The sequence below is a fragment of the Giraffa tippelskirchi genome, chromosome 8 (assembly GCF_054371585.1).
Source record: "Giraffa tippelskirchi isolate mGirTip1 chromosome 8, T2T-mGirTip1v1.2.pri, whole genome shotgun sequence".
In the NCBI taxonomy this organism is placed as follows: domain Eukaryota; kingdom Metazoa; phylum Chordata; class Mammalia; order Artiodactyla; family Giraffidae; genus Giraffa; species Giraffa tippelskirchi.
Genome location: NC_137282.1, coordinates 67,043,643 through 67,176,290, shown reverse-complemented (window position 1 = coordinate 67,176,290; position 132,648 = coordinate 67,043,643). Strand labels below are relative to the sequence as shown.

Genomic DNA, 132,648 nt, shown 5'->3' with positions numbered 1-132,648 from the left:
AATCAGGGTGGGCTGCATGCCTCGGCCCCTGCCACAGGGACAAGCCACACCAGTGGCCTCCCTGAGCTCCAATGGCCGGATCTGGGGGTTCTGTCTGGGTGCACACCTGCTTGTTCTGGCCAAGTTCCCCGCTTCTCTGAGCACCAGCTTCAACCTCTCGAATGAGGACATCGATTGCTACCTTGGCACGTTACTCTCTTCATCCTGTGAAGACTCATTAGGCTTATCCTACAATTACTAGCTGGCCCGAGGAGATATCTCCTGAATCCAGATTAAGCTGGAGTCTCCCAGGCTCATCTGGCATGTCTTCCCTGAAGTCTGCCAAAACCCACACCCTTGCGTTTCCAGGGACTCCCCTTAGCCAGCTGGGCAGAAAACCCAGCATGTTTCAAACAAGCTGACAGACAAGCGGGAGAGGACTCACGGGCAGACGGCTTCCCTCAGGTCTCGGGTGGAGCTCTGGGACCACAGCAGCAACAGGCCATCCCAGTCCCTGGGCTCAGCAGCGCCCTCATTCTCACGCCGGCGGCTCTGCCCTGAGGGGAGCAGGAAGGTCACCAACTGCCGCAGGCGGACCTCACGCCCCTCCCACTTATGGAGCCTGACCTCCCCCGGCCCCACCCCTTCCCCTACCCCAGCAGGACGAGAGCTCCTCTTCCCCTGGCTTCTAACGTGAGGCCCGGCCCTGGGCCCCGATTGGGCACTGCCCCAGTCCGGAGCCAATCACAGTGGCCAAGGAGGTGGAAGGCACCGATTGGCCAGGGCCAGGTCATGTGACCATACTCCCCAGGAAACTCAAATATTACCAAGATTCCCTAAGAAACCAATGAACAAAATTATCCAGTAAAGGCAAACCGTACTTTTTAATGAGGCCAAAGTCACAGAAAAAAAAAAAAAAAAGCTTCACAATGAAGTGCTCAAGGAAGCTACAAAATAAACTTTCAAAAAAGTTTAGTAGTTTTTTTAATAGGGTGACGGAGAGCTATACCTATCCCATATATGTGAATTTAGGTTTAAACTAGATTTCCCTTGGCTATTTTATAAGACAAAAAAACCCACATCACCCCCTTTTACTCCCCCCCACACCCAAAAAGTGTTTTAATCTATTGAATTTTTGTGTCCTCAGTTGTGTCTGATTCACGGCAACTCACGATCTCTACACAGCCAGGCTCTTCCGTCCATGGAATTCAGGGCAATTTTTTCTGTCACAGTAAATGCCCACCCTGGGTGATCCAAACGGAAGGGCTCAGAGGCTCCTGAGAGACTAACTCCTTTCAGCTGAGCACAGAGCTGGCTCCTCACTGGGATGCCTGTGGCCTGGGGCTCCCAGAGGGGAGAGCAGCACTCGCCCCACCGTGTGGTCACTGCTGGAAGTGCAGGCTGCTCCTCACTCCCCCTTGACAGTGTCCCTGAGGGCAGAACAGTGTGAAGTTAATCAAGGTGGAAACGCAAACTCCAATGCAAGCAAACTTCCCTCAAGGTCTCCAATACCACTCAGGAACAGGGTATTGGAAACTGCAGGGGATGACATGAATGAAGATGGAGACTTGACACCTTACACCGAGTTCACTTCCAGTTATCCCTAGACAAACACTCCATGAAAACTTGTCACAAATCTAGAGGAACAATGAGCCGAAACCGGACACGTGCTTTGAGTCTTCACACACAAAACTAAAAGGCAGTCCACAAAAAAAACCAGGAGAATACAGTGGACTTTGCAAAATCAAAGATATCTACTGTGGGAAAGACCTCAGTACAAAAGCAAAAGACAGGTCATACATCGCGAGACGAATGAGTGGAAACACAAAGCTTATCAAGGATGTGTCTCCAAACAGACAAAGAACACCAACACAACAAGCCTGTGAAAACTAGGGAAAGGTCTGAAGGGACACCAGACTGAGGAAGACACACACAGAGTATCCCGGATGATGTCCAGCACTGAGGGCCTGAAGAATCAACAGTCTAGTTGTACCTCCTCAGGCCTGTGTGACCCTGGGTGAGGCCTCTGTTTCCCGGTGGCTCTGAGAGATGGACAGGGAGGAAGGGGAAGAGAAATCACTTGCATTTCTAATACTCACAGCAAAGTCTTCCAATGAGAAGGGAATTATCACCCCCACTGACAATGCCATTCACTGAAGTGATCCCCACGGGTCCATCTAACCCAGAAGGGAAGGAAGGACCTGTTCTCACAAAACGGCGAGAGATGGAAGAAGGAAGATCAAGCCCACACCAATCCCTGGAAAGAGAAGCTGTGCTCAGGGCTTGAAAGAATTCCTATTTGGAAAATGATATCCCAGCCCCACAAGGCAATCCACAGCTTCGATGCTATTCCTCCCAAAATGCCAATGCATTTTCGCACCCAACCAAGAATTGCAAAAGGGGTACGGAAACAGAAAAGAGCCTAAATTGTCAATACAATCCGACGAAAAAGCCCCGATACGGACATCCAAGGTTGTGTGAAAGGAAATTAGACGACCAAACTAGGATCCTCAGGAGAGTATCGGAGAAGGCAATGGCGACCCACTCCAGTACTCTTGCCTGGAAAATGCCCTGGACGGAGGAGCCTGGTAGGCTGCAGGCCATGGGGTCGCGCAGAGTCAGACACGACTGAAGTGACTTAGCCGCAGCAGCAGCAGCAGGAGCCGGACAGTATGCTATTGGGAATACAACAACACACACAGATCCAGATCGATGGAATAAAGTTGAGGGTCCAGACACAGACCCCAGCATCCATGCTCAACTCATCTCTGACACAGAAGGGGAGAATATCCAAATGGGAACAAGAAAGCCTCTTCAATACATGTCCATGGGAAAACCAGACAGCTACATCTGAAGAACGCTATTGGTTTTGATCTCAGACCACCTCAATATCGGGGAAAACCTCACCCTAAAGGCTGATGTCATGAGATAGCTAGAAAGAAGCGTAGGTCAAAGGCTCCTTAACATCAGAGTCTCCTTGCCATTTGCTGGGCGGAGGTAGAAATGGGTCTCTTCAAGTAAGGGAAAGAGGTACACGAAGTACACCAATGGGTTTCCATCCAATGGAACCTCTTCACAACAGAGAAGCTAAGCAAGCATTCACAAATGCAAAAGAGAGGAAACGGAACACGAGAGACTCCTTGCAAGTGGTGTATCTGAGAAGGGGTTCATATGGAAAGAGACGAAGAATGCACAGCACTCAGATTCCAAGAAACACCACCACCACCCTTGACCCTTCCCCCATGACCAACTCCGACCTAAAGCCTTTCTCTCCCTCTAACCTATCCCTAAAACATAACCCTCATCTAATCATATACATGTGCATTCCTAGCATCCATCCGTCCACACACGAGAGAGAAAGAGGAAGACACAGACTGAATTGAGAAAGGAAAAGAGAGGGACACAGCCAGAGAGAGACACGGAACCAAAGAGAGGAAAGGAGTCGATGGTCCAGACTTTTCATCAATCTGTCTCGAAGGTAGAAGCAATGACAGCGCCCATCCACCCCAGAAGGGGGAAAAGGACGGAAGGTTTGGAGAGGAAAAGACAAGAACGCAGGGAGCCATTAGAAGCTCAGCCACCCGCAGAAGCCGAGCTGGGACACTTGAACAGAATCTCAATGGAAACAGAGGACCAGAAAGTTGGCCACTCTTTTCTATAAGAGAGGGAGACCTTCGAGTCTTCCTTTCGGTCCTCCAACTTGGATGCGGGGTCTCAAAACAGTCAGGAGGGGGAGTGCCTTTTCCTGGGTACCACGGCACATCCAGGCCTCGTTCTGCCCCATTCTGTGCTGTGTCAGCCCAGGAAGGAATCTTTCTTTCTGAAGTCTCAGCGCACACGCTCCACGTGATATCGGCCCCAGGTGGAAAGGCATGGAGCTGCTCGTAGGCCGACAGACCTAGGAAGCAGATGGGAGAATGACCGCCACTCTGCAGATGGAGAGACTGGGGAAACCCTGAGGGGCATATGCTTGTCCAGGGCCACACCACTTATGAGAAGAAGGAGCCTGGTCTGAGAGCAGCGGGGCCCTCGGAGCTCAGGCCCTGGCTGCACCCAGGCCTCCCCAGGGCTGTCGGCTGGGCTGGGTGGGTGTCACTGTGCCTGCACATGGCTTAAGGGTGGTGGTCGAGCAGTCAGAAACCCAGGGATTCCCTTGGGAAGTTTTGGGGAAGGGACCTCAGCACGAACCCCAGGAAATGATGTCACCTGCCGGCAACAGAACCCAACAGAACCCGCAACCCGGGTATCCAGGCCTCGAGAGCGGAGAGGAGCCCCCAGCCAGATCACTTGCTGCCGAGATGTTCTGCTGTTTGCCCCTGCCCAGAGGCCGGGGCCTCAGGAGAGCTCACAGGCAGTGTGCGTGGGCACCCTGTCGACGTTGGCTCAGGGCACCCCCGAGACGCCTCTGGCCCTTTGCCCGGAGAAACAGAAAGGTAACACGGGGAGCCCCAGGCCGGGCCAGGCCACCTCTCCCATGCCACCCGGAAACACCGGGTCCTTTGCCTGTGTGTGTGGATGCGGGTTTCTCGGGGTGTGTCTCCCTCAAGGAAGCCCAGGTGGATGTGGGGTCAGAAGCCTGCGGACAAGTTGTGTCCACACCCCAGGGGAGAGCATGCTGGGCGGGATGGGGAGAGTGCGGGCAGGGCCGGCCGCCCAGGCTGACCTCACACCCTCAGGTGGGTCTCTTTCCTCCCGGGTGGGGATCTGAGCAGACACACGTCTCTGACCCTTCTGGGCAGAGAAGTTCGAGCAGGCCGAAGCAGCGGCTCCACTGGCCAGGCCCAGCTCGGAAAACTCCCAGCATGGCTGGCTGACGGTCACTGTCGTTGCAGAGCTTCCCACGTGATGAGGCCGAGGACGGGGACACCCCATCCAGCTCCCGGAGGGAGGGGTCGGAGCACCACCCCCCCGCCCGTGAGGCCCAGTGCAGGCTCCAGGTGAGCGTGCCCACGGAGGCATCAGCCCCACCGGGGGCGAAGCGGAGGCGGGGAAGGCCTGCTGCCGAGACACCGCCCAGGATACACCCGGCGGCCCAGTCTGAGGCTGCCACGGAGCTCAGCACACCCGGCTCCGACCCAGAGTCCCGAGAACCCCGGCCTCTGAGGCAGCAGGAGGACCTGGAGCCCAGCACGCCAGAGCACAGAGGTGAGGACGCTGGGGCTGGTGTACGGGAGTGTGTGCGGAGGGGGTGCTGAGCTACACAGGGACGAGTCCCCGAAAGCTGCTGCTGGGCCTGCAGCAAGCGCTGGCCTCACACCCCCCGCCCCCCATCTTGCACACTTCAGTCCCAAAAGACATCCGACCCTGGGTATTCTTTGGGAATCTCTTGGAAGCTTTCTGTCCCGGGATACGCACATGCCAAGGCTGGCCTGCGGGCAAACGATGCTTCTCCCACAGCTCTAGCACTGGCCTCCAACTGGAACCAGGCTCCACTTCCCAGACCTGTCCCTACAGAGGTGGTGGCTCCAGGTGCAGGACCCAGGGATCCACCGAGGGCAGATGGAGAACCGAGACTTGCCCTCGCAGAGACACCAGGCCAGCTGGGTACTGGCCAGCACACCGGGCAGATCGGATCTCCGTGCCTGCAGGACCCCCAGCCCCAGGCACTGATGTCCCACCCCCTCAGCCAGAACCTCCACCTCCACGTGCACCTCTACCTGCTCGGCCTTTGGCAGGAGAACCCGAGGCAGAGGAGGAGTCACCGCCTCGGCAGGGAGAGCCTGCCCTGGCTCCCGCGCAACACCCAGACGCCCACGATGACTCACCCACCCCTGCAGGGAGAACGAGCCCCCGCTCTGGACAGAGACCCAGAGCCCTTGCCGGAAACACCACGTCCAGGGGAGCGGTCGGCTCTGCAGCCTCCATCCCTGTCTGCTCACCGTGGACGCCGTCAACTCGGTCTGCCCCCAGGGGACATGGAGTTCCTTTCCCCCGAACTGCTTTGCATTTGGTTTGTTTCCACCTTTCTGGTGATGTTTTCTTTTTTGCGTGGTTTCCTGTATTTTTGTTGGTTAAGTTGGGATTAGTAAACTTTTTCATCATTGTTGCAATTTGGGAACACTGTTGTGTAACTCTGGTGATACTGTGTTACCATCACCACTTTGTAGTTTCAGACCCGTTCCATCTTTATGCCCCACCCCCCAACAAAGCCTGGATTCAAGGCAAGCACGCCCTGTTCATCCCTCCGCCCGATCCTGAACACAGTTTCATCTTTTCCTTCTGCATTCCTTCCTATATTCTTGGTGTCCCCAATCAATGACTCTCAGTGAAATGACTGAAGGAGTTTTTTTCGGACGCTCCACCTACTGTAAGACTCCACTGGAGAGTTCTCATGTTTATGTCCTTTGAACTAGCCTTTGATAGCTGAAAGGACGTTGTACGTCCTTTCAAGATACCATGTGCCAAACGAAGCCCTTTTGGCAAATGCCATCATTATCTCCAGGCAGGCATTGCTGTTTGAAGGGTGCCATCTCAGCCAGAAGGCAGAGGCTGAGCTCCTCTTGTTGCACCAGCTCCCAAAAGAAGCCAAGAAAGGGAGCTGGAACAACAAACCACCCCAACGCCCAGGAAAGCGTTCTTCATGACAGAAGGCTAGAAAATGACCCAACATCCTTGTGGCCCAGAACCCCTCTAGAAATTCACTGTTCCATAAAAAAGAGAAACAGATGGGAAGTTCCAAGGAGAGGCAATGCCCATGGCCAGTGTATTTTAGAGACGGCCTGACCGCTCCGGGGAAGACACGCACTGACAGAACCCCTTGGGAAACAGCCGTGATAGTCCTCACTGTCGTAAGGGATTCCTCTGGGGACAACCTGCCCTGGGCACCACACGAGGGAGCAGACCGGCTTCTCTTCCTCTGCCCCCACACCATTCACTCATGAAGGCAGCTCAGGTGTTCTCATGCCCTGCCTGCCTGCCTGCCTGGCTCATCCGTGAGCTGTGACCACCTCCAGGACAGGACTCCACCTTCTGCTCTCTGTGTACCGTGAATCTGCACACAGTGGGCTTTCAGAACCTTAGGAGACTTGAGCCATTCCCACTCGAGCCAGAACCCTCCCCAGGAAGGAAAACAGCTGTGGAGTCCTTTTGGCCCCAGCACTGGTTCCGAAACCCTGGCGGCTCCTAGAGCCTCTACGGTGTGAAGAGGGAGGTCCCTTTTGACAGAGCTTTCCGGCCGTCAGATCTAAGCTGCTGTTTCACTGTCAGCTGTGTCTCTTCCGTTGCAGTGTTGCAGGTGGGCCACGCTGCTCCAAAGGAGCTCACAAGCTGAGTTTCAAGGGAGGTATTGAGAGGACAGGGATGGCTACAACGTGCTGCAAACTGAGTGAGGGTCCCCACAATCCTCAGCAAAGGTGTGTGGTGTGCAAGTGGGGAGTAGAGGGCCCCCAAGTTCCAAAGGAAGGGAGGTACTCGGGAGCTAAAGCCCTTGGCTGCTGTGGTAGCAGCTGCAGATGGCAGCTCGTCCACAGTGCACTTCGAATGAGGTCATATGAGCGGGACTCTGGAAATGGCTCCGAAATCCAGAGAAAGGGGTCAGGGTATGTGGGAATCCGGCGGGGGTGGGGGGTGGATGAAGGAAGGTGTCCTTCCTCTCTCCAGTGCAATTTGGTTTGGTGAGTCTCAAAGCTACCAGATGGCACTTCCCAAGTCAGGCCCCCGCAGGAATCAGGGTGGGCTGCATGCCTCGGCCCCTGCCACAGGGACAAGCCACACCAGTGGCCTCCCTGAGCTCCAATGGCCGGATCTGGGGGTTCTGTCTGGGTGCACACCTGCTTGTTCTGGCCAAGTTCCCCGCTTCTCTGAGCACCAGCTTCAACCTCTCGAATGAGGACATCGATTGCTACCTTGGCACGTTACTCTCTTCATCCTGTGAAGACTCATTAGGCTTATCCTACAATTACTAGCTGGCCCGAGGAGATATCTCCTGAATCCAGATTAAGCTGGAGTCTCCCAGGCTCATCTGGCATGTCTTCCCTGAAGTCTGCCAAAACCCACACCCTTGCGTTTCCAGGGACTCCCCTTAGCCAGCTGGGCAGAAAACCCAGCATGTTTCAAACAAGCTGACAGACAAGCGGGAGAGGACTCACGGGCAGACGGCTTCCCTCAGGTCTCGGGTGGAGCTCTGGGACCACAGCAGCAACAGGCCATCCCAGTCCCTGGGCTCAGCAGCGCCCTCATTCTCACGCCGGCGGCTCTGCCCTGAGGGGAGCAGGAAGGTCACCAACTGCCGCAGGCGGACCTCACGCCCCTCCCACTTATGGAGCCTGACCTCCCCCGGCCCCACCCCTTCCCCTACCCCAGCAGGACGAGAGCTCCTCTTCCCCTGGCTTCTAACGTGAGGCCCGGCCCTGGGCCCCGATTGGGCACTGCCCCAGTCCGGAGCCAATCACAGTGGCCAAGGAGGTGGAAGGCACCGATTGGCCAGGGCCAGGTCATGTGACCATACTCCCCAGGAAACTCAAATATTACCAAGATTCCCTAAGAAACCAATGAACAAAATTATCCAGTAAAGGCAAACCGTACTTTTTAATGAGGCCAAAGTCACAGAAAAAAAAAAAAAAAAAGCTTCACAATGAAGTGCTCAAGGAAGCTACAAAATAAACTTTCAAAAAAGTTTAGTAGTTTTTTTAATAGGGTGACGGAGAGCTATACCTATCCCATATATGTGAATTTAGGTTTAAACTAGATTTCCCTTGGCTATTTTATAAGACAAAAAAACCCACATCACCCCCTTTTACTCCCCCCCACACCCAAAAAGTGTTTTAATCTATTGAATTTTTGTGTCCTCAGTTGTGTCTGATTCACGGCAACTCACGATCTCTACACAGCCAGGCTCTTCCGTCCATGGAATTCAGGGCAATTTTTTCTGTCACAGTAAATGCCCACCCTGGGTGATCCAAACGGAAGGGCTCAGAGGCTCCTGAGAGACTAACTCCTTTCAGCTGAGCACAGAGCTGGCTCCTCACTGGGATGCCTGTGGCCTGGGGCTCCCAGAGGGGAGAGCAGCACTCGCCCCACCGTGTGGTCACTGCTGGAAGTGCAGGCTGCTCCTCACTCCCCCTTGACAGTGTCCCTGAGGGCAGAACAGTGTGAAGTTAATCAAGGTGGAAACGCAAACTCCAATGCAAGCAAACTTCCCTCAAGGTCTCCAATACCACTCAGGAACAGGGTATTGGAAACTGCAGGGGATGACATGAATGAAGATGGAGACTTGACACCTTACACCGAGTTCACTTCCAGTTATCCCTAGACAAACACTCCATGAAAACTTGTCACAAATCTAGAGGAACAATGAGCCGAAACCGGACACGTGCTTTGAGTCTTCACACACAAAACTAAAAGGCAGTCCACAAAAAAAACCAGGAGAATACAGTGGACTTTGCAAAATCAAAGATATCTACTGTGGGAAAGACCTCAGTACAAAAGCAAAAGACAGGTCACACATCGCGAGACGAATGAGTGGAAACACAAAGCTTATCAAGGATGTGTCTCCAAACAGACAAAGAACACCAACACAACAAGCCTGTGAAAACTAGGGAAAGGTCTGAAGGGACACCAGACTGAGGAAGACACACACAGAGTATCCCGGATGATGTCCAGCACTGAGGGCCTGAAGAATCAACAGTCTAGTTGTACCTCCTCAGGCCTGTGTGACCCTGGGTGAGGCCTCTGTTTCCCGGTGGCTCTGAGAGATGGACAGGGAGGAAGGGGAAGAGAAATCACTTGCATTTCTAATACTCACAGCAAAGTCTTCCAATGAGAAGGGAATTATCACCCCCACTGACAATGCCATTCACTGAAGTGATCCCCACGGGTCCATCTAACCCAGAAGGGAAGGAAGGACCTGTTCTCACAAAACGGCGAGAGATGGAAGAAGGAAGATCAAGCCCACACCAATCCCTGGAAAGAGAAGCTGTGCTCAGGGCTTGAAAGAATTCCTATTTGGAAAATGATATCCCAGCCCCACAAGGCAATCCACAGCTTCGATGCTATTCCTCCCAAAATGCCAATGCATTTTCGCACCCAACCAAGAATTGCAAAAGGGGTACGGAAACAGAAAAGAGCCTAAATTGTCAATACAATCCGACGAAAAAGCCCCGATACGGACATCCAAGGTTGTGTGAAAGGAAATTAGACGACCAAACTAGGATCCTCAGGAGAGTATCGGAGAAGGCAATGGCGACCCACTCCAGTACTCTTGCCTGGAAAATGCCCTGGACGGAGGAGCCTGGTAGGCTGCAGGCCATGGGGTCGCGCAGAGTCAGACACGACTGAAGTGACTTAGCCGCAGCAGCAGCAGCAGGAGCCGGACAGTATGCTATTGGGAATACAACAACACACACAGATCCAGATCGATGGAATAAAGTTGAGGGTCCAGACACAGACCCCAGCATCCATGCTCAACTCATCTCTGACACAGAAGGGGAGAATATCCAAATGGGAACAAGAAAGCCTCTTCAATACATGTCCATGGGAAAACCAGACAGCTACATCTGAAGAACGCTATTGGTTTTGATCTCAGACCACCTCAATATCGGGGAAAACCTCACCCTAAAGGCTGATGTCATGAGATAGCTAGAAAGAAGCGTAGGTCAAAGGCTCCTTAACATCAGAGTCTCCTTGCCATTTGCTGGGCGGAGGTAGAAATGGGTCTCTTCAAGTAAGGGAAAGAGGTACACGAAGTACACCAATGGGTTTCCATCCAATGGAACCTCTTCACAACAGAGAAGCTAAGCAAGCATTCACAAATGCAAAAGAGAGGAAACGGAACACGAGAGACTCCTTGCAAGTGGTGTATCTGAGAAGGGGTTCATATGGAAAGAGACGAAGAATGCACAGCACTCAGATTCCAAGAAACACCACCACCACCCTTGACCCTTCCCCCATGACCAACTCCGACCTAAAGCCTTTCTCTCCCTCTAACCTATCCCTAAAACATAACCCTCATCTAATCATATACATGTGCATTCCTAGCATCCATCCGTCCACACACGAGAGAGAAAGAGGAAGACACAGACTGAATTGAGAAAGGAAAAGAGAGGGACACAGCCAGAGAGAGACACGGAACCAAAGAGAGGAAAGGAGTCGATGGTCCAGACTTTTCATCAATCTGTCTCGAAGGTAGAAGCAATGACAGCGCCCATCCACCCCAGAAGGGGGAAAAGGACGGAAGGTTTGGAGAGGAAAAGACAAGAACGCAGGGAGCCATTAGAAGCTCAGCCACCCGCAGAAGCCGAGCTGGGACACTTGAACAGAATCTCAATGGAAACAGAGGACCAGAAAGTTGGCCACTCTTTTCTATAAGAGAGGGAGACCTTCGAGTCTTCCTTTCGGTCCTCCAACTTGGATGCGGGGTCTCAAAACAGTCAGGAGGGGGAGTGCCTTTTCCTGGGTACCACGGCACATCCAGGCCTCGTTCTGCCCCATTCTGTGCTGTGTCAGCCCAGGAAGGAATCTTTCTTTCTGAAGTCTCAGCGCACACGCTCCACGTGATATCGGCCCCAGGTGGAAAGGCATGGAGCTGCTCGTAGGCCGACAGACCTAGGAAGCAGATGGGAGAATGACCGCCACTCTGCAGATGGAGAGACTGGGGAAACCCTGAGGGGCATATGCTTGTCCAGGGCCACACCACTTATGAGAAGAAGGAGCCTGGTCTGAGAGCAGCGGGGCCCTCGGAGCTCAGGCCCTGGCTGCACCCAGGCCTCCCCAGGGCTGTCGGCTGGGCTGGGTGGGTGTCACTGTGCCTGCACATGGCTTAAGGGTGGTGGTCGAGCAGTCAGAAACCCAGGGATTCGCTTGGGAAGTTTTGGGGAAGGGACCTCAGCACGAACCCCAGGAAATGATGTCACCTGCCGGCAACAGAACCCAACAGAACCCGCAACCCGGGTATCCAGGCCTCGAGAGCGGAGAGGAGCCCCCAGCCAGATCACTTGCTGCCGAGATGTTCTGCTGTTTGCCCCTGCCCAGAGGCCGGGGCCTCAGGAGAGCTCACAGGCAGTGTGCGTGGGCACCCTGTCGACGTTGGCTCAGGGCACCCCCGAGACGCCTCTGGCCCTTTGCCCGGAGAAACAGAAAGGTAACACGGGGAGCCCCAGGCCGGGCCAGGCCACCTCTCCCATGCCACCCGGAAACACCGGGTCCTTTGCCTGTGTGTGTGGATGCGGGTTTCTCGGGGTGTGTCTCCCTCAAGGAAGCCCAGGTGGATGTGGGGTCAGAAGCCTGCGGACAAGTTGTGTCCACACCCCAGGGGAGAGCATGCTGGGCGGGATGGGGAGAGTGCGGGCAGGGCCGGCCGCCCAGGCTGACCTCACACCCTCAGGTGGGTCTCTTTCCTCCCGGGTGGGGATCTGAGCAGACACACGTCTCTGACCCTTCTGGGCAGAGAAGTTCGAGCAGGCCGAAGCAGCGGCTCCACTGGCCAGGCCCAGCTCGGAAAACTCCCAGCATGGCTGGCTGACGGTCACTGTCGTTGCAGAGCTTCCCACGTGATGAGGCCGAGGACGGGGACACCCCATCCAGCTCCCGGAGGGAGGGGTCGGAGCACCACCCCCCCGCCCGTGAGGCCCAGTGCAGGCTCCAGGTGAGCGTGCCCACGGAGGCATCAGCCCCACCGGGGGCGAAGCGGAGGCGGGGAAGGCCTGCTGCCGAGACACCGCCCAGGATACACCCGGCGGCCCAGTCTGAGGCTGCCACGGAGCTCAGCACACCCGGCTCCGACCCAGAGTCCCGAGAACCCCGGCCTCTGAGGCAGCAGGAGGACCTGGAGCCCAGCACGCCAGAGCACAGAGGTGAGGACGCTGGGGCTGGTGTACGGGAGTGTGTGCGGAGGGGGTGCTGAGCTACACAGGGACGAGTCCCCGAAAGCTGCTGCTGGGCCTGCAGCAAGCGCTGGCCTCACACCCCCCGCCCCCCATCTTGCACACTTCAGTCCCAAAAGACATCCGACCCTGGGTATTCTTTGGGAATCTCTTGGAAGCTTTCTGTCCCGGGATACGCACATGCCAAGGCTGGCCTGCGGGCAAACAATGCTTCTCCCACAGCTCTAGCACTGGCCTCCAACTGGAACCAGGCTCCACTTCCCAGACCTGTCCCTACAGAGGTGGTGGCTCCAGGTGCAGGACCCAGGGATCCACCGAGGGCAGATGGAGAACCGAGACTTGCCCTCGCAGAGACACCAGGCCAGCTGGGTACTGGCCAGCACACCGGGCAGATCGGATCTCCGTGCCTGCAGGACCCCCAGCCCCAGGCACTGATGTCCCACCCCCTCAGCCAGAACCTCCACCTCCACGTGCACCTCTACCTGCTCGGCCTTTGGCAGGAGAACCCGAGGCAGAGGAGGAGTCACCGCCTCGGCAGGGAGAGCCTGCCCTGGCTCCCGCGCAACACCCAGACGCCCACGATGACTCACCCACCCCTGCAGGGAGAACGAGCCCCCGCTCTGGACAGAGACCCAGAGCCCTTGCCGGAAACACCACGTCCAGGGGAGCGGTCGGCTCTGCAGCCTCCATCCCTGTCTGCTCACCGTGGACGCCGTCAACTCGGTCTGCCCCCAGGGGACATGGAGTTCCTTTCCCCCGAACTGCTTTGCATTTGGTTTGTTTCCACCTTTCTGGTGATGTTTTCTTTTTTGCGTGGTTTCCTGTATTTTTGTTGGTTAAGTTGGGATTAGTAAACTTTTTCATCATTGTTGCAATTTGGGAACACTGTTGTGTAACTCTGGTGATACTGTGTTACCATCACCACTTTGTAGTTTCAGACCCGTTCCATCTTTATGCCCCACCCCCCAACAAAGCCTGGATTCAAGGCAAGCACGCCCTGTTCATCCCTCCGCCCGATCCTGAACACAGTTTCATCTTTTCCTTCTGCATTCCTTCCTATATTCTTGGTGTCCCCAATCAATGACTCTCAGTGAAATGACTGAAGGAGTTTTTTTCGGACGCTCCACCTACTGTAAGACTCCACTGGAGAGTTCTCATGTTTATGTCCTTTGAACTAGCCTTTGATAGCTGAAAGGACGTTGTACGTCCTTTCAAGATACCATGTGCCAAACGAAGCCCTTTTGGCAAATGCCATCATTATCTCCAGGCAGGCATTGCTGTTTGAAGGGTGCCATCTCAGCCAGAAGGCAGAGGCTGAGCTCCTCTTGTTGCACCAGCTCCCAAAAGAAGCCAAGAAAGGGAGCTGGAACAACAAACCACCCCAACGCCCAGGAAAGCGTTCTTCATGACAGAAGGCTAGAAAATGACCCAACATCCTTGTGGCCCAGAACCCCTCTAGAAATTCACTGTTCCATAAAAAAGAGAAACAGATGGGAAGTTCCAAGGAGAGGCAATGCCCATGGCCAGTGTATTTTAGAGACGGCCTGACCGCTCCGGGGAAGACACGCACTGACAGAACCCCTTGGGAAACAGCCGTGATAGTCCTCACTGTCGTAAGGGATTCCTCTGGGGACAACCTGCCCTGGGCACCACACGAGGGAGCAGACCGGCTTCTCTTCCTCTGCCCCCACACCATTCACTCATGAAGGCAGCTCAGGTGTTCTCATGCCCTGCCTGCCTGCCTGCCTGGCTCATCCGTGAGCTGTGACCACCTCCAGGACAGGACTCCACCTTCTGCTCTCTGTGTACCGTGAATCTGCACACAGTGGGCTTTCAGAACCTTAGGAGACTTGAGCCATTCCCACTCGAGCCAGAACCCTCCCCAGGAAGGAAAACAGCTGTGCAGTCCTTTTGGCCCCAGCACTGGTTCCGAAACCCTGGCGGCTCCTAGAGCCTCTACGGTGTGAAGAGGGAGGTCCCTTTTGACAGAGCTTTCCGGCCGTCAGATCTAAGCTGCTGTTTCACTGTCAGCTGTGTCTCTTCCGTTGCAGTGTTGCAGGTGGGCCACGCTGCTCCAAAGGAGCTCACAAGCTGAGTTTCAAGGGAGGTATTGAGAGGACAGGGATGGCTACAACGTGCTGCAAACTGAGTGAGGGTCCCCACAATCCTCAGCAAAGGTGTGTGGTGTGCAAGTGGGGAGTAGAGGGCCCCCAAGTTCCAAAGGAAGGGAGGTACTCGGGAGCTAAAGCCCTTGGCTGCTGTGGTAGCAGCTGCAGATGGCAGCTCGTCCACAGTGCACTTCGAATGAGGTCATATGAGCGGGACTCTGGAAATGGCTCCGAAATCCAGAGAAAGGGGTCAGGGTATGTGGGAATCCGGCGGGGGTGGGGGGTGGATGAAGGAAGGTGTCCTTCCTCTCTCCAGTGCAATTTGGTTTGGTGAGTCTCAAAGCTACCAGATGGCACTTCCCAAGTCAGGCCCCCGCAGGAATCAGGGTGGGCTGCATGCCTCGGCCCCTGCCACAGGGACAAGCCACACCAGTGGCCTCCCTGAGCTCCAATGGCCGGATCTGGGGGTTCTGTCTGGGTGCACACCTGCTTGTTCTGGCCAAGTTCCCCGCTTCTCTGAGCACCAGCTTCAACCTCTCGAATGAGGACATCGATTGCTACCTTGGCACGTTACTCTCTTCATCCTGTGAAGACTCATTAGGCTTATCCTACAATTACTAGCTGGCCCGAGGAGATATCTCCTGAATCCAGATTAAGCTGGAGTCTCCCAGGCTCATCTGGCATGTCTTCCCTGAAGTCTGCCAAAACCCACACCCTTGCGTTTCCAGGGACTCCCCTTAGCCAGCTGGGCAGAAAACCCAGCATGTTTCAAACAAGCTGACAGACAAGCGGGAGAGGACTCACGGGCAGACGGCTTCCCTCAGGTCTCGGGTGGAGCTCTGGGACCACAGCAGCAACAGGCCATCCCAGTCCCTGGGCTCAGCAGCGCCCTCATTCTCACGCCGGCGGCTCTGCCCTGAGGGGAGCAGGAAGGTCACCAACTGCCGCAGGCGGACCTCACGCCCCTCCCACTTATGGAGCCTGACCTCCCCCGGCCCCACCCCTTCCCCTACCCCAGCAGGACGAGAGCTCCTCTTCCCCTGGCTTCTAACGTGAGGCCCGGCCCTGGGCCCCGACTGGGCACTGCCCCAGTCCGGAGCCAATCACAGTGGCCAAGGAGGTGGAAGGCACCGATTGGCCAGGGCCAGGTCATGTGACCATACTCCCCAGGAAACTCAAATATTACCAAGATTCCCTAAGAAACCAATGAACAAAATTATCCAGTAAAGGCAAACCGTACTTTTTAATGAGGCCAAAGTCACAGAAAAAAAAAAAAAAAAGCTTCACAATGAAGTGCTCAAGGAAGCTACAAAATAAACTTTCAAAAAAGTTTAGTAGTTTTTTTAATAGGGTGACGGAGAGCTATACCTATCCCATATATGTGAATTTAGGTTTAAACTAGATTTCCCTTGGCTATTTTATAAGACAAAAAAACCCACATCACCCCCTTTTACTCCCCCCCACACCCAAAAAGTGTTTTAATCTATTGAATTTTTGTGTCCTCAGTTGTGTCTGATTCACGGCAACTCACGATCTCTACACAGCCAGGCTCTTCCGTCCATGGAATTCAGGGCAATTTTTTCTGTCACAGTAAATGCCCACCCTGGGTGATCCAAACGGAAGGGCTCAGAGGCTCCTGAGAGACTAACTCCTTTCAGCTGAGCACAGAGCTGGCTCCTCACTGGGATGCCTGTGGCCTGGGGCTCCCAGAGGGGAGAGCAGCACTCGCCCCACCGTGTGGTCACTGCTGGAAGTGCAGGCTGCTCCTCACTCCCCCTTGACAGTGTCCCTGAGGGCAGAACAGTGTGAAGTTAATCAAGGTGGAAACGCAAACTCCAATGCAAGCAAACTTCCCTCAAGGTCTCCAATACCACTCAGGAACAGGGTATTGGAAACTGCAGGGGATGACATGAATGAAGATGGAGACTTGACACCTTACACCGAGTTCACTTCCAGTTATCCCTAGACAAACACTCCATGAAAACTTGTCACAAATCTAGAGGAACAATGAGCCGAAACCGGACACGTGCTTTGAGTCTTCACACACAAAACTAAAAGGCAGTCCACAAAAAAAACCAGGAGAATACAGTGGACTTTGCAAAATCAAAGATATCTACTGTGGGAAAGACCTCAGTACAAAAGCAAAAGACAGGTCACACATCGCGAGACGAATGAGTGGAAACACAAAGCTTATCAAGGATGTGTCTCCAAACAGACAAAGAACACCAACACAACAAGCCTGTGAAAACTAGGGAAAGGTCTGAAGGGACACCAGACTGAGGAAGACACACACAGAGTATCCCGGATGATGTCCAGCACTGAGGGCCTGAAGAATCAACAGTCTAGTTGTACCTCCTCAGGCCTGTGTGACCCTGGGTGAGGCCTCTGTTTCCCGGTGGCTCTGAGAGATGGACAGGGAGGAAGGGGAAGAGAAATCACTTGCATTTCTAATACTCACAGCAAAGTCTTCCAATGAGAAGGGAATTATCACCCCCACTGACAATGCCATTCACTGAAGTGATCCCCACGGGTCCATCTAACCCAGAAGGGAAGGAAGGACCTGTTCTCACAAAACGGCGAGAGATGGAAGAAGGAAGATCAAGCCCACACCAATCCCTGGAAAGAGAAGCTGTGCTCAGGGCTTGAAAGAATTCCTATTTGGAAAATGATATCCCAGCCCCACAAGGCAATCCACAGCTTCGATGCTATTCCTCCCAAAATGCCAATGCATTTTCGCACCCAACCAAGAATTGCAAAAGGGGTACGGAAACAGAAAAGAGCCTAAATTGTCAATACAATCCGACGAAAAAGCCCCGATACGGACATCCAAGGTTGTGTGAAAGGAAATTAGACGACCAAACTAGGATCCTCAGGAGAGTATCGGAGAAGGCAATGGCGACCCACTCCAGTACTCTTGCCTGGAAAATGCCCTGGACGGAGGAGCCTGGTAGGCTGCAGGCCATGGGGTCGCGCAGAGTCAGACACGACTGAAGTGACTTAGCCGCAGCAGCAGCAGCAGGAGCCGGACAGTATGCTATTGGGAATACAACAACACACACAGATCCAGATCGATGGAATAAAGTTGAGGGTCCAGACACAGACCCCAGCATCCATGCTCAACTCATCTCTGACACAGAAGGGGAGAATATCCAAATGGGAACAAGAAAGCCTCTTCAATACATGTCCATGGGAAAACCAGACAGCTACATCTGAAGAACGCTATTGGTTTTGATCTCAGACCACCTCAATATCGGGGAAAACCTCACCCTAAAGGCTGATGTCATGAGATAGCTAGAAAGAAGCGTAGGTCAAAGGCTCCTTAACATCAGAGTCTCCTTGCCATTTGCTGGGCGGAGGTAGAAATGGGTCTCTTCAAGTAAGGGAAAGAGGTACACGAAGTACACCAATGGGTTTCCATCCAATGGAACCTCTTCACAACAGAGAAGCTAAGCAAGCATTCACAAATGCAAAAGAGAGGAAACGGAACACGAGAGACTCCTTGCAAGTGGTGTATCTGAGAAGGGGTTCATATGGAAAGAGACGAAGAATGCACAGCACTCAGATTCCAAGAAACACCACCACCACCCTTGACCCTTCCCCCATGACCAACTCCGACCTAAAGCCTTTCTCTCCCTCTAACCTATCCCTAAAACATAACCCTCATCTAATCATATACACGTGCATTCCTAGCATCCATCCGTCCACACACGAGAGAGAAAGAGGAAGACACAGACTGAATTGAGAAAGGAAAAGAGAGGGACACAGCCAGAGAGAGACACGGAACCAAAGAGAGGAAAGGAGTCGATGGTCCAGACTTTTCATCAATCTGTCTCGAAGGTAGAAGCAATGACAGCGCCCATCCACCCCAGAAGGGGGAAAAGGACGGAAGGTTTGGAGAGGAAAAGACAAGAACGCAGGGAGCCATTAGAAGCTCAGCCACCCGCAGAAGCCGAGCTGGGACACTTGAACAGAATCTCAATGGAAACAGAGGACCAGAAAGTTGGCCACTCTTTTCTATAAGAGAGGGAGACCTTCGAGTCTTCCTTTCGGTCCTCCAACTTGGATGCGGGGTCTCAAAACAGTCAGGAGGGGGAGTGCCTTTTCCTGGGTACCACGGCACATCCAGGCCTCGTTCTGCCCCATTCTGTGCTGTGTCAGCCCAGGAAGGAATCTTTCTTTCTGAAGTCTCAGCACACACGCTCCACGTGATATCGGCCCCAGGTGGAAAGGCATGGAGCTGCTCGTAGGCCGACAGACCTAGGAAGCAGATGGGAGAATGACCGCCACTCTGCAGATGGAGAGACTGGGGAAACCCTGAGGGGCATATGCTTGTCCAGGGCCACACCACTTATGAGAAGAAGGAGCCTGGTCTGAGAGCAGCGGGGCCCTCGGAGCTCAGGCCCTGGCTGCACCCAGGCCTCCCCAGGGCTGTCGGCTGGGCTGGGTGGGTGTCACTGTGCCTGCACATGGCTTAAGGGTGGTGGTCGAGCAGTCAGAAACCCAGGGATTCGCTTGGGAAGTTTTGGGGAAGGGACCTCAGCACGAACCCCAGGAAATGATGTCACCTGCCGGCAACAGAACCCAACAGAACCCGCAACCCGGGTATCCAGGCCTCGAGAGCGGAGAGGAGCCCCCAGCCAGATCACTTGCTGCCGAGATGTTCTGCTGTTTGCCCCTGCCCAGAGGCCGGGGCCTCAGGAGAGCTCACAGGCAGTGTGCGTGGGCACCCTGTCGACGTTGGCTCAGGGCACCCCCGAGACGCCTCTGGCCCTTTGCCCGGAGAAACAGAAAGGTAACACGGGGAGCCCCAGGCCGGGCCAGGCCACCTCTCCCATGCCACCCGGAAACACCGGGTCCTTTGCCTGTGTGTGTGGATGCGGGTTTCTCGGGGTGTGTCTCCCTCAAGGAAGCCCAGGTGGATGTGGGGTCAGAAGCCTGCGGACAAGTTGTGTCCACACCCCAGGGGAGAGCATGCTGGGCGGGATGGGGAGAGTGCGGGCAGGGCCGGCCGCCCAGGCTGACCTCACACCCTCAGGTGGGTCTCTTTCCTCCCGGGTGGGGATCTGAGCAGACACACGTCTCTGACCCTTCTGGGCAGAGAAGTTCGAGCAGGCCGAAGCAGCGGCTCCACTGGCCAGGCCCAGCTCGGAAAACTCCCAGCATGGCTGGCTGACGGTCACTGTCGTTGCAGAGCTTCCCACGTGATGAGGCCGAGGACGGGGACACCCCATCCAGCTCCCGGAGGGAGGGGTCGGAGCACCACCCCCCCGCCCGTGAGGCCCAGTGCAGGCTCCAGGTGAGCGTGCCCACGGAGGCATCAGCCCCACCGGGGGCGAAGCGGAGGCGGGGAAGGCCTGCTGCCGAGACACCGCCCAGGATACACCCGGCGGCCCAGTCTGAGGCTGCCACGGAGCTCAGCACACCCGGCTCCGACCCAGAGTCCCGAGAACCCCGGCCTCTGAGGCAGCAGGAGGACCTGGAGCCCAGCACGCCAGAGCACAGAGGTGAGGACGCTGGGGCTGGTGTACGGGAGTGTGTGCGGAGAGGGTGCTGAGCTACACAGGGACGAGTCCCCGAAAGCTGCTGCTGGGCCTGCAGCAAGCGCTGGCCTCACACCCCCCGCCCCCCATCTTGCACACTTCAGTCCCAAAAGACAGCCGACCCTGGGTATTCTTTGGGAATCTCTTGGAAGCTTTCTGTCCCGGGATACGCACATGCCAAGGCTGGCCTGCGGGCAAACGATGCTTCTCCCACAGCTCTAGCACTGGCCTCCAACTGGAACCAGGCTCCACTTCCCAGACCTGTCCCTACAGAGGTGGTGGCTCCAGGTGCAGGACCCAGGGATCCACCGAGGGCAGATGGAGAACCGAGACTTGCCCTCGCAGAGACACCAGGCCAGCTGGGTACTGGCCAGCACACCGGGCAGATCGGATCTCCGTGCCTGCAGGACCCCCAGCCCCAGGCACTGATGTCCCACCCCCTCAGCCAGAACCTCCACCTCCACGTGCACCTCTACCTGCTCGGCCTTTGGCAGGAGAACCCGAGGCAGAGGAGGAGTCACCGCCTCGGCAGGGAGAGCCTGCCCTGGCTCCCGCGCAACACCCAGACGCCCACGATGACTCACCCACCCCTGCAGGGAGAACGAGCCCCCGCTCTGGACAGAGACCCAGAGCCCTTGCCGGAAACACCACGTCCAGGGGAGCGGTCGGCTCTGCAGCCTCCATCCCTGTCTGCTCACCGTGGACGCCGTCAACTCGGTCTGCCCCCAGGGGACATGGAGTTCCTTTCCCCCGAACTGCTTTGCATTTGGTTTGTTTCCACCTTTCTGGTGATGTTTTCTTTTTTGCGTGGTTTCCTGTATTTTTGTTGGTTAAGTTGGGATTAGTAAACTTTTTCATCATTGTTGCAATTTGGGAACACTGTTGTGTAACTCTGGTGATACTGTGTTACCATCACCACTTTGTAGTTTCAGACCCGTTCCATCTTTATGCCCCACCCCCCAACAAAGCCTGGATTCAAGGCAAGCACGCCCTGTTCATCCCTCCGCCCGATCCTGAACACAGTTTCATCTTTTCCTTCTGCATTCCTTCCTATATTCTTGGTGTCCCCAATCAATGACTCTCAGTGAAATGACTGAAGGAGTTTTTTTCGGACGCTCCACCTACTGTAAGACTCCACTGGAGAGTTCTCATGTTTATGTCCTTTGAACTAGCCTTTGATAGCTGAAAGGACGTTGTACGTCCTTTCAAGATACCATGTGCCAAACGAAGCCCTTTTGGCAAATGCCATCATTATCTCCAGGCAGGCATTGCTGTTTGAAGGGTGCCATCTCAGCCAGAAGGCAGAGGCTGAGCTCCTCTTGTTGCACCAGCTCCCAAAAGAAGCCAAGAAAGGGAGCTGGAACAACAAACCACCCCAACGCCCAGGAAAGCGTTCTTCATGACAGAAGGCTAGAAAATGACCCAACATCCTTGTGGCCCAGAACCCCTCTAGAAATTCACTGTTCCATAAAAAAGAGAAACAGATGGGAAGTTCCAAGGAGAGGCAATGCCCATGGCCAGTGTATTTTAGAGACGGCCTGACCGCTCCGGGGAAGACACGCACTGACAGAACCCCTTGGGAAACAGCCGTGATAGTCCTCACTGTCGTAAGGGATTCCTCTGGGGACAACCTGCCCTGGGCACCACACGAGGGAGCAGACCGGCTTCTCTTCCTCTGCCCCCACACCATTCACTCATGAAGGCAGCTCAGGTGTTCTCATGCCCTGCCTGCCTGCCTGCCTGGCTCATCCGTGAGCTGTGACCACCTCCAGGACAGGACTCCACCTTCTGCTCTCTGTGTACCGTGAATCTGCACACAGTGGGCTTTCAGAACCTTAGGAGACTTGAGCCATTCCCACTCGAGCCAGAACCCTCCCCAGGAAGGAAAACAGCTGTGCAGTCCTTTTGGCCCCAGCACTGGTTCCGAAACCCTGGCGGCTCCTAGAGCCTCTACGGTGTGAAGAGGGAGGTCCCTTTTGACAGAGCTTTCCGGCCGTCAGATCTAAGCTGCTGTTTCACTGTCAGCTGTGTCTCTTCCGTTGCAGTGTTGCAGGTGGGCCACGCTGCTCCAAAGGAGCTCACAAGCTGAGTTTCAAGGGAGGTATTGAGAGGACAGGGATGGCTACAACGTGCTGCAAACTGAGTGAGGGTCCCCACAATCCTCAGCAAAGGTGTGTGGTGTGCAAGTGGGGAGTAGAGGGCCCCCAAGTTCCAAAGGAAGGGAGGTACTCGGGAGCTAAAGCCCTTGGCTGCTGTGGTAGCAGCTGCAGATGGCAGCTCGTCCACAGTGCACTTCGAATGAGGTCATATGAGCGGGACTCTGGAAATGGCTCCGAAATCCAGAGAAAGGGGTCAGGGTATGTGGGAATCCGGCGGGGGTGGGGGGTGGATGAAGGAAGGTGTCCTTCCTCTCTCCAGTGCAATTTGGTTTGGTGAGTCTCAAAGCTACCAGATGGCACTTCCCAAGTCAGGCCCCCGCAGGAATCAGGGTGGGCTGCATGCCTCGGCCCCTGCCACAGGGACAAGCCACACCAGTGGCCTCCCTGAGCTCCAATGGCCGGATCTGGGGGTTCTGTCTGGGTGCACACCTGCTTGTTCTGGCCAAGTTCCCCGCTTCTCTGAGCACCAGCTTCAACCTCTCGAATGAGGACATCGATTGCTACCTTGGCACGTTACTCTCTTCATCCTGTGAAGACTCATTAGGCTTATCCTACAATTACTAGCTGGCCCGAGGAGATATCTCCTGAATCCAGATTAAGCTGGAGTCTCCCAGGCTCATCTGGCATGTCTTCCCTGAAGTCTGCCAAAACCCACACCCTTGCGTTTCCAGGGACTCCCCTTAGCCAGCTGGGCAGAAAACCCAGCATGTTTCAAACAAGCTGACAGACAAGCGGGAGAGGACTCACGGGCAGACGGCTTCCCTCAGGTCTCGGGTGGAGCTCTGGGACCACAGCAGCAACAGGCCATCCCAGTCCCTGGGCTCAGCAGCGCCCTCATTCTCACGCCGGCGGCTCTGCCCTGAGGGGAGCAGGAAGGTCACCAACTGCCGCAGGCGGACCTCACGCCCCTCCCACTTATGGAGCCTGACCTCCCCCGGCCCCACCCCTTCCCCTACCCCAGCAGGACGAGAGCTCCTCTTCCCCTGGCTTCTAACGTGAGGCCCGGCCCTGGGCCCCGACTGGGCACTGCCCCAGTCCGGAGCCAATCACAGTGGCCAAGGAGGTGGAAGGCACCGATTGGCCAGGGCCAGGTCATGTGACCATACTCCCCAGGAAACTCAAATATTACCAAGATTCCCTAAGAAACCAATGAACAAAATTATCCAGTAAAGGCAAACCGTACTTTTTAATGAGGCCAAAGTCACAGAAAAAAAAAAAAAAAAAGCTTCACAATGAAGTGCTCAAGGAAGCTACAAAATAAACTTTCAAAAAAGTTTAGTAGTTTTTTTAATAGGGTGACGGAGAGCTATACCTATCCCATATATGTGAATTTAGGTTTAAACTAGATTTCCCTTGGCTATTTTATAAGACAAAAAAACCCACATCACCCCCTTTTACTCCCCCCCACACCCAAAAAGTGTTTTAATCTATTGAATTTTTGTGTCCTCAGTTGTGTCTGATTCACGGCAACTCACGATCTCTACACAGCCAGGCTCTTCCGTCCATGGAATTCAGGGCAATTTTTTCTGTCACAGTAAATGCCCACCCTGGGTGATCCAAACGGAAGGGCTCAGAGGCTCCTGAGAGACTAACTCCTTTCAGCTGAGCACAGAGCTGGCTCCTCACTGGGATGCCTGTGGCCTGGGGCTCCCAGAGGGGAGAGCAGCACTCGCCCCACCGTGTGGTCACTGCTGGAAGTGCAGGCTGCTCCTCACTCCCCCTTGACAGTGTCCCTGAGGGCAGAACAGTGTGAAGTTAATCAAGGTGGAAACGCAAACTCCAATGCAAGCAAACTTCCCTCAAGGTCTCCAATACCACTCAGGAACAGGGTATTGGAAACTGCAGGGGATGACATGAATGAAGATGGAGACTTGACACCTTACACCGAGTTCACTTCCAGTTATCCCTAGACAAACATTCCATGAAAACTTGTCACAAATCTAGAGGAACAATGAGCCGAAACCGGACACGTGCTTTGAGTCTTCACACACAAAACTAAAAGGCAGTCCACAAAAAAAACCAGGAGAATACAGTGGACTTTGCAAAATCAAAGATATCTACTGTGGGAAAGACCTCAGTACAAAAGCAAAAGACAGGTCACACATCGCGAGACGAATGAGTGGAAACACAAAGCTTATCAAGGATGTGTCTCCAAACAGACAAAGAACACCAACACAACAAGCCTGTGAAAACTAGGGAAAGGTCTGAAGGGACACCAGACTGAGGAAGACACACACAGAGTATCCCGGATGATGTCCAGCACTGAGGGCCTGAAGAATCAACAGTCTAGTTGTACCTCCTCAGGCCTGTGTGACCCTGGGTGAGGCCTCTGTTTCCCGGTGGCTCTGAGAGATGGACAGGGAGGAAGGGGAAGAGAAATCACTTGCATTTCTAATACTCACAGCAAAGTCTTCCAATGAGAAGGGAATTATCACCCCCACTGACAATGCCATTCACTGAAGTGATCCCCACGGGTCCATCTAACCCAGAAGGGAAGGAAGGACCTGTTCTCACAAAACGGCGAGAGATGGAAGAAGGAAGATCAAGCCCACACCAATCCCTGGAAAGAGAAGCTGTGCTCAGGGCTTGAAAGAATTCCTATTTGGAAAATGATATCCCAGCCCCACAAGGCAATCCACAGCTTCGATGCTATTCCTCCCAAAATGCCAATGCATTTTCGCACCCAACCAAGAATTGCAAAAGGGGTACGGAAACAGAAAAGAGCCTAAATTGTCAATACAATCCGACGAAAAAGCCCCGATACGGACATCCAAGGTTGTGTGAAAGGAAATTAGACGACCAAACTAGGATCCTCAGGAGAGTATCGGAGAAGGCAATGGCGACCCACTCCAGTACTCTTGCCTGGAAAATGCCCTGGACGGAGGAGCCTGGTAGGCTGCAGGCCATGGGGTCGCGCAGAGTCAGACACGACTGAAGTGACTTAGCCGCAGCAGCAGCAGCAGGAGCCGGACAGTATGCTATTGGGAATACAACAACACACACAGATCCAGATCGATGGAATAAAGTTGAGGGTCCAGACACAGACCCCAGCATCCATGCTCAACTCATCTCTGACACAGAAGGGGAGAATATCCAAATGGGAACAAGAAAGCCTCTTCAATACATGTCCATGGGAAAACCAGACAGCTACATCTGAAGAACGCTATTGGTTTTGATCTCAGACCACCTCAATATCGGGGAAAACCTCACCCTAAAGGCTGATGTCATGAGATAGCTAGAAAGAAGCGTAGGTCAAAGGCTCCTTAACATCAGAGTCTCCTTGCCATTTGCTGGGCGGAGGTAGAAATGGGTCTCTTCAAGTAAGGGAAAGAGGTACACGAAGTACACCAATGGGTTTCCATCCAATGGAACCTCTTCACAACAGAGAAGCTAAGCAAGCATTCACAAATGCAAAAGAGAGGAAACGGAACACGAGAGACTCCTTGCAAGTGGTGTATCTGAGAAGGGGTTCATATGGAAAGAGACGAAGAATGCACAGCACTCAGATTCCAAGAAACACCACCACCACCCTTGACCCTTCCCCCATGACCAACTCCGACCTAAAGCCTTTCTCTCCCTCTAACCTATCCCTAAAACATAACCCTCATCTAATCATATACACGTGCATTCCTAGCATCCATCCGTCCACACACGAGAGAGAAAGAGGAAGACACAGACTGAATTGAGAAAGGAAAAGAGAGGGACACAGCCAGAGAGAGACACGGAACCAAAGAGAGGAAAGGAGTCGATGGTCCAGACTTTTCATCAATCTGTCTCGAAGGTAGAAGCAATGACAGCGCCCATCCACCCCAGAAGGGGGAAAAGGACGGAAGGTTTGGAGAGGAAAAGACAAGAACGCAGGGAGCCATTAGAAGCTCAGCCACCCGCAGAAGCCGAGCTGGGACACTTGAACAGAATCTCAATGGAAACAGAGGACCAGAAAGTTGGCCACTCTTTTCTATAAGAGAGGGAGACCTTCGAGTCTTCCTTTCGGTCCTCCAACTTGGATGCGGGGTCTCAAAACAGTCAGGAGGGGGAGTGCCTTTTCCTGGGTACCACGGCACATCCAGGCCTCGTTCTGCCCCATTCTGTGCTGTGTCAGCCCAGGAAGGAATCTTTCTTTCTGAAGTCTCAGCGCACACGCTCCACGTGATATCGGCCCCAGGTGGAAAGGCATGGAGCTGCTCGTAGGCCGACAGACCTAGGAAGCAGATGGGAGAATGACCGCCACTCTGCAGATGGAGAGACTGGGGAAACCCTGAGGGGCATATGCTTGTCCAGGGCCACACCACTTATGAGAAGAAGGAGCCTGGTCTGAGAGCAGCGGGGCCCTCGGAGCTCAGGCCCTGGCTGCACCCAGGCCTCCCCAGGGCTGTCGGCTGGGCTGGGTGGGTGTCACTGTGCCTGCACATGGCTTAAGGGTGGTGGTCGAGCAGTCAGAAACCCAGAGATTCCCTTGGGAAGTTTTGGGGAAGGGACCTCAGCACGAACCCCAGGAAATGATGTCACCTGCCGGCAACAGAACCCAACAGAACCCGCAACCCGGGTATCCAGGCCTCGAGAGCGGAGAGGAGCCCCCAGCCAGATCACTTGCTGCCGAGATGTTCTGCTGTTTGCCCCTGCCCAGAGGCCGGGGCCTCAGGAGAGCTCACAGGCAGTGTGCGTGGGCACCCTGTCGACGTTGGCTCAGGGCACCCCCGAGACGCCTCTGGCCCTTTGCCCGGAGAAACAGAAAGGTAACACGGGGAGCCCCAGGCCGGGCCAGGCCACCTCTCCCATGCCACCCGGAAACACCGGGTCCTTTGCCTGTGTGTGTGGATGCGGGTTTCTCGGGGTGTGTCTCCCTCAAGGAAGCCCAGGTGGATGTGGGGTCAGAAGCCTGCGGACAAGTTGTGTCCACACCCCAGGGGAGAGCATGCTGGGCGGGATGGGGAGAGTGCGGGCAGGGCCGGCCGCCCAGGCTGACCTCACACCCTCAGGTGGGTCTCTTTCCTCCCGGGTGGGGATCTGAGCAGACACACGTCTCTGACCCTTCTGGGCAGAGAAGTTCGAGCAGGCCGAAGCAGCGGCTCCACTGGCCAGGCCCAGCTCGGAAAACTCCCAGCATGGCTGGCTGACGGTCACTGTCGTTGCAGAGCTTCCCACGTGATGAGGCCGAGGACGGGGACACCCCATCCAGCTCCCGGAGGGAGGGGTCGGAGCACCACCCCCCCGCCCGTGAGGCCCAGTGCAGGCTCCAGGTGAGCGTGCCCACGGAGGCATCAGCCCCACCGGGGGCGAAGCGGAGGCGGGGAAGGCCTGCTGCCGAGACACCGCCCAGGATACACCCGGCGGCCCAGTCTGAGGCTGCCACGGAGCTCAGCACACCCGGCTCCGACCCAGAGTCCCGAGAACCCCGGCCTCTGAGGCAGCAGGAGGACCTGGAGCCCAGCACGCCAGAGCACAGAGGTGAGGACGCTGGGGCTGGTGTACGGGAGTGTGTGCGGAGGGGGTGCTGAGCTACACAGGGACGAGTCCCCGAAAGCTGCTGCTGGGCCTGCAGCAAGCGCTGGCCTCACACCCCCCGCCCCCCATCTTGCACACTTCAGTCCCAAAAGACATCCGACCCTGGGTATTCTTTGGGAATCTCTTGGAAGCTTTCTGTCCCGGGATACGCACATGCCAAGGCTGGCCTGCGGGCAAACGATGCTTCTCCCACAGCTCTAGCACTGGCCTCCAACTGGAACCAGGCTCCACTTCCCAGACCTGTCCCTACAGAGGTGGTGGCTCCAGGTGCAGGACCCAGGGATCCACCGAGGGCAGATGGAGAACCGAGACTTGCCCTCGCAGAGACACCAGGCCAGCTGGGTACTGGCCAGCACACCGGGCAGATCGGATCTCCGTGCCTGCAGGACCCCCAGCCCCAGGCACTGATGTCCCACCCCCTCAGCCAGAACCTCCACCTCCACGTGCACCTCTACCTGCTCGGCCTTTGGCAGGAGAACCCGAGGCAGAGGAGGAGTCACCGCCTCGGCAGGGAGAGCCTGCCCTGGCTCCCGCGCAACACCCAGACGCCCACGATGACTCACCCACCCCTGCAGGGAGAACGAGCCCCCGCTCTGGACAGAGACCCAGAGCCCTTGCCGGAAACACCACGTCCAGGGGAGCGGTCGGCTCTGCAGCCTCCATCCCTGTCTGCTCACCGTGGACGCCGTCAACTCGGTCTGCCCCCAGGGGACATGGAGTTCCTTTCCCCCGAACTGCTTTGCATTTGGTTTGTTTCCACCTTTCTGGTGATGTTTTCTTTTTTGCGTGGTTTCCTGTATTTTTGTTGGTTAAGTTGGGATTAGTAAACTTTTTCATCATTGTTGCAATTTGGGAACACTGTTGTGTAACTCTGGTGATACTGTGTTACCATCACCACTTTGTAGTTTCAGACCCGTTCCATCTTTATGCCCCACCCCCCAACAAAGCCTGGATTCAAGGCAAGCACGCCCTGTTCATCCCTCCGCCCGATCCTGAACACAGTTTCATCTTTTCCTTCTGCATTCCTTCCTATATTCTTGGTGTCCCCAATCAATGACTCTCAGTGAAATGACTGAAGGAGTTTTTTTCGGACGCTCCACCTACTGTAAGACTCCACTGGAGAGTTCTCATGTTTATGTCCTTTGAACTAGCCTTTGATAGCTGAAAGGACGTTGTACGTCCTTTCAAGATACCATGTGCCAAACGAAGCCCTTTTGGCAAATGCCATCATTATCTCCAGGCAGGCATTGCTGTTTGAAGGGTGCCATCTCAGCCAGAAGGCAGAGGCTGAGCTCCTCTTGTTGCACCAGCTCCCAAAAGAAGCCAAGAAAGGGAGCTGGAACAACAAACCACCCCAACGCCCAGGAAAGCGTTCTTCATGACAGAAGGCTAGAAAATGACCCAACATCCTTGTGGCCCAGAACCCCTCTAGAAATTCACTGTTCCATAAAAAAGAGAAACAGATGGGAAGTTCCAAGGAGAGGCAATGCCCATGGCCAGTGTATTTTAGAGACGGCCTGACCGCTCCGGGGAAGACACGCACTGACAGAACCCCTTGGGAAACAGCCGTGATAGTCCTCACTGTCGTAAGGGATTCCTCTGGGGACAACCTGCCCTGGGCACCACACGAGGGAGCAGACCGGCTTCTCTTCCTCTGCCCCCACACCATTCACTCATGAAGGCAGCTCAGGTGTTCTCATGCCCTGCCTGCCTGCCTGCCTGGCTCATCCGTGAGCTGTGACCACCTCCAGGACAGGACTCCACCTTCTGCTCTCTGTGTACCGTGAATCTGCACACAGTGGGCTTTCAGAACCTTAGGAGACTTGAGCCATTCCCACTCGAGCCAGAACCCTCCCCAGGAAGGAAAACAGCTGTGCAGTCCTTTTGGCCCCAGCACTGGTTCCGAAACCCTGGCGGCTCCTAGAGCCTCTACGGTGTGAAGAGGGAGGTCCCTTTTGACAGAGCTTTCCGGCCGTCAGATCTAAGCTGCTGTTTCACTGTCAGCTGTGTCTCTTCCGTTGCAGTGTTGCAGGTGGGCCACGCTGCTCCAAAGGAGCTCACAAGCTGAGTTTCAAGGGAGGTATTGAGAGGACAGGGATGGCTACAACGTGCTGCAAACTGAGTGAGGGTCCCCACAATCCTCAGCAAAGGTGTGTGGTGTGCAAGTGGGGAGTAGAGGGCCCCCAAGTTCCAAAGGAAGGGAGGTACTCGGGAGCTAAAGCCCTTGGCTGCTGTGGTAGCAGCTGCAGATGGCAGCTCGTCCACAGTGCACTTCGAATGAGGTCATATGAGCGGGACTCTGGAAATGGCTCCGAAATCCAGAGAAAGGGGTCAGGGTATGTGGGAATCCGGCGGGGGTGGGGGGTGGATGAAGGAAGGTGTCCTTCCTCTCTCCAGTGCAATTTGGTTTGGTGAGTCTCAAAGCTACCAGATGGCACTTCCCAAGTCAGGCCCCCGCAGGAATCAGGGTGGGCTGCATGCCTCGGCCCCTGCCACAGGGACAAGCCACACCAGTGGCCTCCCTGAGCTCCAATGGCCGGATCTGGGGGTTCTGTCTGGGTGCACACCTGCTTGTTCTGGCCAAGTTCCCCGCTTCTCTGAGCACCAGCTTCAACCTCTCGAATGAGGACATCGATTGCTACCTTGGCACGTTACTCTCTTCATCCTGTGAAGACTCATTAGGCTTATCCTACAATTACTAGCTGGCCCGAGGAGATATCTCCTGAATCCAGATTAAGCTGGAGTCTCCCAGGCTCATCTGGCATGTCTTCCCTGAAGTCTGCCAAAACCCACACCCTTGCGTTTCCAGGGACTCCCCTTAGCCAGCTGGGCAGAAAACCCAGCATGTTTCAAACAAGCTGACAGACAAGCGGGAGAGGACTCACGGGCAGACGGCTTCCCTCAGGTCTCGGGTGGAGCTCTGGGACCACAGCAGCAACAGGCCATCCCAGTCCCTGGGCTCAGCAGCGCCCTCATTCTCACGCCGGCGGCTCTGCCCTGAGGGGAGCAGGAAGGTCACCAACTGCCGCAGGCGGACCTCACGCCCCTCCCACTTATGGAGCCTGACCTCCCCCGGCCCCACCCCTTCCCCTACCCCAGCAGGACGAGAGCTCCTCTTCCCCTGGCTTCTAACGTGAGGCCCGGCCCTGGGCCCCGACTGGGCACTGCCCCAGTCCGGAGCCAATCACAGTGGCCAAGGAGGTGGAAGGCACCGATTGGCCAGGGCCAGGTCATGTGACCATACTCCCCAGGAAACTCAAATATTACCAAGATTCCCTAAGAAACCAATGAACAAAATTATCCAGTAAAGGCAAACCGTACTTTTTAATGAGGCCAAAGTCACAGAAAAAAAAAAAAAAAAAGCTTCACAATGAAGTGCTCAAGGAAGCTACAAAATAAACTTTCAAAAAAGTTTAGTAGTTTTTTTAATAGGGTGACGGAGAGCTATACCTATCCCATATATGTGAATTTAGGTTTAAACTAGATTTCCCTTGGCTATTTTATAAGACAAAAAAACCCACATCACCCCCTTTTACTCCCCCCCACACCCAAAAAGTGTTTTAATCTATTGAATTTTTGTGTCCTCAGTTGTGTCTGATTCACGGCAACTCACGATCTCTACACAGCCAGGCTCTTCCGTCCATGGAATTCAGGGCAATTTTTTCTGTCACAGTAAATGCCCACCCTGGGTGATCCAAACGGAAGGGCTCAGAGGCTCCTGAGAGACTAACTCCTTTCAGCTGAGCACAGAGCTGGCTCCTCACTGGGATGCCTGTGGCCTGGGGCTCCCAGAGGGGAGAGCAGCACTCGCCCCACCGTGTGGTCACTGCTGGAAGTGCAGGCTGCTCCTCACTCCCCCTTGACAGTGTCCCTGAGGGCAGAACAGTGTGAAGTTAATCAAGGTGGAAACGCAAACTCCAATGCAAGCAAACTTCCCTCAAGGTCTCCAATACCACTCAGGAACAGGGTATTGGAAACTGCAGGGGATGACATGAATGAAGATGGAGACTTGACACCTTACACCGAGTTCACTTCCAGTTATCCCTAGACAAACATTCCATGAAAACTTGTCACAAATCTAGAGGAACAATGAGCCGAAACCGGACACGTGCTTTGAGTCTTCACACACAAAACTAAAAGGCAGTCCACAAAAAAAACCAGGAGAATACAGTGGACTTTGCAAAATCAAAGATATCTACTGTGGGAAAGACCTCAGTACAAAAGCAAAAGACAGGTCACACATCGCGAGACGAATGAGTGGAAACACAAAGCTTATCAAGGATGTGTCTCCAAACAGACAAAGAACACCAACACAACAAGCCTGTGAAAACTAGGGAAAGGTCTGAAGGGACACCAGACTGAGGAAGACACACACAGAGTATCCCGGATGATGTCCAGCACTGAGGGCCTGAAGAATCAACAGTCTAGTTGTACCTCCTCAGGCCTGTGTGACCCTGGGTGAGGCCTCTGTTTCCCGGTGGCTCTGAGAGATGGACAGGGAGGAAGGGGAAGAGAAATCACTTGCATTTCTAATACTCACAGCAAAGTCTTCCAATGAGAAGGGAATTATCACCCCCACTGACAATGCCATTCACTGAAGTGATCCCCACGGGTCCATCTAACCCAGAAGGGAAGGAAGGACCTGTTCTCACAAAACGGCGAGAGATGGAAGAAGGAAGATCAAGCCCACACCAATCCCTGGAAAGAGAAGCTGTGCTCAGGGCTTGAAAGAATTCCTATTTGGAAAATGATATCCCAGCCCCACAAGGCAATCCACAGCTTCGATGCTATTCCTCCCAAAATGCCAATGCATTTTCGCACCCAACCAAGAATTGCAAAAGGGGTACGGAAACAGAAAAGAGCCTAAATTGTCAATACAATCCGACGAAAAAGCCCCGATACGGACATCCAAGGTTGTGTGAAAGGAAATCAGACGACCAAACTAGGATCCTCAGGAGAGTATCGGAGAAGGCAATGGCGACCCACTCCAGTACTCTTGCCTGGAAAATGCCCTGGACGGAGGAGCCTGGTAGGCTGCAGGCCATGGGGTCGCGCAGAGTCAGACACGACTGAAGTGACTTAGCCGCAGCAGCAGCAGCAGGAGCCGGACAGTATGCTATTGGGAATACAACAACACACACAGATCCAGATCGATGGAATAAAGTTGAGGGTCCAGACACAGACCCCAGCATCCATGCTCAACTCATCTCTGACACAGAAGGGGAGAATATCCAAATGGGAACAAGAAAGCCTCTTCAATACATGTCCATGGGAAAACCAGACAGCTACATCTGAAGAACGCTATTGGTTTTGATCTCAGACCACCTCAATATCGGGGAAAACCTCACCCTAAAGGCTGATGTCATGAGATAGCTAGAAAGAAGCGTAGGTCAAAGGCTCCTTAACATCAGAGTCTCCTTGCCATTTGCTGGGCGGAGGTAGAAATGGGTCTCTTCAAGTAAGGGAAAGAGGTACACGAAGTACACCAATGGGTTTCCATCCAATGGAACCTCTTCACAACAGAGAAGCTAAGCAAGCATTCACAAATGCAAAAGAGAGGAAACGGAACACGAGAGACTCCTTGCAAGTGGTGTATCTGAGAAGGGGTTCATATGGAAAGAGACGAAGAATGCACAGCACTCAGATTCCAAGAAACACCACCACCACCCTTGACCCTTCCCCCATGACCAACTCCGACCTAAAGCCTTTCTCTCCCTCTAACCTATCCCTAAAACATAACCCTCATCTAATCATATACACGTGCATTCCTAGCATCCATCCGTCCACACACGAGAGAGAAAGAGGAAGACACAGACTGAATTGAGAAAGGAAAAGAGAGGGACACAGCCAGAGAGAGACACGGAACCAAAGAGAGGAAAGGAGTCGATGGTCCAGACTTTTCATCAATCTGTCTCGAAGGTAGAAGCAATGACAGCGCCCATCCACCCCAGAAGGGGGAAAAGGACGGAAGGTTTGGAGAGGAAAAGACAAGAACGCAGGGAGCCATTAGAAGCTCAGCCACCCGCAGAAGCCGAGCTGGGACACTTGAACAGAATCTCAATGGAAACAGAGGACCAGAAAGTTGGCCACTCTTTTCTATAAGAGAGGGAGACCTTCGAGTCTTCCTTTCGGTCCTCCAACTTGGATGCGGGGTCTCAAAACAGTCAGGAGGGGGAGTGCCTTTTCCTGGGTACCACGGCACATCCAGGCCTCGTTCTGCCCCATTCTGTGCTGTGTCAGCCCAGGAAGGAATCTTTCTTTCTGAAGTCTCAGCGCACACGCTCCACGTGATATCGGCCCCAGGTGGAAAGGCATGGAGCTGCTCGTAGGCCGACAGACCTAGGAAGCAGATGGGAGAATGACCGCCACTCTGCAGATGGAGAGACTGGGGAAACCCTGAGGGGCATATGCTTGTCCAGGGCCACACCACTTATGAGAAGAAGGAGCCTGGTCTGAGAGCAGCGGGGCCCTCGGAGCTCAGGCCCTGGCTGCACCCAGGCCTCCCCAGGGCTGTCGGCTGGGCTGGGTGGGTGTCACTGTGCCTGCACATGGCTTAAGGGTGGTGGTCGAGCAGTCAGAAACCCAGAGATTCCCTTGGGAAGTTTTGGGGAAGGGACCTCAGCACGAACCCCAGGAAATGATGTCACCTGCCGGCAACAGAACCCAACAGAACCCGCAACCCGGGTATCCAGGCCTCGAGAGCGGAGAGGAGCCCCCAGCCAGATCACTTGCTGCCGAGATGTTCTGCTGTTTGCCCCTGCCCAGAGGCCGGGGCCTCAGGAGAGCTCACAGGCAGTGTGCGTGGGCACCCTGTCGACGTTGGCTCAGGGCACCCCCGAGACGCCTCTGGCCCTTTGCCCGGAGAAACAGAAAGGTAACACGGGGAGCCCCAGGCCGGGCCAGGCCACCTCTCCCATGCCACCCGGAAACACCGGGTCCTTTGCCTGTGTGTGTGGATGCGGGTTTCTCGGGGTGTGTCTCCCTCAAGGAAGCCCAGGTGGATGTGGGGTCAGAAGCCTGCGGACAAGTTGTGTCCACACCCCAGGGGAGAGCATGCTGGGCGGGATGGGGAGAGTGCGGGCAGGGCCGGCCGCCCAGGCTGACCTCACACCCTCAGGTGGGTCTCTTTCCTCCCGGGTGGGGATCTGAGCAGACACACGTCTCTGACCCTTCTGGGCAGAGAAGTTCGAGCAGGCCGAAGCAGCGGCTCCACTGGCCAGGCCCAGCTCGGAAAACTCCCAGCATGGCTGGCTGACGGTCACTGTCGTTGCAGAGCTTCCCACGTGATGAGGCCGAGGACGGGGACACCCCATCCAGCTCCCGGAGGGAGGGGTCGGAGCACCACCCCCCCGCCCGTGAGGCCCAGTGCAGGCTCCAGGTGAGCGTGCCCACGGAGGCATCAGCCCCACCGGGGGCGAAGCGGAGGCGGGGAAGGCCTGCTGCCGAGACACCGCCCAGGATACACCCGGCGGCCCAGTCTGAGGCTGCCACGGAGCTCAGCACACCCGGCTCCGACCCAGAGTCCCGAGAACCCCGGCCTCTGAGGCAGCAGGAGGACCTGGAGCCCAGCACGCCAGAGCACAGAGGTGAGGACGCTGGGGCTGGTGTACGGGAGTGTGTGCGGAGGGGGTGCTGAGCTACACAGGGACGAGTCCCCGAAAGCTGCTGCTGGGCCTGCAGCAAGCGCTGGCCTCACACCCCCCGCCCCCCATCTTGCACACTTCAGTCCCAAAAGACATCCGACCCTGGGTATTCTTTGGGAATCTCTTGGAAGCTTTCTGTCCCGGGATACGCACATGCCAAGGCTGGCCTGCGGGCAAACGATGCTTCTCCCACAGCTCTAGCACTGGCCTCCAACTGGAACCAGGCTCCACTTCCCAGACCTGTCCCTACAGAGGTGGTGGCTCCAGGTGCAGGACCCAGGGATCCACCGAGGGCAGATGGAGAACCGAGACTTGCCCTCGCAGAGACACCAGGCCAGCTGGGTACTGGCCAGCACACCGGGCAGATCGGATCTCCGTGCCTGCAGGACCCCCAGCCCCAGGCACTGATGTCCCACCCCCTCAGCCAGAACCTCCACCTCCACGTGCACCTCTACCTGCTCGGCCTTTGGCAGGAGAACCCGAGGCAGAGGAGGAGTCACCGCCTCGGCAGGGAGAGCCTGCCCTGGCTCCCGCGCAACACCCAGACGCCCACGATGACTCACCCACCCCTGCAGGGAGAACGAGCCCCCGCTCTGGACAGAGACCCAGAGCCCTTGCCGGAAACACCACGTCCAGGGGAGCGGTCGGCTCTGCAGCCTCCATCCCTGTCTGCTCACCGTGGACGCCGTCAACTCGGTCTGCCCCCAGGGGACATGGAGTTCCTTTCCCCCGAACTGCTTTGCATTTGGTTTGTTTCCACCTTTCTGGTGATGTTTTCTTTTTTGCGTGGTTTCCTGTATTTTTGTTGGTTAAGTTGGGATTAGTAAACTTTTTCATCATTGTTGCAATTTGGGAACACTGTTGTGTAACTCTGGTGATACTGTGTTACCATCACCACTTTGTAGTTTCAGACCCGTTCCATCTTTATGCCCCACCCCCCAACAAAGCCTGGATTCAAGGCAAGCACGCCCTGTTCATCCCTCCGCCCGATCCTGAACACAGTTTCATCTTTTCCTTCTGCATTCCTTCCTATATTCTTGGTGTCCCCAATCAATGACTCTCAGTGAAATGACTGAAGGAGTTTTTTTCGGACGCTCCACCTACTGTAAGACTCCACTGGAGAGTTCTCATGTTTATGTCCTTTGAACTAGCCTTTGATAGCTGAAAGGACGTTGTACGTCCTTTCAAGATACCATGTGCCAAACGAAGCCCTTTTGGCAAATGCCATCATTATCTCCAGGCAGGCATTGCTGTTTGAAGGGTGCCATCTCAGCCAGAAGGCAGAGGCTGAGCTCCTCTTGTTGCACCAGCTCCCAAAAGAAGCCAAGAAAGGGAGCTGGAACAACAAACCACCCCAACGCCCAGGAAAGCGTTCTTCATGACAGAAGGCTAGAAAATGACCCAACATCCTTGTGGCCCAGAACCCCTCTAGAAATTCACTGTTCCATAAAAAAGAGAAACAGATGGGAAGTTCCAAGGAGAGGCAATGCCCATGGCCAGTGTATTTTAGAGACGGCCTGACCGCTCCGGGGAAGACACGCACTGACAGAACCCCTTGGGAAACAGCCGTGATAGTCCTCACTGTCGTAAGGGATTCCTCTGGGGACAACCTGCCCTGGGCACCACACGAGGGAGCAGACCGGCTTCTCTTCCTCTGCCCCCACACCATTCACTCATGAAGGCAGCTCAGGTGTTCTCATGCCCTGCCTGCCTGCCTGCCTGGCTCATCCGTGAGCTGTGACCACCTCCAGGACAGGACTCCACCTTCTGCTCTCTGTGTACCGTGAATCTGCACACAGTGGGCTTTCAGAACCTTAGGAGACTTGAGCCATTCCCACTCGAGCCAGAACCCTCCCCAGGAAGGAAAACAGCTGTGCAGTCCTTTTGGCCCCAGCACTGGTTCCGAAACCCTGGCGGCTCCTAGAGCCTCTACGGTGTGAAGAGGGAGGTCCCTTTTGACAGAGCTTTCCGGCCGTCAGATCTAAGCTGCTGTTTCACTGTCAGCTGTGTCTCTTCCGTTGCAGTGTTGCAGGTGGGCCACGCTGCTCCAAAGGAGCTCACAAGCTGAGTTTCAAGGGAGGTATTGAGAGGACAGGGATGGCTACAACGTGCTGCAAACTGAGTGAGGGTCCCCACAATCCTCAGCAAAGGTGTGTGGTGTGCAAGTGGGGAGTAGAGGGCCCCCAAGTTCCAAAGGAAGGGAGGTACTCGGGAGCTAAAGCCCTTGGCTGCTGTGGTAGCAGCTGCAGATGGCAGCTCGTCCACAGTGCACTTCGAATGAGGTCATATGAGCGGGACTCTGGAAATGGCTCCGAAATCCAGAGAAAGGGGTCAGGGTATGTGGGAATCCGGCGGGGGTGGGGGGTGGATGAAGGAAGGTGTCCTTCCTCTCTCCAGTGCAATTTGGTTTGGTGAGTCTCAAAGCTACCAGATGGCACTTCCCAAGTCAGGCCCCCGCAGGAATCAGGGTGGGCTGCATGCCTCGGCCCCTGCCACAGGGACAAGCCACACCAGTGGCCTCCCTGAGCTCCAATGGCCGGATCTGGGGGTTCTGTCTGGGTGCACACCTGCTTGTTCTGGCCAAGTTCCCCGCTTCTCTGAGCACCAGCTTCAACCTCTCGAATGAGGACATCGATTGCTACCTTGGCACGTTACTCTCTTCATCCTGTGAAGACTCATTAGGCTTATCCTACAATTACTAGCTGGCCCGAGGAGATATCTCCTGAATCCAGATTAAGCTGGAGTCTCCCAGGCTCATCTGGCATGTCTTCCCTGAAGTCTGCCAAAACCCACACCCTTGCGTTTCCAGGGACTCCCCTTAGCCAGCTGGGCAGAAAACCCAGCATGTTTCAAACAAGCTGACAGACAAGCGGGAGAGGACTCACGGGCAGACGGCTTCCCTCAGGTCTCGGGTGGAGCTCTGGGACCACAGCAGCAACAGGCCATCCCAGTCCCTGGGCTCAGCAGCGCCCTCATTCTCACGCCGGCGGCTCTGCCCTGAGGGGAGCAGGAAGGTCACCAACTGCCGCAGGCGGACCTCACGCCCCTCCCACTTATGGAGCCTGACCTCCCCCGGCCCCACCCCTTCCCCTACCCCAGCAGGACGAGAGCTCCTCTTCCCCTGGCTTCTAACGTGAGGCCCGGCCCTGGGCCCCGACTGGGCACTGCCCCAGTCCGGAGCCAATCACAGTGGCCAAGGAGGTGGAAGGCACCGATTGGCCAGAGCCAGGTCATGTGACCATACTCCCCAGGAAACTCAAATATTACCAAGATTCCCTAAGAAACCAATGAACAAAATTATCCAGTAAAGGCAAACCGTACTTTTTAATGAGGCCAAAGTCACAGAAAAAAAAAAAAAAAAGCTTCACAATGAAGTGCTCAAGGAAGCTACAAAATAAACTTTCAAAAAAGTTTAGTAGTTTTTTTAATAGGGTGACGGAGAGCTATACCTATCCCATATATGTGAATTTAGGTTTAAACTAGATTTCCCTTGGCTATTTTATAAGACAAAAAAACCCACATCACCCCCTTTTACTCCCCCCCACACCCAAAAAGTGTTTTAATCTATTGAATTTTTGTGTCCTCAGTTGTGTCTGATTCACGGCAACTCACGATCTCTACACAGCCAGGCTCTTCCGTCCATGGAATTCAGGGCAATTTTTTCTGTCACAGTAAATGCCCACCCTGGGTGATCCAAACGGAAGGGCTCAGAGGCTCCTGAGAGACTAACTCCTTTCAGCTGAGCACAGAGCTGGCTCCTCACTGGGATGCCTGTGGCCTGGGGCTCCCAGAGGGGAGAGCAGCACTCGCCCCACCGTGTGGTCACTGCTGGAAGTGCAGGCTGCTCCTCACTCCCCCTTGACAGTGTCCCTGAGGGCAGAACAGTGTGAAGTTAATCAAGGTGGAAACGCAAACTCCAATGCAAGCAAACTTCCCTCAAGGTCTCCAATACCACTCAGGAACAGGGTATTGGAAACTGCAGGGGATGACATGAATGAAGATGGAGACTTGACACCTTACACCGAGTTCACTTCCAGTTATCCCTAGACAAACATTCCATGAAAACTTGTCACAAATCTAGAGGAACAATGAGCCGAAACCGGACACGTGCTTTGAGTCTTCACACACAAAACTAAAAGGCAGTCCACAAAAAAAACCAGGAGAATACAGTGGACTTTGCAAAATCAAAGATATCTACTGTGGGAAAGACCTCAGTACAAAAGCAAAAGACAGGTCACACATCGCGAGACGAATGAGTGGAAACACAAAGCTTATCAAGGATGTGTCTCCAAACAGACAAAGAACACCAACACAACAAGCCTGTGAAAACTAGGGAAAGGTCTGAAGGGACACCAGACTGAGGAAGACACACACAGAGTATCCCGGATGATGTCCAGCACTGAGGGCCTGAAGAATCAACAGTCTAGTTGTACCTCCTCAGGCCTGTGTGACCCTGGGTGAGGCCTCTGTTTCCCGGTGGCTCTGAGAGATGGACAGGGAGGAAGGGGAAGAGAAATCACTTGCATTTCTAATACTCACAGCAAAGTCTTCCAATGAGAAGGGAATTATCACCCCCACTGACAATGCCATTCACTGAAGTGATCCCCACGGGTCCATCTAACCCAGAAGGGAAGGAAGGACCTGTTCTCACAAAACGGCGAGAGATGGAAGAAGGAAGATCAAGCCCACACCAATCCCTGGAAAGAGAAGCTGTGCTCAGGGCTTGAAAGAATTCCTATTTGGAAAATGATATCCCAGCCCCACAAGGCAATCCACAGCTTCGATGCTATTCCTCCCAAAATGCCAATGCATTTTCGCACCCAACCAAGAATTGCAAAAGGGGTACGGAAACAGAAAAGAGCCTAAATTGTCAATACAATCCGACGAAAAAGCCCCGATACGGACATCCAAGGTTGTGTGAAAGGAAATTAGACGACCAAACTAGGATCCTCAGGAGAGTATCGGAGAAGGCAATGGCGACCCACTCCAGTACTCTTGCCTGGAAAATGCCCTGGACGGAGGAGCCTGGTAGGCTGCAGGCCATGGGGTCGCGCAGAGTCAGACACGACTGAAGTGACTTAGCCGCAGCAGCAGCAGCAGGAGCCGGACAGTATGCTATTGGGAATACAACAACACACACAGATCCAGATCGATGGAATAAAGTTGAGGGTCCAGACACAGACCCCAGCATCCATGCTCAACTCATCTCTGACACAGAAGGGGAGAATATCCAAATGGGAACAAGAAAGCCTCTTCAATACATGTCCATGGGAAAACCAGACAGCTACATCTGAAGAACGCTATTGGTTTTGATCTCAGACCACCTCAATATCGGGGAAAACCTCACCCTAAAGGCTGATGTCATGAGATAGCTAGAAAGAAGCGTAGGTCAAAGGCTCCTTAACATCAGAGTCTCCTTGCCATTTGCTGGGCGGAGGTAGAAATGGGTCTCTTCAAGTAAGGGAAAGAGGTACACGAAGTACACCAATGGGTTTCCATCCAATGGAACCTCTTCACAACAGAGAAGCTAAGCAAGCATTCACAAATGCAAAAGAGAGGAAACGGAACACGAGAGACTCCTTGCAAGTGGTGTATCTGAGAAGGGGTTCATATGGAAAGAGACGAAGAATGCACAGCACTCAGATTCCAAGAAACACCACCACCACCCTTGACCCTTCCCCCATGACCAACTCCGACCTAAAGCCTTTCTCTCCCTCTAACCTATCCCTAAAACATAACCCTCATCTAATCATATACACGTGCATTCCTAGCATCCATCCGTCCACACACGAGAGAGAAAGAGGAAGACACAGACTGAATTGAGAAAGGAAAAGAGAGGGACACAGCCAGAGAGAGACACGGAACCAAAGAGAGGAAAGGAGTCGATGGTCCAGACTTTTCATCAATCTGTCTCGAAGGTAGAAGCAATGACAGCGCCCATCCACCCCAGAAGGGGGAAAAGGACGGAAGGTTTGGAGAGGAAAAGACAAGAACGCAGGGAGCCATTAGAAGCTCAGCCACCCGCAGAAGCCGAGCTGGGACACTTGAACAGAATCTCAATGGAAACAGAGGACCAGAAAGTTGGCCACTCTTTTCTATAAGAGAGGGAGACCTTCGAGTCTTCCTTTCGGTCCTCCAACTTGGATGCGGGGTCTCAAAACAGTCAGGAGGGGGAGTGCCTTTTCCTGGGTACCACGGCACATCCAGGCCTCGTTCTGCCCCATTCTGTGCTGTGTCAGCCCAGGAAGGAATCTTTCTTTCTGAAGTCTCAGCGCACACGCTCCACGTGATATCGGCCCCAGGTGGAAAGGCATGGAGCTGCTCGTAGGCCGACAGACCTAGGAAGCAGATGGGAGAATGACCGCCACTCTGCAGATGGAGAGACTGGGGAAACCCTGAGGGGCATATGCTTGTCCAGGGCCACACCACTTATGAGAAGAAGGAGCCTGGTCTGAGAGCAGCGGGGCCCTCGGAGCTCAGGCCCTGGCTGCACCCAGGCCTCCCCAGGGCTGTCGGCTGGGCTGGGTGGGTGTCACTGTGCCTGCACATGGCTTAAGGGTGGTGGTCGAGCAGTCAGAAACCCAGAGATTCCCTTGGGAAGTTTTGGGGAAGGGACCTCAGCACGAACCCCAGGAAATGATGTCACCTGCCGGCAACAGAACCCAACAGAACCCGCAACCCGGGTATCCAGGCCTCGAGAGCGGAGAGGAGCCCCCAGCCAGATCACTTGCTGCCGAGATGTTCTGCTGTTTGCCCCTGCCCAGAGGCCGGGGCCTCAGGAGAGCTCACAGGCAGTGTGCGTGGGCACCCTGTCGACGTTGGCTCAGGGCACCCCCGAGACGCCTCTGGCCCTTTGCCCGGAGAAACAGAAAGGTAACACGGGGAGCCCCAGGCCGGGCCAGGCCACCTCTCCCATGCCACCCGGAAACACCGGGTCCTTTGCCTGTGTGTGTGGATGCGGGTTTCTCGGGGTGTGTCTCCCTCAAGGAAGCCCAGGTGGATGTGGGGTCAGAAGCCTGCGGACAAGTTGTGTCCACACCCCAGGGGAGAGCATGCTGGGCGGGATGGGGAGAGTGCGGGCAGGGCCGGCCGCCCAGGCTGACCTCACACCCTCAGGTGGGTCTCTTTCCTCCCGGGTGGGGATCTGAGCAGACACACGTCTCTGACCCTTCTGGGCAGAGAAGTTCGAGCAGGCCGAAGCAGCGGCTCCACTGGCCAGGCCCAGCTCGGAAAACTCCCAGCATGGCTGGCTGACGGTCACTGTCGTTGCAGAGCTTCCCACGTGATGAGGCCGAGGACGGGGACACCCCATCCAGCTCCCGGAGGGAGGGGTCGGAGCACCACCCCCCCGCCCGTGAGGCCCAGTGCAGGCTCCAGGTGAGCGTGCCCACGGAGGCATCAGCCCCACCGGGGGCGAAGCGGAGGCGGGGAAGGCCTGCTGCCGAGACACCGCCCAGGATACACCCGGCGGCCCAGTCTGAGGCTGCCACGGAGCTCAGCACACCCGGCTCCGACCCAGAGTCCCGAGAACCCCGGCCTCTGAGGCAGCAGGAGGACCTGGAGCCCAGCACGCCAGAGCACAGAGGTGAGGACGCTGGGGCTGGTGTACGGGAGTGTGTGCGGAGGGGGTGCTGAGCTACACAGGGACGAGTCCCCGAAAGCTGCTGCTGGGCCTGCAGCAAGCGCTGGCCTCACACCCCCCGCCCCCCATCTTGCACACTTCAGTCCCAAAAGACATCCGACCCTGGGTATTCTTTGGGAATCTCTTGGAAGCTTTCTGTCCCGGGATACGCACATGCCAAGGCTGGCCTGCGGGCAAACGATGCTTCTCCCACAGCTCTAGCACTGGCCTCCAACTGGAACCAGGCTCCACTTCCCAGACCTGTCCCTACAGAGGTGGTGGCTCCAGGTGCAGGACCCAGGGATCCACCGAGGGCAGATGGAGAACCGAGACTTGCCCTCGCAGAGACACCAGGCCAGCTGGGTACTGGCCAGCACACCGGGCAGATCGGATCTCCGTGCCTGCAGGACCCCCAGCCCCAGGCACTGATGTCCCACCCCCTCAGCCAGAACCTCCACCTCCACGTGCACCTCTACCTGCTCGGCCTTTGGCAGGAGAACCCGAGGCAGAGGAGGAGTCACCGCCTCGGCAGGGAGAGCCTGCCCTGGCTCCCGCGCAACACCCAGACGCCCACGATGACTCACCCACCCCTGCAGGGAGAACGAGCCCCCGCTCTGGACAGAGACCCAGAGCCCTTGCCGGAAACACCACGTCCAGGGGAGCGGTCGGCTCTGCAGCCTCCATCCCTGTCTGCTCACCGTGGACGCCGTCAACTCGGTCTGCCCCCAGGGGACATGGAGTTCCTTTCCCCCGAACTGCTTTGCATTTGGTTTGTTTCCACCTTTCTGGTGATGTTTTCTTTTTTGCGTGGTTTCCTGTATTTTTGTTGGTTAAGTTGGGATTAGTAAACTTTTTCATCATTGTTGCAATTTGGGAACACTGTTGTGTAACTCTGGTGATACTGTGTTACCATCACCACTTTGTAGTTTCAGACCCGTTCCATCTTTATGCCCCACCCCCCAACAAAGCCTGGATTCAAGGCAAGCACGCCCTGTTCATCCCTCCGCCCGATCCTGAACACAGTTTCATCTTTTCCTTCTGCATTCCTTCCTATATTCTTGGTGTCCCCAATCAATGACTCTCAGTGAAATGACTGAAGGAGTTTTTTTCGGACGCTCCACCTACTGTAAGACTCCACTGGAGAGTTCTCATGTTTATGTCCTTTGAACTAGCCTTTGATAGCTGAAAGGACGTTGTACGTCCTTTCAAGATACCATGTGCCAAACGAAGCCCTTTTGGCAAATGCCATCATTATCTCCAGGCAGGCATTGCTGTTTGAAGGGTGCCATCTCAGCCAGAAGGCAGAGGCTGAGCTCCTCTTGTTGCACCAGCTCCCAAAAGAAGCCAAGAAAGGGAGCTGGAACAACAAACCACCCCAACGCCCAGGAAAGCGTTCTTCATGACAGAAGGCTAGAAAATGACCCAACATCCTTGTGGCCCAGAACCCCTCTAGAAATTCACTGTTCCATAAAAAAGAGAAACAGATGGGAAGTTCCAAGGAGAGGCAATGCCCATGGCCAGTGTATTTTAGAGACGGCCTGACCGCTCCGGGGAAGACACGCACTGACAGAACCCCTTGGGAAACAGCCGTGATAGTCCTCACTGTCGTAAGGGATTCCTCTGGGGACAACCTGCCCTGGGCACCACACGAGGGAGCAGACCGGCTTCTCTTCCTCTGCCCCCACACCATTCACTCATGAAGGCAGCTCAGGTGTTCTCATGCCCTGCCTGCCTGCCTGCCTGGCTCATCCGTGAGCTGTGACCACCTCCAGGACAGGACTCCACCTTCTGCTCTCTGTGTACCGTGAATCTGCACACAGTGGGCTTTCAGAACCTTAGGAGACTTGAGCCATTCCCACTCGAGCCAGAACCCTCCCCAGGAAGGAAAACAGCTGTGCAGTCCTTTTGGCCCCAGCACTGGTTCCGAAACCCTGGCGGCTCCTAGAGCCTCTACGGTGTGAAGAGGGAGGTCCCTTTTGACAGAGCTTTCCGGCCGTCAGATCTAAGCTGCTGTTTCACTGTCAGCTGTGTCTCTTCCGTTGCAGTGTTGCAGGTGGGCCACGCTGCTCCAAAGGAGCTCACAAGCTGAGTTTCAAGGGAGGTATTGAGAGGACAGGGATGGCTACAACGTGCTGCAAACTGAGTGAGGGTCCCCACAATCCTCAGCAAAGGTGTGTGGTGTGCAAGTGGGGAGTAGAGGGCCCCCAAGTTCCAAAGGAAGGGAGGTACTCGGGAGCTAAAGCCCTTGGCTGCTGTGGTAGCAGCTGCAGATGGCAGCTCGTCCACAGTGCACTTCGAATGAGGTCATATGAGCGGGACTCTGGAAATGGCTCCGAAATCCAGAGAAAGGGGTCAGGGTATGTGGGAATCCGGCGGGGGTGGGGGGTGGATGAAGGAAGGTGTCCTTCCTCTCTCCAGTGCAATTTGGTTTGGTGAGTCTCAAAGCTACCAGATGGCACTTCCCAAGTCAGGCCCCCGCAGGAATCAGGGTGGGCTGCATGCCTCGGCCCCTGCCACAGGGACAAGCCACACCAGTGGCCTCCCTGAGCTCCAATGGCCGGATCTGGGGGTTCTGTCTGGGTGCACACCTGCTTGTTCTGGCCAAGTTCCCCGCTTCTCTGAGCACCAGCTTCAACCTCTCGAATGAGGACATCGATTGCTACCTTGGCACGTTACTCTCTTCATCCTGTGAAGACTCATTAGGCTTATCCTACAATTACTAGCTGGCCCGAGGAGATATCTCCTGAATCCAGATTAAGCTGGAGTCTCCCAGGCTCATCTGGCATGTCTTCCCTGAAGTCTGCCAAAACCCACACCCTTGCGTTTCCAGGGACTCCCCTTAGCCAGCTGGGCAGAAAACCCAGCATGTTTCAAACAAGCTGACAGACAAGCGGGAGAGGACTCACGGGCAGACGGCTTCCCTCAGGTCTCGGGTGGAGCTCTGGGACCACAGCAGCAACAGGCCATCCCAGTCCCTGGGCTCAGCAGCGCCCTCATTCTCACGCCGGCGGCTCTGCCCTGAGGGGAGCAGGAAGGTCACCAACTGCCGCAGGCGGACCTCACGCCCCTCCCACTTATGGAGCCTGACCTCCCCCGGCCCCACCCCTTCCCCTACCCCAGCAGGACGAGAGCTCCTCTTCCCCTGGCTTCTAACGTGAGGCCCGGCCCTGGGCCCCGACTGGGCACTGCCCCAGTCCGGAGCCAATCACAGTGGCCAAGGAGGTGGAAGGCACCGATTGGCCAGGGCCAGGTCATGTGACCATACTCCCCAGGAAACTCAAATATTACCAAGATTCCCTAAGAAACCAATGAACAAAATTATCCAGTAAAGGCAAACCGTACTTTTTAATGAGGCCAAAGTCACAGAAAAAAAAAAAAAAAAAGCTTCACAATGAAGTGCTCAAGGAAGCTACAAAATAAACTTTCAAAAAAGTTTAGTAGTTTTTTTAATAGGGTGACGGAGAGCTATACCTATCCCATATATGTGAATTTAGGTTTAAACTAGATTTCCCTTGGCTATTTTATAAGACAAAAAAACCCACATCACCCCCTTTTACTCCCCCCCACACCCAAAAAGTGTTTTAATCTATTGAATTTTTGTGTCCTCAGTTGTGTCTGATTCACGGCAACTCACGATCTCTACACAGCCAGGCTCTTCCGTCCATGGAATTCAGGGCAATTTTTTCTGTCACAGTAAATGCCCACCCTGGGTGATCCAAACGGAAGGGCTCAGAGGCTCCTGAGAGACTAACTCCTTTCAGCTGAGCACAGAGCTGGCTCCTCACTGGGATGCCTGTGGCCTGGGGCTCCCAGAGGGGAGAGCAGCACTCGCCCCACCGTGTGGTCACTGCTGGAAGTGCAGGCTGCTCCTCACTCCCCCTTGACAGTGTCCCTGAGGGCAGAACAGTGTGAAGTTAATCAAGGTGGAAACGCAAACTCCAATGCAAGCAAACTTCCCTCAAGGTCTCCAATACCACTCAGGAACAGGGTATTGGAAACTGCAGGGGATGACATGAATGAAGATGGAGACTTGACACCTTACACCGAGTTCACTTCCAGTTATCCCTAGACAAACATTCCATGAAAACTTGTCACAAATCTAGAGGAACAATGAGCCGAAACCGGACACGTGCTTTGAGTCTTCACACACAAAACTAAAAGGCAGTCCACAAAAAAAACCAGGAGAATACAGTGGACTTTGCAAAATCAAAGATATCTACTGTGGGAAAGACCTCAGTACAAAAGCAAAAGACAGGTCACACATCGCGAGACGAATGAGTGGAAACACAAAGCTTATCAAGGATGTGTCTCCAAACAGACAAAGAACACCAACACAACAAGCCTGTGAAAACTAGGGAAAGGTCTGAAGGGACACCAGACTGAGGAAGACACACACAGAGTATCCCGGATGATGTCCAGCACTGAGGGCCTGAAGAATCAACAGTCTAGTTGTACCTCCTCAGGCCTGTGTGACCCTGGGTGAGGCCTCTGTTTCCCGGTGGCTCTGAGAGATGGACAGGGAGGAAGGGGAAGAGAAATCACTTGCATTTCTAATACTCACAGCAAAGTCTTCCAATGAGAAGGGAATTATCACCCCCACTGACAATGCCATTCACTGAAGTGATCCCCACGGGTCCATCTAACCCAGAAGGGAAGGAAGGACCTGTTCTCACAAAACGGCGAGAGATGGAAGAAGGAAGATCAAGCCCACACCAATCCCTGGAAAGAGAAGCTGTGCTCAGGGCTTGAAAGAATTCCTATTTGGAAAATGATATCCCAGCCCCACAAGGCAATCCACAGCTTCGATGCTATTCCTCCCAAAATGCCAATGCATTTTCGCACCCAACCAAGAATTGCAAAAGGGGTACGGAAACAGAAAAGAGCCTAAATTGTCAATACAATCCGACGAAAAAGCCCCGATACGGACATCCAAGGTTGTGTGAAAGGAAATCAGACGACCAAACTAGGATCCTCAGGAGAGTATCGGAGAAGGCAATGGCGACCCACTCCAGTACTCTTGCCTGGAAAATGCCCTGGACGGAGGAGCCTGGTAGGCTGCAGGCCATGGGGTCGCGCAGAGTCAGACACGACTGAAGTGACTTAGCCGCAGCAGCAGCAGCAGGAGCCGGACAGTATGCTATTGGGAATACAACAACACACACAGATCCAGATCGATGGAATAAAGTTGAGGGTCCAGACACAGACCCCAGCATCCATGCTCAACTCATCTCTGACACAGAAGGGGAGAATATCCAAATGGGAACAAGAAAGCCTCTTCAATACATGTCCATGGGAAAACCAGACAGCTACATCTGAAGAACGCTATTGGTTTTGATCTCAGACCACCTCAATATCGGGGAAAACCTCACCCTAAAGGCTGATGTCATGAGATAGCTAGAAAGAAGCGTAGGTCAAAGGCTCCTTAACATCAGAGTCTCCTTGCCATTTGCTGGGCGGAGGTAGAAATGGGTCTCTTCAAGTAAGGGAAAGAGGTACACGAAGTACACCAATGGGTTTCCATCCAATGGAACCTCTTCACAACAGAGAAGCTAAGCAAGCATTCACAAATGCAAAAGAGAGGAAACGGAACACGAGAGACTCCTTGCAAGTGGTGTATCTGAGAAGGGGTTCATATGGAAAGAGACGAAGAATGCACAGCACTCAGATTCCAAGAAACACCACCACCACCCTTGACCCTTCCCCCATGACCAACTCCGACCTAAAGCCTTTCTCTCCCTCTAACCTATCCCTAAAACATAACCCTCATCTAATCATATACACGTGCATTCCTAGCATCCATCCGTCCACACACGAGAGAGAAAGAGGAAGACACAGACTGAATTGAGAAAGGAAAAGAGAGGGACACAGCCAGAGAGAGACACGGAACCAAAGAGAGGAAAGGAGTCGATGGTCCAGACTTTTCATCAATCTGTCTCGAAGGTAGAAGCAATGACAGCGCCCATCCACCCCAGAAGGGGGAAAAGGACGGAAGGTTTGGAGAGGAAAAGACAAGAACGCAGGGAGCCATTAGAAGCTCAGCCACCCGCAGAAGCCGAGCTGGGACACTTGAACAGAATCTCAATGGAAACAGAGGACCAGAAAGTTGGCCACTCTTTTCTATAAGAGAGGGAGACCTTCGAGTCTTCCTTTCGGTCCTCCAACTTGGATGCGGGGTCTCAAAACAGTCAGGAGGGGGAGTGCCTTTTCCTGGGTACCACGGCACATCCAGGCCTCGTTCTGCCCCATTCTGTGCTGTGTCAGCCCAGGAAGGAATCTTTCTTTCTGAAGTCTCAGCGCACACGCTCCACGTGATATCGGCCCCAGGTGGAAAGGCATGGAGCTGCTCGTAGGCCGACAGACCTAGGAAGCAGATGGGAGAATGACCGCCACTCTGCAGATGGAGAGACTGGGGAAACCCTGAGGGGCATATGCTTGTCCAGGGCCACACCACTTATGAGAAGAAGGAGCCTGGTCTGAGAGCAGCGGGGCCCTCGGAGCTCAGGCCCTGGCTGCACCCAGGCCTCCCCAGGGCTGTCGGCTGGGCTGGGTGGGTGTCACTGTGCCTGCACATGGCTTAAGGGTGGTGGTCGAGCAGTCAGAAACCCAGAGATTCCCTTGGGAAGTTTTGGGGAAGGGACCTCAGCACGAACCCCAGGAAATGATGTCACCTGCCGGCAACAGAACCCAACAGAACCCGCAACCCGGGTATCCAGGCCTCGAGAGCGGAGAGGAGCCCCCAGCCAGATCACTTGCTGCCGAGATGTTCTGCTGTTTGCCCCTGCCCAGAGGCCGGGGCCTCAGGAGAGCTCACAGGCAGTGTGCGTGGGCACCCTGTCGACGTTGGCTCAGGGCACCCCCGAGACGCCTCTGGCCCTTTGCCCGGAGAAACAGAAAGGTAACACGGGGAGCCCCAGGCCGGGCCAGGCCACCTCTCCCATGCCACCCGGAAACACCGGGTCCTTTGCCTGTGTGTGTGGATGCGGGTTTCTCGGGGTGTGTCTCCCTCAAGGAAGCCCAGGTGGATGTGGGGTCAGAAGCCTGCGGACAAGTTGTGTCCACACCCCAGGGGAGAGCATGCTGGGCGGGATGGGGAGAGTGCGGGCAGGGCCGGCCGCCCAGGCTGACCTCACACCCTCAGGTGGGTCTCTTTCCTCCCGGGTGGGGATCTGAGCAGACACACGTCTCTGACCCTTCTGGGCAGAGAAGTTCGAGCAGGCCGAAGCAGCGGCTCCACTGGCCAGGCCCAGCTCGGAAAACTCCCAGCATGGCTGGCTGACGGTCACTGTCGTTGCAGAGCTTCCCACGTGATGAGGCCGAGGACGGGGACACCCCATCCAGCTCCCGGAGGGAGGGGTCGGAGCACCACCCCCCCGCCCGTGAGGCCCAGTGCAGGCTCCAGGTGAGCATGCCCACGGAGGCATCAGCCCCACCGGGGGCGAAGCGGAGGCGGGGAAGGCCTGCTGCCGAGACACCGCCCAGGATACACCCGGCGGCCCAGTCTGAGGCTGCCACGGAGCTCAGCACACCCGGCTCCGACCCAGAGTCCCGAGAACCCCGGCCTCTGAGGCAGCAGGAGGACCTGGAGCCCAGCACGCCAGAGCACAGAGGTGAGGACGCTGGGGCTGGTGTACGGGAGTGTGTGCGGAGGGGGTGCTGAGCTACACAGGGACGAGTCCCCGAAAGCTGCTGCTGGGCCTGCAGCAAGCGCTGGCCTCACACCCCCCGCCCCCCATCTTGCACACTTCAGTCCCAAAAGACATCCGACCCTGGGTATTCTTTGGGAATCTCTTGGAAGCTTTCTGTCCCGGGATACGCACATGCCAAGGCTGGCCTGCGGGCAAACGATGCTTCTCCCACAGCTCTAGCACTGGCCTCCAACTGGAACCAGGCTCCACTTCCCAGACCTGTCCCTACAGAGGTGGTGGCTCCAGGTGCAGGACCCAGGGATCCACCGAGGGCAGATGGAGAACCGAGACTTGCCCTCGCAGAGACACCAGGCCAGCTGGGTACTGGCCAGCACACCGGGCAGATCGGATCTCCGTGCCTGCAGGACCCCCAGCCCCAGGCACTGATGTCCCACCCCCTCAGCCAGAACCTCCACCTCCACGTGCACCTCTACCTGCTCGGCCTTTGGCAGGAGAACCCGAGGCAGAGGAGGAGTCACCGCCTCGGCAGGGAGAGCCTGCCCTGGCTCCCGCGCAACACCCAGACGCCCACGATGACTCACCCACCCCTGCAGGGAGAACGAGCCCCCGCTCTGGACAGAGACCCAGAGCCCTTGCCGGAAACACCACGTCCAGGGGAGCGGTCGGCTCTGCAGCCTCCATCCCTGTCTGCTCACCGTGGACGCCGTCAACTCGGTCTGCCCCCAGGGGACATGGAGTTCCTTTCCCCCGAACTGCTTTGCATTTGGTTTGTTTCCACCTTTCTGGTGATGTTTTCTTTTTTGCGTGGTTTCCTGTATTTTTGTTGGTTAAGTTGGGATTAGTAAACTTTTTCATCATTGTTGCAATTTGGGAACACTGTTGTGTAACTCTGGTGATACTGTGTTACCATCACCACTTTGTAGTTTCAGACCCGTTCCATCTTTATGCCCCACCCCCCAACAAAGCCTGGATTCAAGGCAAGCACGCCCTGTTCATCCCTCCGCCCGATCCTGAACACAGTTTCATCTTTTCCTTCTGCATTCCTTCCTATATTCTTGGTGTCCCCAATCAATGACTCTCAGTGAAATGACTGAAGGAGTTTTTTTCGGACGCTCCACCTACTGTAAGACTCCACTGGAGAGTTCTCATGTTTATGTCCTTTGAACTAGCCTTTGATAGCTGAAAGGACGTTGTACGTCCTTTCAAGATACCATGTGCCAAACGAAGCCCTTTTGGCAAATGCCATCATTATCTCCAGGCAGGCATTGCTGTTTGAAGGGTGCCATCTCAGCCAGAAGGCAGAGGCTGAGCTCCTCTTGTTGCACCAGCTCCCAAAAGAAGCCAAGAAAGGGAGCTGGAACAACAAACCACCCCAACGCCCAGGAAAGCGTTCTTCATGACAGAAGGCTAGAAAATGACCCAACATCCTTGTGGCCCAGAACCCCTCTAGAAATTCACTGTTCCATAAAAAAGAGAAACAGATGGGAAGTTCCAAGGAGAGGCAATGCCCATGGCCAGTGTATTTTAGAGACGGCCTGACCGCTCCGGGGAAGACACGCACTGACAGAACCCCTTGGGAAACAGCCGTGATAGTCCTCACTGTCGTAAGGGATTCCTCTGGGGACAACCTGCCCTGGGCACCACACGAGGGAGCAGACCGGCTTCTCTTCCTCTGCCCCCACACCATTCACTCATGAAGGCAGCTCAGGTGTTCTCATGCCCTGCCTGCCTGCCTGCCTGGCTCATCCGTGAGCTGTGACCACCTCCAGGACAGGACTCCACCTTCTGCTCTCTGTGTACCGTGAATCTGCACACAGTGGGCTTTCAGAACCTTAGGAGACTTGAGCCATTCCCACTCGAGCCAGAACCCTCCCCAGGAAGGAAAACAGCTGTGGAGTCCTTTTGGCCCCAGCACTGGTTCCGAAACCCTGGCGGCTCCTAGAGCCTCTACGGTGTGAAGAGGGAGGTCCCTTTTGACAGAGCTTTCCGGCCGTCAGATCTAAGCTGCTGTTTCACTGTCAGCTGTGTCTCTTCCGTTGCAGTGTTGCAGGTGGGCCACGCTGCTCCAAAGGAGCTCACAAGCTGAGTTTCAAGGGAGGTATTGAGAGGACAGGGATGGCTACAACGTGCTGCAAACTGAGTGAGGGTCCCCACAATCCTCAGCAAAGGTGTGTGGTGTGCAAGTGGGGAGTAGAGGGCCCCCAAGTTCCAAAGGAAGGGAGGTACTCGGGAGCTAAAGCCCTTGGCTGCTGTGGTAGCAGCTGCAGATGGCAGCTCGTCCACAGTGCACTTCGAATGAGGTCATATGAGCGGGACTCTGGAAATGGCTCCGAAATCCAGAGAAAGGGGTCAGGGTATGTGGGAATCCGGCGGGGGTGGGGGGTGGATGAAGGAAGGTGTCCTTCCTCTCTCCAGTGCAATTTGGTTTGGTGAGTCTCAAAGCTACCAGATGGCACTTCCCAAGTCAGGCCCCCGCAGGAATCAGGGTGGGCTGCATGCCTCGGCCCCTGCCACAGGGACAAGCCACACCAGTGGCCTCCCTGAGCTCCAATGGCCGGATCTGGGGGTTCTGTCTGGGTGCACACCTGCTTGTTCTGGCCAAGTTCCCCGCTTCTCTGAGCACCAGCTTCAACCTCTCGAATGAGGACATCGATTGCTACCTTGGCACGTTACTCTCTTCATCCTGTGAAGACTCATTAGGCTTATCCTACAATTACTAGCTGGCCCGAGGAGATATCTCCTGAATCCAGATTAAGCTGGAGTCTCCCAGGCTCATCTGGCATGTCTTCCCTGAAGTCTGCCAAAACCCACACCCTTGCGTTTCCAGGGACTCCCCTTAGCCAGCTGGGCAGAAAACCCAGCATGTTTCAAACAAGCTGACAGACAAGCGGGAGAGGACTCACGGGCAGACGGCTTCCCTCAGGTCTCGGGTGGAGCTCTGGGACCACAGCAGCAACAGGCCATCCCAGTCCCTGGGCTCAGCAGCGCCCTCATTCTCACGCCGGCGGCTCTGCCCTGAGGGGAGCAGGAAGGTCACCAACTGCCGCAGGCGGACCTCACGCCCCTCCCACTTATGGAGCCTGACCTCCCCCGGCCCCACCCCTTCCCCTACCCCAGCAGGACGAGAGCTCCTCTTCCCCTGGCTTCTAACGTGAGGCCCGGCCCTGGGCCCCGACTGGGCACTGCCCCAGTCCGGAGCCAATCACAGTGGCCAAGGAGGTGGAAGGCACCGATTGGCCAGGGCCAGGTCATGTGACCATACTCCCCAGGAAACTCAAATATTACCAAGATTCCCTAAGAAACCAATGAACAAAATTATCCAGTAAAGGCAAACCGTACTTTTTAATGAGGCCAAAGTCACAGAAAAAAAAAAAAAAAAAGCTTCACAATGAAGTGCTCAAGGAAGCTACAAAATAAACTTTCAAAAAAGTTTAGTAGTTTTTTTAATAGGGTGACGGAGAGCTATACCTATCCCATATATGTGAATTTAGGTTTAAACTAGATTTCCCTTGGCTATTTTATAAGACAAAAAAACCCACATCACCCCCTTTTACTCCCCCCCACACCCAAAAAGTGTTTTAATCTATTGAATTTTTGTGTCCTCAGTTGTGTCTGATTCACGGCAACTCACGATCTCTACACAGCCAGGCTCTTCCGTCCATGGAATTCAGGGCAATTTTTTCTGTCACAGTAAATGCCCACCCTGGGTGATCCAAACGGAAGGGCTCAGAGGCTCCTGAGAGACTAACTCCTTTCAGCTGAGCACAGAGCTGGCTCCTCACTGGGATGCCTGTGGCCTGGGGCTCCCAGAGGGGAGAGCAGCACTCGCCCCACCGTGTGGTCACTGCTGGAAGTGCAGGCTGCTCCTCACTCCCCCTTGACAGTGTCCCTGAGGGCAGAACAGTGTGAAGTTAATCAAGGTGGAAACGCAAACTCCAATGCAAGCAAACTTCCCTCAAGGTCTCCAATACCACTCAGGAACAGGGTATTGGAAACTGCAGGGGATGACATGAATGAAGATGGAGACTTGACACCTTACACCGAGTTCACTTCCAGTTATCCCTAGACAAACATTCCATGAAAACTTGTCACAAATCTAGAGGAACAATGAGCCGAAACCGGACACGTGCTTTGAGTCTTCACACACAAAACTAAAAGGCAGTCCACAAAAAAAACCAGGAGAATACAGTGGACTTTGCAAAATCAAAGATATCTACTGTGGGAAAGACCTCAGTACAAAAGCAAAAGACAGGTCACACATCGCGAGACGAATGAGTGGAAACACAAAGCTTATCAAGGATGTGTCTCCAAACAGACAAAGAACACCAACACAACAAGCCTGTGAAAACTAGGGAAAGGTCTGAAGGGACACCAGACTGAGGAAGACACACACAGAGTATCCCGGATGATGTCCAGCACTGAGGGCCTGAAGAATCAACAGTCTAGTTGTACCTCCTCAGGCCTGTGTGACCCTGGGTGAGGCCTCTGTTTCCCGGTGGCTCTGAGAGATGGACAGGGAGGAAGGGGAAGAGAAATCACTTGCATTTCTAATACTCACAGCAAAGTCTTCCAATGAGAAGGGAATTATCACCCCCACTGACAATGCCATTCACTGAAGTGATCCCCACGGGTCCATCTAACCCAGAAGGGAAGGAAGGACCTGTTCTCACAAAACGGCGAGAGATGGAAGAAGGAAGATCAAGCCCACACCAATCCCTGGAAAGAGAAGCTGTGCTCAGGGCTTGAAAGAATTCCTATTTGGAAAATGATATCCCAGCCCCACAAGGCAATCCACAGCTTCGATGCTATTCCTCCCAAAATGCCAATGCATTTTCGCACCCAACCAAGAATTGCAAAAGGGGTACGGAAACAGAAAAGAGCCTAAATTGTCAATACAATCCGACGAAAAAGCCCCGATACGGACATCCAAGGTTGTGTGAAAGGAAATTAGACGACCAAACTAGGATCCTCAGGAGAGTATCGGAGAAGGCAATGGCGACCCACTCCAGTACTCTTGCCTGGAAAATGCCCTGGACGGAGGAGCCTGGTAGGCTGCAGGCCATGGGGTCACGCAGAGTCAGACACGACTGAAGTGACTTAGCCGCAGCAGCAGCAGCAGGAGCCGGACAGTATGCTATTGGGAATACAACAACACACACAGATCCAGATCGATGGAATAAAGTTGAGGGTCCAGACACAGACCCCAGCATCCATGCTCAACTCATCTCTGACACAGAAGGGGAGAATATCCAAATGGGAACAAGAAAGCCTCTTCAATACATGTCCATGGGAAAACCAGACAGCTACATCTGAAGAACGCTATTGGTTTTGATCTCAGACCACCTCAATATCGGGGAAAACCTCACCCTAAAGGCTGATGTCATGAGATAGCTAGAAAGAAGCGTAGGTCAAAGGCTCCTTAACATCAGAGTCTCCTTGCCATTTGCTGGGCGGAGGTAGAAATGGGTCTCTTCAAGTAAGGGAAAGAGGTACACGAAGTACACCAATGGGTTTCCATCCAATGGAACCTCTTCACAACAGAGAAGCTAAGCAAGCATTCACAAATGCAAAAGAGAGGAAACGGAACACGAGAGACTCCTTGCAAGTGGTGTATCTGAGAAGGGGTTCATATGGAAAGAGACGAAGAATGCACAGCACTCAGATTCCAAGAAACACCACCACCACCCTTGACCCTTCCCCCATGACCAACTCCGACCTAAAGCCTTTCTCTCCCTCTAACCTATCCCTAAAACATAACCCTCATCTAATCATATACACGTGCATTCCTAGCATCCATCCGTCCACACACGAGAGAGAAAGAGGAAGACACAGACTGAATTGAGAAAGGAAAAGAGAGGGACACAGCCAGAGAGAGACACGGAACCAAAGAGAGGAAAGGAGTCGATGGTCCAGACTTTTCATCAATCTGTCTCGAAGGTAGAAGCAATGACAGCGCCCATCCACCCCAGAAGGGGGAAAAGGACGGAAGGTTTGGAGAGGAAAAGACAAGAACGCAGGGAGCCATTAGAAGCTCAGCCACCCGCAGAAGCCGAGCTGGGACACTTGAACAGAATCTCAATGGAAACAGAGGACCAGAAAGTTGGCCACTCTTTTCTATAAGAGAGGGAGACCTTCGAGTCTTCCTTTCGGTCCTCCAACTTGGATGCGGGGTCTCAAAACAGTCAGGAGGGGGAGTGCCTTTTCCTGGGTACCACGGCACATCCAGGCCTCGTTCTGCCCCATTCTGTGCTGTGTCAGCCCAGGAAGGAATCTTTCTTTCTGAAGTCTCAGCGCACACGCTCCACGTGATATCGGCCCCAGGTGGAAAGGCATGGAGCTGCTCGTAGGCCGACAGACCTAGGAAGCAGATGGGAGAATGACCGCCACTCTGCAGATGGAGAGACTGGGGAAACCCTGAGGGGCATATGCTTGTCCAGGGCCACACCACTTATGAGAAGAAGGAGCCTGGTCTGAGAGCAGCGGGGCCCTCGGAGCTCAGGCCCTGGCTGCACCCAGGCCTCCCCAGGGCTGTCGGCTGGGCTGGGTGGGTGTCACTGTGCCTGCACATGGCTTAAGGGTGGTGGTCGAGCAGTCAGAAACCCAGAGATTCCCTTGGGAAGTTTTGGGGAAGGGACCTCAGCACGAACCCCAGGAAATGATGTCACCTGCCGGCAACAGAACCCAACAGAACCCGCAACCCGGGTATCCAGGCCTCGAGAGCGGAGAGGAGCCCCCAGCCAGATCACTTGCTGCCGAGATGTTCTGCTGTTTGCCCCTGCCCAGAGGCCGGGGCCTCAGGAGAGCTCACAGGCAGTGTGCGTGGGCACCCTGTCGACGTTGGCTCAGGGCACCCCCGAGACGCCTCTGGCCCTTTGCCCGGAGAAACAGAAAGGTAACACGGGGAGCCCCAGGCCGGGCCAGGCCACCTCTCCCATGCCACCCGGAAACACCGGGTCCTTTGCCTGTGTGTGTGGATGCGGGTTTCTCGGGGTGTGTCTCCCTCAAGGAAGCCCAGGTGGATGTGGGGTCAGAAGCCTGCGGACAAGTTGTGTCCACACCCCAGGGGAGAGCATGCTGGGCGGGATGGGGAGAGTGCGGGCAGGGCCGGCCGCCCAGGCTGACCTCACACCCTCAGGTGGGTCTCTTTCCTCCCGGGTGGGGATCTGAGCAGACACACGTCTCTGACCCTTCTGGGCAGAGAAGTTCGAGCAGGCCGAAGCAGCGGCTCCACTGGCCAGGCCCAGCTCGGAAAACTCCCAGCATGGCTGGCTGACGGTCACTGTCGTTGCAGAGCTTCCCACGTGATGAGGCCGAGGACGGGGACACCCCATCCAGCTCCCGGAGGGAGGGGTCGGAGCACCACCCCCCCGCCCGTGAGGCCCAGTGCAGGCTCCAGGTGAGCATGCCCACGGAGGCATCAGCCCCACCGGGGGCGAAGCGGAGGCGGGGAAGGCCTGCTGCCGAGACACCGCCCAGGATACACCCGGCGGCCCAGTCTGAGGCTGCCACGGAGCTCAGCACACCCGGCTCCGACCCAGAGTCCCGAGAACCCCGGCCTCTGAGGCAGCAGGAGGACCTGGAGCCCAGCACGCCAGAGCACAGAGGTGAGGACGCTGGGGCTGGTGTACGGGAGTGTGTGCGGAGGGGGTGCTGAGCTACACAGGGACGAGTCCCCGAAAGCTGCTGCTGGGCCTGCAGCAAGCGCTGGCCTCACACCCCCCGCCCCCCATCTTGCACACTTCAGTCCCAAAAGACATCCGACCCTGGGTATTCTTTGGGAATCTCTTGGAAGCTTTCTGTCCCGGGATACGCACATGCCAAGGCTGGCCTGCGGGCAAACGATGCTTCTCCCACAGCTCTAGCACTGGCCTCCAACTGGAACCAGGCTCCACTTCCCAGACCTGTCCCTACAGAGGTGGTGGCTCCAGGTGCAGGACCCAGGGATCCACCGAGGGCAGATGGAGAACCGAGACTTGCCCTCGCAGAGACACCAGGCCAGCTGGGTACTGGCCAGCACACCGGGCAGATCGGATCTCCGTGCCTGCAGGACCCCCAGCCCCAGGCACTGATGTCCCACCCCCTCAGCCAGAACCTCCACCTCCACGTGCACCTCTACCTGCTCGGCCTTTGGCAGGAGAACCCGAGGCAGAGGAGGAGTCACCGCCTCGGCAGGGAGAGCCTGCCCTGGCTCCCGCGCAACACCCAGACGCCCACGATGACTCACCCACCCCTGCAGGGAGAACGAGCCCCCGCTCTGGACAGAGACCCAGAGCCCTTGCCGGAAACACCACGTCCAGGGGAGCGGTCGGCTCTGCAGCCTCCATCCCTGTCTGCTCACCGTGGACGCCGTCAACTCGGTCTGCCCCCAGGGGACATGGAGTTCCTTTCCCCCGAACTGCTTTGCATTTGGTTTGTTTCCACCTTTCTGGTGATGTTTTCTTTTTTGCGTGGTTTCCTGTATTTTTGTTGGTTAAGTTGGGATTAGTAAACTTTTTCATCATTGTTGCAATTTGGGAACACTGTTGTGTAACTCTGGTGATACTGTGTTACCATCACCACTTTGTAGTTTCAGACCCGTTCCATCTTTATGCCCCACCCCCCAACAAAGCCTGGATTCAAGGCAAGCACGCCCTGTTCATCCCTCCGCCCGATCCTGAACACAGTTTCATCTTTTCCTTCTGCATTCCTTCCTATATTCTTGGTGTCCCCAATCAATGACTCTCAGTGAAATGACTGAAGGAGTTTTTTTCGGACGCTCCACCTACTGTAAGACTCCACTGGAGAGTTCTCATGTTTATGTCCTTTGAACTAGCCTTTGATAGCTGAAAGGACGTTGTACGTCCTTTCAAGATACCATGTGCCAAACGAAGCCCTTTTGGCAAATGCCATCATTATCTCCAGGCAGGCATTGCTGTTTGAAGGGTGCCATCTCAGCCAGAAGGCAGAGGCTGAGCTCCTCTTGTTGCACCAGCTCCCAAAAGAAGCCAAGAAAGGGAGCTGGAACAACAAACCACCCCAACGCCCAGGAAAGCGTTCTTCATGACAGAAGGCTAGAAAATGACCCAACATCCTTGTGGCCCAGAACCCCTCTAGAAATTCACTGTTCCATAAAAAAGAGAAACAGATGGGAAGTTCCAAGGAGAGGCAATGCCCATGGCCAGTGTATTTTAGAGACGGCCTGACCGCTCCGGGGAAGACACGCACTGACAGAACCCCTTGGGAAACAGCCGTGATAGTCCTCACTGTCGTAAGGGATTCCTCTGGGGACAACCTGCCCTGGGCACCACACGAGGGAGCAGACCGGCTTCTCTTCCTCTGCCCCCACACCATTCACTCATGAAGGCAGCTCAGGTGTTCTCATGCCCTGCCTGCCTGCCTGCCTGGCTCATCCGTGAGCTGTGACCACCTCCAGGACAGGACTCCACCTTCTGCTCTCTGTGTACCGTGAATCTGCACACAGTGGGCTTTCAGAACCTTAGGAGACTTGAGCCATTCCCACTCGAGCCAGAACCCTCCCCAGGAAGGAAAACAGCTGTGGAGTCCTTTTGGCCCCAGCACTGGTTCCGAAACCCTGGCGGCTCCTAGAGCCTCTACGGTGTGAAGAGGGAGGTCCCTTTTGACAGAGCTTTCCGGCCGTCAGATCTAAGCTGCTGTTTCACTGTCAGCTGTGTCTCTTCCGTTGCAGTGTTGCAGGTGGGCCACGCTGCTCCAAAGGAGCTCACAAGCTGAGTTTCAAGGGAGGTATTGAGAGGACAGGGATGGCTACAACGTGCTGCAAACTGAGTGAGGGTCCCCACAATCCTCAGCAAAGGTGTGTGGTGTGCAAGTGGGGAGTAGAGGGCCCCCAAGTTCCAAAGGAAGGGAGGTACTCGGGAGCTAAAGCCCTTGGCTGCTGTGGTAGCAGCTGCAGATGGCAGCTCGTCCACAGTGCACTTCGAATGAGGTCATATGAGCGGGACTCTGGAAATGGCTCCGAAATCCAGAGAAAGGGGTCAGGGTATGTGGGAATCCGGCGGGGGTGGGGGGTGGATGAAGGAAGGTGTCCTTCCTCTCTCCAGTGCAATTTGGTTTGGTGAGTCTCAAAGCTACCAGATGGCACTTCCCAAGTCAGGCCCCCGCAGGAATCAGGGTGGGCTGCATGCCTCGGCCCCTGCCACAGGGACAAGCCACACCAGTGGCCTCCCTGAGCTCCAATGGCCGGATCTGGGGGTTCTGTCTGGGTGCACACCTGCTTGTTCTGGCCAAGTTCCCCGCTTCTCTGAGCACCAGCTTCAACCTCTCGAATGAGGACATCGATTGCTACCTTGGCACGTTACTCTCTTCATCCTGTGAAGACTCATTAGGCTTATCCTACAATTACTAGCTGGCCCGAGGAGATATCTCCTGAATCCAGATTAAGCTGGAGTCTCCCAGGCTCATCTGGCATGTCTTCCCTGAAGTCTGCCAAAACCCACACCCTTGCGTTTCCAGGGACTCCCCTTAGCCAGCTGGGCAGAAAACCCAGCATGTTTCAAACAAGCTGACAGACAAGCGGGAGAGGACTCACGGGCAGACGGCTTCCCTCAGGTCTCGGGTGGAGCTCTGGGACCACAGCAGCAACAGGCCATCCCAGTCCCTGGGCTCAGCAGCGCCCTCATTCTCACGCCGGCGGCTCTGCCCTGAGGGGAGCAGGAAGGTCACCAACTGCCGCAGGCGGACCTCACGCCCCTCCCACTTATGGAGCCTGACCTCCCCCGGCCCCACCCCTTCCCCTACCCCAGCAGGACGAGAGCTCCTCTACCCCTGGCTTCTAACGTGAGGCCCGGCCCTGGGCCCCGATTGGGCACTGCCCCAGTCCGGAGCCAATCACAGTGGCCAAGGAGGTGGAAGGCACCGATTGGCCAGGGCCAGGTCATGTGACCATACTCCCCAGGAAACTCAAATATTACCAAGATTCCCTAAGAAACCAATGAACAAAATTATCCAGTAAAGGCAAACCGTACTTTTTAATGAGGCCAAAGTCACAGAAAAAAAAAAAAAAAAAGCTTCACAATGAAGTGCTCAAGGAAGCTACAAAATAAACTTTCAAAAAAGTTTAGTAGTTTTTTTAATAGGGTGACGGAGAGCTATACCTATCCCATATATGTGAATTTAGGTTTAAACTAGATTTCCCTTGGCTATTTTATAAGACAAAAAAACCCACATCACCCCCTTTTACTCCCCCCCACACCCAAAAAGTGTTTTAATCTATTGAATTTTTGTGTCCTCAGTTGTGTCTGATTCACGGCAACTCACGATCTCTACACAGCCAGGCTCTTCCGTCCATGGAATTCAGGGCAATTTTTTCTGTCACAGTAAATGCCCACCCTGGGTGATCCAAACGGAAGGGCTCAGAGGCTCCTGAGAGACTAACTCCTTTCAGCTGAGCACAGAGCTGGCTCCTCACTGGGATGCCTGTGGCCTGGGGCTCCCAGAGGGGAGAGCAGCACTCGCCCCACCGTGTGGTCACTGCTGGAAGTGCAGGCTGCTCCTCACTCCCCCTTGACAGTGTCCCTGAGGGCAGAACAGTGTGAAGTTAATCAAGGTGGAAACGCAAACTCCAATGCAAGCAAACTTCCCTCAAGGTCTCCAATACCACTCAGGAACAGGGTATTGGAAACTGCAGGGGATGACATGAATGAAGATGGAGACTTGACACCTTACACCGAGTTCACTTCCAGTTATCCCTAGACAAACATTCCATGAAAACTTGTCACAAATCTAGAGGAACAATGAGCCGAAACCGGACACGTGCTTTGAGTCTTCACACACAAAACTAAAAGGCAGTCCACAAAAAAAACCAGGAGAATACAGTGGACTTTGCAAAATCAAAGATATCTACTGTGGGAAAGACCTCAGTACAAAAGCAAAAGACAGGTCACACATCGCGAGACGAATGAGTGGAAACACAAAGCTTATCAAGGATGTGTCTCCAAACAGACAAAGAACACCAACACAACAAGCCTGTGAAAACTAGGGAAAGGTCTGAAGGGACACCAGACTGAGGAAGACACACACAGAGTATCCCGGATGATGTCCAGCACTGAGGGCCTGAAGAATCAACAGTCTAGTTGTACCTCCTCAGGCCTGTGTGACCCTGGGTGAGGCCTCTGTTTCCCGGTGGCTCTGAGAGATGGACAGGGAGGAAGGGGAAGAGAAATCACTTGCATTTCTAATACTCACAGCAAAGTCTTCCAATGAGAAGGGAATTATCACCCCCACTGACAATGCCATTCACTGAAGTGATCCCCACGGGTCCATCTAACCCAGAAGGGAAGGAAGGACCTGTTCTCACAAAACGGCGAGAGATGGAAGAAGGAAGATCAAGCCCACACCAATCCCTGGAAAGAGAAGCTGTGCTCAGGGCTTGAAAGAATTCCTATTTGGAAAATGATATCCCAGCCCCACAAGGCAATCCACAGCTTCGATGCTATTCCTCCCAAAATGCCAATGCATTTTCGCACCCAACCAAGAATTGCAAAAGGGGTACGGAAACAGAAAAGAGCCTAAATTGTCAATACAATCCGACGAAAAAGCCCCGATACGGACATCCAAGGTTGTGTGAAAGGAAATTAGACGACCAAACTAGGATCCTCAGGAGAGTATCGGAGAAGGCAATGGCGACCCACTCCAGTACTCTTGCCTGGAAAATGCCCTGGACGGAGGAGCCTGGTAGGCTGCAGGCCATGGGGTCACGCAGAGTCAGACACGACTGAAGTGACTTAGCCGCAGCAGCAGCAGCAGGAGCCGGACAGTATGCTATTGGGAATACAACAACACACACAGATCCAGATCGATGGAATAAAGTTGAGGGTCCAGACACAGACCCCAGCATCCATGCTCAACTCATCTCTGACACAGAAGGGGAGAATATCCAAATGGGAACAAGAAAGCCTCTTCAATACATGTCCATGGGAAAACCAGACAGCTACATCTGAAGAACGCTATTGGTTTTGATCTCAGACCACCTCAATATCGGGGAAAACCTCACCCTAAAGGCTGATGTCATGAGATAGCTAGAAAGAAGCGTAGGTCAAAGGCTCCTTAACATCAGAGTCTCCTTGCCATTTGCTGGGCGGAGGTAGAAATGGGTCTCTTCAAGTAAGGGAAAGAGGTACACGAAGTACACCAATGGGTTTCCATCCAATGGAACCTCTTCACAACAGAGAAGCTAAGCAAGCATTCACAAATGCAAAAGAGAGGAAACGGAACACGAGAGACTCCTTGCAAGTGGTGTATCTGAGAAGGGGTTCATATGGAAAGAGACGAAGAATGCACAGCACTCAGATTCCAAGAAACACCACCACCACCCTTGACCCTTCCCCCATGACCAACTCCGACCTAAAGCCTTTCTCTCCCTCTAACCTATCCCTAAAACATAACCCTCATCTAATCATATACACGTGCATTCCTAGCATCCATCCGTCCACACACGAGAGAGAAAGAGGAAGACACAGACTGAATTGAGAAAGGAAAAGAGAGGGACACAGCCAGAGAGAGACACGGAACCAAAGAGAGGAAAGGAGTCGATGGTCCAGACTTTTCATCAATCTGTCTCGAAGGTAGAAGCAATGACAGCGCCCATCCACCCCAGAAGGGGGAAAAGGACGGAAGGTTTGGAGAGGAAAAGACAAGAACGCAGGGAGCCATTAGAAGCTCAGCCACCCACAGAAGCCGAGCTGGGACACTTGAACAGAATCTCAATGGAAACAGAGGACCAGAAAGTTGGCCACTCTTTTCTATAAGAGAGGGAGACCTTCGAGTCTTCCTTTCGGTCCTCCAACTTGGATGCGGGGTCTCAAAACAGTCAGGAGGGGGAGTGCCTTTTCCTGGGTACCACGGCACATCCAGGCCTCGTTCTGCCCCATTCTGTGCTGTGTCAGCCCAGGAAGGAATCTTTCTTTCTGAAGTCTCAGCGCACACGCTCCACGTGATATCGGCCCCAGGTGGAAAGGCATGGAGCTGCTCGTAGGCCGACAGACCTAGGAAGCAGATGGGAGAATGACCGCCACTCTGCAGATGGAGAGACTGGGGAAACCCTGAGGGGCATATGCTTGTCCAGGGCCACACCACTTATGAGAAGAAGGAGCCTGGTCTGAGAGCAGCGGGGCCCTCGGAGCTCAGGCCCTGGCTGCACCCAGGCCTCCCCAGGGCTGTCGGCTGGGCTGGGTGGGTGTCACTGTGCCTGCACATGGCTTAAGGGTGGTGGTCGAGCAGTCAGAAACCCAGAGATTCCCTTGGGAAGTTTTGGGGAAGGGACCTCAGCACGAACCCCAGGAAATGATGTCACCTGCCGGCAACAGAACCCAACAGAACCCGCAACCCGGGTATCCAGGCCTCGAGAGCGGAGAGGAGCCCCCAGCCAGATCACTTGCTGCCGAGATGTTCTGCTGTTTGCCCCTGCCCAGAGGCCGGGGCCTCAGGAGAGCTCACAGGCAGTGTGCGTGGGCACCCTGTCGACGTTGGCTCAGGGCACCCCCGAGACGCCTCTGGCCCTTTGCCCGGAGAAACAGAAAGGTAACACGGGGAGCCCCAGGCCGGGCCAGGCCACCTCTCCCATGCCACCCGGAAACACCGGGTCCTTTGCCTGTGTGTGTGGATGCGGGTTTCTCGGGGTGTGTCTCCCTCAAGGAAGCCCAGGTGGATGTGGGGTCAGAAGCCTGCGGACAAGTTGTGTCCACACCCCAGGGGAGAGCATGCTGGGCGGGATGGGGAGAGTGCGGGCAGGGCCGGCCGCCCAGGCTGACCTCACACCCTCAGGTGGGTCTCTTTCCTCCCGGGTGGGGATCTGAGCAGACACACGTCTCTGACCCTTCTGGGCAGAGAAGTTCGAGCAGGCCGAAGCAGCGGCTCCACTGGCCAGGCCCAGCTCGGAAAACTCCCAGCATGGCTGGCTGACGGTCACTGTCGTTGCAGAGCTTCCCACGTGATGAGGCCGAGGACGGGGACACCCCATCCAGCTCCCGGAGGGAGGGGTCGGAGCACCACCCCCCCGCCCGTGAGGCCCAGTGCAGGCTCCAGGTGAGCATGCCCACGGAGGCATCAGCCCCACCGGGGGCGAAGCGGAGGCGGGGAAGGCCTGCTGCCGAGACACCGCCCAGGATACACCCGGCGGCCCAGTCTGAGGCTGCCACGGAGCTCAGCACACCCGGCTCCGACCCAGAGTCCCGAGAACCCCGGCCTCTGAGGCAGCAGGAGGACCTGGAGCCCAGCACGCCAGAGCACAGAGGTGAGGACGCTGGGGCTGGTGTACGGGAGTGTGTGCGGAGGGGGTGCTGAGCTACACAGGGACGAGTCCCCGAAAGCTGCTGCTGGGCCTGCAGCAAGCGCTGGCCTCACACCCCCCGCCCCCCATCTTGCACACTTCAGTCCCAAAAGACATCCGACCCTGGGTATTCTTTGGGAATCTCTTGGAAGCTTTCTGTCCCGGGATACGCACATGCCAAGGCTGGCCTGCGGGCAAACGATGCTTCTCCCACAGCTCTAGCACTGGCCTCCAACTGGAACCAGGCTCCACTTCCCAGACCTGTCCCTACAGAGGTGGTGGCTCCAGGTGCAGGACCCAGGGATCCACCGAGGGCAGATGGAGAACCGAGACTTGCCCTCGCAGAGACACCAGGCCAGCTGGGTACTGGCCAGCACACCGGGCAGATCGGATCTCCGTGCCTGCAGGACCCCCAGCCCCAGGCACTGATGTCCCACCCCCTCAGCCAGAACCTCCACCTCCACGTGCACCTCTACCTGCTCGGCCTTTGGCAGGAGAACCCGAGGCAGAGGAGGAGTCACCGCCTCGGCAGGGAGAGCCTGCCCTGGCTCCCGCGCAACACCCAGACGCCCACGATGACTCACCCACCCCTGCAGGGAGAACGAGCCCCCGCTCTGGACAGAGACCCAGAGCCCTTGCCGGAAACACCACGTCCAGGGGAGCGGTCGGCTCTGCAGCCTCCATCCCTGTCTGCTCACCGTGGACGCCGTCAACTCGGTCTGCCCCCAGGGGACATGGAGTTCCTTTCCCCCGAACTGCTTTGCATTTGGTTTGTTTCCACCTTTCTGGTGATGTTTTCTTTTTTGCGTGGTTTCCTGTATTTTTGTTGGTTAAGTTGGGATTAGTAAACTTTTTCATCATTGTTGCAATTTGGGAACACTGTTGTGTAACTCTGGTGATACTGTGTTACCATCACCACTTTGTAGTTTCAGACCCGTTCCATCTTTATGCCCCACCCCCCAACAAAGCCTGGATTCAAGGCAAGCACGCCCTGTTCATCCCTCCGCCCGATCCTGAACACAGTTTCATCTTTTCCTTCTGCATTCCTTCCTATATTCTTGGTGTCCCCAATCAATGACTCTCAGTGAAATGACTGAAGGAGTTTTTTTCGGACGCTCCACCTACTGTAAGACTCCACTGGAGAGTTCTCATGTTTATGTCCTTTGAACTAGCCTTTGATAGCTGAAAGGACGTTGTACGTCCTTTCAAGATACCATGTGCCAAACGAAGCCCTTTTGGCAAATGCCATCATTATCTCCAGGCAGGCATTGCTGTTTGAAGGGTGCCATCTCAGCCAGAAGGCAGAGGCTGAGCTCCTCTTGTTGCACCAGCTCCCAAAAGAAGCCAAGAAAGGGAGCTGGAACAACAAACCACCCCAACGCCCAGGAAAGCGTTCTTCATGACAGAAGGCTAGAAAATGACCCAACATCCTTGTGGCCCAGAACCCCTCTAGAAATTCACTGTTCCATAAAAAAGAGAAACAGATGGGAAGTTCCAAGGAGAGGCAATGCCCATGGCCAGTGTATTTTAGAGACGGCCTGACCGCTCCGGGGAAGACACGCACTGACAGAACCCCTTGGGAAACAGCCGTGATAGTCCTCACTGTCGTAAGGGATTCCTCTGGGGACAACCTGCCCTGGGCACCACACGAGGGAGCAGACCGGCTTCTCTTCCTCTGCCCCCACACCATTCACTCATGAAGGCAGCTCAGGTGTTCTCATGCCCTGCCTGCCTGCCTGCCTGGCTCATCCGTGAGCTGTGACCACCTCCAGGACAGGACTCCACCTTCTGCTCTCTGTGTACCGTGAATCTGCACACAGTGGGCTTTCAGAACCTTAGGAGACTTGAGCCATTCCCACTCGAGCCAGAACCCTCCCCAGGAAGGAAAACAGCTGTGGAGTCCTTTTGGCCCCAGCACTGGTTCCGAAACCCTGGCGGCTCCTAGAGCCTCTACGGTGTGAAGAGGGAGGTCCCTTTTGACAGAGCTTTCCGGCCGTCAGATCTAAGCTGCTGTTTCACTGTCAGCTGTGTCTCTTCCGTTGCAGTGTTGCAGGTGGGCCACGCTGCTCCAAAGGAGCTCACAAGCTGAGTTTCAAGGGAGGTATTGAGAGGACAGGGATGGCTACAACGTGCTGCAAACTGAGTGAGGGTCCCCACAATCCTCAGCAAAGGTGTGTGGTGTGCAAGTGGGGAGTAGAGGGCCCCCAAGTTCCAAAGGAAGGGAGGTACTCGGGAGCTAAAGCCCTTGGCTGCTGTGGTAGCAGCTGCAGATGGCAGCTCGTCCACAGTGCACTTCGAATGAGGTCATATGAGCGGGACTCTGGAAATGGCTCCGAAATCCAGAGAAAGGGGTCAGGGTATGTGGGAATCCGGCGGGGGTGGGGGGTGGATGAAGGAAGGTGTCCTTCCTCTCTCCAGTGCAATTTGGTTTGGTGAGTCTCAAAGCTACCAGATGGCACTTCCCAAGTCAGGCCCCCGCAGGAATCAGGGTGGGCTGCATGCCTCGGCCCCTGCCACAGGGACAAGCCACACCAGTGGCCTCCCTGAGCTCCAATGGCCGGATCTGGGGGTTCTGTCTGGGTGCACACCTGCTTGTTCTGGCCAAGTTCCCCGCTTCTCTGAGCACCAGCTTCAACCTCTCGAATGAGGACATCGATTGCTACCTTGGCACGTTACTCTCTTCATCCTGTGAAGACTCATTAGGCTTATCCTACAATTACTAGCTGGCCCGAGGAGATATCTCCTGAATCCAGATTAAGCTGGAGTCTCCCAGGCTCATCTGGCATGTCTTCCCTGAAGTCTGCCAAAACCCACACCCTTGCGTTTCCAGGGACTCCCCTTAGCCAGCTGGGCAGAAAACCCAGCATGTTTCAAACAAGCTGACAGACAAGCGGGAGAGGACTCACGGGCAGACGGCTTCCCTCAGGTCTCGGGTGGAGCTCTGGGACCACAGCAGCAACAGGCCATCCCAGTCCCTGGGCTCAGCAGCGCCCTCATTCTCACGCCGGCGGCTCTGCCCTGAGGGGAGCAGGAAGGTCACCAACTGCCGCAGGCGGACCTCACGCCCCTCCCACTTATGGAGCCTGACCTCCCCCGGCCCCACCCCTTCCCCTACCCCAGCAGGACGAGAGCTCCTCTACCCCTGGCTTCTAACGTGAGGCCCGGCCCTGGGCCCCGATTGGGCACTGCCCCAGTCCGGAGCCAATCACAGTGGCCAAGGAGGTGGAAGGCACCGATTGGCCAGGGCCAGGTCATGTGACCATACTCCCCAGGAAACTCAAATATTACCAAGATTCCCTAAGAAACCAATGAACAAAATTATCCAGTAAAGGCAAACCGTACTTTTTAATGAGGCCAAAGTCACAGAAAAAAAAAAAAAAAAAGCTTCACAATGAAGTGCTCAAGGAAGCTACAAAATAAACTTTCAAAAAAGTTTAGTAGTTTTTTTAATAGGGTGACGGAGAGCTATACCTATCCCATATATGTGAATTTAGGTTTAAACTAGATTTCCCTTGGCTATTTTATAAGACAAAAAAACCCACATCACCCCCTTTTACTCCCCCCCACACCCAAAAAGTGTTTTAATCTATTGAATTTTTGTGTCCTCAGTTGTGTCTGATTCACGGCAACTCACGATCTCTACACAGCCAGGCTCTTCCGTCCATGGAATTCAGGGCAATTTTTTCTGTCACAGTAAATGCCCACCCTGGGTGATCCAAACGGAAGGGCTCAGAGGCTCCTGAGAGACTAACTCCTTTCAGCTGAGCACAGAGCTGGCTCCTCACTGGGATGCCTGTGGCCTGGGGCTCCCAGAGGGGAGAGCAGCACTCGCCCCACCGTGTGGTCACTGCTGGAAGTGCAGGCTGCTCCTCACTCCCCCTTGACAGTGTCCCTGAGGGCAGAACAGTGTGAAGTTAATCAAGGTGGAAACGCAAACTCCAATGCAAGCAAACTTCCCTCAAGGTCTCCAATACCACTCAGGAACAGGGTATTGGAAACTGCAGGGGATGACATGAATGAAGATGGAGACTTGACACCTTACACCGAGTTCACTTCCAGTTATCCCTAGACAAACATTCCATGAAAACTTGTCACAAATCTAGAGGAACAATGAGCCGAAACCGGACACGTGCTTTGAGTCTTCACACACAAAACTAAAAGGCAGTCCACAAAAAAAACCAGGAGAATACAGTGGACTTTGCAAAATCAAAGATATCTACTGTGGGAAAGACCTCAGTACAAAAGCAAAAGACAGGTCACACATCGCGAGACGAATGAGTGGAAACACAAAGCTTATCAAGGATGTGTCTCCAAACAGACAAAGAACACCAACACAACAAGCCTGTGAAAACTAGGGAAAGGTCTGAAGGGACACCAGACTGAGGAAGACACACACAGAGTATCCCGGATGATGTCCAGCACTGAGGGCCTGAAGAATCAACAGTCTAGTTGTACCTCCTCAGGCCTGTGTGACCCTGGGTGAGGCCTCTGTTTCCCGGTGGCTCTGAGAGATGGACAGGGAGGAAGGGGAAGAGAAATCACTTGCATTTCTAATACTCACAGCAAAGTCTTCCAATGAGAAGGGAATTATCACCCCCACTGACAATGCCATTCACTGAAGTGATCCCCACGGGTCCATCTAACCCAGAAGGGAAGGAAGGACCTGTTCTCACAAAACGGCGAGAGATGGAAGAAGGAAGATCAAGCCCACACCAATCCCTGGAAAGAGAAGCTGTGCTCAGGGCTTGAAAGAATTCCTATTTGGAAAATGATATCCCAGCCCCACAAGGCAATCCACAGCTTCGATGCTATTCCTCCCAAAATGCCAATGCATTTTCGCACCCAACCAAGAATTGCAAAAGGGGTACGGAAACAGAAAAGAGCCTAAATTGTCAATACAATCCGACGAAAAAGCCCCGATACGGACATCCAAGGTTGTGTGAAAGGAAATCAGACGACCAAACTAGGATCCTCAGGAGAGTATCGGAGAAGGCAATGGCGACCCACTCCAGTACTCTTGCCTGGAAAATGCCCTGGACGGAGGAGCCTGGTAGGCTGCAGGCCATGGGGTCGCGCAGAGTCAGACACGACTGAAGTGACTTAGCCGCAGCAGCAGCAGCAGGAGCCGGACAGTATGCTATTGGGAATACAACAACACACACAGATCCAGATCGATGGAATAAAGTTGAGGGTCCAGACACAGACCCCAGCATCCATGCTCAACTCATCTCTGACACAGAAGGGGAGAATATCCAAATGGGAACAAGAAAGCCTCTTCAATACATGTCCATGGGAAAACCAGACAGCTACATCTGAAGAACGCTATTGGTTTTGATCTCAGACCACCTCAATATCGGGGAAAACCTCACCCTAAAGGCTGATGTCATGAGATAGCTAGAAAGAAGCGTAGGTCAAAGGCTCCTTAACATCAGAGTCTCCTTGCCATTTGCTGGGCGGAGGTAGAAATGGGTCTCTTCAAGTAAGGGAAAGAGGTACACGAAGTACACCAATGGGTTTCCATCCAATGGAACCTCTTCACAACAGAGAAGCTAAGCAAGCATTCACAAATGCAAAAGAGAGGAAACGGAACACGAGAGACTCCTTGCAAGTGGTGTATCTGAGAAGGGGTTCATATGGAAAGAGACGAAGAATGCACAGCACTCAGATTCCAAGAAACACCACCACCACCCTTGACCCTTCCCCCATGACCAACTCCGACCTAAAGCCTTTCTCTCCCTCTAACCTATCCCTAAAACATAACCCTCATCTAATCATATACACGTGCATTCCTAGCATCCATCCGTCCACACACGAGAGAGAAAGAGGAAGACACAGACTGAATTGAGAAAGGAAAAGAGAGGGACACAGCCAGAGAGAGACACGGAACCAAAGAGAGGAAAGGAGTCGATGGTCCAGACTTTTCATCAATCTGTCTCGAAGGTAGAAGCAATGACAGCGCCCATCCACCCCAGAAGGGGGAAAAGGACGGAAGGTTTGGAGAGGAAAAGACAAGAACGCAGGGAGCCATTAGAAGCTCAGCCACCCGCAGAAGCCGAGCTGGGACACTTGAACAGAATCTCAATGGAAACAGAGGACCAGAAAGTTGGCCACTCTTTTCTATAAGAGAGGGAGACCTTCGAGTCTTCCTTTCGGTCCTCCAACTTGGATGCGGGGTCTCAAAACAGTCAGGAGGGGGAGTGCCTTTTCCTGGGTACCACGGCACATCCAGGCCTCGTTCTGCCCCATTCTGTGCTGTGTCAGCCCAGGAAGGAATCTTTCTTTCTGAAGTCTCAGCGCACACGCTCCACGTGATATCGGCCCCAGGTGGAAAGGCATGGAGCTGCTCGTAGGCCGACAGACCTAGGAAGCAGATGGGAGAATGACCGCCACTCTGCAGATGGAGAGACTGGGGAAACCCTGAGGGGCATATGCTTGTCCAGGGCCACACCACTTATGAGAAGAAGGAGCCTGGTCTGAGAGCAGCGGGGCCCTCGGAGCTCAGGCCCTGGCTGCACCCAGGCCTCCCCAGGGCTGTCGGCTGGGCTGGGTGGGTGTCACTGTGCCTGCACATGGCTTAAGGGTGGTGGTCGAGCAGTCAGAAACCCAGAGATTCCCTTGGGAAGTTTTGGGGAAGGGACCTCAGCACGAACCCCAGGAAATGATGTCACCTGCCGGCAACAGAACCCAACAGAACCCGCAACCCGGGTATCCAGGCCTCGAGAGCGGAGAGGAGCCCCCAGCCAGATCACTTGCTGCCGAGATGTTCTGCTGTTTGCCCCTGCCCAGAGGCCGGGGCCTCAGGAGAGCTCACAGGCAGTGTGCGTGGGCACCCTGTCGACGTTGGCTCAGGGCACCCCCGAGACGCCTCTGGCCCTTTGCCCGGAGAAACAGAAAGGTAACACGGGGAGCCCCAGGCCGGGCCAGGCCACCTCTCCCATGCCACCCGGAAACACCGGGTCCTTTGCCTGTGTGTGTGGATGCGGGTTTCTCGGGGTGTGTCTCCCTCAAGGAAGCCCAGGTGGATGTGGGGTCAGAAGCCTGCGGACAAGTTGTGTCCACACCCCAGGGGAGAGCATGCTGGGCGGGATGGGGAGAGTGCGGGCAGGGCCGGCCGCCCAGGCTGACCTCACACCCTCAGGTGGGTCTCTTTCCTCCCGGGTGGGGATCTGAGCAGACACACGTCTCTGACCCTTCTGGGCAGAGAAGTTCGAGCAGGCCGAAGCAGCGGCTCCACTGGCCAGGCCCAGCTCGGAAAACTCCCAGCATGGCTGGCTGACGGTCACTGTCGTTGCAGAGCTTCCCACGTGATGAGGCCGAGGACGGGGACACCCCATCCAGCTCCCGGAGGGAGGGGTCGGAGCACCACCCCCCCGCCCGTGAGGCCCAGTGCAGGCTCCAGGTGAGCATGCCCACGGAGGCATCAGCCCCACCGGGGGCGAAGCGGAGGCGGGGAAGGCCTGCTGCCGAGACACCGCCCAGGATACACCCGGCGGCCCAGTCTGAGGCTGCCACGGAGCTCAGCACACCCGGCTCCGACCCAGAGTCCCGAGAACCCCGGCCTCTGAGGCAGCAGGAGGACCTGGAGCCCAGCACGCCAGAGCACAGAGGTGAGGACGCTGGGGCTGGTGTACGGGAGTGTGTGCGGAGGGGGTGCTGAGCTACACAGGGACGAGTCCCCGAAAGCTGCTGCTGGGCCTGCAGCAAGCGCTGGCCTCACACCCCCCGCCCCCCATCTTGCACACTTCAGTCCCAAAAGACATCCGACCCTGGGTATTCTTTGGGAATCTCTTGGAAGCTTTCTGTCCCGGGATACGCACATGCCAAGGCTGGCCTGCGGGCAAACGATGCTTCTCCCACAGCTCTAGCACTGGCCTCCAACTGGAACCAGGCTCCACTTCCCAGACCTGTCCCTACAGAGGTGGTGGCTCCAGGTGCAGGACCCAGGGATCCACCGAGGGCAGATGGAGAACCGAGACTTGCCCTCGCAGAGACACCAGGCCAGCTGGGTACTGGCCAGCACACCGGGCAGATCGGATCTCCGTGCCTGCAGGACCCCCAGCCCCAGGCACTGATGTCCCACCCCCTCAGCCAGAACCTCCACCTCCACGTGCACCTCTACCTGCTCGGCCTTTGGCAGGAGAACCCGAGGCAGAGGAGGAGTCACCGCCTCGGCAGGGAGAGCCTGCCCTGGCTCCCGCGCAACACCCAGACGCCCACGATGACTCACCCACCCCTGCAGGGAGAACGAGCCCCCGCTCTGGACAGAGACCCAGAGCCCTTGCCGGAAACACCACGTCCAGGGGAGCGGTCGGCTCTGCAGCCTCCATCCCTGTCTGCTCACCGTGGACGCCGTCAACTCGGTCTGCCCCCAGGGGACATGGAGTTCCTTTCCCCCGAACTGCTTTGCATTTGGTTTGTTTCCACCTTTCTGGTGATGTTTTCTTTTTTGCGTGGTTTCCTGTATTTTTGTTGGTTAAGTTGGGATTAGTAAACTTTTTCATCATTGTTGCAATTTGGGAACACTGTTGTGTAACTCTGGTGATACTGTGTTACCATCACCACTTTGTAGTTTCAGACCCGTTCCATCTTTATGCCCCACCCCCCAACAAAGCCTGGATTCAAGGCAAGCACGCCCTGTTCATCCCTCCGCCCGATCCTGAACACAGTTTCATCTTTTCCTTCTGCATTCCTTCCTATATTCTTGGTGTCCCCAATCAATGACTCTCAGTGAAATGACTGAAGGAGTTTTTTTCGGACGCTCCACCTACTGTAAGACTCCACTGGAGAGTTCTCATGTTTATGTCCTTTGAACTAGCCTTTGATAGCTGAAAGGACGTTGTACGTCCTTTCAAGATACCATGTGCCAAACGAAGCCCTTTTGGCAAATGCCATCATTATCTCCAGGCAGGCATTGCTGTTTGAAGGGTGCCATCTCAGCCAGAAGGCAGAGGCTGAGCTCCTCTTGTTGCACCAGCTCCCAAAAGAAGCCAAGAAAGGGAGCTGGAACAACAAACCACCCCAACGCCCAGGAAAGCGTTCTTCATGACAGAAGGCTAGAAAATGACCCAACATCCTTGTGGCCCAGAACCCCTCTAGAAATTCACTGTTCCATAAAAAAGAGAAACAGATGGGAAGTTCCAAGGAGAGGCAATGCCCATGGCCAGTGTATTTTAGAGACGGCCTGACCGCTCCGGGGAAGACACGCACTGACAGAACCCCTTGGGAAACAGCCGTGATAGTCCTCACTGTCGTAAGGGATTCCTCTGGGGACAACCTGCCCTGGGCACCACACGAGGGAGCAGACCGGCTTCTCTTCCTCTGCCCCCACACCATTCACTCATGAAGGCAGCTCAGGTGTTCTCATGCCCTGCCTGCCTGCCTGCCTGGCTCATCCGTGAGCTGTGACCACCTCCAGGACAGGACTCCACCTTCTGCTCTCTGTGTACCGTGAATCTGCACACAGTGGGCTTTCAGAACCTTAGGAGACTTGAGCCATTCCCACTCGAGCCAGAACCCTCCCCAGGAAGGAAAACAGCTGTGGAGTCCTTTTGGCCCCAGCACTGGTTCCGAAACCCTGGCGGCTCCTAGAGCCTCTACGGTGTGAAGAGGGCGGTCCCTTTTGACAGAGCTTTCCGGCCGTCAGATCTAAGCTGCTGTTTCACTGTCAGCTGTGTCTCTTCCGTTGCAGTGTTGCAGGTGGGCCACGCTGCTCCAAAGGAGCTCACAAGCTGAGTTTCAAGGGAGGTATTGAGAGGACAGGGATGGCTACAACGTGCTGCAAACTGAGTGAGGGTCCCCACAATCCTCAGCAAAGGTGTGTGGTGTGCAAGTGGGGAGTAGAGGGCCCCCAAGTTCCAAAGGAAGGGAGGTACTCGGGAGCTAAAGCCCTTGGCTGCTGTGGTAGCAGCTGCAGATGGCAGCTCGTCCACAGTGCACTTCGAATGAGGTCATATGAGCGGGACTCTGGAAATGGCTCCGAAATCCAGAGAAAGGGGTCAGGGTATGTGGGAATCCGGCGGGGGTGGGGGGTGGATGAAGGAAGGTGTCCTTCCTCTCTCCAGTGCAATTTGGTTTGGTGAGTCTCAAAGCTACCAGATGGCACTTCCCAAGTCAGGCCCCCGCAGGAATCAGGGTGGGCTGCATGCCTCGGCCCCTGCCACAGGGACAAGCCACACCAGTGGCCTCCCTGAGCTCCAATGGCCGGATCTGGGGGTTCTGTCTGGGTGCACACCTGCTTGTTCTGGCCAAGTTCCCCGCTTCTCTGAGCACCAGCTTCAACCTCTCGAATGAGGACATCGATTGCTACCTTGGCACGTTACTCTCTTCATCCTGTGAAGACTCATTAGGCTTATCCTACAATTACTAGCTGGCCCGAGGAGATATCTCCTGAATCCAGATTAAGCTGGAGTCTCCCAGGCTCATCTGGCATGTCTTCCCTGAAGTCTGCCAAAACCCACACCCTTGCGTTTCCAGGGACTCCCCTTAGCCAGCTGGGCAGAAAACCCAGCATGTTTCAAACAAGCTGACAGACAAGCGGGAGAGGACTCACGGGCAGATGGCTTCCCTCAGGTCTCGGGTGGAGCTCTGGGACCACAGCAGCAACAGGCCATCCCAGTCCCTGGGCTCAGCAGCGCCCTCATTCTCACGCCGGCGGCTCTGCCCTGAGGGGAGCAGGAAGGTCACCAACTGCCGCAGGCGGACCTCACGCCCCTCCCACTTATGGAGCCTGACCTCCCCCGGCCCCACCCCTTCCCCTACCCCAGCAGGACGAGAGCTCCTCTTCCCCTGGCTTCTAACGTGAGGCCCGGCCCTGGGCCCCGATTGGGCACTGCCCCAGTCCGGAGCCAATCACAGTGGCCAAGGAGGTGGAAGGCACCGATTGGCCAGGGCCAGGTCATGTGACCATACTCCCCAGGAAACTCAAATATTACCAAGATTCCCTAAGAAACCAATGAACAAAATTATCCAGTAAAGGCAAACCGTACTTTTTAATGAGGCCAAAGTCACAGAAAAAAAAAAAAAAAAAGCTTCACAATGAAGTGCTCAAGGAAGCTACAAAATAAACTTTCAAAAAAGTTTAGTAGTTTTTTTAATAGGGTGACGGAGAGCTATACCTATCCCATATATGTGAATTTAGGTTTAAACTAGATTTCCCTTGGCTATTTTATAAGACAAAAAAACCCACATCACCCCCTTTTACTCCCCCCCACACCCAAAAAGTGTTTTAATCTATTGAATTTTTGTGTCCTCAGTTGTGTCTGATTCACGGCAACTCACGATCTCTACACAGCCAGGCTCTTCCGTCCATGGAATTCAGGGCAATTTTTTCTGTCACAGTAAATGCCCACCCTGGGTGATCCAAACGGAAGGGCTCAGAGGCTCCTGAGAGACTAACTCCTTTCAGCTGAGCACAGAGCTGGCTCCTCACTGGGATGCCTGTGGCCTGGGGCTCCCAGAGGGGAGAGCAGCACTCGCCCCACCGTGTGGTCACTGCTGGAAGTGCAGGCTGCTCCTCACTCCCCCTTGACAGTGTCCCTGAGGGCAGAACAGTGTGAAGTTAATCAAGGTGGAAACGCAAACTCCAATGCAAGCAAACTTCCCTCAAGGTCTCCAATACCACTCAGGAACAGGGTATTGGAAACTGCAGGGGATGACATGAATGAAGATGGAGACTTGACACCTTACACCGAGTTCACTTCCAGTTATCCCTAGACAAACATTCCATGAAAACTTGTCACAAATCTAGAGGAACAATGAGCCGAAACCGGACACGTGCTTTGAGTCTTCACACACAAAACTAAAAGGCAGTCCACAAAAAAAACCAGGAGAATACAGTGGACTTTGCAAAATCAAAGATATCTACTGTGGGAAAGACCTCAGTACAAAAGCAAAAGACAGGTCACACATCGCGAGACGAATGAGTGGAAACACAAAGCTTATCAAGGATGTGTCTCCAAACAGACAAAGAACACCAACACAACAAGCCTGTGAAAACTAGGGAAAGGTCTGAAGGGACACCAGACTGAGGAAGACACACACAGAGTATCCCGGATGATGTCCAGCACTGAGGGCCTGAAGAATCAACAGTCTAGTTGTACCTCCTCAGGCCTGTGTGACCCTGGGTGAGGCCTCTGTTTCCCGGTGGCTCTGAGAGATGGACAGGGAGGAAGGGGAAGAGAAATCACTTGCATTTCTAATACTCACAGCAAAGTCTTCCAATGAGAAGGGAATTATCACCCCCACTGACAATGCCATTCACTGAAGTGATCCCCACGGGTCCATCTAACCCAGAAGGGAAGGAAGGACCTGTTCTCACAAAACGGCGAGAGATGGAAGAAGGAAGATCAAGCCCACACCAATCCCTGGAAAGAGAAGCTGTGCTCAGGGCTTGAAAGAATTCCTATTTGGAAAATGATATCCCAGCCCCACAAGGCAATCCACAGCTTCGATGCTATTCCTCCCAAAATGCCAATGCATTTTCGCACCCAACCAAGAATTGCAAAAGGGGTACGGAAACAGAAAAGAGCCTAAATTGTCAATACAATCCGACGAAAAAGCCCCGATACGGACATCCAAGGTTGTGTGAAAGGAAATCAGACGACCAAACTAGGATCCTCAGGAGAGTATCGGAGAAGGCAATGGCGACCCACTCCAGTACTCTTGCCTGGAAAATGCCCTGGACGGAGGAGCCTGGTAGGCTGCAGGCCATGGGGTCGCGCAGAGTCAGACACGACTGAAGTGACTTAGCCGCAGCAGCAGCAGCAGGAGCCGGACAGTATGCTATTGGGAATACAACAACACACACAGATCCAGATCGATGGAATAAAGTTGAGGGTCCAGACACAGACCCCAGCATCCATGCTCAACTCATCTCTGACACAGAAGGGGAGAATATCCAAATGGGAACAAGAAAGCCTCTTCAATACATGTCCATGGGAAAACCAGACAGCTACATCTGAAGAACGCTATTGGTTTTGATCTCAGACCACCTCAATATCGGGGAAAACCTCACCCTAAAGGCTGATGTCATGAGATAGCTAGAAAGAAGCGTAGGTCAAAGGCTCCTTAACATCAGAGTCTCCTTGCCATTTGCTGGGCGGAGGTAGAAATGGGTCTCTTCAAGTAAGGGAAAGAGGTACACGAAGTACACCAATGGGTTTCCATCCAATGGAACCTCTTCACAACAGAGAAGCTAAGCAAGCATTCACAAATGCAAAAGAGAGGAAACGGAACACGAGAGACTCCTTGCAAGTGGTGTATCTGAGAAGGGGTTCATATGGAAAGAGACGAAGAATGCACAGCACTCAGATTCCAAGAAACACCACCACCACCCTTGACCCTTCCCCCATGACCAACTCCGACCTAAAGCCTTTCTCTCCCTCTAACCTATCCCTAAAACATAACCCTCATCTAATCATATACACGTGCATTCCTAGCATCCATCCGTCCACACACGAGAGAGAAAGAGGAAGACACAGACTGAATTGAGAAAGGAAAAGAGAGGGACACAGCCAGAGAGAGACACGGAACCAAAGAGAGGAAAGGAGTCGATGGTCCAGACTTTTCATCAATCTGTCTCGAAGGTAGAAGCAATGACAGCGCCCATCCACCCCAGAAGGGGGAAAAGGACGGAAGGTTTGGAGAGGAAAAGACAAGAACGCAGGGAGCCATTAGAAGCTCAGCCACCCGCAGAAGCCGAGCTGGGACACTTGAACAGAATCTCAATGGAAACAGAGGACCAGAAAGTTGGCCACTCTTTTCTATAAGAGAGGGAGACCTTCGAGTCTTCCTTTCGGTCCTCCAACTTGGATGCGGGGTCTCAAAACAGTCAGGAGGGGGAGTGCCTTTTCCTGGGTACCACGGCACATCCAGGCCTCGTTCTGCCCCATTCTGTGCTGTGTCAGCCCAGGAAGGAATCTTTCTTTCTGAAGTCTCAGCGCACACGCTCCACGTGATATCGGCCCCAGGTGGAAAGGCATGGAGCTGCTCGTAGGCCGACAGACCTAGGAAGCAGATGGGAGAATGACCGCCACTCTGCAGATGGAGAGACTGGGGAAACCCTGAGGGGCATATGCTTGTCCAGGGCCACACCACTTATGAGAAGAAGGAGCCTGGTCTGAGAGCAGCGGGGCCCTCGGAGCTCAGGCCCTGGCTGCACCCAGGCCTCCCCAGGGCTGTCGGCTGGGCTGGGTGGGTGTCACTGTGCCTGCACATGGCTTAAGGGTGGTGGTCGAGCAGTCAGAAACCCAGAGATTCCCTTGGGAAGTTTTGGGGAAGGGACCTCAGCACGAACCCCAGGAAATGATGTCACCTGCCGGCAACAGAACCCAACAGAACCCGCAACCCGGGTATCCAGGCCTCCAGAGCGGAGAGGAGCCCCCAGCCAGATCACTTGCTGCCGAGATGTTCTGCTGTTTGCCCCTGCCCAGAGGCCGGGGCCTCAGGAGAGCTCACAGGCAGTGTGCGTGGGCACCCTGTCGACGTTGGCTCAGGGCACCCCCGAGACGCCTCTGGCCCTTTGCCCGGAGAAACAGAAAGGTAACACGGGGAGCCCCAGGCCGGGCCAGGCCACCTCTCCCATGCCACCCGGAAACACCGGGTCCTTTGCCTGTGTGTGTGGATGCGGGTTTCTCGGGGTGTGTCTCCCTCAAGGAAGCCCAGGTGGATGTGGGGTCAGAAGCCTGCGGACAAGTTGTGTCCACACCCCAGGGGAGAGCATGCTGGGCGGGATGGGGAGAGTGCGGGCAGGGCCGGCCGCCCAGGCTGACCTCACACCCTCAGGTGGGTCTCTTTCCTCCCGGGTGGGGATCTGAGCAGACACACGTCTCTGACCCTTCTGGGCAGAGAAGTTCGAGCAGGCCGAAGCAGCGGCTCCACTGGCCAGGCCCAGCTCGGAAAACTCCCAGCATGGCTGGCTGACGGTCACTGTCGTTGCAGAGCTTCCCACGTGATGAGGCCGAGGACGGGGACACCCCATCCAGCTCCCGGAGGGAGGGGTCGGAGCACCACCCCCCCGCCCGTGAGGCCCAGTGCAGGCTCCAGGTGAGCGTGCCCACGGAGGCATCAGCCCCACCGGGGGCGAAGCGGAGGCGGGGAAGGCCTGCTGCCGAGACACCGCCCAGGATACACCCGGCGGCCCAGTCTGAGGCTGCCACGGAGCTCAGCACACCCGGCTCCGACCCAGAGTCCCGAGAACCCCGGCCTCTGAGGCAGCAGGAGGACCTGGAGCCCAGCACGCCAGAGCACAGAGGTGAGGACGCTGGGGCTGGTGTACGGGAGTGTGTGCGGAGGGGGTGCTGAGCTACACAGGGACGAGTCCCCGAAAGCTGCTGCTGGGCCTGCAGCAAGCGCTGGCCTCACACCCCCCGCCCCCCATCTTGCACACTTCAGTCCCAAAAGACATCCGACCCTGGGTATTCTTTGGGAATCTCTTGGAAGCTTTCTGTCCCGGGATACGCACATGCCAAGGCTGGCCTGCGGGCAAACGATGCTTCTCCCACAGCTCTAGCACTGGCCTCCAACTGGAACCAGGCTCCACTTCCCAGACCTGTCCCTACAGAGGTGGTGGCTCCAGGTGCAGGACCCAGGGATCCACCGAGGGCAGATGGAGAACCGAGACTTGCCCTCGCAGAGACACCAGGCCAGCTGGGTACTGGCCAGCACACCGGGCAGATCGGATCTCCGTGCCTGCAGGACCCCCAGCCCCAGGCACTGATGTCCCACCCCCTCAGCCAGAACCTCCACCTCCACGTGCACCTCTACCTGCTCGGCCTTTGGCAGGAGAACCCGAGGCAGAGGAGGAGTCACCGCCTCGGCAGGGAGAGCCTGCCCTGGCTCCCGCGCAACACCCAGACGCCCACGATGACTCACCCACCCCTGCAGGGAGAACGAGCCCCCGCTCTGGACAGAGACCCAGAGCCCTTGCCGGAAACACCACGTCCAGGGGAGCGGTCGGCTCTGCAGCCTCCATCCCTGTCTGCTCACCGTGGACGCCGTCAACTCGGTCTGCCCCCAGGGGACATGGAGTTCCTTTCCCCCGAACTGCTTTGCATTTGGTTTGTTTCCACCTTTCTGGTGATGTTTTCTTTTTTGCGTGGTTTCCTGTATTTTTGTTGGTTAAGTTGGGATTAGTAAACTTTTTCATCATTGTTGCAATTTGGGAACACTGTTGTGTAACTCTGGTGATACTGTGTTACCATCACCACTTTGTAGTTTCAGACCCGTTCCATCTTTATGCCCCACCCCCCAACAAAGCCTGGATTCAAGGCAAGCACGCCCTGTTCATCCCTCCGCCCGATCCTGAACACAGTTTCATCTTTTCCTTCTGCATTCCTTCCTATATTCTTGGTGTCCCCAATCAATGACTCTCAGTGAAATGACTGAAGGAGTTTTTTTCGGACGCTCCACCTACTGTAAGACTCCACTGGAGAGTTCTCATGTTTATGTCCTTTGAACTAGCCTTTGATAGCTGAAAGGACGTTGTACGTCCTTTCAAGATACCATGTGCCAAACGAAGCCCTTTTGGCAAATGCCATCATTATCTCCAGGCAGGCATTGCTGTTTGAAGGGTGCCATCTCAGCCAGAAGGCAGAGGCTGAGCTCCTCTTGTTGCACCAGCTCCCAAAAGAAGCCAAGAAAGGGAGCTGGAACAACAAACCACCCCAACGCCCAGGAAAGCGTTCTTCATGACAGAAGGCTAGAAAATGACCCAACATCCTTGTGGCCCAGAACCCCTCTAGAAATTCACTGTTCCATAAAAAAGAGAAACAGATGGGAAGTTCCAAGGAGAGGCAATGCCCATGGCCAGTGTATTTTAGAGACGGCCTGACCGCTCCGGGGAAGACACGCACTGACAGAACCCCTTGGGAAACAGCCGTGATAGTCCTCACTGTCGTAAGGGATTCCTCTGGGGACAACCTGCCCTGGGCACCACACGAGGGAGCAGACCGGCTTCTCTTCCTCTGCCCCCACACCATTCACTCATGAAGGCAGCTCAGGTGTTCTCATGCCCTGCCTGCCTGCCTGCCTGGCTCATCCGTGAGCTGTGACCACCTCCAGGACAGGACTCCACCTTCTGCTCTCTGTGTACCGTGAATCTGCACACAGTGGGCTTTCAGAACCTTAGGAGACTTGAGCCATTCCCACTCGAGCCAGAACCCTCCCCAGGAAGGAAAACAGCTGTGGAGTCCTTTTGGCCCCAGCACTGGTTCCGAAACCCTGGCGGCTCCTAGAGCCTCTACGGTGTGAAGAGGGAGGTCCCTTTTGACAGAGCTTTCCGGCCGTCAGATCTAAGCTGCTGTTTCACTGTCAGCTGTGTCTCTTCCGTTGCAGTGTTGCAGGTGGGCCACGCTGCTCCAAAGGAGCTCACAAGCTGAGTTTCAAGGGAGGTATTGAGAGGACAGGGATGGCTACAACGTGCTGCAAACTGAGTGAGGGTCCCCACAATCCTCAGCAAAGGTGTGTGGTGTGCAAGTGGGGAGTAGAGGGCCCCCAAGTTCCAAAGGAAGGGAGGTACTCGGGAGCTAAAGCCCTTGGCTGCTGTGGTAGCAGCTGCAGATGGCAGCTCGTCCACAGTGCACTTCGAATGAGGTCATATGAGCGGGACTCTGGAAATGGCTCCGAAATCCAGAGAAAGGGGTCAGGGTATGTGGGAATCCGGCGGGGGTGGGGGGTGGATGAAGGAAGGTGTCCTTCCTCTCTCCAGTGCAATTTGGTTTGGTGAGTCTCAAAGCTACCAGATGGCACTTCCCAAGTCAGGCCCCCGCAGGAATCAGGGTGGGCTGCATGCCTCGGCCCCTGCCACAGGGACAAGCCACACCAGTGGCCTCCCTGAGCTCCAATGGCCGGATCTGGGGGTTCTGTCTGGGTGCACACCTGCTTGTTCTGGCCAAGTTCCCCGCTTCTCTGAGCACCAGCTTCAACCTCTCGAATGAGGACATCGATTGCTACCTTGGCACGTTACTCTCTTCATCCTGTGAAGACTCATTAGGCTTATCCTACAATTACTAGCTGGCCCGAGGAGATATCTCCTGAATCCAGATTAAGCTGGAGTCTCCCAGGCTCATCTGGCATGTCTTCCCTGAAGTCTGCCAAAACCCACACCCTTGCGTTTCCAGGGACTCCCCTTAGCCAGCTGGGCAGAAAACCCAGCATGTTTCAAACAAGCTGACAGACAAGCGGGAGAGGACTCACGGGCAGACGGCTTCCCGCAGGTCTCGGGTGGAGCTCTGGGACCACAGCAGCAACAGGCCATCCCAGTCCCTGGGCTCAGCAGCGCCCTCATTCTCACGCCGGCGGCTCTGCCCTGAGGGGAGCAGGAAGGTCACCAACTGCCGCAGGCGGACCTCACGCCCCTCCCACTTATGGAGCCTGACCTCCCCCGGCCCCACCCCTTCCCCTACCCCAGCAGGACGAGAGCTCCTCTTCCCCTGGCTTCTAACGTGAGGCCCGGCCCTGGGCCCCGACTGGGCACTGCCCCAGTCCGGAGCCAATCACAGTGGCCAAGGAGGTGGAAGGCACCGATTGGCCAGGGCCAGGTCATGTGACCATACTCCCCAGGAAACTCAAATATTACCAAGATTCCCTAAGAAACCAATGAACAAAATTATCCAGTAAAGGCAAACCGTACTTTTTAATGAGGCCAAAGTCACAGAAAAAAAAAAAAAAAAAGCTTCACAATGAAGTGCTCAAGGAAGCTACAAAATAAACTTTCAAAAAAGTTTAGTAGTTTTTTTAATAGGGTGACGGAGAGCTATACCTATCCCATATATGTGAATTTAGGTTTAAACTAGATTTCCCTTGGCTATTTTATAAGACAAAAAAACCCACATCACCCCCTTTTACTCCCCCCCACACCCAAAAAGTGTTTTAATCTATTGAATTTTTGTGTCCTCAGTTGTGTCTGATTCACGGCAACTCACGATCTCTACACAGCCAGGCTCTTCCGTCCATGGAATTCAGGGCAATTTTTTCTGTCACAGTAAATGCCCACCCTGGGTGATCCAAACGGAAGGGCTCAGAGGCTCCTGAGAGACTAACTCCTTTCAGCTGAGCACAGAGCTGGCTCCTCACTGGGATGCCTGTGGCCTGGGGCTCCCAGAGGGGAGAGCAGCACTCGCCCCACCGTGTGGTCACTGCTGGAAGTGCAGGCTGCTCCTCACTCCCCCTTGACAGTGTCCCTGAGGGCAGAACAGTGTGAAGTTAATCAAGGTGGAAACGCAAACTCCAATGCAAGCAAACTTCCCTCAAGGTCTCCAATACCACTCAGGAACAGGGTATTGGAAACTGCAGGGGATGACATGAATGAAGATGGAGACTTGACACCTTACACCGAGTTCACTTCCAGTTATCCCTAGACAAACATTCCATGAAAACTTGTCACAAATCTAGAGGAACAATGAGCCGAAACCGGACACGTGCTTTGAGTCTTCACACACAAAACTAAAAGGCAGTCCACAAAAAAAACCAGGAGAATACAGTGGACTTTGCAAAATCAAAGATATCTACTGTGGGAAAGACCTCAGTACAAAAGCAAAAGACAGGTCACACATCGCGAGACGAATGAGTGGAAACACAAAGCTTATCAAGGATGTGTCTCCAAACAGACAAAGAACACCAACACAACAAGCCTGTGAAAACTAGGGAAAGGTCTGAAGGGACACCAGACTGAGGAAGACACACACAGAGTATCCCGGATGATGTCCAGCACTGAGGGCCTGAAGAATCAACAGTCTAGTTGTACCTCCTCAGGCCTGTGTGACCCTGGGTGAGGCCTCTGTTTCCCGGTGGCTCTGAGAGATGGACAGGGAGGAAGGGGAAGAGAAATCACTTGCATTTCTAATACTCACAGCAAAGTCTTCCAATGAGAAGGGAATTATCACCCCCACTGACAATGCCATTCACTGAAGTGATCCCCACGGGTCCATCTAACCCAGAAGGGAAGGAAGGACCTGTTCTCACAAAACGGCGAGAGATGGAAGAAGGAAGATCAAGCCCACACCAATCCCTGGAAAGAGAAGCTGTGCTCAGGGCTTGAAAGAATTCCTATTTGGAAAATGATATCCCAGCCCCACAAGGCAATCCACAGCTTCGATGCTATTCCTCCCAAAATGCCAATGCATTTTCGCACCCAACCAAGAATTGCAAAAGGGGTACGGAAACAGAAAAGAGCCTAAATTGTCAATACAATCCGACGAAAAAGCCCCGATACGGACATCCAAGGTTGTGTGAAAGGAAATCAGACGACCAAACTAGGATCCTCAGGAGAGTATCGGAGAAGGCAATGGCGACCCACTCCAGTACTCTTGCCTGGAAAATGCCCTGGACGGAGGAGCCTGGTAGGCTGCAGGCCATGGGGTCGCGCAGAGTCAGACACGACTGAAGTGACTTAGCCGCAGCAGCAGCAGCAGGAGCCGGACAGTATGCTATTGGGAATACAACAACACACACAGATCCAGATCGATGGAATAAAGTTGAGGGTCCAGACACAGACCCCAGCATCCATGCTCAACTCATCTCTGACACAGAAGGGGAGAATATCCAAATGGGAACAAGAAAGCCTCTTCAATACATGTCCATGGGAAAACCAGACAGCTACATCTGAAGAACGCTATTGGTTTTGATCTCAGACCACCTCAATATCGGGGAAAACCTCACCCTAAAGGCTGATGTCATGAGATAGCTAGAAAGAAGCGTAGGTCAAAGGCTCCTTAACATCAGAGTCTCCTTGCCATTTGCTGGGCGGAGGTAGAAATGGGTCTCTTCAAGTAAGGGAAAGAGGTACACGAAGTACACCAATGGGTTTCCATCCAATGGAACCTCTTCACAACAGAGAAGCTAAGCAAGCATTCACAAATGCAAAAGAGAGGAAACGGAACACGAGAGACTCCTTGCAAGTGGTGTATCTGAGAAGGGGTTCATATGGAAAGAGACGAAGAATGCACAGCACTCAGATTCCAAGAAACACCACCACCACCCTTGACCCTTCCCCCATGACCAACTCCGACCTAAAGCCTTTCTCTCCCTCTAACCTATCCCTAAAACATAACCCTCATCTAATCATATACACGTGCATTCCTAGCATCCATCCGTCCACACACGAGAGAGAAAGAGGAAGACACAGACTGAATTGAGAAAGGAAAAGAGAGGGACACAGCCAGAGAGAGACACGGAACCAAAGAGAGGAAAGGAGTCGATGGTCCAGACTTTTCATCAATCTGTCTCGAAGGTAGAAGCAATGACAGCGCCCATCCACCCCAGAAGGGGGAAAAGGACGGAAGGTTTGGAGAGGAAAAGACAAGAACGCAGGGAGCCATTAGAAGCTCAGCCACCCGCAGAAGCCGAGCTGGGACACTTGAACAGAATCTCAATGGAAACAGAGGACCAGAAAGTTGGCCACTCTTTTCTATAAGAGAGGGAGACCTTCGAGTCTTCCTTTCGGTCCTCCAACTTGGATGCGGGGTCTCAAAACAGTCAGGAGGGGGAGTGCCTTTTCCTGGGTACCACGGCACATCCAGGCCTCGTTCTGCCCCATTCTGTGCTGTGTCAGCCCAGGAAGGAATCTTTCTTTCTGAAGTCTCAGCGCACACGCTCCACGTGATATCGGCCCCAGGTGGAAAGGCATGGAGCTGCTCGTAGGCCGACAGACCTAGGAAGCAGATGGGAGAATGACCGCCACTCTGCAGATGGAGAGACTGGGGAAACCCTGAGGGGCATATGCTTGTCCAGGGCCACACCACTTATGAGAAGAAGGAGCCTGGTCTGAGAGCAGCGGGGCCCTCGGAGCTCAGGCCCTGGCTGCACCCAGGCCTCCCCAGGGCTGTCGGCTGGGCTGGGTGGGTGTCACTGTGCCTGCACATGGCTTAAGGGTGGTGGTCGAGCAGTCAGAAACCCAGGGATTCGCTTGGGAAGTTTTGGGGAAGGGACCTCAGCACGAACCCCAGGAAATGATGTCACCTGCCGGCAACAGAACCCAACAGAACCCGCAACCCGGGTATCCAGGCCTCGAGAGCGGAGAGGAGCCCCCAGCCAGATCACTTGCTGCCGAGATGTTCTGCTGTTTGCCCCTGCCCAGAGGCCGGGGCCTCAGGAGAGCTCACAGGCAGTGTGCGTGGGCACCCTGTCGACGTTGGCTCAGGGCACCCCCGAGACGCCTCTGGCCCTTTGCCCGGAGAAACAGAAAGGTAACACGGGGAGCCCCAGGCCGGGCCAGGCCACCTCTCCCATGCCACCCGGAAACACCGGGTCCTTTGCCTGTGTGTGTGGATGCGGGTTTCTCGGGGTGTGTCTCCCTCAAGGAAGCCCAGGTGGATGTGGGGTCAGAAGCCTGCGGACAAGTTGTGTCCACACCCCAGGGGAGAGCATGCTGGGCGGGATGGGGAGAGTGCGGGCAGGGCCGGCCGCCCAGGCTGACCTCACACCCTCAGGTGGGTCTCTTTCCTCCCGGGTGGGGATCTGAGCAGACACACGTCTCTGACCCTTCTGGGCAGAGAAGTTCGAGCAGGCCGAAGCAGCGGCTCCACTGGCCAGGCCCAGCTCGGAAAACTCCCAGCATGGCTGGCTGACGGTCACTGTCGTTGCAGAGCTTCCCACGTGATGAGGCCGAGGACGGGGACACCCCATCCAGCTCCCGGAGGGAGGGGTCGGAGCACCACCCCCCCGCCCGTGAGGCCCAGTGCAGGCTCCAGGTGAGCGTGCCCACGGAGGCATCAGCCCCACCGGGGGCGAAGCGGAGGCGGGGAAGGCCTGCTGCCGAGACACCGCCCAGGATACACCCGGCGGCCCAGTCTGAGGCTGCCACGGAGCTCAGCACACCCGGCTCCGACCCAGAGTCCCGAGAACCCCGGCCTCTGAGGCAGCAGGAGGACCTGGAGCCCAGCACGCCAGAGCACAGAGGTGAGGACGCTGGGGCTGGTGTACGGGAGTGTGTGCGGAGGGGGTGCTGAGCTACACAGGGACGAGTCCCCGAAAGCTGCTGCTGGGCCTGCAGCAAGCGCTGGCCTCACACCCCCCGCCCCCCATCTTGCACACTTCAGTCCCAAAAGACATCCGACCCTGGGTATTCTTTGGGAATCTCTTGGAAGCTTTCTGTCCCGGGATACGCACATGCCAAGGCTGGCCTGCGGGCAAACGATGCTTCTCCCACAGCTCTAGCACTGGCCTCCAACTGGAACCAGGCTCCACTTCCCAGACCTGTCCCTACAGAGGTGGTGGCTCCAGGTGCAGGACCCAGGGATCCACCGAGGGCAGATGGAGAACCGAGACTTGCCCTCGCAGAGACACCAGGCCAGCTGGGTACTGGCCAGCACACCGGGCAGATCGGATCTCCGTGCCTGCAGGACCCCCAGCCCCAGGCACTGATGTCCCACCCCCTCAGCCAGAACCTCCACCTCCACGTGCACCTCTACCTGCTCGGCCTTTGGCAGGAGAACCCGAGGCAGAGGAGGAGTCACCGCCTCGGCAGGGAGAGCCTGCCCTGGCTCCCGCGCAACACCCAGACGCCCACGATGACTCACCCACCCCTGCAGGGAGAACGAGCCCCCGCTCTGGACAGAGACCCAGAGCCCTTGCCGGAAACACCACGTCCAGGGGAGCGGTCGGCTCTGCAGCCTCCATCCCTGTCTGCTCACCGTGGACGCCGTCAACTCGGTCTGCCCCCAGGGGACATGGAGTTCCTTTCCCCCGAACTGCTTTGCATTTGGTTTGTTTCCACCTTTCTGGTGATGTTTTCTTTTTTGCGTGGTTTCCTGTATTTTTGTTGGTTAAGTTGGGATTAGTAAACTTTTTCATCATTGTTGCAATTTGGGAACACTGTTGTGTAACTCTGGTGATACTGTGTTACCATCACCACTTTGTAGTTTCAGACCCGTTCCATCTTTATGCCCCACCCCCCAACAAAGCCTGGATTCAAGGCAAGCACGCCCTGTTCATCCCTCCGCCCGATCCTGAACACAGTTTCATCTTTTCCTTCTGCATTCCTTCCTATATTCTTGGTGTCCCCAATCAATGACTCTCAGTGAAATGACTGAAGGAGTTTTTTTCGGACGCTCCACCTACTGTAAGACTCCACTGGAGAGTTCTCATGTTTATGTCCTTTGAACTAGCCTTTGATAGCTGAAAGGACGTTGTACGTCCTTTCAAGATACCATGTGCCAAACGAAGCCCTTTTGGCAAATGCCATCATTATCTCCAGGCAGGCATTGCTGTTTGAAGGGTGCCATCTCAGCCAGAAGGCAGAGGCTGAGCTCCTCTTGTTGCACCAGCTCCCAAAAGAAGCCAAGAAAGGGAGCTGGAACAACAAACCACCCCAACGCCCAGGAAAGCGTTCTTCATGACAGAAGGCTAGAAAATGACCCAACATCCTTGTGGCCCAGAACCCCTCTAGAAATTCACTGTTCCATAAAAAAGAGAAACAGATGGGAAGTTCCAAGGAGAGGCAATGCCCATGGCCAGTGTATTTTAGAGACGGCCTGACCGCTCCGGGGAAGACACGCACTGACAGAACCCCTTGGGAAACAGCCGTGATAGTCCTCACTGTCGTAAGGGATTCCTCTGGGGACAACCTGCCCTGGGCACCACACGAGGGAGCAGACCGGCTTCTCTTCCTCTGCCCCCACACCATTCACTCATGAAGGCAGCTCAGGTGTTCTCATGCCCTGCCTGCCTGCCTGCCTGGCTCATCCGTGAGCTGTGACCACCTCCAGGACAGGACTCCACCTTCTGCTCTCTGTGTACCGTGAATCTGCACACAGTGGGCTTTCAGAACCTTAGGAGACTTGAGCCATTCCCACTCGAGCCAGAACCCTCCCCAGGAAGGAAAACAGCTGTGCAGTCCTTTTGGCCCCAGCACTGGTTCCGAAACCCTGGCGGCTCCTAGAGCCTCTACGGTGTGAAGAGGGAGGTCCCTTTTGACAGAGCTTTCCGGCCGTCAGATCTAAGCTGCTGTTTCACTGTCAGCTGTGTCTCTTCCGTTGCAGTGTTGCAGGTGGGCCACGCTGCTCCAAAGGAGCTCACAAGCTGAGTTTCAAGGGAGGTATTGAGAGGACAGGGATGGCTACAACGTGCTGCAAACTGAGTGAGGGTCCCCACAATCCTCAGCAAAGGTGTGTGGTGTGCAAGTGGGGAGTAGAGGGCCCCCAAGTTCCAAAGGAAGGGAGGTACTCGGGAGCTAAAGCCCTTGGCTGCTGTGGTAGCAGCTGCAGATGGCAGCTCGTCCACAGTGCACTTCGAATGAGGTCATATGAGCGGGACTCTGGAAATGGCTCCGAAATCCAGAGAAAGGGGTCAGGGTATGTGGGAATCCGGCGGGGGTGGGGGGTGGATGAAGGAAGGTGTCCTTCCTCTCTCCAGTGCAATTTGGTTTGGTGAGTCTCAAAGCTACCAGATGGCACTTCCCAAGTCAGGCCCCCGCAGGAATCAGGGTGGGCTGCATGCCTCGGCCCCTGCCACAGGGACAAGCCACACCAGTGGCCTCCCTGAGCTCCAATGGCCGGATCTGGGGGTTCTGTCTGGGTGCACACCTGCTTGTTCTGGCCAAGTTCCCCGCTTCTCTGAGCACCAGCTTCAACCTCTCGAATGAGGACATCGATTGCTACCTTGGCACGTTACTCTCTTCATCCTGTGAAGACTCATTAGGCTTATCCTACAATTACTAGCTGGCCCGAGGAGATATCTCCTGAATCCAGATTAAGCTGGAGTCTCCCAGGCTCATCTGGCATGTCTTCCCTGAAGTCTGCCAAAACCCACACCCTTGCGTTTCCAGGGACTCCCCTTAGCCAGCTGGGCAGAAAACCCAGCATGTTTCAAACAAGCTGACAGACAAGCGGGAGAGGACTCACGGGCAGACGGCTTCCCGCAGGTCTCGGGTGGAGCTCTGGGACCACAGCAGCAACAGGCCATCCCAGTCCCTGGGCTCAGCAGCGCCCTCATTCTCACGCCGGCGGCTCTGCCCTGAGGGGAGCAGGAAGGTCACCAACTGCCGCAGGCGGACCTCACGCCCCTCCCACTTATGGAGCCTGACCTCCCCCGGCCCCACCCCTTCCCCTACCCCAGCAGGACGAGAGCTCCTCTTCCCCTGGCTTCTAACGTGAGGCCCGGCCCTGGGCCCCGACTGGGCACTGCCCCAGTCCGGAGCCAATCACAGTGGCCAAGGAGGTGGAAGGCACCGATTGGCCAGGGCCAGGTCATGTGACCATACTCCCCAGGAAACTCAAATATTACCAAGATTCCCTAAGAAACCAATGAACAAAATTATCCAGTAAAGGCAAACCGTACTTTTTAATGAGGCCAAAGTCACAGAAAAAAAAAAAAAAAAAGCTTCACAATGAAGTGCTCAAGGAAGCTACAAAATAAACTTTCAAAAAAGTTTAGTAGTTTTTTTAATAGGGTGACGGAGAGCTATACCTATCCCATATATGTGAATTTAGGTTTAAACTAGATTTCCCTTGGCTATTTTATAAGACAAAAAAACCCACATCACCCCCTTTTACTCCCCCCCACACCCAAAAAGTGTTTTAATCTATTGAATTTTTGTGTCCTCAGTTGTGTCTGATTCACGGCAACTCACGATCTCTACACAGCCAGGCTCTTCCGTCCATGGAATTCAGGGCAATTTTTTCTGTCACAGTAAATGCCCACCCTGGGTGATCCAAACGGAAGGGCTCAGAGGCTCCTGAGAGACTAACTCCTTTCAGCTGAGCACAGAGCTGGCTCCTCACTGGGATGCCTGTGGCCTGGGGCTCCCAGAGGGGAGAGCAGCACTCGCCCCACCGTGTGGTCACTGCTGGAAGTGCAGGCTGCTCCTCACTCCCCCTTGACAGTGTCCCTGAGGGCAGAACAGTGTGAAGTTAATCAAGGTGGAAACGCAAACTCCAATGCAAGCAAACTTCCCTCAAGGTCTCCAATACCACTCAGGAACAGGGTATTGGAAACTGCAGGGGATGACATGAATGAAGATGGAGACTTGACACCTTACACCGAGTTCACTTCCAGTTATCCCTAGACAAACATTCCATGAAAACTTGTCACAAATCTAGAGGAACAATGAGCCGAAACCGGACACGTGCTTTGAGTCTTCACACACAAAACTAAAAGGCAGTCCACAAAAAAAACCAGGAGAATACAGTGGACTTTGCAAAATCAAAGATATCTACTGTGGGAAAGACCTCAGTACAAAAGCAAAAGACAGGTCACACATCGCGAGACGAATGAGTGGAAACACAAAGCTTATCAAGGATGTGTCTCCAAACAGACAAAGAACACCAACACAACAAGCCTGTGAAAACTAGGGAAAGGTCTGAAGGGACACCAGACTGAGGAAGACACACACAGAGTATCCCGGATGATGTCCAGCACTGAGGGCCTGAAGAATCAACAGTCTAGTTGTACCTCCTCAGGCCTGTGTGACCCTGGGTGAGGCCTCTGTTTCCCGGTGGCTCTGAGAGATGGACAGGGAGGAAGGGGAAGAGAAATCACTTGCATTTCTAATACTCACAGCAAAGTCTTCCAATGAGAAGGGAATTATCACCCCCACTGACAATGCCATTCACTGAAGTGATCCCCACGGGTCCATCTAACCCAGAAGGGAAGGAAGGACCTGTTCTCACAAAACGGCGAGAGATGGAAGAAGGAAGATCAAGCCCACACCAATCCCTGGAAAGAGAAGCTGTGCTCAGGGCTTGAAAGAATTCCTATTTGGAAAATGATATCCCAGCCCCACAAGGCAATCCACAGCTTCGATGCTATTCCTCCCAAAATGCCAATGCATTTTCGCACCCAACCAAGAATTGCAAAAGGGGTACGGAAACAGAAAAGAGCCTAAATTGTCAATACAATCCGACGAAAAAGCCCCGATACGGACATCCAAGGTTGTGTGAAAGGAAATCAGACGACCAAACTAGGATCCTCAGGAGAGTATCGGAGAAGGCAATGGCGACCCACTCCAGTACTCTTGCCTGGAAAATGCCCTGGACGGAGGAGCCTGGTAGGCTGCAGGCCATGGGGTCGCGCAGAGTCAGACACGACTGAAGTGACTTAGCCGCAGCAGCAGCAGCAGGAGCCGGACAGTATGCTATTGGGAATACAACAACACACACAGATCCAGATCGATGGAATAAAGTTGAGGGTCCAGACACAGACCCCAGCATCCATGCTCAACTCATCTCTGACACAGAAGGGGAGAATATCCAAATGGGAACAAGAAAGCCTCTTCAATACATGTCCATGGGAAAACCAGACAGCTACATCTGAAGAACGCTATTGGTTTTGATCTCAGACCACCTCAATATCGGGGAAAACCTCACCCTAAAGGCTGATGTCATGAGATAGCTAGAAAGAAGCGTAGGTCAAAGGCTCCTTAACATCAGAGTCTCCTTGCCATTTGCTGGGCGGAGGTAGAAATGGGTCTCTTCAAGTAAGGGAAAGAGGTACACGAAGTACACCAATGGGTTTCCATCCAATGGAACCTCTTCACAACAGAGAAGCTAAGCAAGCATTCACAAATGCAAAAGAGAGGAAACGGAACACGAGAGACTCCTTGCAAGTGGTGTATCTGAGAAGGGGTTCATATGGAAAGAGACGAAGAATGCACAGCACTCAGATTCCAAGAAACACCACCACCACCCTTGACCCTTCCCCCATGACCAACTCCGACCTAAAGCCTTTCTCTCCCTCTAACCTATCCCTAAAACATAACCCTCATCTAATCATATACACGTGCATTCCTAGCATCCATCCGTCCACACACGAGAGAGAAAGAGGAAGACACAGACTGAATTGAGAAAGGAAAAGAGAGGGACACAGCCAGAGAGAGACACGGAACCAAAGAGAGGAAAGGAGTCGATGGTCCAGACTTTTCATCAATCTGTCTCGAAGGTAGAAGCAATGACAGCGCCCATCCACCCCAGAAGGGGGAAAAGGACGGAAGGTTTGGAGAGGAAAAGACAAGAACGCAGGGAGCCATTAGAAGCTCAGCCACCCGCAGAAGCCGAGCTGGGACACTTGAACAGAATCTCAATGGAAACAGAGGACCAGAAAGTTGGCCACTCTTTTCTATAAGAGAGGGAGACCTTCGAGTCTTCCTTTCGGTCCTCCAACTTGGATGCGGGGTCTCAAAACAGTCAGGAGGGGGAGTGCCTTTTCCTGGGTACCACGGCACATCCAGGCCTCGTTCTGCCCCATTCTGTGCTGTGTCAGCCCAGGAAGGAATCTTTCTTTCTGAAGTCTCAGCGCACACGCTCCACGTGATATCGGCCCCAGGTGGAAAGGCATGGAGCTGCTCGTAGGCCGACAGACCTAGGAAGCAGATGGGAGAATGACCGCCACTCTGCAGATGGAGAGACTGGGGAAACCCTGAGGGGCATATGCTTGTCCAGGGCCACACCACTTATGAGAAGAAGGAGCCTGGTCTGAGAGCAGCGGGGCCCTCGGAGCTCAGGCCCTGGCTGCACCCAGGCCTCCCCAGGGCTGTCGGCTGGGCTGGGTGGGTGTCACTGTGCCTGCACATGGCTTAAGGGTGGTGGTCGAGCAGTCAGAAACCCAGGGATTCCCTTGGGAAGTTTTGGGGAAGGGACCTCAGCACGAACCCCAGGAAATGATGTCACCTGCCGGCAACAGAACCCAACAGAACCCGCAACCCGGGTATCCAGGCCTCGAGAGCGGAGAGGAGCCCCCAGCCAGATCACTTGCTGCCGAGATGTTCTGCTGTTTGCCCCTGCCCAGAGGCCGGGGCCTCAGGAGAGCTCACAGGCAGTGTGCGTGGGCACCCTGTCGACGTTGGCTCAGGGCACCCCCGAGACGCCTCTGGCCCTTTGCCCGGAGAAACAGAAAGGTAACACGGGGAGCCCCAGGCCGGGCCAGGCCACCTCTCCCATGCCACCCGGAAACACCGGGTCCTTTGCCTGTGTGTGTGGATGCGGGTTTCTCGGGGTGTGTCTCCCTCAAGGAAGCCCAGGTGGATGTGGGGTCAGAAGCCTGCGGACAAGTTGTGTCCACACCCCAGGGGAGAGCATGCTGGGCGGGATGGGGAGAGTGCGGGCAGGGCCGGCCGCCCAGGCTGACCTCACACCCTCAGGTGGGTCTCTTTCCTCCCGGGTGGGGATCTGAGCAGACACACGTCTCTGACCCTTCTGGGCAGAGAAGTTCGAGCAGGCCGAAGCAGCGGCTCCACTGGCCAGGCCCAGCTCGGAAAACTCCCAGCATGGCTGGCTGACGGTCACTGTCGTTGCAGAGCTTCCCACGTGATGAGGCCGAGGACGGGGACACCCCATCCAGCTCCCGGAGGGAGGGGTCGGAGCACCACCCCCCCGCCCGTGAGGCCCAGTGCAGGCTCCAGGTGAGCGTGCCCACGGAGGCATCAGCCCCACCGGGGGCGAAGCGGAGGCGGGGAAGGCCTGCTGCCGAGACACCGCCCAGGATACACCCGGCGGCCCAGTCTGAGGCTGCCACGGAGCTCAGCACACCCGGCTCCGACCCAGAGTCCCGAGAACCCCGGCCTCTGAGGCAGCAGGAGGACCTGGAGCCCAGCACGCCAGAGCACAGAGGTGAGGACGCTGGGGCTGGTGTACGGGAGTGTGTGCGGAGGGGGTGCTGAGCTACACAGGGACGAGTCCCCGAAAGCTGCTGCTGGGCCTGCAGCAAGCGCTGGCCTCACACCCCCCGCCCCCCATCTTGCACACTTCAGTCCCAAAAGACATCCGACCCTGGGTATTCTTTGGGAATCTCTTGGAAGCTTTCTGTCCCGGGATACGCACATGCCAAGGCTGGCCTGCGGGCAAACGATGCTTCTCCCACAGCTCTAGCACTGGCCTCCAACTGGAACCAGGCTCCACTTCCCAGACCTGTCCCTACAGAGGTGGTGGCTCCAGGTGCAGGACCCAGGGATCCACCGAGGGCAGATGGAGAACCGAGACTTGCCCTCGCAGAGACACCAGGCCAGCTGGGTACTGGCCAGCACACCGGGCAGATCGGATCTCCGTGCCTGCAGGACCCCCAGCCCCAGGCACTGATGTCCCACCCCCTCAGCCAGAACCTCCACCTCCACGTGCACCTCTACCTGCTCGGCCTTTGGCAGGAGAACCCGAGGCAGAGGAGGAGTCACCGCCTCGGCAGGGAGAGCCTGCCCTGGCTCCCGCGCAACACCCAGACGCCCACGATGACTCACCCACCCCTGCAGGGAGAACGAGCCCCTGCTCTGGACAGAGACCCAGAGCCCTTGCCGGAAACACCACGTCCAGGGGAGCGGTCGGCTCTGCAGCCTCCATCCCTGTCTGCTCACCGTGGACGCCGTCAACTCGGTCTGCCCCCAGGGGACATGGAGTTCCTTTCCCCCGAACTGCTTTGCATTTGGTTTGTTTCCACCTTTCTGGTGATGTTTTCTTTTTTGCGTGGTTTCCTGTATTTTTGTTGGTTAAGTTGGGATTAGTAAACTTTTTCATCATTGTTGCAATTTGGGAACACTGTTGTGTAACTCTGGTGATACTGTGTTACCATCACCACTTTGTAGTTTCAGACCCGTTCCATCTTTATGCCCCACCCCCCAACAAAGCCTGGATTCAAGGCAAGCACGCCCTGTTCATCCCTCCGCCCGATCCTGAACACAGTTTCATCTTTTCCTTCTGCATTCCTTCCTATATTCTTGGTGTCCCCAATCAATGACTCTCAGTGAAATGACTGAAGGAGTTTTTTTCGGACGCTCCACCTACTGTAAGACTCCACTGGAGAGTTCTCATGTTTATGTCCTTTGAACTAGCCTTTGATAGCTGAAAGGACGTTGTACGTCCTTTCAAGATACCATGTGCCAAACGAAGCCCTTTTGGCAAATGCCATCATTATCTCCAGGCAGGCATTGCTGTTTGAAGGGTGCCATCTCAGCCAGAAGGCAGAGGCTGAGCTCCTCTTGTTGCACCAGCTCCCAAAAGAAGCCAAGAAAGGGAGCTGGAACAACAAACCACCCCAACGCCCAGGAAAGCGTTCTTCATGACAGAAGGCTAGAAAATGACCCAACATCCTTGTGGCCCAGAACCCCTCTAGAAATTCACTGTTCCATAAAAAAGAGAAACAGATGGGAAGTTCCAAGGAGAGGCAATGCCCATGGCCAGTGTATTTTAGAGACGGCCTGACCGCTCCGGGGAAGACACGCACTGACAGAACCCCTTGGGAAACAGCCGTGATAGTCCTCACTGTCGTAAGGGATTCCTCTGGGGACAACCTGCCCTGGGCACCACACGAGGGAGCAGACCGGCTTCTCTTCCTCTGCCCCCACACCATTCACTCATGAAGGCAGCTCAGGTGTTCTCATGCCCTGCCTGCCTGCCTGCCTGGCTCATCCGTGAGCTGTGACCACCTCCAGGACAGGACTCCACCTTCTGCTCTCTGTGTACCGTGAATCTGCACACAGTGGGCTTTCAGAACCTTAGGAGACTTGAGCCATTCCCACTCGAGCCAGAACCCTCCCCAGGAAGGAAAACAGCTGTGCAGTCCTTTTGGCCCCAGCACTGGTTCCGAAACCCTGGCGGCTCCTAGAGCCTCTACGGTGTGAAGAGGGAGGTCCCTTTTGACAGAGCTTTCCGGCCGTCAGATCTAAGCTGCTGTTTCACTGTCAGCTGTGTCTCTTCCGTTGCAGTGTTGCAGGTGGGCCACGCTGCTCCAAAGGAGCTCACAAGCTGAGTTTCAAGGGAGGTATTGAGAGGACAGGGATGGCTACAACGTGCTGCAAACTGAGTGAGGGTCCCCACAATCCTCAGCAAAGGTGTGTGGTGTGCAAGTGGGGAGTAGAGGGCCCCCAAGTTCCAAAGGAAGGGAGGTACTCGGGAGCTAAAGCCCTTGGCTGCTGTGGTAGCAGCTGCAGATGGCAGCTCGTCCACAGTGCACTTCGAATGAGGTCATATGAGCGGGACTCTGGAAATGGCTCCGAAATCCAGAGAAAGGGGTCAGGGTATGTGGGAATCCGGCGGGGGTGGGGGGTGGATGAAGGAAGGTGTCCTTCCTCTCTCCAGTGCAATTTGGTTTGGTGAGTCTCAAAGCTACCAGATGGCACTTCCCAAGTCAGGCCCCCGCAGGAATCAGGGTGGGCTGCATGCCTCGGCCCCTGCCACAGGGACAAGCCACACCAGTGGCCTCCCTGAGCTCCAATGGCCGGATCTGGGGGTTCTGTCTGGGTGCACACCTGCTTGTTCTGGCCAAGTTCCCCGCTTCTCTGAGCACCAGCTTCAACCTCTCGAATGAGGACATCGATTGCTACCTTGGCACGTTACTCTCTTCATCCTGTGAAGACTCATTAGGCTTATCCTACAATTACTAGCTGGCCCGAGGAGATATCTCCTGAATCCAGATTAAGCTGGAGTCTCCCAGGCTCATCTGGCATGTCTTCCCTGAAGTCTGCCAAAACCCACACCCTTGCGTTTCCAGGGACTCCCCTTAGCCAGCTGGGCAGAAAACCCAGCATGTTTCAAACAAGCTGACAGACAAGCGGGAGAGGACTCACGGGCAGACGGCTTCCCTCAGGTCTCGGGTGGAGCTCTGGGACCACAGCAGCAACAGGCCATCCCAGTCCCTGGGCTCAGCAGCGCCCTCATTCTCACGCCGGCGGCTCTGCCCTGAGGGGAGCAGGAAGGTCACCAACTGCCGCAGGCGGACCTCACGCCCCTCCCACTTATGGAGCCTGACCTCCCCCGGCCCCACCCCTTCCCCTACCCCAGCAGGACGAGAGCTCCTCTTCCCCTGGCTTCTAACGTGAGGCCCGGCCCTGGGCCCCGATTGGGCACTGCCCCAGTCCGGAGCCAATCACAGTGGCCAAGGAGGTGGAAGGCACCGATTGGCCAGGGCCAGGTCATGTGACCATACTCCCCAGGAAACTCAAATATTACCAAGATTCCCTAAGAAACCAATGAACAAAATTATCCAGTAAAGGCAAACCGTACTTTTTAATGAGGCCAAAGTCACAGAAAAAAAAAAAAAAAAGCTTCACAATGAAGTGCTCAAGGAAGCTACAAAATAAACTTTCAAAAAAGTTTAGTAGTTTTTTTAATAGGGTGACGGAGAGCTATACCTATCCCATATATGTGAATTTAGGTTTAAACTAGATTTCCCTTGGCTATTTTATAAGACAAAAAAACCCACATCACCCCCTTTTACTCCCCCCCACACCCAAAAAGTGTTTTAATCTATTGAATTTTTGTGTCCTCAGTTGTGTCTGATTCACGGCAACTCACGATCTCTACACAGCCAGGCTCTTCCGTCCATGGAATTCAGGGCAATTTTTTCTGTCACAGTAAATGCCCACCCTGGGTGATCCAAACGGAAGGGCTCAGAGGCTCCTGAGAGACTAACTCCTTTCAGCTGAGCACAGAGCTGGCTCCTCACTGGGATGCCTGTGGCCTGGGGCTCCCAGAGGGGAGAGCAGCACTCGCCCCACCGTGTGGTCACTGCTGGAAGTGCAGGCTGCTCCTCACTCCCCCTTGACAGTGTCCCTGAGGGCAGAACAGTGTGAAGTTAATCAAGGTGGAAACGCAAACTCCAATGCAAGCAAACTTCCCTCAAGGTCTCCAATACCACTCAGGAACAGGGTATTGGAAACTGCAGGGGATGACATGAATGAAGATGGAGACTTGACACCTTACACCGAGTTCACTTCCAGTTATCCCTAGACAAACATTCCATGAAAACTTGTCACAAATCTAGAGGAACAATGAGCCGAAACCGGACACGTGCTTTGAGTCTTCACACACAAAACTAAAAGGCAGTCCACAAAAAAAACCAGGAGAATACAGTGGACTTTGCAAAATCAAAGATATCTACTGTGGGAAAGACCTCAGTACAAAAGCAAAAGACAGGTCACACATCGCGAGACGAATGAGTGGAAACACAAAGCTTATCAAGGATGTGTCTCCAAACAGACAAAGAACACCAACACAACAAGCCTGTGAAAACTAGGGAAAGGTCTGAAGGGACACCAGACTGAGGAAGACACACACAGAGTATCCCGGATGATGTCCAGCACTGAGGGCCTGAAGAATCAACAGTCTAGTTGTACCTCCTCAGGCCTGTGTGACCCTGGGTGAGGCCTCTGTTTCCCGGTGGCTCTGAGAGATGGACAGGGAGGAAGGGGAAGAGAAATCACTTGCATTTCTAATACTCACAGCAAAGTCTTCCAATGAGAAGGGAATTATCACCCCCACTGACAATGCCATTCACTGAAGTGATCCCCACGGGTCCATCTAACCCAGAAGGGAAGGAAGGACCTGTTCTCACAAAACGGCGAGAGATGGAAGAAGGAAGATCAAGCCCACACCAATCCCTGGAAAGAGAAGCTGTGCTCAGGGCTTGAAAGAATTCCTATTTGGAAAATGATATCCCAGCCCCACAAGGCAATCCACAGCTTCGATGCTATTCCTCCCAAAATGCCAATGCATTTTCGCACCCAACCAAGAATTGCAAAAGGGGTACGGAAACAGAAAAGAGCCTAAATTGTCAATACAATCCGACGAAAAAGCCCCGATACGGACATCCAAGGTTGTGTGAAAGGAAATCAGACGACCAAACTAGGATCCTCAGGAGAGTATCGGAGAAGGCAATGGCGACCCACTCCAGTACTCTTGCCTGGAAAATGCCCTGGACGGAGGAGCCTGGTAGGCTGCAGGCCATGGGGTCGCGCAGAGTCAGACACGACTGAAGTGACTTAGCCGCAGCAGCAGCAGCAGGAGCCGGACAGTATGCTATTGGGAATACAACAACACACACAGATCCAGATCGATGGAATAAAGTTGAGGGTCCAGACACAGACCCCAGCATCCATGCTCAACTCATCTCTGACACAGAAGGGGAGAATATCCAAATGGGAACAAGAAAGCCTCTTCAATACATGTCCATGGGAAAACCAGACAGCTACATCTGAAGAACGCTATTGGTTTTGATCTCAGACCACCTCAATATCGGGGAAAACCTCACCCTAAAGGCTGATGTCATGAGATAGCTAGAAAGAAGCGTAGGTCAAAGGCTCCTTAACATCAGAGTCTCCTTGCCATTTGCTGGGCGGAGGTAGAAATGGGTCTCTTCAAGTAAGGGAAAGAGGTACACGAAGTACACCAATGGGTTTCCATCCAATGGAACCTCTTCACAACAGAGAAGCTAAGCAAGCATTCACAAATGCAAAAGAGAGGAAACGGAACACGAGAGACTCCTTGCAAGTGGTGTATCTGAGAAGGGGTTCATATGGAAAGAGACGAAGAATGCACAGCACTCAGATTCCAAGAAACACCACCACCACCCTTGACCCTTCCCCCATGACCAACTCCGACCTAAAGCCTTTCTCTCCCTCTAACCTATCCCTAAAACATAACCCTCATCTAATCATATACACGTGCATTCCTAGCATCCATCCGTCCACACACGAGAGAGAAAGAGGAAGACACAGACTGAATTGAGAAAGGAAAAGAGAGGGACACAGCCAGAGAGAGACACGGAACCAAAGAGAGGAAAGGAGTCGATGGTCCAGACTTTTCATCAATCTGTCTCGAAGGTAGAAGCAATGACAGCGCCCATCCACCCCAGAAGGGGGAAAAGGACGGAAGGTTTGGAGAGGAAAAGACAAGAACGCAGGGAGCCATTAGAAGCTCAGCCACCCGCAGAAGCCGAGCTGGGACACTTGAACAGAATCTCAATGGAAACAGAGGACCAGAAAGTTGGCCACTCTTTTCTATAAGAGAGGGAGACCTTCGAGTCTTCCTTTCGGTCCTCCAACTTGGATGCGGGGTCTCAAAACAGTCAGGAGGGGGAGTGCCTTTTCCTGGGTACCACGGCACATCCAGGCCTCGTTCTGCCCCATTCTGTGCTGTGTCAGCCCAGGAAGGAATCTTTCTTTCTGAAGTCTCAGCGCACACGCTCCACGTGATATCGGCCCCAGGTGGAAAGGCATGGAGCTGCTCGTAGGCCGACAGACCTAGGAAGCAGATGGGAGAATGACCGCCACTCTGCAGATGGAGAGACTGGGGAAACCCTGAGGGGCATATGCTTGTCCAGGGCCACACCACTTATGAGAAGAAGGAGCCTGGTCTGAGAGCAGCGGGGCCCTCGGAGCTCAGGCCCTGGCTGCACCCAGGCCTCCCCAGGGCTGTCGGCTGGGCTGGGTGGGTGTCACTGTGCCTGCACATGGCTTAAGGGTGGTGGTCGAGCAGTCAGAAACCCAGGGATTCCCTTGGGAAGTTTTGGGGAAGGGACCTCAGCACGAACCCCAGGAAATGATGTCACCTGCCGGCAACAGAACCCAACAGAACCCGCAACCCGGGTATCCAGGCCTCGAGAGCGGAGAGGAGCCCCCAGCCAGATCACTTGCTGCCGAGATGTTCTGCTGTTTGCCCCTGCCCAGAGGCCGGGGCCTCAGGAGAGCTCACAGGCAGTGTGCGTGGGCACCCTGTCGACGTTGGCTCAGGGCACCCCCGAGACGCCTCTGGCCCTTTGCCCGGAGAAACAGAAAGGTAACACGGGGAGCCCCAGGCCGGGCCAGGCCACCTCTCCCATGCCACCCGGAAACACCGGGTCCTTTGCCTGTGTGTGTGGATGCGGGTTTCTCGGGGTGTGTCTCCCTCAAGGAAGCCCAGGTGGATGTGGGGTCAGAAGCCTGCGGACAAGTTGTGTCCACACCCCAGGGGAGAGCATGCTGGGCGGGATGGGGGGAGTGCGGGCAGGGCCGGCCGCCCAGGCTGACCTCACACCCTCAGGTGGGTCTCTTTCCTCCCGGGTGGGGATCTGAGCAGACACACGTCTCTGACCCTTCTGGGCAGAGAAGTTCGAGCAGGCCGAAGCAGCGGCTCCACTGGCCAGGCCCAGCTCGGAAAACTCCCAGCATGGCTGGCTGACGGTCACTGTCGTTGCAGAGCTTCCCACGTGATGAGGCCGAGGACGGGGACACCCCATCCAGCTCCCGGAGGGAGGGGTCGGAGCACCACCCCCCCGCCCGTGAGGCCCAGTGCAGGCTCCAGGTGAGCGTGCCCACGGAGGCATCAGCCCCACCGGGGGCGAAGCGGAGGCGGGGAAGGCCTGCTGCCGAGACACCGCCCAGGATACACCCGGCGGCCCAGTCTGAGGCTGCCACGGAGCTCAGCACACCCGGCTCCGACCCAGAGTCCCGAGAACCCCGGCCTCTGAGGCAGCAGGAGGACCTGGAGCCCAGCACGCCAGAGCACAGAGGTGAGGACGCTGGGGCTGGTGTACGGGAGTGTGTGCGGAGGGGGTGCTGAGCTACACAGGGACGAGTCCCCGAAAGCTGCTGCTGGGCCTGCAGCAAGCGCTGGCCTCACACCCCCCGCCCCCCATCTTGCACACTTCAGTCCCAAAAGACATCCGACCCTGGGTATTCTTTGGGAATCTCTTGGAAGCTTTCTGTCCCGGGATACGCACATGCCAAGGCTGGCCTGCGGGCAAACGATGCTTCTCCCACAGCTCTAGCACTGGCCTCCAACTGGAACCAGGCTCCACTTCCCAGACCTGTCCCTACAGAGGTGGTGGCTCCAGGTGCAGGACCCAGGGATCCACCGAGGGCAGATGGAGAACCGAGACTTGCCCTCGCAGAGACACCAGGCCAGCTGGGTACTGGCCAGCACACCGGGCAGATCGGATCTCCGTGCCTGCAGGACCCCCAGCCCCAGGCACTGATGTCCCACCCCCTCAGCCAGAACCTCCACCTCCACGTGCACCTCTACCTGCTCGGCCTTTGGCAGGAGAACCCGAGGCAGAGGAGGAGTCACCGCCTCGGCAGGGAGAGCCTGCCCTGGCTCCCGCGCAACACCCAGACGCCCACGATGACTCACCCACCCCTGCAGGGAGAACGAGCCCCCGCTCTGGACAGAGACCCAGAGCCCTTGCCGGAAACACCACGTCCAGGGGAGCGGTCGGCTCTGCAGCCTCCATCCCTGTCTGCTCACCGTGGACGCCGTCAACTCGGTCTGCCCCCAGGGGACATGGAGTTCCTTTCCCCCGAACTGCTTTGCATTTGGTTTGTTTCCACCTTTCTGGTGATGTTTTCTTTTTTGCGTGGTTTCCTGTATTTTTGTTGGTTAAGTTGGGATTAGTAAACTTTTTCATCATTGTTGCAATTTGGGAACACTGTTGTGTAACTCTGGTGATACTGTGTTACCATCACCACTTTGTAGTTTCAGACCCGTTCCATCTTTATGCCCCACCCCCCAACAAAGCCTGGATTCAAGGCAAGCACGCCCTGTTCATCCCTCCGCCCGATCCTGAACACAGTTTCATCTTTTCCTTCTGCATTCCTTCCTATATTCTTGGTGTCCCCAATCAATGACTCTCAGTGAAATGACTGAAGGAGTTTTTTTCGGACGCTCCACCTACTGTAAGACTCCACTGGAGAGTTCTCATGTTTATGTCCTTTGAACTAGCCTTTGATAGCTGAAAGGACGTTGTACGTCCTTTCAAGATACCATGTGCCAAACGAAGCCCTTTTGGCAAATGCCATCATTATCTCCAGGCAGGCATTGCTGTTTGAAGGGTGCCATCTCAGCCAGAAGGCAGAGGCTGAGCTCCTCTTGTTGCACCAGCTCCCAAAAGAAGCCAAGAAAGGGAGCTGGAACAACAAACCACCCCAACGCCCAGGAAAGCGTTCTTCATGACAGAAGGCTAGAAAATGACCCAACATCCTTGTGGCCCAGAACCCCTCTAGAAATTCACTGTTCCATAAAAAAGAGAAACAGATGGGAAGTTCCAAGGAGAGGCAATGCCCATGGCCAGTGTATTTTAGAGACGGCCTGACCGCTCCGGGGAAGACACGCACTGACAGAACCCCTTGGGAAACAGCCGTGATAGTCCTCACTGTCGTAAGGGATTCCTCTGGGGACAACCTGCCCTGGGCACCACACGAGGGAGCAGACCGGCTTCTCTTCCTCTGCCCCCACACCATTCACTCATGAAGGCAGCTCAGGTGTTCTCATGCCCTGCCTGCCTGCCTGCCTGGCTCATCCGTGAGCTGTGACCACCTCCAGGACAGGACTCCACCTTCTGCTCTCTGTGTACCGTGAATCTGCACACAGTGGGCTTTCAGAACCTTAGGAGACTTGAGCCATTCCCACTCGAGCCAGAACCCTCCCCAGGAAGGAAAACAGCTGTGGAGTCCTTTTGGCCCCAGCACTGGTTCCGAAACCCTGGCGGCTCCTAGAGCCTCTACGGTGTGAAGAGGGAGGTCCCTTTTGACAGAGCTTTCCGGCCGTCAGATCTAAGCTGCTGTTTCACTGTCAGCTGTGTCTCTTCCGTTGCAGTGTTGCAGGTGGGCCACGCTGCTCCAAAGGAGCTCACAAGCTGAGTTTCAAGGGAGGTATTGAGAGGACAGGGATGGCTACAACGTGCTGCAAACTGAGTGAGGGTCCCCACAATCCTCAGCAAAGGTGTGTGGTGTGCAAGTGGGGAGTAGAGGGCCCCCAAGTTCCAAAGGAAGGGAGGTACTCGGGAGCTAAAGCCCTTGGCTGCTGTGGTAGCAGCTGCAGATGGCAGCTCGTCCACAGTGCACTTCGAATGAGGTCATATGAGCGGGACTCTGGAAATGGCTCCGAAATCCAGAGAAAGGGGTCAGGGTATGTGGGAATCCGGCGGGGGTGGGGGGTGGATGAAGGAAGGTGTCCTTCCTCTCTCCAGTGCAATTTGGTTTGGTGAGTCTCAAAGCTACCAGATGGCACTTCCCAAGTCAGGCCCCCGCAGGAATCAGGGTGGGCTGCATGCCTCGGCCCCTGCCACAGGGACAAGCCACACCAGTGGCCTCCCTGAGCTCCAATGGCCGGATCTGGGGGTTCCGTCTGGGTGCACACCTGCTTGTTCTGGCCAAGTTCCCCGCTTCTCTGAGCACCAGCTTCAACCTCTCGAATGAGGACATCGATTGCTACCTTGGCACGTTACTCTCTTCATCCTGTGAAGACTCATTAGGCTTATCCTACAATTACTAGCTGGCCCGAGGAGATATCTCCTGAATCCAGACTAAGCTGGAGTCTCCCAGGCTCATCTGGCATGTCTTCCCTGAAGTCTGCCAAAACCCACACCCTTGCGTTTCCAGGGACTCCCCTTAGCCAGCTGGGCAGAAAACCCAGCATGTTTCAAACAAGCTGACAGACAAGCGGGAGAGGACTCACGGGCAGACGGCTTCCCTCAGGTCTCGGGTGGAGCTCTGGGACCACAGCAGCAACAGGCCATCCCAGTCCCTGGGCTCAGCAGCGCCCTCATTCTCACGCCGGCGGCTCTGCCCTGAGGGGAGCAGGAAGGTCACCAACTGCCGCAGGCGGACCTCACGCCCCTCCCACTTATGGAGCCTGACCTCCCCCGGCCCCACCCCTTCCCCTACCCCAGCAGGACGAGAGCTCCTCTTCCCCTGGCTTCTAACGTGAGGCCCGGCCCTGGGCCCCGATTGGGCACTGCCCCAGTCCGGAGCCAATCACAGTGGCCAAGGAGGTGGAAGGCACCGATTGGCCAGGGCCAGGTCATGTGACCATACTCCCCAGGAAACTCAAATATTACCAAGATTCCCTAAGAAACCAATGAACAAAATTATCCAGTAAAGGCAAACCGTACTTTTTAATGAGGCCAAAGTCACAGAAAAAAAAAAAAAAAAAGCTTCACAATGAAGTGCTCAAGGAAGCTACAAAATAAACTTTCAAAAAAGTTTAGTAGTTTTTTTAATAGGGTGACGGAGAGCTATACCTATCCCATATATGTGAATTTAGGTTTAAACTAGATTTCCCTTGGCTATTTTATAAGACAAAAAAACCCACATCACCCCCTTTTACTCCCCCCCACACCCAAAAAGTGTTTTAATCTATTGAATTTTTGTGTCCTCAGTTGTGTCTGATTCACGGCAACTCACGATCTCTACACAGCCAGGCTCTTCCGTCCATGGAATTCAGGGCAATTTTTTCTGTCACAGTAAATGCCCACCCTGGGTGATCCAAACGGAAGGGCTCAGAGGCTCCTGAGAGACTAACTCCTTTCAGCTGAGCACAGAGCTGGCTCCTCACTGGGATGCCTGTGGCCTGGGGCTCCCAGAGGGGAGAGCAGCACTCGCCCCACCGTGTGGTCACTGCTGGAAGTGCAGGCTGCTCCTCACTCCCCCTTGACAGTGTCCCTGAGGGCAGAACAGTGTGAAGTTAATCAAGGTGGAAACGCAAACTCCAATGCAAGCAAACTTCCCTCAAGGTCTCCAATACCACTCAGGAACAGGGTATTGGAAACTGCAGGGGATGACATGAATGAAGATGGAGACTTGACACCTTACACCGAGTTCACTTCCAGTTATCCCTAGACAAACATTCCATGAAAACTTGTCACAAATCTAGAGGAACAATGAGCCGAAACCGGACACGTGCTTTGAGTCTTCACACACAAAACTAAAAGGCAGTCCACAAAAAAAACCAGGAGAATACAGTGGACTTTGCAAAATCAAAGATATCTACTGTGGGAAAGACCTCAGTACAAAAGCAAAAGACAGGTCACACATCGCGAGACGAATGAGTGGAAACACAAAGCTTATCAAGGATGTGTCTCCAAACAGACAAAGAACACCAACACAACAAGCCTGTGAAAACTAGGGAAAGGTCTGAAGGGACACCAGACTGAGGAAGACACACACAGAGTATCCCGGATGATGTCCAGCACTGAGGGCCTGAAGAATCAACAGTCTAGTTGTACCTCCTCAGGCCTGTGTGACCCTGGGTGAGGCCTCTGTTTCCCGGTGGCTCTGAGAGATGGACAGGGAGGAAGGGGAAGAGAAATCACTTGCATTTCTAATACTCACAGCAAAGTCTTCCAATGAGAAGGGAATTATCACCCCCACTGACAATGCCATTCACTGAAGTGATCCCCACGGGTCCATCTAACCCAGAAGGGAAGGAAGGACCTGTTCTCACAAAACGGCGAGAGATGGAAGAAGGAAGATCAAGCCCACACCAATCCCTGGAAAGAGAAGCTGTGCTCAGGGCTTGAAAGAATTCCTATTTGGAAAATGATATCCCAGCCCCACAAGGCAATCCACAGCTTCGATGCTATTCCTCCCAAAATGCCAATGCATTTTCGCACCCAACCAAGAATTGCAAAAGGGGTACGGAAACAGAAAAGAGCCTAAATTGTCAATACAATCCGACGAAAAAGCCCCGATACGGACATCCAAGGTTGTGTGAAAGGAAATTAGACGACCAAACTAGGATCCTCAGGAGAGTATCGGAGAAGGCAATGGCGACCCACTCCAGTACTCTTGCCTGGAAAATGCCCTGGACGGAGGAGCCTGGTAGGCTGCAGGCCATGGGGTCGCGCAGAGTCAGACACGACTGAAGTGACTTAGCCGCAGCAGCAGCAGCAGGAGCCGGACAGTATGCTATTGGGAATACAACAACACACACAGATCCAGATCGATGGAATAAAGTTGAGGGTCCAGACACAGACCCCAGCATCCATGCTCAACTCATCTCTGACACAGAAGGGGAGAATATCCAAATGGGAACAAGAAAGCCTCTTCAATACATGTCCATGGGAAAACCAGACAGCTACATCTGAAGAACGCTATTGGTTTTGATCTCAGACCACCTCAATATCGGGGAAAACCTCACCCTAAAGGCTGATGTCATGAGATAGCTAGAAAGAAGCGTAGGTCAAAGGCTCCTTAACATCAGAGTCTCCTTGCCATTTGCTGGGCGGAGGTAGAAATGGGTCTCTTCAAGTAAGGGAAAGAGGTACACGAAGTACACCAATGGGTTTCCATCCAATGGAACCTCTTCACAACAGAGAAGCTAAGCAAGCATTCACAAATGCAAAAGAGAGGAAACGGAACACGAGAGACTCCTTGCAAGTGGTGTATCTGAGAAGGGGTTCATATGGAAAGAGACGAAGAATGCACAGCACTCAGATTCCAAGAAACACCACCACCACCCTTGACCCTTCCCCCATGACCAACTCCGACCTAAAGCCTTTCTCTCCCTCTAACCTATCCCTAAAACATAACCCTCATCTAATCATATACATGTGCATTCCTAGCATCCATCCGTCCACACACGAGAGAGAAAGAGGAAGACACAGACTGAATTGAGAAAGGAAAAGAGAGGGACACAGCCAGAGAGAGACACGGAACCAAAGAGAGGAAAGGAGTCGATGGTCCAGACTTTTCATCAATCTGTCTCGAAGGTAGAAGCAATGACAGCGCCCATCCACCCCAGAAGGGGGAAAAGGACGGAAGGTTTGGAGAGGAAAAGACAAGAACGCAGGGAGCCATTAGAAGCTCAGCCACCCGCAGAAGCCGAGCTGGGACACTTGAACAGAATCTCAATGGAAACAGAGGACCAGAAAGTTGGCCACTCTTTTCTATAAGAGAGGGAGACCTTCGAGTCTTCCTTTCGGTCCTCCAACTTGGATGCGGGGTCTCAAAACAGTCAGGAGGGGGAGTGCCTTTTCCTGGGTACCACGGCACATCCAGGCCTCGTTCTGCCCCATTCTGTGCTGTGTCAGCCCAGGAAGGAATCTTTCTTTCTGAAGTCTCAGCGCACACGCTCCACGTGATATCGGCCCCAGGTGGAAAGGCATGGAGCTGCTCGTAGGCCGACAGACCTAGGAAGCAGATGGGAGAATGACCGCCACTCTGCAGATGGAGAGACTGGGGAAACCCTGAGGGGCATATGCTTGTCCAGGGCCACACCACTTATGAGAAGAAGGAGCCTGGTCTGAGAGCAGCGGGGCCCTCGGAGCTCAGGCCCTGGCTGCACCCAGGCCTCCCCAGGGCTGTCGGCTGGGCTGGGTGGGTGTCACTGTGCCTGCACATGGCTTAAGGGTGGTGGTCGAGCAGTCAGAAACCCAGGGATTCGCTTGGGAAGTTTTGGGGAAGGGACCTCAGCACGAACCCCAGGAAATGATGTCACCTGCCGGCAACAGAACCCAACAGAACCCGCAACCCGGGTATCCAGGCCTCGAGAGCGGAGAGGAGCCCCCAGCCAGATCACTTGCTGCCGAGATGTTCTGCTGTTTGCCCCTGCCCAGAGGCCGGGGCCTCAGGAGAGCTCACAGGCAGTGTGCGTGGGCACCCTGTCGACGTTGGCTCAGGGCACCCCCGAGACGCCTCTGGCCCTTTGCCCGGAGAAACAGAAAGGTAACACGGGGAGCCCCAGGCCGGGCCAGGCCACCTCTCCCATGCCACCCGGAAACACCGGGTCCTTTGCCTGTGTGTGTGGATGCGGGTTTCTCGGGGTGTGTCTCCCTCAAGGAAGCCCAGGTGGATGTGGGGTCAGAAGCCTGCGGACAAGTTGTGTCCACACCCCAGGGGAGAGCATGCTGGGCGGGATGGGGAGAGTGCGGGCAGGGCCGGCCGCCCAGGCTGACCTCACACCCTCAGGTGGGTCTCTTTCCTCCCGGGTGGGGATCTGAGCAGACACACGTCTCTGACCCTTCTGGGCAGAGAAGTTCGAGCAGGCCGAAGCAGCGGCTCCACTGGCCAGGCCCAGCTCGGAAAACTCCCAGCATGGCTGGCTGACGGTCACTGTCGTTGCAGAGCTTCCCACGTGATGAGGCCGAGGACGGGGACACCCCATCCAGCTCCCGGAGGGAGGGGTCGGAGCACCACCCCCCCGCCCGTGAGGCCCAGTGCAGGCTCCAGGTGAGCGTGCCCACGGAGGCATCAGCCCCACCGGGGGCGAAGCGGAGGCGGGGAAGGCCTGCTGCCGAGACACCGCCCAGGATACACCCGGCGGCCCAGTCTGAGGCTGCCACGGAGCTCAGCACACCCGGCTCCGACCCAGAGTCCCGAGAACCCCGGCCTCTGAGGCAGCAGGAGGACCTGGAGCCCAGCACGCCAGAGCACAGAGGTGAGGACGCTGGGGCTGGTGTACGGGAGTGTGTGCGGAGGGGGTGCTGAGCTACACAGGGACGAGTCCCCGAAAGCTGCTGCTGGGCCTGCAGCAAGCGCTGGCCTCACACCCCCCGCCCCCCATCTTGCACACTTCAGTCCCAAAAGACATCCGACCCTGGGTATTCTTTGGGAATCTCTTGGAAGCTTTCTGTCCCGGGATACGCACATGCCAAGGCTGGCCTGCGGGCAAACGATGCTTCTCCCACAGCTCTAGCACTGGCCTCCAACTGGAACCAGGCTCCACTTCCCAGACCTGTCCCTACAGAGGTGGTGGCTCCAGGTGCAGGACCCAGGGATCCACCGAGGGCAGATGGAGAACCGAGACTTGCCCTCGCAGAGACACCAGGCCAGCTGGGTACTGGCCAGCACACCGGGCAGATCGGATCTCCGTGCCTGCAGGACCCCCAGCCCCAGGCACTGATGTCCCACCCCCTCAGCCAGAACCTCCACCTCCACGTGCACCTCTACCTGCTCGGCCTTTGGCAGGAGAACCCGAGGCAGAGGAGGAGTCACCGCCTCGGCAGGGAGAGCCTGCCCTGGCTCCCGCGCAACACCCAGACGCCCACGATGACTCACCCACCCCTGCAGGGAGAACGAGCCCCCGCTCTGGACAGAGACCCAGAGCCCTTGCCGGAAACACCACGTCCAGGGGAGCGGTCGGCTCTGCAGCCTCCATCCCTGTCTGCTCACCGTGGACGCCGTCAACTCGGTCTGCCCCCAGGGGACATGGAGTTCCTTTCCCCCGAACTGCTTTGCATTTGGTTTGTTTCCACCTTTCTGGTGATGTTTTCTTTTTTGCGTGGTTTCCTGTATTTTTGTTGGTTAAGTTGGGATTAGTAAACTTTTTCATCATTGTTGCAATTTGGGAACACTGTTGTGTAACTCTGGTGATACTGTGTTACCATCACCACTTTGTAGTTTCAGACCCGTTCCATCTTTATGCCCCACCCCCCAACAAAGCCTGGATTCAAGGCAAGCACGCCCTGTTCATCCCTCCGCCCGATCCTGAACACAGTTTCATCTTTTCCTTCTGCATTCCTTCCTATATTCTTGGTGTCCCCAATCAATGACTCTCAGTGAAATGACTGAAGGAGTTTTTTTCGGACGCTCCACCTACTGTAAGACTCCACTGGAGAGTTCTCATGTTTATGTCCTTTGAACTAGCCTTTGATAGCTGAAAGGACGTTGTACGTCCTTTCAAGATACCATGTGCCAAACGAAGCCCTTTTGGCAAATGCCATCATTATCTCCAGGCAGGCATTGCTGTTTGAAGGGTGCCATCTCAGCCAGAAGGCAGAGGCTGAGCTCCTCTTGTTGCACCAGCTCCCAAAAGAAGCCAAGAAAGGGAGCTGGAACAACAAACCACCCCAACGCCCAGGAAAGCGTTCTTCATGACAGAAGGCTAGAAAATGACCCAACATCCTTGTGGCCCAGAACCCCTCTAGAAATTCACTGTTCCATAAAAAAGAGAAACAGATGGGAAGTTCCAAGGAGAGGCAATGCCCATGGCCAGTGTATTTTAGAGACGGCCTGACCGCTCCGGGGAAGACACGCACTGACAGAACCCCTTGGGAAACAGCCGTGATAGTCCTCACTGTCGTAAGGGATTCCTCTGGGGACAACCTGCCCTGGGCACCACACGAGGGAGCAGACCGGCTTCTCTTCCTCTGCCCCCACACCATTCACTCATGAAGGCAGCTCAGGTGTTCTCATGCCCTGCCTGCCTGCCTGCCTGGCTCATCCGTGAGCTGTGACCACCTCCAGGACAGGACTCCACCTTCTGCTCTCTGTGTACCGTGAATCTGCACACAGTGGGCTTTCAGAACCTTAGGAGACTTGAGCCATTCCCACTCGAGCCAGAACCCTCCCCAGGAAGGAAAACAGCTGTGGAGTCCTTTTGGCCCCAGCACTGGTTCCGAAACCCTGGCGGCTCCTAGAGCCTCTACGGTGTGAAGAGGGAGGTCCCTTTTGACAGAGCTTTCCGGCCGTCAGATCTAAGCTGCTGTTTCACTGTCAGCTGTGTCTCTTCCGTTGCAGTGTTGCAGGTGGGCCACGCTGCTCCAAAGGAGCTCACAAGCTGAGTTTCAAGGGAGGTATTGAGAGGACAGGGATGGCTACAACGTGCTGCAAACTGAGTGAGGGTCCCCACAATCCTCAGCAAAGGTGTGTGGTGTGCAAGTGGGGAGTAGAGGGCCCCCAAGTTCCAAAGGAAGGGAGGTACTCGGGAGCTAAAGCCCTTGGCTGCTGTGGTAGCAGCTGCAGATGGCAGCTCGTCCACAGTGCACTTCGAATGAGGTCATATGAGCGGGACTCTGGAAATGGCTCCGAAATCCAGAGAAAGGGGTCAGGGTATGTGGGAATCCGGCGGGGGTGGGGGGTGGATGAAGGAAGGTGTCCTTCCTCTCTCCAGTGCAATTTGGTTTGGTGAGTCTCAAAGCTACCAGATGGCACTTCCCAAGTCAGGCCCCCGCAGGAATCAGGGTGGGCTGCATGCCTCGGCCCCTGCCACAGGGACAAGCCACACCAGTGGCCTCCCTGAGCTCCAATGGCCGGATCTGGGGGTTCTGTCTGGGTGCACACCTGCTTGTTCTGGCCAAGTTCCCCGCTTCTCTGAGCACCAGCTTCAACCTCTCGAATGAGGACATCGATTGCTACCTTGGCACGTTACTCTCTTCATCCTGTGAAGACTCATTAGGCTTATCCTACAATTACTAGCTGGCCCGAGGAGATATCTCCTGAATCCAGACTAAGCTGGAGTCTCCCAGGCTCATCTGGCATGTCTTCCCTGAAGTCTGCCAAAACCCACACCCTTGCGTTTCCAGGGACTCCCCTTAGCCAGCTGGGCAGAAAACCCAGCATGTTTCAAACAAGCTGACAGACAAGCGGGAGAGGACTCACGGGCAGACGGCTTCCCTCAGGTCTCGGGTGGAGCTCTGGGACCACAGCAGCAACAGGCCATCCCAGTCCCTGGGCTCAGCAGCGCCCTCATTCTCACGCCGGCGGCTCTGCCCTGAGGGGAGCAGGAAGGTCACCAACTGCCGCAGGCGGACCTCACGCCCCTCCCACTTATGGAGCCTGACCTCCCCCGGCCCCACCCCTTCCCCTACCCCAGCAGGACGAGAGCTCCTCTTCCCCTGGCTTCTAACGTGAGGCCTGGCCCTGGGCCCCGATTGGGCACTGCCCCAGTCCGGAGCCAATCACAGTGGCCAAGGAGGTGGAAGGCACCGATTGGCCAGGGCCAGGTCATGTGACCATACTCCCCAGGAAACTCAAATATTACCAAGATTCCCTAAGAAACCAATGAACAAAATTATCCAGTAAAGGCAAACCGTACTTTTTAATGAGGCCAAAGTCACAGAAAAAAAAAAAAAAAAAGCTTCACAATGAAGTGCTCAAGGAAGCTACAAAATAAACTTTCAAAAAAGTTTAGTAGTTTTTTTAATAGGGTGACGGAGAGCTATACCTATCCCATATATGTGAATTTAGGTTTAAACTAGATTTCCCTTGGCTATTTTATAAGACAAAAAAACCCACATCACCCCCTTTTACTCCCCCCCACACCCAAAAAGTGTTTTAATCTATTGAATTTTTGTGTCCTCAGTTGTGTCTGATTCACGGCAACTCACGATCTCTACACAGCCAGGCTCTTCCGTCCATGGAATTCAGGGCAATTTTTTCTGTCACAGTAAATGCCCACCCTGGGTGATCCAAACGGAAGGGCTCAGAGGCTCCTGAGAGACTAACTCCTTTCAGCTGAGCACAGAGCTGGCTCCTCACTGGGATGCCTGTGGCCTGGGGCTCCCAGAGGGGAGAGCAGCACTCGCCCCACCGTGTGGTCACTGCTGGAAGTGCAGGCTGCTCCTCACTCCCCCTTGACAGTGTCCCTGAGGGCAGAACAGTGTGAAGTTAATCAAGGTGGAAACGCAAACTCCAATGCAAGCAAACTTCCCTCAAGGTCTCCAATACCACTCAGGAACAGGGTATTGGAAACTGCAGGGGATGACATGAATGAAGATGGAGACTTGACACCTTACACCGAGTTCACTTCCAGTTATCCCTAGACAAACATTCCATGAAAACTTGTCACAAATCTAGAGGAACAATGAGCCGAAACCGGACACGTGCTTTGAGTCTTCACACACAAAACTAAAAGGCAGTCCACAAAAAAAACCAGGAGAATACAGTGGACTTTGCAAAATCAAAGATATCTACTGTGGGAAAGACCTCAGTACAAAAGCAAAAGACAGGTCACACATCGCGAGACGAATGAGTGGAAACACAAAGCTTATCAAGGATGTGTCTCCAAACAGACAAAGAACACCAACACAACAAGCCTGTGAAAACTAGGGAAAGGTCTGAAGGGACACCAGACTGAGGAAGACACACACAGAGTATCCCGGATGATGTCCAGCACTGAGGGCCTGAAGAATCAACAGTCTAGTTGTACCTCCTCAGGCCTGTGTGACCCTGGGTGAGGCCTCTGTTTCCCGGTGGCTCTGAGAGATGGACAGGGAGGAAGGGGAAGAGAAATCACTTGCATTTCTAATACTCACAGCAAAGTCTTCCAATGAGAAGGGAATTATCACCCCCACTGACAATGCCATTCACTGAAGTGATCCCCACGGGTCCATCTAACCCAGAAGGGAAGGAAGGACCTGTTCTCACAAAACGGCGAGAGATGGAAGAAGGAAGATCAAGCCCACACCAATCCCTGGAAAGAGAAGCTGTGCTCAGGGCTTGAAAGAATTCCTATTTGGAAAATGATATCCCAGCCCCACAAGGCAATCCACAGCTTCGATGCTATTCCTCCCAAAATGCCAATGCATTTTCGCACCCAACCAAGAATTGCAAAAGGGGTACGGAAACAGAAAAGAGCCTAAATTGTCAATACAATCCGACGAAAAAGCCCCGATACGGACATCCAAGGTTGTGTGAAAGGAAATCAGACGACCAAACTAGGATCCTCAGGAGAGTATCGGAGAAGGCAATGGCGACCCACTCCAGTACTCTTGCCTGGAAAATGCCCTGGACGGAGGAGCCTGGTAGGCTGCAGGCCATGGGGTCGCGCAGAGTCAGACACGACTGAAGTGACTTAGCCGCAGCAGCAGCAGCAGGAGCCGGACAGTATGCTATTGGGAATACAACAACACACACAGATCCAGATCGATGGAATAAAGTTGAGGGTCCAGACACAGACCCCAGCATCCATGCTCAACTCATCTCTGACACAGAAGGGGAGAATATCCAAATGGGAACAAGAAAGCCTCTTCAATACATGTCCATGGGAAAACCAGACAGCTACATCTGAAGAACGCTATTGGTTTTGATCTCAGACCACCTCAATATCGGGGAAAACCTCACCCTAAAGGCTGATGTCATGAGATAGCTAGAAAGAAGCGTAGGTCAAAGGCTCCTTAACATCAGAGTCTCCTTGCCATTTGCTGGGCGGAGGTAGAAATGGGTCTCTTCAAGTAAGGGAAAGAGGTACACGAAGTACACCAATGGGTTTCCATCCAATGGAACCTCTTCACAACAGAGAAGCTAAGCAAGCATTCACAAATGCAAAAGAGAGGAAACGGAACACGAGAGACTCCTTGCAAGTGGTGTATCTGAGAAGGGGTTCATATGGAAAGAGACGAAGAATGCACAGCACTCAGATTCCAAGAAACACCACCACCACCCTTGACCCTTCCCCCATGACCAACTCCGACCTAAAGCCTTTCTCTCCCTCTAACCTATCCCTAAAACATAACCCTCATCTAATCATATACATGTGCATTCCTAGCATCCATCCGTCCACACACGAGAGAGAAAGAGGAAGACACAGACTGAATTGAGAAAGGAAAAGAGAGGGACACAGCCAGAGAGAGACACGGAACCAAAGAGAGGAAAGGAGTCGATGGTCCAGACTTTTCATCAATCTGTCTCGAAGGTAGAAGCAATGACAGCGCCCATCCACCCCAGAAGGGGGAAAAGGACGGAAGGTTTGGAGAGGAAAAGACAAGAACGCAGGGAGCCATTAGAAGCTCAGCCACCCGCAGAAGCCGAGCTGGGACACTTGAACAGAATCTCAATGGAAACAGAGGACCAGAAAGTTGGCCACTCTTTTCTATAAGAGAGGGAGACCTTCGAGTCTTCCTTTCGGTCCTCCAACTTGGATGCGGGGTCTCAAAACAGTCAGGAGGGGGAGTGCCTTTTCCTGGGTACCACGGCACATCCAGGCCTCGTTCTGCCCCATTCTGTGCTGTGTCAGCCCAGGAAGGAATCTTTCTTTCTGAAGTCTCAGCGCACACGCTCCACGTGATATCGGCCCCAGGTGGAAAGGCATGGAGCTGCTCGTAGGCCGACAGACCTAGGAAGCAGATGGGAGAATGACCGCCACTCTGCAGATGGAGAGACTGGGGAAACCCTGAGGGGCATATGCTTGTCCAGGGCCACACCACTTATGAGAAGAAGGAGCCTGGTCTGAGAGCAGCGGGGCCCTCGGAGCTCAGGCCCTGGCTGCACCCAGGCCTCCCCAGGGCTGTCGGCTGGGCTGGGTGGGTGTCACTGTGCCTGCACATGGCTTAAGGGTGGTGGTCGAGCAGTCAGAAACCCAGAGATTCGCTTGGGAAGTTTTGGGGAAGGGACCTCAGCACGAACCCCAGGAAATGATGTCACCTGCCGGCAACAGAACCCAACAGAACCCGCAACCCAGGTATCCAGGCCTCGAGAGCGGAGAGGAGCCCCCAGCCAGATCACTTGCTGCCGAGATGTTCTGCTGTTTGCCCCTGCCCAGAGGCCGGGGCCTCAGGAGAGCTCACAGGCAGTGTGCGTGGGCACCCTGTCGACGTTGGCTCAGGGCACCCCCGAGACGCCTCTGGCCCTTTGCCCGGAGAAACAGAAAGGTAACACGGGGAGCCCCAGGCCGGGCCAGGCCACCTCTCCCATGCCACCCGGAAACACCGGGTCCTTTGCCTGTGTGTGTGGATGCGGGTTTCTCGGGGTGTGTCTCCCTCAAGGAAGCCCAGGTGGATGTGGGGTCAGAAGCCTGCGGACAAGTTGTGTCCACACCCCAGGGGAGAGCATGCTGGGCGGGATGGGGAGAGTGCGGGCAGGGCCGGCCGCCCAGGCTGACCTCACACCCTCAGGTGGGTCTCTTTCCTCCCGGGTGGGGATCTGAGCAGACACACGTCTCTGACCCTTCTGGGCAGAGAAGTTCGAGCAGGCCGAAGCAGCGGCTCCACTGGCCAGGCCCAGCTCGGAAAACTCCCAGCATGGCTGGCTGACGGTCACTGTCGTTGCAGAGCTTCCCACGTGATGAGGCCGAGGACGGGGACACCCCATCCAGCTCCCGGAGGGAGGGGTCGGAGCACCACCCCCCCGCCCGTGAGGCCCAGTGCAGGCTCCAGGTGAGCGTGCCCACGGAGGCATCAGCCCCACCGGGGGCGAAGCGGAGGCGGGGAAGGCCTGCTGCCGAGACACCGCCCAGGATACACCCGGCGGCCCAGTCTGAGGCTGCCACGGAGCTCAGCACACCCGGCTCCGACCCAGAGTCCCGAGAACCCCGGCCTCTGAGGCAGCAGGAGGACCTGGAGCCCAGCACGCCAGAGCACAGAGGTGAGGACGCTGGGGCTGGTGTACGGGAGTGTGTGCGGAGGGGGTGCTGAGCTACACAGGGACGAGTCCCCGAAAGCTGCTGCTGGGCCTGCAGCAAGCGCTGGCCTCACACCCCCCGCCCCCCATCTTGCACACTTCAGTCCCAAAAGACATCCGACCCTGGGTATTCTTTGGGAATCTCTTGGAAGCTTTCTGTCCCGGGATACGCACATGCCAAGGCTGGCCTGCGGGCAAACGATGCTTCTCCCACAGCTCTAGCACTGGCCTCCAACTGGAACCAGGCTCCACTTCCCAGACCTGTCCCTACAGAGGTGGTGGCTCCAGGTGCAGGACCCAGGGATCCACCGAGGGCAGATGGAGAACCGAGACTTGCCCTCGCAGAGACACCAGGCCAGCTGGGTACTGGCCAGCACACCGGGCAGATCGGATCTCCGTGCCTGCAGGACCCCCAGCCCCAGGCACTGATGTCCCACCCCCTCAGCCAGAACCTCCACCTCCACGTGCACCTCTACCTGCTCGGCCTTTGGCAGGAGAACCCGAGGCAGAGGAGGAGTCACCGCCTCGGCAGGGAGAGCCTGCCCTGGCTCCCGCGCAACACCCAGACGCCCACGATGACTCACCCACCCCTGCAGGGAGAACGAGCCCCCGCTCTGGACAGAGACCCAGAGCCCTTGCCGGAAACACCACGTCCAGGGGAGCGGTCGGCTCTGCAGCCTCCATCCCTGTCTGCTCACCGTGGACGCCGTCAACTCGGTCTGCCCCCAGGGGACATGGAGTTCCTTTCCCCCGAACTGCTTTGCATTTGGTTTGTTTCCACCTTTCTGGTGATGTTTTCTTTTTTGCGTGGTTTCCTGTATTTTTGTTGGTTAAGTTGGGATTAGTAAACTTTTTCATCATTGTTGCAATTTGGGAACACTGTTGTGTAACTCGGGTGATACTGTGTTACCATCACCACTTTGTAGTTTCAGACCCGTTCCATCTTTATGCCCCACCCCCCAACAAAGCCTGGATTCAAGGCAAGCACGCCCTGTTCATCCCTCCGCCCGATCCTGAACACAATTTCATCTTTTCCTTCTGCATTCCTTCCTATATTCTTGGTGTCCCCAATCAATGACTCTCAGTGAAATGACTGAAGGAGTTTTTTTCGGACGCTCCACCTACTGTAAGACTCCACTGGAGAGTTCTCATGTTTATGTCCTTTGAACTAGCCTTTGATAGCCGAAAGGACGTTGTACGTCCTTTCAAGATACCATGTGCCAAACGAAGCCCTTTTGGCAAATGCCATCATTATCTCCAGGCAGGCATTGCTGTTTGAAGGGTGCCATCTCAGCCAGAAGGCAGAGGCTGAGCTCCTCTTGTTGCACCAGCTCCCAAAAGAAGCCAAGAAAGGGAGCTGGAACAACAAACCACCCCAACGCCCAGGAAAGCGTTCTTCATGACAGAAGGCTAGAAAATGACCCAACATCCTTGTGGCCCAGAACCCCTCTAGAAATTCACTGTTCCATAAAAAAGAGAAACAGATGGGAAGTTCCAAGGAGAGGCAATGCCCATGGCCAGTGTATTTTAGAGACGGCCTGACCGCTCCGGGGAAGACACGCACTGACAGAACCCCTTGGGAAACAGCCGTGATAGTCCTCACTGTCGTAAGGGATTCCTCTGGGGACAACCTGCCCTGGGCACCACACGAGGGAGCAGACCGGCTTCTCTTCCTCTGCCCCCACACCATTCACTCATGAAGGCAGCTCAGGTGTTCTCATGCCCTGCCTGCCTGCCTGCCTGGCTCATCCGTGAGCTGTGACCACCTCCAGGACAGGACTCCACCTTCTGCTCTCTGTGTACCGTGAATCTGCACACAGTGGGCTTTCAGAACCTTAGGAGACTTGAGCCATTCCCACTCGAGCCAGAACCCTCCCCAGGAAGGAAAACAGCTGTGGAGTCCTTTTGGCCCCAGCACTGGTTCCGAAACCCTGGCGGCTCCTAGAGCCTCTACGGTGTGAAGAGGGAGGTCCCTTTTGACAGAGCTTTCCGGCCGTCAGATCTAAGCTGCTGTTTCACTGTCAGCTGTGTCTCTTCCGTTGCAGTGTTGCAGGTGGGCCACGCTGCTCCAAAGGAGCTCACAAGCTGAGTTTCAAGGGAGGTATTGAGAGGACAGGGATGGCTACAACGTGCTGCAAACTGAGTGAGGGTCCCCACAATCCTCAGCAAAGGTGTGTGGTGTGCAAGTGGGGAGTAGAGGGCCCCCAAGTTCCAAAGGAAGGGAGGTACTCGGGAGCTAAAGCCCTTGGCTGCTGTGGTAGCAGCTGCAGATGGCAGCTCGTCCACAGTGCACTTCGAATGAGGTCATATGAGCGGGACTCTGGAAATGGCTCCGAAATCCAGAGAAAGGGGTCAGGGTATGTGGGAATCCGGCGGGGGTGGGGGGTGGATGAAGGAAGGTGTCCTTCCTCTCTCCAGTGCAATTTGGTTTGGTGAGTCTCAAAGCTACCAGATGGCACTTCCCAAGTCAGGCCCCCGCAGGAATCAGGGTGGGCTGCATGCCTCGGCCCCTGCCACAGGGACAAGCCACACCAGTGGCCTCCCTGAGCTCCAATGGCCGGATCTGGGGGTTCTGTCTGGGTGCACACCTGCTTGTTCTGGCCAAGTTCCCCGCTTCTCTGAGCACCAGCTTCAACCTCTCGAATGAGGACATCGATTGCTACCTTGGCACGTTACTCTCTTCATCCTGTGAAGACTCATTAGGCTTATCCTACAATTACTAGCTGGCCCGAGGAGATATCTCCTGAATCCAGATTAAGCTGGAGTCTCCCAGGCTCATCTGGCATGTCTTCCCTGAAGTCTGCCAAAACCCACACCCTTGCGTTTCCAGGGACTCCCCTTAGCCAGCTGGGCAGAAAACCCAGCATGTTTCAAACAAGCTGACAGACAAGCGGGAGAGGACTCACGGGCAGACGGCTTCCCTCAGGTCTCGGGTGGAGCTCTGGGACCACAGCAGCAACAGGCCATCCCAGTCCCTGGGCTCAGCAGCGCCCTCATTCTCACGCCGGCGGCTCTGCCCTGAGGGGAGCAGGAAGGTCACCAACTGCCGCAGGCGGACCTCACGCCCCTCCCACTTATGGAGCCTGACCTCCCCCGGCCCCACCCCTTCCCCTACCCCAGCAGGACGAGAGCTCCTCTTCCCCTGGCTTCTAACGTGAGGCCCGGCCCTGGGCCCCGATTGGGCACTGCCCCAGTCCGGAGCCAATCACAGTGGCCAAGGAGGTGGAAGGCACCGATTGGCCAGGGCCAGGTCATGTGACCATACTCCCCAGGAAACTCAAATATTACCAAGATTCCCTAAGAAACCAATGAACAAAATTATCCAGTAAAGGCAAACCGTACTTTTTAATGAGGCCAAAGTCACAGAAAAAAAAAAAAAAAAAGCTTCACAATGAAGTGCTCAAGGAAGCTACAAAATAAACTTTCAAAAAAGTTTAGTAGTTTTTTTAATAGGGTGACGGAGAGCTATACCTATCCCATATATGTGAATTTAGGTTTAAACTAGATTTCCCTTGGCTATTTTATAAGACAAAAAAACCCACATCACCCCCTTTCACTCCCCCCCACACCCAAAAAGTGTTTTAATCTATTGAATTTTTGTGTCCTCAGTTGTGTCTGATTCACGGCAACTCACGATCTCTACACAGCCAGGCTCTTCCGTCCATGGAATTCAGGGCAATTTTTTCTGTCACAGTAAATGCCCACCCTGGGTGATCCAAACGGAAGGGCTCAGAGGCTCCTGAGAGACTAACTCCTTTCAGCTGAGCACAGAGCTGGCTCCTCACTGGGATGCCTGTGGCCTGGGGCTCCCAGAGGGGAGAGCAGCACTCGCCCCACCGTGTGGTCACTGCTGGAAGTGCAGGCTGCTCCTCACTCCCCCTTGACAGTGTCCCTGAGGGCAGAACAGTGTGAAGTTAATCAAGGTGGAAACGCAAACTCCAATGCAAGCAAACTTCCCTCAAGGTCTCCAATACCACTCAGGAACAGGGTATTGGAAACTGCAGGGGATGACATGAATGAAGATGGAGACTTGACACCTTACACCGAGTTCACTTCCAGTTATCCCTAGACAAACATTCCATGAAAACTTGTCACAAATCTAGAGGAACAATGAGCCGAAACCGGACACGTGCTTTGAGTCTTCACACACAAAACTAAAAGGCAGTCCACAAAAAAAACCAGGAGAATACAGTGGACTTTGCAAAATCAAAGCTATCTACTGTGGGAAAGACCTCAGTACAAAAGCAAAAGACAGGTCACACATCGCGAGACGAATGAGTGGAAACACAAAGCTTATCAAGGATGTGTCTCCAAACAGACAAAGAACACCAACACAACAAGCCTGTGAAAACTAGGGAAAGGTCTGAAGGGACACCAGACTGAGGAAGACACACACAGAGTATCCCGGATGATGTCCAGCACTGAGGGCCTGAAGAATCAACAGTCTAGTTGTACCTCCTCAGGCCTGTGTGACCCTGGGTGAGGCCTCTGTTTCCCGGTGGCTCTGAGAGATGGACAGGGAGGAAGGGGAAGAGAAATCACTTGCATTTCTAATACTCACAGCAAAGTCTTCCAATGAGAAGGGAATTATCACCCCCACTGACAATGCCATTCACTGAAGTGATCCCCACGGGTCCATCTAACCCAGAAGGGAAGGAAGGACCTGTTCTCACAAAACGGCGAGAGATGGAAGAAGGAAGATCAAGCCCACACCAATCCCTGGAAAGAGAAGCTGTGCTCAGGGCTTGAAAGAATTCCTATTTGGAAAATGATATCCCAGCCCCACAAGGCAATCCACAGCTTCGATGCTATTCCTCCCAAAATGCCAATGCATTTTCGCACCCAACCAAGAATTGCAAAAGGGGTACGGAAACAGAAAAGAGCCTAAATTGTCAATACAATCCGACGAAAAAGCCCCGATACGGACATCCAAGGTTGTGTGAAAGGAAATCAGACGACCAAACTAGGATCCTCAGGAGAGTATCGGAGAAGGCAATGGCGACCCACTCCAGTACTCTTGCCTGGAAAATGCCCTGGACGGAGGAGCCTGGTAGGCTGCAGGCCATGGGGTCGCGCAGAGTCAGACACGACTGAAGTGACTTAGCCGCAGCAGCAGCAGCAGGAGCCGGACAGTATGCTATTGGGAATACAACAACACACACAGATCCAGATCGATGGAATAAAGTTGAGGGTCCAGACACAGACCCCAGCATCCATGCTCAACTCATCTCTGACACAGAAGGGGAGAATATCCAAATGGGAACAAGAAAGCCTCTTCAATACATGTCCATGGGAAAACCAGACAGCTACATCTGAAGAACGCTATTGGTTTTGATCTCAGACCACCTCAATATCGGGGAAAACCTCACCCTAAAGGCTGATGTCATGAGATAGCTAGAAAGAAGCGTAGGTCAAAGGCTCCTTAACATCAGAGTCTCCTTGCCATTTGCTGGGCGGAGGTAGAAATGGGTCTCTTCAAGTAAGGGAAAGAGGTACACGAAGTACACCAATGGGTTTCCATCCAATGGAACCTCTTCACAACAGAGAAGCTAAGCAAGCATTCACAAATGCAAAAGAGAGGAAACGGAACACGAGAGACTCCTTGCAAGTGGTGTATCTGAGAAGGGGTTCATATGGAAAGAGACGAAGAATGCACAGCACTCAGATTCCAAGAAACACCACCACCACCCTTGACCCTTCCCCCATGACCAACTCCGACCTAAAGCCTTTCTCTCCCTCTAACCTATCCCTAAAACATAACCCTCATCTAATCATATACACGTGCATTCCTAGCATCCATCCGTCCACACACGAGAGAGAAAGAGGAAGACACAGACTGAATTGAGAAAGGAAAAGAGAGGGACACAGCCAGAGAGAGACACGGAACCAAAGAGAGGAAAGGAGTCGATGGTCCAGACTTTTCATCAATCTGTCTCGAAGGTAGAAGCAATGACAGCGCCCATCCACCCCAGAAGGGGGAAAAGGACGGAAGGTTTGGAGAGGAAAAGACAAGAACGCAGGGAGCCATTAGAAGCTCAGCCACCCGCAGAAGCCGAGCTGGGACACTTGAACAGAATCTCAATGGAAACAGAGGACCAGAAAGTTGGCCACTCTTTTCTATAAGAGAGGGAGACCTTCGAGTCTTCCTTTCGGTCCTCCAACTTGGATGCGGGGTCTCAAAACAGTCAGGAGGGGGAGTGCCTTTTCCTGGGTACCACGGCACATCCAGGCCTCGTTCTGCCCCATTCTGTGCTGTGTCAGCCCAGGAAGGAATCTTTCTTTCTGAAGTCTCAGCGCACACGCTCCACGTGATATCGGCCCCAGGTGGAAAGGCATGGAGCTGCTCGTAGGCCGACAGACCTAGGAAGCAGATGGGAGAATGACCGCCACTCTGCAGATGGAGAGACTGGGGAAACCCTGAGGGGCATATGCTTGTCCAGGGCCACACCACTTATGAGAAGAAGGAGCCTGGTCTGAGAGCAGCGGGGCCCTCGGAGCTCAGGCCCTGGCTGCACCCAGGCCTCCCCAGGGCTGTCGGCTGGGCTGGGTGGGTGTCACTGTGCCTGCACATGGCTTAAGGGTGGTGGTCGAGCAGTCAGAAACCCAGGGATTCCCTTGGGAAGTTTTGGGGAAGGGACCTCAGCACGAACCCCAGGAAATGATGTCACCTGCCGGCAACAGAACCCAACAGAACCCGCAACCCGGGTATCCAGGCCTCGAGAGCGGAGAGGAGCCCCCAGCCAGATCACTTGCTGCCGAGATGTTCTGCTGTTTGCCCCTGCCCAGAGGCCGGGGCCTCAGGAGAGCTCACAGGCAGTGTGCGTGGGCACCCTGTCGACGTTGGCTCAGGGCACCCCCGAGACGCCTCTGGCCCTTTGCCCGGAGAAACAGAAAGGTAACACGGGGAGCCCCAGGCCGGGCCAGGCCACCTCTCCCATGCCACCCGGAAACACCGGGTCCTTTGCCTGTGTGTGTGGATGCGGGTTTCTCGGGGTGTGTCTCCCTCAAGGAAGCCCAGGTGGATGTGGGGTCAGAAGCCTGCGGACAAGTTGTGTCCACACCCCAGGGGAGAGCATGCTGGGCGGGATGGGGAGAGTGCGGGCAGGGCCGGCCGCCCAGGCTGACCTCACACCCTCAGGTGGGTCTCTTTCCTCCCGGGTGGGGATCTGAGCAGACACACGTCTCTGACCCTTCTGGGCAGAGAAGTTCGAGCAGGCCGAAGCAGCGGCTCCACTGGCCAGGCCCAGCTCGGAAAACTCCCAGCATGGCTGGCTGACGGTCACTGTCGTTGCAGAGCTTCCCACGTGATGAGGCCGAGGACGGGGACACCCCATCCAGCTCCCGGAGGGAGGGGTCGGAGCACCACCCCCCCGCCCGTGAGGCCCAGTGCAGGCTCCAGGTGAGCGTGCCCACGGAGGCATCAGCCCCACCGGGGGCGAAGCGGAGGCGGGGAAGGCCTGCTGCCGAGACACCGCCCAGGATACACCCGGCGGCCCAGTCTGAGGCTGCCACGGAGCTCAGCACACCCGGCTCCGACCCAGAGTCCCGAGAACCCCGGCCTCTGAGGCAGCAGGAGGACCTGGAGCCCAGCACGCCAGAGCACAGAGGTGAGGACGCTGGGGCTGGTGTACGGGAGTGTGTGCGGAGGGGGTGCTGAGCTACACAGGGACGAGTCCCCGAAAGCTGCTGCTGGGCCTGCAGCAAGCGCTGGCCTCACACCCCCCGCCCCCCATCTTGCACACTTCAGTCCCAAAAGACATCCGACCCTGGGTATTCTTTGGGAATCTCTTGGAAGCTTTCTGTCCCGGGATACGCACATGCCAAGGCTGGCCTGCGGGCAAACGATGCTTCTCCCACAGCTCTAGCACTGGCCTCCAACTGGAACCAGGCTCCACTTCCCAGACCTGTCCCTACAGAGGTGGTGGCTCCAGGTGCAGGACCCAGGGATCCACCGAGGGCAGATGGAGAACCGAGACTTGCCCTCGCAGAGACACCAGGCCAGCTGGGTACTGGCCAGCACACCGGGCAGATCGGATCTCCGTGCCTGCAGGACCCCCAGCCCCAGGCACTGATGTCCCACCCCCTCAGCCAGAACCTCCACCTCCACGTGCACCTCTACCTGCTCGGCCTTTGGCAGGAGAACCCGAGGCAGAGGAGGAGTCACCGCCTCGGCAGGGAGAGCCTGCCCTGGCTCCCGCGCAACACCCAGACGCCCACGATGACTCACCCACCCCTGCAGGGAGAACGAGCCCCCGCTCTGGACAGAGACCCAGAGCCCTTGCCGGAAACACCACGTCCAGGGGAGCGGTCGGCTCTGCAGCCTCCATCCCTGTCTGCTCACCGTGGACGCCGTCAACTCGGTCTGCCCCCAGGGGACATGGAGTTCCTTTCCCCCGAACTGCTTTGCATTTGGTTTGTTTCCACCTTTCTGGTGATGTTTTCTTTTTTGCGTGGTTTCCTGTATTTTTGTTGGTTAAGTTGGGATTAGTAAACTTTTTCATCATTGTTGCAATTTGGGAACACTGTTGTGTAACTCTGGTGATACTGTGTTACCATCACCACTTTGTAGTTTCAGACCCGTTCCATCTTTATGCCCCACCCCCCAACAAAGCCTGGATTCAAGGCAAGCACGCCCTGTTCATCCCTCCGCCCGATCCTGAACACAATTTCATCTTTTCCTTCTGCATTCCTTCCTATATTCTTGGTGTCCCCAATCAATGACTCTCAGTGAAATGACTGAAGGAGTTTTTTTCGGACGCTCCACCTACTGTAAGACTCCACTGGAGAGTTCTCATGTTTATGTCCTTTGAACTAGCCTTTGATAGCCGAAAGGACGTTGTACGTCCTTTCAAGATACCATGTGCCAAACGAAGCCCTTTTGGCAAATGCCATCATTATCTCCAGGCAGGCATTGCTGTTTGAAGGGTGCCATCTCAGCCAGAAGGCAGAGGCTGAGCTCCTCTTGTTGCACCAGCTCCCAAAAGAAGCCAAGAAAGGGAGCTGGAACAACAAACCACCCCAACGCCCAGGAAAGCGTTCTTCATGACAGAAGGCTAGAAAATGACCCAACATCCTTGTGGCCCAGAACCCCTCTAGAAATTCACTGTTCCATAAAAAAGAGAAACAGATGGGAAGTTCCAAGGAGAGGCAATGCCCATGGCCAGTGTATTTTAGAGACGGCCTGACCGCTCCGGGGAAGACACGCACTGACAGAACCCCTTGGGAAACAGCCGTGATAGTCCTCACTGTCGTAAGGGATTCCTCTGGGGACAACCTGCCCTGGGCACCACACGAGGGAGCAGACCGGCTTCTCTTCCTCTGCCCCCACACCATTCACTCATGAAGGCAGCTCAGGTGTTCTCATGCCCTGCCTGCCTGCCTGCCTGGCTCATCCGTGAGCTGTGACCACCTCCAGGACAGGACTCCACCTTCTGCTCTCTGTGTACCGTGAATCTGCACACAGTGGGCTTTCAGAACCTTAGGAGACTTGAGCCATTCCCACTCGAGCCAGAACCCTCCCCAGGAAGGAAAACAGCTGTGGAGTCCTTTTGGCCCCAGCACTGGTTCCGAAACCCTGGCGGCTCCTAGAGCCTCTACGGTGTGAAGAGGGAGGTCCCTTTTGACAGAGCTTTCCGGCCGTCAGATCTAAGCTGCTGTTTCACTGTCAGCTGTGTCTCTTCCGTTGCAGTGTTGCAGGTGGGCCACGCTGCTCCAAAGGAGCTCACAAGCTGAGTTTCAAGGGAGGTATTGAGAGGACAGGGATGGCTACAACGTGCTGCAAACTGAGTGAGGGTCCCCACAATCCTCAGCAAAGGTGTGTGGTGTGCAAGTGGGGAGTAGAGGGCCCCCAAGTTCCAAAGGAAGGGAGGTACTCGGGAGCTAAAGCCCTTGGCTGCTGTGGTAGCAGCTGCAGATGGCAGCTCGTCCACAGTGCACTTCGAATGAGGTCATATGAGCGGGACTCTGGAAATGGCTCCGAAATCCAGAGAAAGGGGTCAGGGTATGTGGGAATCCGGCGGGGGTGGGGGGTGGATGAAGGAAGGTGTCCTTCCTCTCTCCAGTGCAATTTGGTTTGGTGAGTCTCAAAGCTACCAGATGGCACTTCCCAAGTCAGGCCCCCGCAGGAATCAGGGTGGGCTGCATGCCTCGGCCCCTGCCACAGGGACAAGCCACACCAGTGGCCTCCCTGAGCTCCAATGGCCGGATCTGGGGGTTCTGTCTGGGTGCACACCTGCTTGTTCTGGCCAAGTTCCCCGCTTCTCTGAGCACCAGCTTCAACCTCTCGAATGAGGACATCGATTGCTACCTTGGCACGTTACTCTCTTCATCCTGTGAAGACTCATTAGGCTTATCCTACAATTACTAGCTGGCCCGAGGAGATATCTCCTGAATCCAGATTAAGCTGGAGTCTCCCAGGCTCATCTGGCATGTCTTCCCTGAAGTCTGCCAAAACCCACACCCTTGCGTTTCCAGGGACTCCCCTTAGCCAGCTGGGCAGAAAACCCAGCATGTTTCAAACAAGCTGACAGACAAGCGGGAGAGGACTCACGGGCAGACGGCTTCCCTCAGGTCTCGGGTGGAGCTCTGGGACCACAGCAGCAACAGGCCATCCCAGTCCCTGGGCTCAGCAGCGCCCTCATTCTCACGCCGGCGGCTCTGCCCTGAGGGGAGCAGGAAGGTCACCAACTGCCGCAGGCGGACCTCACGCCCCTCCCACTTATGGAGCCTGACCTCCCCCGGCCCCACCCCTTCCCCTACCCCAGCAGGACGAGAGCTCCTCTTCCCCTGGCTTCTAACGTGAGGCCCGGCCCTGGGCCCCGATTGGGCACTGCCCCAGTCCGGAGCCAATCACAGTGGCCAAGGAGGTGGAAGGCACCGATTGGCCAGGGCCAGGTCATGTGACCATACTCCCCAGGAAACTCAAATATTACCAAGATTCCCTAAGAAACCAATGAACAAAATTATCCAGTAAAGGCAAACTGTACTTTTTAATGAGGCCAAAGTCACAGAAAAAAAAAAAAAAAAAGCTTCACAATGAAGTGCTCAAGGAAGCTACAAAATAAACTTTCAAAAAAGTTTAGTAGTTTTTTTAATAGGGTGACGGAGAGCTATACCTATCCCATATATGTGAATTTAGGTTTAAACTAGATTTCCCTTGGCTATTTTATAAGACAAAAAAACCCACATCACCCCCTTTCACTCCCCCCCACACCCAAAAAGTGTTTTAATCTATTGAATTTTTGTGTCCTCAGTTGTGTCTGATTCACGGCAACTCACGATCTCTACACAGCCAGGCTCTTCCGTCCATGGAATTCAGGGCAATTTTTTCTGTCACAGTAAATGCCCACCCTGGGTGATCCAAACGGAAGGGCTCAGAGGCTCCTGAGAGACTAACTCCTTTCAGCTGAGCACAGAGCTGGCTCCTCACTGGGATGCCTGTGGCCTGGGGCTCCCAGAGGGGAGAGCAGCACTCGCCCCACCGTGTGGTCACTGCTGGAAGTGCAGGCTGCTCCTCACTCCCCCTTGACAGTGTCCCTGAGGGCAGAACAGTGTGAAGTTAATCAAGGTGGAAACGCAAACTCCAATGCAAGCAAACTTCCCTCAAGGTCTCCAATACCACTCAGGAACAGGGTATTGGAAACTGCAGGGGATGACATGAATGAAGATGGAGACTTGACACCTTACACCGAGTTCACTTCCAGTTATCCCTAGACAAACATTCCATGAAAACTTGTCACAAATCTAGAGGAACAATGAGCCGAAACCGGACACGTGCTTTGAGTCTTCACACACAAAACTAAAAGGCAGTCCACAAAAAAAACCAGGAGAATACAGTGGACTTTGCAAAATCAAAGATATCTACTGTGGGAAAGACCTCAGTACAAAAGCAAAAGACAGGTCACACATCGCGAGACGAATGAGTGGAAACACAAAGCTTATCAAGGATGTGTCTCCAAACAGACAAAGAACACCAACACAACAAGCCTGTGAAAACTAGGGAAAGGTCTGAAGGGACACCAGACTGAGGAAGACACACACAGAGTATCCCGGATGATGTCCAGCACTGAGGGCCTGAAGAATCAACAGTCTAGTTGTACCTCCTCAGGCCTGTGTGACCCTGGGTGAGGCCTCTGTTTCCCGGTGGCTCTGAGAGATGGACAGGGAGGAAGGGGAAGAGAAATCACTTGCATTTCTAATACTCACAGCAAAGTCTTCCAATGAGAAGGGAATTATCACCCCCACTGACAATGCCATTCACTGAAGTGATCCCCACGGGTCCATCTAACCCAGAAGGGAAGGAAGGACCTGTTCTCACAAAACGGCGAGAGATGGAAGAAGGAAGATCAAGCCCACACCAATCCCTGGAAAGAGAAGCTGTGCTCAGGGCTTGAAAGAATTCCTATTTGGAAAATGATATCCCAGCCCCACAAGGCAATCCACAGCTTCGATGCTATTCCTCCCAAAATGCCAATGCATTTTCGCACCCAACCAAGAATTGCAAAAGGGGTACGGAAACAGAAAAGAGCCTAAATTGTCAATACAATCCGACGAAAAAGCCCCGATACGGACATCCAAGGTTGTGTGAAAGGAAATCAGACGACCAAACTAGGATCCTCAGGAGAGTATCGGAGAAGGCAATGGCGACCCACTCCAGTACTCTTGCCTGGAAAATGCCCTGGACGGAGGAGCCTGGTAGGCTGCAGGCCATGGGGTTGCGCAGAGTCAGACACGACTGAAGTGACTTAGCCGCAGCAGCAGCAGCAGGAGCCGGACAGTATGCTATTGGGAATACAACAACACACACAGATCCAGATCGATGGAATAAAGTTGAGGGTCCAGACACAG

General features: G+C 54.9%; 17 protein-coding genes and 1 long non-coding RNA gene across 18 annotated transcripts; 17 read left to right on the top strand and 1 right to left on the bottom strand.

Moving 5' to 3' along the window:
• The first annotated feature begins 4,141 nt into the window (after positions 1-4,141).
• LOC145517159 (uncharacterized) lies at positions 4,142-6,029 on the top strand. Its single transcript, XM_081519421.1, has 3 exons — positions 4,142-4,412; positions 4,812-5,124; positions 5,377-6,029. Exons 1-3 carry the CDS (start codon positions 4,176-4,178, stop codon positions 6,003-6,005), a joined length of 1,179 nt encoding a protein of 392 aa, XP_081375547.1. The 5' UTR covers positions 4,142-4,175; the 3' UTR covers positions 6,006-6,029.
• A 5,833-nt stretch (positions 6,030-11,862) lies between these two features.
• LOC145517221 (uncharacterized) lies at positions 11,863-13,672 on the top strand. The gene is made up of 3 exons (XM_081519490.1): positions 11,863-12,055; positions 12,455-12,767; positions 13,020-13,672. Exons 1-3 carry the CDS (start codon positions 11,921-11,923, stop codon positions 13,646-13,648), a joined length of 1,077 nt encoding a protein of 358 aa, XP_081375616.1. The 5' UTR covers positions 11,863-11,920; the 3' UTR covers positions 13,649-13,672.
• Positions 13,673-19,356: 5,684 nt separating this feature from the next.
• LOC145517178 (uncharacterized) lies at positions 19,357-21,309 on the top strand. The gene is made up of 3 exons (XM_081519442.1): positions 19,357-19,697; positions 20,097-20,409; positions 20,662-21,309. The coding sequence occupies exons 1-3, from the start codon at positions 19,461-19,463 to the stop codon at positions 21,288-21,290; spliced, it is 1,179 nt and encodes a 392-aa protein (XP_081375568.1). The 5' UTR covers positions 19,357-19,460; the 3' UTR covers positions 21,291-21,309.
• Positions 21,310-27,147: 5,838 nt separating this feature from the next.
• LOC145517251 (uncharacterized) lies at positions 27,148-28,954 on the top strand. The gene is made up of 3 exons (XM_081519524.1): positions 27,148-27,340; positions 27,740-28,052; positions 28,305-28,954. Exons 1-3 carry the CDS (start codon positions 27,206-27,208, stop codon positions 28,931-28,933), a joined length of 1,077 nt encoding a protein of 358 aa, XP_081375650.1. The 5' UTR covers positions 27,148-27,205; the 3' UTR covers positions 28,934-28,954.
• A 5,836-nt stretch (positions 28,955-34,790) lies between these two features.
• LOC145517236 (uncharacterized) lies at positions 34,791-36,600 on the top strand. Its single transcript, XM_081519507.1, has 3 exons — positions 34,791-34,983; positions 35,383-35,695; positions 35,948-36,600. The coding sequence occupies exons 1-3, from the start codon at positions 34,849-34,851 to the stop codon at positions 36,574-36,576; spliced, it is 1,077 nt and encodes a 358-aa protein (XP_081375633.1). The 5' UTR covers positions 34,791-34,848; the 3' UTR covers positions 36,577-36,600.
• Positions 36,601-42,432: 5,832 nt separating this feature from the next.
• Positions 42,433-44,242, top strand: LOC145517195 (uncharacterized). Its single transcript, XM_081519462.1, has 3 exons — positions 42,433-42,625; positions 43,025-43,337; positions 43,590-44,242. Exons 1-3 carry the CDS (start codon positions 42,491-42,493, stop codon positions 44,216-44,218), a joined length of 1,077 nt encoding a protein of 358 aa, XP_081375588.1. The 5' UTR covers positions 42,433-42,490; the 3' UTR covers positions 44,219-44,242.
• A 5,833-nt stretch (positions 44,243-50,075) lies between these two features.
• On the top strand, positions 50,076-54,034 carry LOC145517315 (uncharacterized). Its single transcript, XM_081519593.1, has 3 exons — positions 50,076-50,268; positions 50,668-50,980; positions 51,233-54,034. Exons 1-3 carry the CDS (start codon positions 50,134-50,136, stop codon positions 51,859-51,861), a joined length of 1,077 nt encoding a protein of 358 aa, XP_081375719.1. The 5' UTR covers positions 50,076-50,133; the 3' UTR covers positions 51,862-54,034.
• A 3,706-nt stretch (positions 54,035-57,740) lies between these two features.
• LOC145517334 (uncharacterized) lies at positions 57,741-61,678 on the top strand. The gene is made up of 3 exons (XM_081519613.1): positions 57,741-57,911; positions 58,311-58,623; positions 58,876-61,678. Exons 1-3 carry the CDS (start codon positions 57,777-57,779, stop codon positions 59,502-59,504), a joined length of 1,077 nt encoding a protein of 358 aa, XP_081375739.1. The 5' UTR covers positions 57,741-57,776; the 3' UTR covers positions 59,505-61,678.
• Positions 61,679-65,383: 3,705 nt separating this feature from the next.
• Positions 65,384-69,321, top strand: LOC145517335 (uncharacterized). Its single transcript, XM_081519615.1, has 3 exons — positions 65,384-65,554; positions 65,954-66,266; positions 66,519-69,321. The coding sequence occupies exons 1-3, from the start codon at positions 65,420-65,422 to the stop codon at positions 67,145-67,147; spliced, it is 1,077 nt and encodes a 358-aa protein (XP_081375741.1). The 5' UTR covers positions 65,384-65,419; the 3' UTR covers positions 67,148-69,321.
• A 794-nt stretch (positions 69,322-70,115) lies between these two features.
• On the top strand, positions 70,116-74,811 carry LOC145517189 (uncharacterized). The gene is made up of 3 exons (XM_081519455.1): positions 70,116-73,197; positions 73,597-73,909; positions 74,162-74,811. The coding sequence occupies exons 1-3, from the start codon at positions 72,961-72,963 to the stop codon at positions 74,788-74,790; spliced, it is 1,179 nt and encodes a 392-aa protein (XP_081375581.1). The 5' UTR covers positions 70,116-72,960; the 3' UTR covers positions 74,791-74,811.
• A 5,868-nt stretch (positions 74,812-80,679) lies between these two features.
• On the top strand, positions 80,680-82,453 carry LOC145517268 (uncharacterized). Its single transcript, XM_081519543.1, has 3 exons — positions 80,680-80,840; positions 81,240-81,552; positions 81,805-82,453. The coding sequence occupies exons 1-3, from the start codon at positions 80,706-80,708 to the stop codon at positions 82,431-82,433; spliced, it is 1,077 nt and encodes a 358-aa protein (XP_081375669.1). The 5' UTR covers positions 80,680-80,705; the 3' UTR covers positions 82,434-82,453.
• Positions 82,454-85,005: 2,552 nt separating this feature from the next.
• On the bottom strand, positions 85,006-90,063 carry LOC145517352 (uncharacterized). Its single transcript, XR_014061989.1, has 2 exons — positions 87,723-90,063; positions 85,006-85,480 (listed from the first exon to the last, which is right to left on the bottom strand). It is a non-coding gene; the product is annotated as an uncharacterized LOC145517352 (long non-coding RNA).
• Positions 85,408-90,100, top strand: LOC145517174 (uncharacterized). Its single transcript, XM_081519439.1, has 3 exons — positions 85,408-88,483; positions 88,883-89,195; positions 89,448-90,100. The coding sequence occupies exons 1-3, from the start codon at positions 88,247-88,249 to the stop codon at positions 90,074-90,076; spliced, it is 1,179 nt and encodes a 392-aa protein (XP_081375565.1). The 5' UTR covers positions 85,408-88,246; the 3' UTR covers positions 90,077-90,100.
• Positions 90,101-95,991: 5,891 nt separating this feature from the next.
• Positions 95,992-97,740, top strand: LOC145517064 (uncharacterized). The gene is made up of 3 exons (XM_081519339.1): positions 95,992-96,126; positions 96,526-96,838; positions 97,091-97,740. Exons 1-3 carry the CDS (start codon positions 95,992-95,994, stop codon positions 97,717-97,719), a joined length of 1,077 nt encoding a protein of 358 aa, XP_081375465.1. The 3' UTR covers positions 97,720-97,740.
• A 5,835-nt stretch (positions 97,741-103,575) lies between these two features.
• Positions 103,576-105,381, top strand: LOC145517257 (uncharacterized). Its single transcript, XM_081519530.1, has 3 exons — positions 103,576-103,768; positions 104,168-104,480; positions 104,733-105,381. The coding sequence occupies exons 1-3, from the start codon at positions 103,634-103,636 to the stop codon at positions 105,359-105,361; spliced, it is 1,077 nt and encodes a 358-aa protein (XP_081375656.1). The 5' UTR covers positions 103,576-103,633; the 3' UTR covers positions 105,362-105,381.
• A 5,407-nt stretch (positions 105,382-110,788) lies between these two features.
• Positions 110,789-113,028, top strand: LOC145517179 (uncharacterized). The gene is made up of 3 exons (XM_081519444.1): positions 110,789-111,411; positions 111,811-112,123; positions 112,376-113,028. Exons 1-3 carry the CDS (start codon positions 111,175-111,177, stop codon positions 113,002-113,004), a joined length of 1,179 nt encoding a protein of 392 aa, XP_081375570.1. The 5' UTR covers positions 110,789-111,174; the 3' UTR covers positions 113,005-113,028.
• A 5,841-nt stretch (positions 113,029-118,869) lies between these two features.
• Positions 118,870-120,666, top strand: LOC145517191 (uncharacterized). Its single transcript, XM_081519457.1, has 3 exons — positions 118,870-119,054; positions 119,454-119,766; positions 120,019-120,666. Exons 1-3 carry the CDS (start codon positions 118,920-118,922, stop codon positions 120,645-120,647), a joined length of 1,077 nt encoding a protein of 358 aa, XP_081375583.1. The 5' UTR covers positions 118,870-118,919; the 3' UTR covers positions 120,648-120,666.
• A 5,838-nt stretch (positions 120,667-126,504) lies between these two features.
• LOC145517216 (uncharacterized) lies at positions 126,505-128,314 on the top strand. The gene is made up of 3 exons (XM_081519484.1): positions 126,505-126,697; positions 127,097-127,409; positions 127,662-128,314. Exons 1-3 carry the CDS (start codon positions 126,563-126,565, stop codon positions 128,288-128,290), a joined length of 1,077 nt encoding a protein of 358 aa, XP_081375610.1. The 5' UTR covers positions 126,505-126,562; the 3' UTR covers positions 128,291-128,314.
• The last annotated feature ends 4,334 nt before the right edge of the window (positions 128,315-132,648 follow it).

Excerpts from the sequence above, each read along its gene's own strand:
- LOC145517159 (XM_081519421.1), top strand. The coding sequence starts at position 4,176 with ATGATGTCACCTGCCGGCAACAGAACCCAACAGAACCCGCAACCCGGG. Across the intron at positions 4,413-4,811 it reads TTGCCCGGAGAAACAGAAAG|AGCTTCCCACGTGATGAGGC; the intron begins GTAACACGGGGA and ends CTGTCGTTGCAG. Across the intron at positions 5,125-5,376 it reads CAGCACGCCAGAGCACAGAG|CTCTAGCACTGGCCTCCAAC; the intron begins GTGAGGACGCTG and ends CTTCTCCCACAG.
- LOC145517221 (XM_081519490.1), top strand. The coding sequence starts at position 11,921 with ATGTTCTGCTGTTTGCCCCTGCCCAGAGGCCGGGGCCTCAGGAGAGCT. Across the intron at positions 12,056-12,454 it reads TTGCCCGGAGAAACAGAAAG|AGCTTCCCACGTGATGAGGC; the intron begins GTAACACGGGGA and ends CTGTCGTTGCAG. Across the intron at positions 12,768-13,019 it reads CAGCACGCCAGAGCACAGAG|CTCTAGCACTGGCCTCCAAC; the intron begins GTGAGGACGCTG and ends CTTCTCCCACAG.
- LOC145517178 (XM_081519442.1), top strand. The coding sequence starts at position 19,461 with ATGATGTCACCTGCCGGCAACAGAACCCAACAGAACCCGCAACCCGGG. Across the intron at positions 19,698-20,096 it reads TTGCCCGGAGAAACAGAAAG|AGCTTCCCACGTGATGAGGC; the intron begins GTAACACGGGGA and ends CTGTCGTTGCAG. Across the intron at positions 20,410-20,661 it reads CAGCACGCCAGAGCACAGAG|CTCTAGCACTGGCCTCCAAC; the intron begins GTGAGGACGCTG and ends CTTCTCCCACAG.
- LOC145517251 (XM_081519524.1), top strand. The coding sequence starts at position 27,206 with ATGTTCTGCTGTTTGCCCCTGCCCAGAGGCCGGGGCCTCAGGAGAGCT. Across the intron at positions 27,341-27,739 it reads TTGCCCGGAGAAACAGAAAG|AGCTTCCCACGTGATGAGGC; the intron begins GTAACACGGGGA and ends CTGTCGTTGCAG. Across the intron at positions 28,053-28,304 it reads CAGCACGCCAGAGCACAGAG|CTCTAGCACTGGCCTCCAAC; the intron begins GTGAGGACGCTG and ends CTTCTCCCACAG.
- LOC145517236 (XM_081519507.1), top strand. The coding sequence starts at position 34,849 with ATGTTCTGCTGTTTGCCCCTGCCCAGAGGCCGGGGCCTCAGGAGAGCT. Across the intron at positions 34,984-35,382 it reads TTGCCCGGAGAAACAGAAAG|AGCTTCCCACGTGATGAGGC; the intron begins GTAACACGGGGA and ends CTGTCGTTGCAG. Across the intron at positions 35,696-35,947 it reads CAGCACGCCAGAGCACAGAG|CTCTAGCACTGGCCTCCAAC; the intron begins GTGAGGACGCTG and ends CTTCTCCCACAG.
- LOC145517195 (XM_081519462.1), top strand. The coding sequence starts at position 42,491 with ATGTTCTGCTGTTTGCCCCTGCCCAGAGGCCGGGGCCTCAGGAGAGCT. Across the intron at positions 42,626-43,024 it reads TTGCCCGGAGAAACAGAAAG|AGCTTCCCACGTGATGAGGC; the intron begins GTAACACGGGGA and ends CTGTCGTTGCAG. Across the intron at positions 43,338-43,589 it reads CAGCACGCCAGAGCACAGAG|CTCTAGCACTGGCCTCCAAC; the intron begins GTGAGGACGCTG and ends CTTCTCCCACAG.
- LOC145517315 (XM_081519593.1), top strand. The coding sequence starts at position 50,134 with ATGTTCTGCTGTTTGCCCCTGCCCAGAGGCCGGGGCCTCAGGAGAGCT. Across the intron at positions 50,269-50,667 it reads TTGCCCGGAGAAACAGAAAG|AGCTTCCCACGTGATGAGGC; the intron begins GTAACACGGGGA and ends CTGTCGTTGCAG. Across the intron at positions 50,981-51,232 it reads CAGCACGCCAGAGCACAGAG|CTCTAGCACTGGCCTCCAAC; the intron begins GTGAGGACGCTG and ends CTTCTCCCACAG.
- LOC145517334 (XM_081519613.1), top strand. The coding sequence starts at position 57,777 with ATGTTCTGCTGTTTGCCCCTGCCCAGAGGCCGGGGCCTCAGGAGAGCT. Across the intron at positions 57,912-58,310 it reads TTGCCCGGAGAAACAGAAAG|AGCTTCCCACGTGATGAGGC; the intron begins GTAACACGGGGA and ends CTGTCGTTGCAG. Across the intron at positions 58,624-58,875 it reads CAGCACGCCAGAGCACAGAG|CTCTAGCACTGGCCTCCAAC; the intron begins GTGAGGACGCTG and ends CTTCTCCCACAG.
- LOC145517335 (XM_081519615.1), top strand. The coding sequence starts at position 65,420 with ATGTTCTGCTGTTTGCCCCTGCCCAGAGGCCGGGGCCTCAGGAGAGCT. Across the intron at positions 65,555-65,953 it reads TTGCCCGGAGAAACAGAAAG|AGCTTCCCACGTGATGAGGC; the intron begins GTAACACGGGGA and ends CTGTCGTTGCAG. Across the intron at positions 66,267-66,518 it reads CAGCACGCCAGAGCACAGAG|CTCTAGCACTGGCCTCCAAC; the intron begins GTGAGGACGCTG and ends CTTCTCCCACAG.
- LOC145517189 (XM_081519455.1), top strand. The coding sequence starts at position 72,961 with ATGATGTCACCTGCCGGCAACAGAACCCAACAGAACCCGCAACCCGGG. Across the intron at positions 73,198-73,596 it reads TTGCCCGGAGAAACAGAAAG|AGCTTCCCACGTGATGAGGC; the intron begins GTAACACGGGGA and ends CTGTCGTTGCAG. Across the intron at positions 73,910-74,161 it reads CAGCACGCCAGAGCACAGAG|CTCTAGCACTGGCCTCCAAC; the intron begins GTGAGGACGCTG and ends CTTCTCCCACAG.
- LOC145517268 (XM_081519543.1), top strand. The coding sequence starts at position 80,706 with ATGTTCTGCTGTTTGCCCCTGCCCAGAGGCCGGGGCCTCAGGAGAGCT. Across the intron at positions 80,841-81,239 it reads TTGCCCGGAGAAACAGAAAG|AGCTTCCCACGTGATGAGGC; the intron begins GTAACACGGGGA and ends CTGTCGTTGCAG. Across the intron at positions 81,553-81,804 it reads CAGCACGCCAGAGCACAGAG|CTCTAGCACTGGCCTCCAAC; the intron begins GTGAGGACGCTG and ends CTTCTCCCACAG.
- LOC145517174 (XM_081519439.1), top strand. The coding sequence starts at position 88,247 with ATGATGTCACCTGCCGGCAACAGAACCCAACAGAACCCGCAACCCGGG. Across the intron at positions 88,484-88,882 it reads TTGCCCGGAGAAACAGAAAG|AGCTTCCCACGTGATGAGGC; the intron begins GTAACACGGGGA and ends CTGTCGTTGCAG. Across the intron at positions 89,196-89,447 it reads CAGCACGCCAGAGCACAGAG|CTCTAGCACTGGCCTCCAAC; the intron begins GTGAGGACGCTG and ends CTTCTCCCACAG.
- LOC145517064 (XM_081519339.1), top strand. The coding sequence starts at position 95,992 with ATGTTCTGCTGTTTGCCCCTGCCCAGAGGCCGGGGCCTCAGGAGAGCT. Across the intron at positions 96,127-96,525 it reads TTGCCCGGAGAAACAGAAAG|AGCTTCCCACGTGATGAGGC; the intron begins GTAACACGGGGA and ends CTGTCGTTGCAG. Across the intron at positions 96,839-97,090 it reads CAGCACGCCAGAGCACAGAG|CTCTAGCACTGGCCTCCAAC; the intron begins GTGAGGACGCTG and ends CTTCTCCCACAG.
- LOC145517257 (XM_081519530.1), top strand. The coding sequence starts at position 103,634 with ATGTTCTGCTGTTTGCCCCTGCCCAGAGGCCGGGGCCTCAGGAGAGCT. Across the intron at positions 103,769-104,167 it reads TTGCCCGGAGAAACAGAAAG|AGCTTCCCACGTGATGAGGC; the intron begins GTAACACGGGGA and ends CTGTCGTTGCAG. Across the intron at positions 104,481-104,732 it reads CAGCACGCCAGAGCACAGAG|CTCTAGCACTGGCCTCCAAC; the intron begins GTGAGGACGCTG and ends CTTCTCCCACAG.
- LOC145517179 (XM_081519444.1), top strand. The coding sequence starts at position 111,175 with ATGATGTCACCTGCCGGCAACAGAACCCAACAGAACCCGCAACCCGGG. Across the intron at positions 111,412-111,810 it reads TTGCCCGGAGAAACAGAAAG|AGCTTCCCACGTGATGAGGC; the intron begins GTAACACGGGGA and ends CTGTCGTTGCAG. Across the intron at positions 112,124-112,375 it reads CAGCACGCCAGAGCACAGAG|CTCTAGCACTGGCCTCCAAC; the intron begins GTGAGGACGCTG and ends CTTCTCCCACAG.
- LOC145517191 (XM_081519457.1), top strand. The coding sequence starts at position 118,920 with ATGTTCTGCTGTTTGCCCCTGCCCAGAGGCCGGGGCCTCAGGAGAGCT. Across the intron at positions 119,055-119,453 it reads TTGCCCGGAGAAACAGAAAG|AGCTTCCCACGTGATGAGGC; the intron begins GTAACACGGGGA and ends CTGTCGTTGCAG. Across the intron at positions 119,767-120,018 it reads CAGCACGCCAGAGCACAGAG|CTCTAGCACTGGCCTCCAAC; the intron begins GTGAGGACGCTG and ends CTTCTCCCACAG.
- LOC145517216 (XM_081519484.1), top strand. The coding sequence starts at position 126,563 with ATGTTCTGCTGTTTGCCCCTGCCCAGAGGCCGGGGCCTCAGGAGAGCT. Across the intron at positions 126,698-127,096 it reads TTGCCCGGAGAAACAGAAAG|AGCTTCCCACGTGATGAGGC; the intron begins GTAACACGGGGA and ends CTGTCGTTGCAG. Across the intron at positions 127,410-127,661 it reads CAGCACGCCAGAGCACAGAG|CTCTAGCACTGGCCTCCAAC; the intron begins GTGAGGACGCTG and ends CTTCTCCCACAG.